Source organism: Ambystoma mexicanum, chromosome 3q, assembly GCF_040938575.1.
Source record: "Ambystoma mexicanum isolate Mex_15411 chromosome 3q, UKY_AmexF1_1, whole genome shotgun sequence".
Lineage (NCBI taxonomy): Eukaryota > Metazoa > Chordata > Amphibia > Caudata > Ambystomatidae > Ambystoma > Ambystoma mexicanum.
The window spans coordinates 1,222,461,963-1,222,606,141 of NC_090926.1; the positions used below are offsets into that span (position 1 = coordinate 1,222,461,963).

The window sequence follows — 144,179 nt, forward strand, 5'->3', positions numbered from 1 at the left end:
AAGGTCCAGAAGTAGACTAAAAAGTGCTGGGGGTCCCACTAGGAGAGGGGATGAAGCATGAAAGTGATAAACACCCAGAAATAACTATTCCACGTAGTGAATGATATGAGAAACCCACCTGGATGCAACAACACACCGCTACCTTCACAAACACTATGCGACGACCTCGCAGACCACAATAAAAATAAAATCACTGGCATACATCAGATAATATAAAGCAGACCAATCAGCCAGACCGTGCACCATGCCCCAACTACCCTGAAACCACAGAACAAGCTGCAAAGCTTCACCCAAAAATTAGGAGAGAAATTAGTCAAGCTGGTGAAACATAGCAACAAAGCAGGCTCTCCAATGGACCCCTGCCCACCAGATATTTATAAATCAATCCTTGACACAGGACACGCCATTGGAATACCACATAAATCTATTCAACCAATCGCTCTCAACAAGGTGAGTACCGCACGCTTTTACATCTACGTACATCAAACCACCCAAGGATACTATGGGTGTTGCATAAGACCGCTCAAACTACAGACCGATATCAAACCTTCCCTATCTGGCAAAACTGCTAGAGACCTATGTTTAGGAACAAACACTGGAACACGTACAAAACCACAAACTATTGGACCTGGCACAAGTCGGCTTCAGACCCATGAGAGGGACAGAGACGGTTCTTCTCTATCTGGGATGACCTAAACACCAACGCAGATTCCAACACAAACTCGGCACTTATGCTACTTGACCTCTTCGCAGCGTTTGACACAGTCAGTCACAGCATCCTCATCAAGAGACTGGAAGAAATCGGGATCATCGACAGCTGTGCTCTGAATTAAATCTTTCTTCTCTGAAAGAACAGAAACAGTATGGATAAAAACATTCACATCCACGGTGCTGTACACCACCTGAGGAGTACCACAAGGATCCTCCCTATCTCACACTCCTCCTCAGCATCTACTTGACTGCACTAATCAACCTCATCAAAAAACACGGACTCACCTGCTTTAACTATGCAGATGACGCCGAAATCATCTACAAAATTGAAATCGTACTAGAGGAGAACACAACACTAGTAGACCGTCTCAAAGAACTCTATGAATGGAGGAATACAAACAGCCTCAAGCTCAATCCGGGCAAGACAGATATGATTATATCCAAAAAACAGGGAAGCAACCAACACATCCCACGGCCCACTGAACTAGGAACAGCGTCCAAGCCATCCAAAATAGTCAAAAACCTTGGACTCCTATCCTAATGGACAACAAGTTTACCCTAGAACCACAAGTAAACGCGATAATCAAAAAATGCTTCTTCCTTTACTTTACAATATTTATAATGCACAGCCATGGACCCTGGGGCTTGAGGGCGCAACAAGACAAACAACAATTAACATTTATGAGCCAATATCATAATCCCGTTTGTAGGTTCCTAGAAGAAGCAGCGATTAAAATAGTCTAATTAAACAGATGGGTCTTCAATTTCTTTTTAAAAATGTCTAGAGATTCAATCCCTCTCAGCTCTGGGGGGGGAGAGAATTCCAAACCGTAGGTGCAATAGCAAAGAAAGCTGTGTTAGAAACGTTCACTCTTCTGAATTTGGGAATAGAAAGGAGTTGCTGATTGTTCAATCTCAAAGATCTGCGGCAGGTTCTTGTAGTCAGAAGATGCTGTAAATAACTGGTCATTTTTCCCTGTCTGCACTTCTGTAAAATAGTCGGGGTTCGAAAAAGAATTCTAGACTCAACTGGTAGCCAATGAAGAGGGTGTCTTGCCACTCTGATATGATCTCTGCGCTTAAGCCTCATTACCACTTTTATGGCTCCATTTTGGCAAACTTGCAGTTTATTTCAAACTGCTTTATCAACACCAATTAACAGGCTGCAACAATAATCAATCTCTGCCCCTATGATTGCTCTAGTGATGGATTCCGCATTATCTTGTGAGATAAGAGGTCTTAAATGCGCCAGCAGCTTTATGTAATAGGCACAAGATACTAGACTGCTTACGTGATGTTTCATGGTGAGACGCTGATCACTCATAATGTTTTGACTTTCATCAACAGGGTGATTTTTTCAGCTCCTAAGTGAAAGCTTTCATAACTAGGGCCCAGTTTCCGAAGCATGTCGGATGACCCAATTACCAACAGTTCAGTTTTATCTTTGTTGAGCGCTAACTTATTACGAATCATCCAGGTTTCGATAAGGGCAAAGGTTTTGTTGATAACTGCTTTATCCCTGTCATGAGAGGCGGACAACAGGATGACACATTGCGTGTCATCGGCGTAGTTGGTAAATATCACACCCTCATGAGCTAGCATGGCAAATAACGGGACAGTGAAGATATTGTAAAAACAAGGTGAGGTGCAAGTCCCCTGTGGCACACCCCATCCGATAGTAGTAGGCACAGAATCAGCCTCTCTACAGAAGACCCTACTATCTCGATTGCAGAGGAACGATGTAACCCACTGGATAAGCAGTGGGGAAAAATTAGCAACCTCATTCAACCTGGTGGACATGATGGAATGGTCCACCAGGTCGAATGCTGCTGAGAGATCAAGCAACATCAGTAGGGAAGCCTTGTACCTTTCCATGCGAGCCAGTAGCTTAAACTTAAGCTCCAAAAGAGCCGTCTCAGTTCCAAAGCCCACACGAAAACCTGATTGATGGTCGTTTAGTACAGGATGAGCTTTCAAGTGAGCAGATATTTGTTAATAGGCCACACGGTCTAAAATGTTCAATAAAAAGGCGGTATTAGTAATAGGCCTGTAATTGTTGGGAAGATCAACTGACAGACCTGTTTTTTTATTAAATGGGCATAGCGCAAGCCTCCTTACGGTCCTGTGATACGATTCCAGTTTTCAATGAGACATTGATTAATTTGCAAATTGCTGTTAATAATGTGGGGGAGCAAGTTATAATGATCATTTCTGTATGAACATCACTTTTTTAAATGTATTTGGTTAATTTAACCTTTTACATATATAAATAAAGACAATTTACATTTACAAACAAAATTTCATCCTGCTTCATACAGAATTATAAAAAACAAATAGGCTAACAAACCATCAGCAACACCAAAGCCAATTCATTACTCTTAGCAATCCTATCTTCCATCGTACACTCTTAAGAAGTGTTTCCTGCTTGAAGGGAAAGGGTAGGAATAGAAATATACAATAAGAGGAGCTCAATTTCAGCAAATTAGAGCTCATGATGGTACATCCTCTATCACCCTCGTTCCCATCTAGGAGGCTGGACATCAAATTAGGTGACTAGTATATACTGATGGTGGAAGCCCTCTAAAACACCAAATTAAAACCTTCTAACACCTGTACCATTGCGATTGTAAGAGCCTGATTGTGCCCCGGTATTAGCCAGTCCCAACACATACTTGGTACAGATTTTCCTGAATTCACACCAAATCTGTCAAAAAGCCGAGATCTTAAATCCCAGGTTCCTTCACAATCCAAAAAAGATCTTTCAGGGATTGATTCTCTGGGTTTTTACATCTAGAACAATAGAATTTGGTAACCTCTCTCATTCCTCTTCTTGAAAGCACCTCCCCAGTTTGTGCTATATTCAGTCTCAATCTGAGGAATTTTTTTCTTATATTACAATCAGGGAATCTCACCAAATATTTTGTCAGTTGGCCCAATTTTTTGTCCACTTTCAGAAAGGAGTTTTCATCCACCTTTGAACGCATATCTTCAATTGTAAAGATCCAATCCATTGTGTCTAGTGATTATTTTTCTTTTAATGGGTTCTGAATTAGGGTCTGGAGGTTTGTATCTGCTCTTCGATCAAAACCCCCAAATTTGATAGCATTTTCAATCTATTATTTTCCATGTGAGTTCTAATGTCCGCATAAAGCGTATCCTCCTGTGCTGTCTTAATCAACCGATAAAGGGAGGTTAGTTTCAAGTCCACTTGAACCTTTAGAGATCTCAAACCCAGTTCAAATCTAATCCAGGAAACCATGAGGCTTACACTGGGAGGCCGAGCACCCTCTTCCAAATCAAGCCCTCCCATCTTTGCCAGTTTGCTTGCCATAATGATGTTTTCACCTCTAGTCCATACAAGACCACTGGAATCACCTTTAACTGATAGTATTTTAATATAATAATAAATTTGTGTTTTAGTCCAAAATATTGAACGTTACACAGAATATGACAAACATATCAACACAAATGTCCAAACCAAAATCATTAGTTCAACAAATCAACAAATCACTGACACAATATCAATTAATACATCAAAAACCCATTAATAAAACATCAGAATATCAAAAACAGAATGTAATAGCAGCCAAGGCACAAAGACAGAAACAGTTACAGGTCCTGGAGTCCCGACTCGAGGCTGAGGTCGAGGAGGTGAGAGGCAGGTTGGCGGCGAACCCCAGTAGATCTAATCAGAAGGTCTATAGGAGGGCAATTGGGGATCCTTCGCACTTAATAAGCGGAGGGGTCTCTGCTACTCGTGAGGCAAAAATTCTATGCTAAGAGGAATAAAGCAGACGCCCTACTGGCCCGTCTCCTTCAGGGAGCTGCCGCAATGAATACTATCATGGCGCTTAACTCAGATTCGGGGGATAGGGTTACTCGAACGGAAGACGTTCGAGAAGTCATGGTGAAATTCTACGAGTCCTTATACACGTCACAGCATCCCTGAGACCAAGCCCAGGAGAAATTCCTGGAAAGGGTTAACTTGGCCAAAATTGAGGGGGAGGCACTGATTGTTCTTCAACAGGACATAACGGAAGAGGAGGTGAGGGAGGTTATCCAGAAGCTGCCCGCAGGTAAGGCCCCGGGCCCTGACAGGTACTCCGCGTCCTTTTACAAGACCTTTGCCGGAGTGCTGGTACCACAGTTGACGAACCTCTTCAACTCCTTTAATGGTAGTGGGCAGATCACCTCGTCCATGAAAGAAGCTAAGATCTCTTTAATCCTGAAGGCGGGCACGGACCCTCTCGAAAGATCCTCCTATAGGCCAATAGCGCTTATTAATGTAGACGCTAAAATATACACTAAAATTCTGGCGAACAGACTCGAGGGGCTCCTCCCGGCTCTGATCCATCAGGATCCAACAGGATCAGGCGGGATTTGTGAAGGGGAGGCAGACAGCGGACGATATTAGAAGGGTGGCCCATCTGGTGGAAAAGGCGAAGAAGACTAGTACCCCGGCGGCACTTTTATCTTTAGATGCTGAAAAAGCGTTCGACCGGGTGGAATGGTCCTTCCTTTTCAAGACCATGGAAAAGATGGGGCTAGGAGGCTCTTATCTTCAGATGGTCAAGGCGAACTATGAGGGTCCTCGAGTGAGGGTGGTGGTCAACGGAACCCTATCTAGGCCGTTCCATCTTCAAAGAGGTACAAAACAAGGGTGTCACTTATCGCCCCTACTTTATGCGATCTACTTGGAGCCCCTCCTGCAGGCAATTCGGGAATCGGAAGGGATACGGGGGATAGACAACATAAAGTGGCGGCCTTCGCTGATGACATGCTTCTTGTCCTGACCAACCCCATAGAGTCGAGTAGGCAATGTAGGCTATTGCTGGAGGACTTTGGGGTAGCATCCGGGTTGCGCATAAACATGCATAAATCCGAATTGATGGACCTGACATTGGCGAGGGAGGAATTGAAGTCCACGCCTTTTGCCTGGCGCCCGGGGGGAATCACGTATTTGGGAGTGAGAATTACTCCGACCCTTAAGGGGTGGTATGGAGCGAACTAACCCCCACTTTTGAAAAGAATTAAAAAGGATCTCCTTCAGTGGCGGAATATCCAGATTTCCTGGCTAGGGAGGTTGGAGGCTATAAAAATGGTCTTCCTCTCGAGGCTGCTCTTTCAGGCTGATACCTCTTTCAGGCTATCCCCCAGGCAGTCCCGGCCAGCTTCTTTAGGGAACTCCAGGTGCTAACAAATGAGTTCATATGGGAGGGGAAGAGGGCAAGGGTGAAAAGGCAGCTACTTATGGCCCAGAGGAGTGGGGGTGGACTAGCGCTTCCCAATTTCCGTCAGTATTATGAGGCGACCCAGTTGAGGGTGATCAGGGAATGGCTGCGGGAGGGGGAGGGAATACACTGGGTGCAGATGGACAGGGTGGTTATGAGACATGAATTAGCGGGAGGTCCTATGGCTACCTAGACAGCATCGGCCGGGCCATATGTATCTGTGTTCCATCACCAAATTGGTCGCAGACAATTGGTATAGTCTGGTCCGATGCAAGGAAATCACAACATTCCCTTCCCCCTTCACCCCTATCTTCAATAATAAAGATTTTACTCCCGGGCTGGAGGAGGGGGCATTTAGGAACTGGCGGGAGGTTGGCTGTCGGTGGATACGAGACATGTTCATAGGTGGGGAGATCAGTACTTTTGTGGATTGTAAAAGGGACTTTGCATTGGGGGAGGGAGAAAGGCTAAGATACTCTCAGTTGCGGCATTGGCTCCTACACTCCACGAATAAGGAAGCGGCCACTAGACCGCTGACCTCTTTTGAGAAATTCTTGACGACCAATGATGGTTCGAAGGGCCTCATCTCACAACTTTATAAGATCCTAGATGGGGCGGTTCCAAGGCCGTATTGGGCATTTCTGGAGAGGTGGGAAGGCATTGTGGGCAGGGAAATGGAGCAATCGGATTGGGAACGGTTATGGAGGAAGATCCCTAAACTGGCGAGAGCCTCGCAGACCCGGGAAATTTGGTATAAGATATTGTACGGGTGGCATTATACCCCAGCTCGTCTGTGTAGGATCTACCCGGGGTCATCGGGGAAATGCTGGAGGAGATGTGGCCTAGAGGGCACTGCGGAACACATCTGGTGGGGCTGCCCGAAAATATCCCCGTTCTGGGAGGACGTTAAATGAACGATGGAACAAGTGTTTGGACCGGGGGGAAGCCAATAGTAGCGATGAGTGGTCCAAGGGGTGGGGAAAGAGCGAGGGTGATGCTCACCTTAGCGGCAATGACAATTATCGCTCAGAGATGGAAAAGTCCAGATGTTCCGCTGTTCCAAGACTGGTTGTGTAAAATTTGGGAGATGGTGGCGTTAGAATGGGCCTCATACGCAATCAATAATGCAACACAGAACTTTGTAAGTGAGTGGGGGGAGGTCCTCAGGGACCACTTCAGGATTGGCTGGTGTCCACAACGTCTGAGGCTCCTGGACCTGGAATAATCCTGCACGACCATTTTGAACGGGCAGTGAACAACACACTCTTTGGGACAGCACCAGGGGAGAGGAGGGTGGTTAGGGAGGGGGGAGTTTGGGGGTTTGTTATACTTGTTGAAAACTTCAATAAAGAGAATAAAAAAAGAAAACCAGAATGTAATAAATCAAATAAAGTAATATAATAAGAATGATACTAAAACAAACAAGGTAAAAGACAATACCACTAAGTAGAGGTCAGCACCGGCGAGATGGAGAACTTCAGCTCTATGTAATTGTTGGGTACATTAATTCAGAGGTAATAAAGTCCTAACATGTGACCACACTCTAAACAGGGCAAGCTGAGATGATACACTACATGAATTAAGACAGTGATCCCAAAATGAGTCTCCAAAAATGGCCTCATACCTGTGTACACATTTTCCCAGCATACTCATATACAATGGTCCCAATTTAGGGCAAGAGGTGAGCACATGTCTGGCAGTCTCCAAAAGATCAGATCTCCCACAAATACGACAGGACGTAGCCCTTAATGCCAGACCCTGTTGTGGGCCCGTTGGTTGGTTCGCAACCTTAACAAGAAGGCCCTTACCTCCGGGTCCGGGCACAGGAGCATTTAAGGCTGTGTCCTCCTATATCTATGCATTACGTGAGACACAACCTCATAACCTTTCAGCTTTTCTAAGTGGGAATAATTTTCACCCCAGTCCCAGCGATTTAGCTTAAAGACTTTTTCAAATGGATATATGGTCACATTCTCTTTGTGGCATGATTCCAACCAATCTCCACAAAGAGGGATTCATTGAGATGTTTAAAGATACCCCCACGCGGGACCTTTTCTGAAAAAGCAACTTGCACACAGGGGAGATGCATGATTTCAGATATAAAACACCCCGGGCTCGCAGGGCCATTCCCCTCAATGAGGTTAAACCTAATTCGAGCCTCAAATATTGCATGGAACAAGACGGTCCAAAGCCTAATACTGCCAGCCAGTAGTGTCCCTCTAAATATTGAGCCAGTTAAAGTCCTGCATGGCCAGAGCTTCCAAGCCGTAGAGCATGGCCGGCACAAAGCACTGTTGGTAGAACTTTACAATGCCGGCCCTACTGTACCCCGCATTCCCCCTGGCAAATTTACAGGCCTGTAGTGTCAGCAGTTTAGCTTGCATCTTTTTTTGTGCAATTATTCGGTCGTAATTAGAAGATGCATCAAATTCGAGGCCCAAACAAAAATAAGAATCGACAGATTCTATCGTACCCAGCGTACCCAGACTGATGTCAATTCCAGATCGAGTTGGTCCCTTTCTAGTAATTGACATGATCTTCGTCTTCCTTAAATTGATGGTAAGACCCAGCTGGAAAGAATACTGTGAGCGTTCCTTTAGCATGCTCTTGATGCCTGACAGTGTTCTATCGAACAGTATCAGGTCATCTGCATACAGCATGCCTATAAGAGGGAGATTCCCTAGCTTAGGTGGACAGTTAGAATTTAACCCCATGCTCCAAAAAAGGTCAGAGATATAAAGGTTATAAAGCATGGGAGCCGCCACACATCCCTGCTTGATCCCCAGTAACCCTAGTACTATTCTCACTATGTAGAGCTTTTAGAATCTGTATTATCCATATTATCCAGCTGGGACAATTAAGGCTAGCAAGCTTAGACCAGAGTTTCTCTCTCACTGCCTGGTCAAAAGCACTTGTAAAGTCTACGAAGACTACATATAAAGTAGCTTCCTTGTTACTCAGAGTGGTATTAATCAAGGAATCTAGAACTCTCATATTATGCGTTGTACTGGATCCTGGCCTGAATCCAGTCTGGGCTGCGCTAAGGACTTGATTAGCAACCACCCATGCCTCCAGCTATCCAAGTACTATTGTCGCAAAAATCTTGCCCGTTACGTACAACATGGACAGAAGGCGGTAGTTGGACACCTCCTTCCGGTCCCCCTTTTTGTGGACCGCTATGAGGCACGACCTTCGCCATGACGAGGGTATGGAGCAAGACCTGCAAACTCTGGAGAAGAGAGTCAGTAATACCTGGGCCCAATTATTTGGATCTTGTTTCAGGACAGAATTTGCTAAACCATTCGGGCCTGGTGCATTGGACGTTTTGACATTAATAATAGCTTGTTTCACAATTTTGAAGATCATGGGGGGCGGCAAGGGTTCAGAGTGTTCGAGCATACAAGAAGAACAAGCCATGGTCTCATAAAACTTGTTCTCAACAAAGTCCACCCACTGTTCGACCGGGATAAGATTCACTATTTTCTGAATCGATTCACCCCAGCCCTCGAAAGGATCTGCCAGATTTTTCGTCTGTCGCTACTACAAAGAGTCTGGATAAATTTTTGCCACTCCCCTCTTTGCTGAGATTTACAATAATGATAGAGCCAGGTGTGATACTGCTGTTTTGAGAGCTTTATGTGGGTAGTTATCCCATAGGTATTACCCCTGTAACAGATTTCCCCTCTAATTTCACGTCGCATTTGGCGTTTGCGATGACAGATATTTATATCAAATGTGGGTCTTCCATTGCTCGCCCATTTAATCTTTGGTGCGGGTTTACCCCTAGCAAGAGTCAAAGAAAGACCCTCAATCCAGGCTTCAATAGCCTCTGGGTTTTTACCCCATGGTGCCCAATTCATGCTACAACCCAAAGGGAAAGCAAGTGAGTTCACCCTCTCAATGTTCTTTTCGGACCAGCAAATCCTGTTCCCTGCATGATTTGGGATCACATCACTGTAGGGACACAATTCTCAGGACCCTGCTGCACCAGACATAAGTAACACGACCAAAACATTATCGCTATGCGTATTCGGCACCATTTGCAATCGTAACACCTGCTCTAATAAATAATCAGAAGTAGCCATATAGTCCAAAACAGCCCTCTTAGAGCCAGTAGAACAGGTCATCTGCCCAGGGAGGTCTTCATTTGTACGCCCATTTAAGACTGTACAATTCCACTCCTTAAGCAGATCTAAGCACAGTCTCCCCTTTCTATTAGATTTTTTATGTGGCATGCTACAATAATCCAAGACGTTTTTGAAGGCCCCACACCCAACTTCATCCACTACTCCGGCATTCCAATCCCCACCACAATGACGGATCGATCTTCAGGGGAAACATGCCAGGTAGTGTATATGGAGTCTAAATGATTAATAGTTTTCTCAGTAATGGATTCACCAGGGGGGTCATAGACACATACTATGAGGATATCCTGGCAGCTACCACACCCACCTGGAGGGGTCACCTGGACTGCCAATAGGCTTCCCCCAGGGGCAGCTTGTTAGATAATCTTGGATTAAACGTAGACCTTACACCATCAATAAACCCCGCCTCGGGCGCCCCCTTTCACCCTTGGTGGCCTTAACCTGAAAGGTAGTATACCCATCAAACTCAGTGTCAAAAGTATACCACGTCTCCTGTAGCATAAACACATCGTGAGGGGACAGCAGATCCAAAAAAGTGTCACCATTTAACCAATGACTAAAACCTGTGGTATTCCAACTAGATAGTGGCCAATTTCACTCCGAAATAGTTTTTAGAGCAATCATGGACTTCAGCCACTCCCATCCCTGGGCATCACTACAAGCGGTCTTAGGTTGTGTAGGCAGCTGCTTTGGGGTGACAACTTTTTGTTGTACTGCTTGGCCACAATTACATTTAGCACAGCCCCCTTTGAGCACATCCTCAGTAACTGGCGAATCCAGGGCATAGCCCAAATGCTCCAATGAAGATTTGTGCAGCCTGATAAGAGATATAGTCTTTGGTAAGCCACAGTGTAGCTTGGTAGCTGTAGATCCAGGCACACGTAGAGGTTCCACAAAGTCAAAGTCATTGGAATTCAAAATTCTGAGCGAAGGAATTTTATTAAGCAAGGCCAAAAGGGAGGCTTGATTCAATTGACGAGTTCCTTTAGACCCCAAAGCTGGTGCAACAGTTACCAATGTAGGGTCCAGTACTGCAGCAGAGGGTGCCTTTGGCTCAGAGATGGTTGGGCTGAGCACAGCATCAGGTGAAAGATGAACATGGGGTGATGGAGGTTGCACCGGCTTCCTCCCCTCGGGAGCCACGATAGATCTGTTTGGCTTAGGTACCAGAGGGGTAGGATTCCGGGGTTCCTCTTCAATCAACCAACTAGAGGGGGTACTGGGCAGATCGCCTTTTTCTATGCTTCTTCAAGATATTGGTACTACTAGGTCGCAATGTAGAGTTCAATGGTCGGGCCAAACCATGCGGTTTGTCCCCTAAAGGTGGTAAGTCAGGCGATGTATGTGAAGGCTGCCTCTTTGCCTGTCTCACCTGTCTGGAGAGAACTACTTTTCCATTCGTTGCGTTTACCTTAGCAGGCGAAGGGGTTATCACAACTTTAGGCACTTCCTTTGAGTCCAAGACAACATGAATAGATGCCTCCTGGTTAAGCAGTGATTGTTTATTAGAATTTTCTATCCAGGAATCCAAAGTTGCAATCGCCAATGACTTTTCAATGGAAATCAAATGTTTATGGAGCACTGAGATGGCTGCCCCCTGGAATTTCAGATCTTCATGAATAGTGCCACACAATTTTAACAAGATCTTTACTGCAAAGTTCAAGATTCCATTACTTTGGGGTGTGCTTGTCGTATCATGGGTGCTGAAGTCTTCTTGCAGGGAATCACTTACAGGCACTACAGAATCAAATAAAAGATTTGGAGTTGCCAAGAGTCTTCTGTCCACCACTGGTGCAACGGAAGGCTTGGCCCCCTGGTCCTTCACAGGGACCTCCAGGACCGACAAGGATGATGCCATAACTACAGCCACCTGTTGTATAATCCGGGCCCTGGTTGGTAATGCTGCATTGGAGTCATCTTCCAGTTCTCCAGGGATTGGCAAATCAGGCAGTTCTTTGGGAGATAACATTTTTTTACCCCCACTGCCAGTAAGTGCTGTGGAATGGTCCTGAAGGGCGTAACACAATTGCAGGAGAGAGTCGTTATCAAGGTCCAAAGGGTGGTAGCTATTGTCCACCTCTGGGACATACCCTGGTGTGTCCAGGGAATGTGGCTCCATGTTCTGAAACACTGGTTTCGTCCTAAACAAAAGCATCCAGTGGACCTGTGGGAAGAGTCTGTTCATCCACTGTACTGACCCCCTTTGTAACCACTGCATCCCCATTTATGGGGAGTTCTGCAGTGTCCGTGCAGATTTTAGATGATCGAAGCCTGTAAGGTTTCTTAGCGCAGGACGCCGTCATTTTTCCACGACTAGCAGCTTTCCCCGGAATATAGGTGGAATGAGCGGCCTTGTAGTATGTGTAAGAAGAAAATGCCTGACCAAGTCCACGGGAATCAGTAGAACTACCCAGAGAGTTCAAATAGGTCAGGATAAGAGCAGAGAGCTCAAAGGCTTCAAGCCCGTAGCCGCACTCTGCAAAAATGTCAATTGGCAATATAGCCCCGATTCCTCAAATAGCCAAGTAAAGAAATGCACAGTGTGCCTTACCGGAGAAAATGGAGCAGTGCTATGAGGCACGAGCAATGAAAAGGAGCAGGAGCAGGAATAGCCGACCACCGACCACCCGGCAAACACCAAACACTCGACGCACTCCGTGTCGCTCCGCTTGTCAGCTGGCTTTATAAAGCTGACTTATGGTGGAAATAGAAGAAAGACTTCCGATTTTTGAAATGGAACCGGGCTCTTCAGCAGCTTACAAAGTTGCAGTATGTTCCCCAATGTCCACCAAACACTCGACACACTCCGAACATCACTTTTGCATTTGGTATTCTTAAGTTGTTTAATTATTATTTCCAGTTCTTTTACTGTGATTACAGTAAATACTGGAATGGATGGAGATCTCTCAAAACCCAGTCTATTTTCATAGTCGCCTTGCTCATTAGATTATCGGTTTTCTCAGTAATATTTTCTCTGATTAGATGCAGCTTGTCTTGCATAGCCTGTTGCATCAAATCGCACCAGACACAAGATATTAAAAAGCTCCTAGTGTCAGATTGGGCGTTTTTGATTCTGTTATTTAAAAAAGTTTATTTAAGCCTCTATGATGGCTCGTCTATAGTGGTTTGCAGTGTTCTTATATGTACCTAGAGAATCCTGCGTCTTATTAATTTTCCAAACATGGAAAAGCTTGAGCGTTAGGGATTTCAAACGTAATTCAGGAGTGAAAAATGCATTACGCTTTGCTTAGTCTCTGCCATGGGCTTTTTCTTCTTTATAGGGGCTAGTATATTAGCAGTTTTTCCAAGGTTAGATGGCACAGCTCTTGAAAACTCCTCAGGGTAATCCACATTGGAGAGATTTAGGAATGAGTGAAGTAGTGGTTCAGTTCAACAGTGATGGTTTTCAAATTTCGTGATAGGATTTCTGTACCCATTTTCTGTTTTATTTCTGCTGGGAAATCAGCTATTATGGTAAATTCTACAAAGGAGTGGTCCACCTGCACACAATCAAAAGGATTCTACCATTCCTCTCCTTCACGCACAAAACAATGGCTATCATCTCCCTCATCATGTACAGGAAAGACTACGCCAACAGCCTATACCTCGGAATGCCAGATTATCTACTGAAGAAAATGCAACTAATACAGAATGTAGCAGCCAGACTTCTCCTCAACTCTCACGAAGGGACCACATCACTCCAGCGCTAAAGATAAGACATTGGCTACCAGTCAAGAAAACGAATCACATTCAAAACAATGTGCATAACACACAGGGCAATCCACGGCCATGAAGCTGAATTTTTACAAAAGAAAATCACCGTTTATCAGCCAAAAGAACACTCGGATCCAGCAACGATATCCACCTGGAACCTAAACCATACACAAGAAAAAAAACAGTGGATCGGCATTCGCTTGCCTAGCCGCAAAAATTTGGAACTCCCTCCCGAAAGAAATACGAAACATGAAGGACCATAGAAAATTTTGAAAACTCCTAAAAACCTTGTCTTCACCTCAGAACCAGGCGAAAACGAATGAGCAACACCCACCCCCTGCAGAATGTAAACATGGCAATGGCAAGACCGAGGACTATACGGACCATGACAAAGTGCAGGGAGGTGGAGAGATGTCCGAGTGGCATGGAGACCTGGGTGCACCCGTTCCCATGGAGAGCCTGCAGGAGGCTAGGGAGGGAGATGGGTACGTTCTAGGTTAAACCACAGAGGACATTGGAGCTGAAAGGGAGAGAATGGTGACTGAACTGTTAAAACACAGGGCCCCAAGGAGCTTAAGGGCATAGGTAAGAGCCCCCCCACTCTGGAAGGGACCCAGAGATTCAAACCAGAATATGCCAGAAGAAGCAGTGTAGATGCCCATTAGTCTGGACACAGGAGGTTGGGGGTTCGGTGGAGGAGGCATCACCACTTAATAGCCCTTCAGACAAACCCAATTCTGCCAGAATATAGGAGGGAGACCACCCTAGCAGAATGCAACGCACACCATTGACAGGGACACACGCCATAGGTGGCCAAAGCAGAGGGGATACAATGGAACGCCACCACGAACCAACCCACGAAAAAACTCAGTAAATAATACTAAATGATGGGTACTATCCTCATGCTGGAAGGCGCTAAAAAACGCTTTAATTATATGAGCTGGGAGGCTGCGACTACCCGATAACCCAAAAGGCCACCCGTAAGGTCCAAGTCCAAGGGTGAGTAAAAGTGCAAAAGCAAGCTGGGTTTTATGGTATCAGCGCTCTCCCTGTCATTTCATTCCACAAATTCAGAGGAAATGCCAACACAAAATCAGCGTCCCATCAAGTAGGATGTTTTTTTCATTGCTTGGTTAGTACAGCCGACATGTGTTTCACCCACCACTTGGTCGTTGCCAAGGCTGCTGTTCCACAAACATTTTGTCATTAACCAAAAACATGAGTCCCAAATCATCATGGATTATGCACAGATGGTGGGTAAAAGTAACAACCCATATATCAACCAGTACATTTTTTTTACAAGGGTGTAAGTAAAGCAAAAAAGAAAAAAGGAAAGCATAAAAATAGCAGTCACACAAATTACATACCCATTGTTCATTGTCACATGGAAGAGGGATGTGCGGTTACGAGAAAAGAAAACAAAGCAAAGACATTGTTCATTTTACAAATTCCATGGAACATATAAAAAAACAGATTAATCAATTGAAGTGGAAAAGGCTACAAATTGTAAAAATTGGGTGACTAGTCTACAGCGAAGAGGAAGGGAAAGGTAAGTGCCCATCCCTGCCCAAGCACACCCATGCATCTTAAAAGTCCTACACCACAGGGTAAAGTGTAGAGCACAAAGTTCCACTATTTCTAGATTTAAAGCGGGAAAAAAAAACATTAGCTCAGAAACGCGCAAAAATGTTAGATGGAGTGTGAAGGCAATCTTACCTAATTTCGTCGTGCCATTGTCATTTAGAAATGGATGTTAAAGGATCAAATTCCTCGTACTTGATTCTCGGGATGAATCCCTAAAAGCGAAACGAGATCCAAATTAAAACTGGCAGTTTGTGTCATTACAGAGACAAACAGCCCGTGGTAGTAAGGTACATGAGGTATAATTGAGGCGAAATTTACCTGCACAGTGTAAACGAGAAAGTCTCCAGCAATGAGTTAGATAATGCGCCCTGTCAAAATGCCACTGAAATACCATTACCACGTCACAAAGTGTGTGCCGTCACACGTTCGGTGCAGTAGCGGTGCGTGCGGCGTCACACGTAATAAGTGTGACATCATTTGTTTAGTATTTTAAAGCGCATGCGGGCAAAACTAGTGTTCAAAACGACGCTCGTCTAACACAGTATATTGAGAAGGGAAGTATAGCTATTGCAGTAGGGATATTTGGAGTAATTAGTAAAGTCCAGTTGCTTCAGCTATAAAGTCTTAAATTGACAGTTGTTTATGCGCCAACATTAACTAAAAAATCCATAAGGTGTATCCTGTGTCATCATATAGATAACAATTTATACAATTAGTGAGTTTTTAAACAGTTCACATCAGAGCTAGTTCCTGTAAGGCCCTTGAAGTGGTATGAGTTGACATCTAATGATATTTCACAACAAAGCAGAGCTGTAAAAGGCTCAGGACCAGGCAAAAGCCAGTAACAGTATGTACAGATTTGAGTAGAGTCTCCTATTCTAAGAGTAAACAATGCAAGGTATGTCTGTTCAGGGAGCAGGGCACAAAACACAAACCCATCCCCTGACCCTGGTTACTAGCTGTAATAGCATTTAGAGTAGTCAGCACAAAAAAGCAAAGACCAGGGAACAACCGATACAACTAATGTCTCAGGAGAATTAACTGAAGAAGACATTCATTTCATGGTCTTTTCAAACCCCTTTCGATGCAGCAGACATACATTTGCTCTCCATTTTCCTGAGTTTTAATTGGATATCTCCACCTCTCCTACCCATCTTGGCTTTCATTAGTCCCACAAATTTTATATCTGTTTTGTTTGCAAACTGATGGTGTTTCTGCCAATGTACTGCCAACGGAACCTGTTGATCATGAACATTGGGACTGGAGAGGTGTTCTCTGATCCTAATTCTAAGCTGACGTATGGTGCTTCCCACGTAGATGAAACCACTGAGACAAATTAGCCCATACACAACATGAGTAGTTCTGCAGTTAATAAATTCACCAATTCTAGTCTTAATGCCAAAAGAATCAGTAAACCGTGTGCAGTCTGGTAGGGCAAATCTGCACATTGTGTAATTGCCACATTTGTCAAAACATGCAAAGGGTTTGAGCCAATTGGTACAATTGGTACTCCACTTTTTTGTGAAATATCATTAGATATCAACTCGTACCACTTCAAGGGCCTTACAGGAACTAGCTCTGATGTGAACTGTTTAAACGCTCACTCATTGTACAACTTGTTATCGATATGATCACCCACCTTCGCTCTCCATCTGTCATTGAACTATGGTTGACGCTAGATATTGTTTCTTTGGGGCTAGGACCCGGCAAACGAGTGACCTTTAGTTATTTTTGTTTATGTAGCTCTACATGAGATTCTGGCTACGAATGTAAGGATACGATGTAATTTGCGTAAACCCAATTTTTGGCACCATCTAATCTATATTTGGAAACCTAAATATATGGTACATTATATATTTCTCAAGATAAAAAGTTTTTCATTCTTGATTTCTTTAATTGCAGCAATCATTATTTAACTCACACGCAGAAATGTATCACTTTCTTTCAGAGACAGACATACTTCGCAGTTAGGTAAGCGCGCAATCGCAGTCAGAGCAGCTCTCTGTGTCTATTCCACATTTGGGTGCTGGGGCTTGCACTTCTGGCATTTTTGCCCGTTTCTGAGCGAATGGTTTTTTTTCCCGCTTTAAATCTAGAAATAGTGGAACTTTGTGCTCTACACTTTACCCTGTGGTGTAGGACTTTTAAGATGCATGGGTGTGCTTGGGCAGGGATGGGCACTTACCTTTCCCTTCCTCTTCGCTGTAGACTAGTCACCCAATTTTTACAATTTGTAGCCTTTTCCACTTCAATTGATTAATGAAGATTACCCCTGCTATCTGCGCAGGGAGTATTAATTCTATTAAAGACTAGGAGGCGAGCATTATGCTTCATCTTCATTTATTTCTACTCTTCAGCAGTTCAACAAAACTCTTATAAAACTTTGAAAAGTGATCAACCAAACTTTTCCCTTTTTCAAAACTACAACATCCATGAGTCTCTGTAGTCCATGTCCTCTCAACCAGTCACAACCCACTTCCTGTGCCTGGACTTCTCCTCTGCTTTTACTCGCTCTGACAGTTTCTCATCTTCTATAACTGATCCTCGTCAATGATGCGAAGATTGTCCTGAACTTAGGAACTCAACTGCCAGTGAACCTCTGGTCTCCTGAAGCCCTTTGCTACAGCTCTGCCTTCAGCTATTCTTCTGGTCTTCCCTAGGGAGGTGCCTATGTAGTGTACTCGCTAACATAATGCAAAAATGCAATAACATTTTAGACAGTACAATACTCGGGTGGGAATTTAATGCTCGCCTCCTAGTCTTTAATAGAATTAATACTCCCTGCGCAGATAGCAGGGGTAATCTTCATTCTATGACAAGACTGGAGGCGAGCATTATGCTTGTTCAAAGCTTCCCCAACACCGTTCCAGCTAAACTCTCTGCTGGCTTAAAATAAAACTCTTTAAATGTACGATCACTTGACCAGTCTGCTGCTAGCATGATTTCACTTAACAGTACACCCGCTCTCACGGCTGTCGAAGCCATCGCTCCTCTCACTGACTGAGCCCCATACATGCTCACATTCACACCTGCTGCTTGCATGATCTCCCTGACCCATCTCGCGATGGTAGCTGACGTAACTGCGTGATAGGGCTTCCTGCGCGCTATTAGTAGCTGAGTAGTACTTGCTGCCCTATACTCCGCCGTCCTATTCTCACACTCTTTAATGCATCATGCTACGCACCATTTCATATTACTCAGGAATTATGGGTAATGGACCGCAGTAGTCCCTGTCTTGGTTCTCCTGACTATAGAGAAAGTCACTCCTTAAGGACCAAAGGACCGTCTGTTAATCTCCAGGGCTCTAACATCTGATACCCGTTTGCAGGAAATTAGGCATAACAACATAGCCAGCTTACCTGATAATTGCTTAAGAGAAAGGTACCTATCTGTTGGCCAATCTGATAACAAGTGCAATACTGTTGGCACGTCCCGTGTTGTACTATACCTGGGCTCTGGAGGAACTCTGAATCTCGCCCCTCTGATGAGCCTCACATCTGCAGGATGTTCTCCTGCTGGGACGCTTTCTATCGACAGGTGACCTGCTGAGATTGCTGACCTGTACACTCCTATCGTACAGAAAGCTCTCCCGCTCTGTAATAAGTTTGCTAAGAAATTCAGTATTTCCACTACAGGAGCTGAAAGGGGATGAACACTTCTGTTCTTACACCTGCTTGTCCATTTTGCCCAAGCTGCGTCACAGCTCCTGCTAGTGGATGGAGCCCAGGATTCAGCGATAAGCTGTGCAGCCTGCGCTGAAATTCCTGGCAATGCCCAACGTTTCCTGATATCCTGCACGTGGCTAGCGGGTGTGTCCCTCTCACTCTCACAGGATGAAATGACCCAGCTGGGTCCGTGAGCAGTTGCTGTCCTTCGGGGAGGACTCTGGGTATGTCCGTTATTAGTTCCATTAACGTTGGAAACCACACTTGTGACTTCCACAAAGGCACTACTAGTACCAGCTCTGCTTTCTCCCTCCGACATTTCGCTAGAACTTAGCTCAACATCACGAATGGGGGAAAAGCGTAGTGCGGGCCTCCTGCCCACTCTTGCAGGAAAGCATTGGTTCCTTGCGCTCCCGGGTCCAGCCTCCAGCTGAAGTAAAGGCTTATCTGCGCATTGAGCCGTGAAGCGAAGAGGTCCATTTGTAATGGTCCCCATCTCGTGTTCAGCCTCTGAAACACTGCTGGATCCAGTCTCCAATCGCTGGAATCCGTCAGGTACCGAGAGTTGCAATCTGCTACTACGTTCAGTGTGCCTGGCAGGTTTTCTGCTTTCACTGATGTCTCTGATCGTAGGCAGAAATGCCATAAGTCCTTCACTAGCTCCGCTAGCATCTTGGACCTCGTACCGCCTAAGTGGTGATGTATCGCACTGCTGAAATGTTGTCCATCTTCAGCAGAACACAAGATTTTACTCTTCCTCTTGTAAAAGTCTTGATCGCGAACGATCCTGCTAGGAGCTCCAGACAGTTTATGTGAAGTCGAAGCTCCTCTTCACTCCACTTGCCTCCGGTCTGAAGAGTCCCACATCTGGCTCCCCAGCCCTTCCGGCTGGCGTCTGACTATTATCAGATCCGGCTCGTCTCCGAATATGGCTCGCCCATTCCAGGCATCCATATTCTTTAACCACCACTCTAGTTCTATAATGGACTCTTGATCTAGAGGTACCTGCTGATGGTATTTCAGACCCTGTTGCAGATGCTTTATCTTCAACCTCTGCAGTGCTCGGAAATATGGCTTCAATAGATGCTGCTAATAGCCCCACTATTCTCGCCAAGGTTCTGAGTGATACTTGTTTTTCCAAGCATGCTCTGATCTCTCTCGATATCTTTTATCTTCCGAGCTGGAAGCTCCAATGTCGCCTTCTTGGTATCTAGAATAAACCCTAGGAAGTCTAATCTCTGCGCTGGCGTGGTATCTGACTTTTCTGTATTCACTAGGAATCCTAGCGATCCCAGACGGTCATGCACCCATCTCGTTTGGTACACTAGCACTTCCTGATCCTCTGCTAGGAGTAAGAGATTGTCCAGATAGATGATCAGCCTGACACCCTTCTCCCTGATCGCTGCTGCCACTGGCTTCATCAGTTTCGTGAAGGCCCAGGGTGCTGATGCAAGACCGAATGGCATGGTCTTGAATTGCCAGAATAGTCTTTGCCAGCGAAAAGCTAGGAACGGTCTGTACTCCTTGAGTACGGGAACTGTAAGGTATGCATCTTTCAGATCTAGACGCGTCAGCCAGTCTCCCTCTCTCAGGGAGTCTCTGAGCTGATGGATGCCCTCCATCTTGAAATGCCGATATATGATCCAACCGTTCAGCTCTTTGAGATTTATAACTGGGAGTACCTTTTCTTTCCTGTGCACCAGGAACATGTTGCTCACAAACCTCGGGGTCGTCTTGCATCTCTCTATAGCTTGCTTGTGGGCTTGCTTGCGGGCTAGCTGCGCTATCTCGCTGTCTAGGCATGCCTGTTCTGCTTGCGCTAGCTTCTGACTCTGCGGTCTGCTCAGCTGTGCTGGGGCCTCTATGAAATCTAGCTAAAGACCTCCGACTGTCTGCAATATCCAGGAATCGCTTGAAAGCTTGCGCCAATTCTCTAAAAACATGCACGTCCTCCCCACTACAGGAGGATACTGAATCGCTCTCAGCTCTCATCTGGTGTAAATGCTTGATCTCGTCCTGATCCTCTGGGCCTGCGGCCTCTCGGGAATCTCCCTCTGGACGGGACGAATGTGTCTTGGCTCTTGTTTTCCCAGTATTGTGCTCTGGGGTTCTGGGGTCTTCCCCTCCTTGGTTGCGACCTGCTGCGCGACCTCTGAAGTGGCCGGTCCCTCCAAAAACTCTACTTGGGAATATTTTGCGAATCGATGCTTGTGCCTTTTCCAGTGAAGCGTACGTTCCGACAAACCTGCCCAACTCCTTACCAAAGGTCTCTCCAAACAGGAGGCCCTGGGCTCCTTCTCCCACTTCATACGATGATAGATCGCTAATTTTCAAATCTATTTTCAGTAATAGGCCTTTTCTCCTTTCTGAAGCGATGGCACAATTCGCATTCCCTAGAAGACAGACTGCTCTCTGAGCCCATCCAGCGAGAGCTTCAGGTTCAACTTCTTCTCCTGTGTCCTTTGCCCTTTCTGCAAGGTCCATAATCTTGGCGAGAGGTCCTGCCAAGTCCAACAATTTTTCCTGGCAGCTTCTCCAGGACCTGTCAATACCCTTGCGGGGATCCTTGCTTGTCTTTGACACAAAAGTCAGCATCTTCGGATCGAGCTCGGGGGCCTCCGCTACCTTTCCTGGGAGGTCTGGTCGCGGGCACTCTGCTCGAAGGCGCTGTCTCACCTCCTTATCTAATGCTTTGCGCAGTCTTGCAGTCATATACTGCGCTACTCAGGGGGATGGTTGCCACTCGGTGGATCTCGGATTCCGGATGCTGTCCGGGTCAAACATATCATCTTGAGCTTCCAGGAGATGCTTCTCCTTCCGCGCTCTCTTACCCCCCTGGGTCTTGCCCAGTCGTCATCTACGGCCTCTTCTTCTCCCTGCGAGGCCTGATCTTCTGCCTGCTCATCTTCTGAGTTTGGGTCTTCTCCTGTGTTATCTTCCCCTGGAGAGGGGGTCATGAGGTCTGACGCTGCAGATACGCCTCTTTCAGCTCCGCAAAAGTGTCAGTTACCTCTGAGGCCTTTTCTACTGCCCCTTCCAAAGAGCCCCGGGGGTTGTCAGAGGCTTTCCTACTCCCCTTAAGTCCCTCTTTCAAGGGTTCTGTGGGCGTGCGCTTAAAGTCTTTGGTGCAACAACTGGGCTGCGAGAGTATAGCTTCCAATGTCTCCAGTCTCTCCTTTAGGGGCCTGACCCCTTCTGCCACTGCATCAATAAGGGAGCTTCCCAGCACTTGTTTAAAACTGGCAGCGAGGTCCTGCGACTGCTCCTCCTCGCTCCACTCAAATTCTGACATCTCTGTGCTGTACTGTGCCCAAATACCTGAATCAGGTGTCTTAGTACGCCCACTGCTCCTCCTTGATGATTCTGTATTTTTTTTTTCCAGTGGCTGCACCCTTGTATGTACTCTACCTTCAGGCTTATGCGAGGGTCCTTGCTGATACTGTGCCAATTCTTTGCTGTCAAGCAGTGACGCATGGTCTGAGCCTCTTTGAGCTTTGATGCTCACGAACACGTGGGCTGCTGCCTCCTCGTGTCTGCTTACAGAGGCACGGCGCGCGCAATCAATATGACCGCTTAAATCTTTATAAATCTGAATGCTGGAATTCGCTCGGGCGAGCGTTATGGTGCGGTGTGTTTTACTTCCAAAGGTCGTTGCTTAAAAGCGACGTTTGCCTGAATGCGCGTCCGTCACGCTCAAGCTCCTCCCACCCGCGGGAGGGGGCTAGAGTTTAGGAGCGCTGAGCTCTGCTTTTTGCTCGCGGCTGCTGAGCCCACCCAAGGGTGGGGGCCGCTGCCGCGAGTCCTCACCGCTGGGGAAAGAAGGCATGCTGCGCCTCTCGCGGGTGCCGGCTCTTCCTTCCCAAGGGTGGGGGCCGGACCTCGCGAGTATACTCGTTCTGATGCTACGAAGTACGCGAGGCTGACTAAACCCCTGAAGTGTCAGGAATGCGACACAGAGCCGCCAGCCTCACGGACTAACTCCTGCAAAAATAGAAAAACCCTTGAGCGCTTAAGCGACTGACTCTCGTAACGCCTCTAAATAAAGGTGGCTAATTCTCTATGCGAACACGCGTCTGAAAGCGCAATCCTAGATCTAGAAAAGCTTCAGGCAATCCTTTGCTTACACACATGCACAGTGCCTTATCTATCCATGACTAATGTCCACTTCCTTAAAACTCTTCCACTCAACCCAATCAATTCCACACTGACATACGGAGAGGGAAGAAATGGTACTTATCTACTTGAAGAGCAGTAAAAGAAGAGGAGGAGTCCAGGCACAGGAAGTGGGTTGTGACTGGTTGAGAGGAGATGGACTACAGAGACTCATGGATGTTGTAGTTTTGAAAAAGGGAAAAGTTTTGTTGATCACTTTTCAAAGTTTTATAAGAGTTTTGTTGAACTGCTAAAGAGTAGAAATAAATGAAGATGAAGCTTAATGCTCGCCTCCAGTCGTGTCATAGAATCTATGTTTTTTATATGATACATGGAACTTGTAAATTGAACAATGGCTCTGCTTTGTTTTCTTTTCTCGCAACCACACATCCCTCTTCCATGTAACAATGAACAATGGGTATGTCATTTGTGTGACTGCTATTTTTAGGTTTTCTTTTTTCTTTTTTGCTTTACCTACACCCTTGTAACATTTTTTACTGGTTGATTTATGGTTTTTGTTACTTTTAACCGCCATCTGTGCATAGTCCATGATGATTTGGGACTTGTTTTTGGTTAATGACAAAATGTTTGTGGAACAGCAGCCTTGGCAATGACCAAGTGGTCCAAACACTTGTCGGCTGTACTAACCAAGCAATTAACAAAACCTCCCACTAAAAAAAACTCATCCCTCTGCTTACATCTCTCAAACTCGAAACAAAACACAACCATACATATAGCACAACAAACTGCACGCACTTCACTGCAACAACAAAACAAACCACACAGGCCTCCACAACAGCACATGACAACTACTGACAGAAAAATCAAACCAACGCTCAGCGAACGGTGTAAACCAAACTGAAGCTAACAGCACATCACAGCTCTTGCCCTTTTTCCCCACTCACTCCTAACTTACCCTACCCTCTTGCCTTTCAGATCTGCCAGGGACCACTCAAGTAGTGATAGTGCACGGTATAAACATCCTTTAACATAAGTAATCAGTGCAAAGGTTCTTAGACCACAGCACTGAGGCAGTAATAGGAAACTCCATGGCAATGCAGGATCCATTCTGTGGTTGGAAAACCCATTCAGGCCTCAAGTCCCCCCCACAGCAGATGACAAATGTTTTAAATGGGACTTCTTGGTAAAGAGATGCCAAATAATATGCAATGTTTCTACCAGGCTGGTGCCTCAAAATTTAGTTAGAGGTGCAGGGTATTTGTAAACTACACAAATGTGAGGGTGTTGCTAGTAGGAGGTACAGCAAGCCTGAGTCCAGCAACTCTAAAACAGAAACTTCTCCCATTTGAATAGATGAGGCAGTTGCTAGGCCATAAAGGCCGCATATGGAAACTAAGGCACAATAACCATATATTATAATGACACGTCAGGCGCGAAGTTCGTTTTCCAAACAAGTCTGGTTTATTTCATAGTTTTTTCAGTCAGCCGACTGGGTCTCAACACCTCACGACGTGTGTTCCCAAACACCATGAGATGCGAGAGAGCAAAGAGCGCTCAAGCAGAAATACATACACATTAGACATATCCTTTGTTAAGGCAATTCGACCCGTCCACATACATGTCATACAGGCTAGGGTTCAGTGATTGACAATTATGACACGTTATGACAAGTCTTCATTCAGTCTAAACAGTTATTCTAGCAAAGGCAGCAGAGACAGCTTTCTGTTATGAGGAACATAGAGCTCTGGCTTGGCAAGGATATCGTGTTCTTAGCAGAGAAATATTCCTTACTACCTTATCTGTGTGTTTCGGCTCATGAGCTAAGGGTCAGATAGTTCTGAAGCAGAAAATACCACTCTCCGCTAGGAGAATATAATTCATATTTAACTGCCTTTTACAACAGCGCTTGCAAGACAAACTGGCACCTGGACTACTGATTAGATGCAGCTTCTGCTCGACTTCAAGGACTTAGAGAGAAAAACTATGTATTTCTGCACAGTTTGACATTCCCGTCTGTGGTAGTATTTTAGTGTTCAAGCCGCGACCTCGAACTGTGTGTGAGTTTAAAGCATAGAATATATTTGCAAAGCATTTGACAGAAAAGAACAAAAAGCAAATGGCCGACATTTCACAAAATAGACACCCTTTGGTTACATTGACGATTCTTGGATTGCGATGTTTGTCACATGATGCGACTCGCTTCTGGCCAACATATACATATCATTCGACTATGGGATTACTTTTCTGGTCTAACACAGTAGCAAGGAGGACCTTGAGGGCCGTTTGGCAAAGACAAGCAACTAGCTCATTAGGGTGCAGTCTCATCTAGCTCTCTACCTTTAGGGGAGGGCAGCAGCTCCAAGTAAATAGGAACACCAAGTTCTCCTGGGCAGCAGATGGAAGAGTATTCACCATGCCTGATAACATCCTTCCAAATGCAATATCTACTAGGTCAATCCTTTTGATTCCAACCTGCTAGAACTGCACCCATGTTGGCTTTTTGCAGGTTAAGGCAAGTTCTGATTGACAGCAATTTTATCCAGTAATCGCTTACTTATCCAGGTGAGCAAGAGGTGCAAGGACTCCTGCCCCAAAGCCAAACTATTGATGACAGCTCACAGCTTCATAGATCCACCAAGTGCAAGACCCTGCACACGGTATACAGGGCTTTAAGTGGGGAAGGGGCAAGCTCCAGCAGTCTCCCAAAACCTCAATCGAGCCAGGGCTCACACTATTCTTCCTCCCCCCACCACAGCCACTTTTTTCTTTCTGTGCAGGGAATCCCGCGCACTGCCAGTGAGTAGCCAGTGTCACGTCGCACAGTGCTATTTCGTAGGTGCTGGATTGCTTTTGTTTCATTTAATAGACTGCTTGACACAAAGCCGGTAATGCTCCACCTAACCAACATGGAGCCATGTAAGGTGGCATACAGCAAGTGAGATTGGTGAAGTATCCAGCCAGTGTGTTTCCTGGTGAGCAAAGCAGAAAGTGAAGTGCAAGGATGTGGTGCAGGTCCTGCTGGTTAAGTAGCGCCTTCAGATGTAAACCTAAGTCGCTAAATTGAAAGGCTTATTTTGCAACCGGTTCATCCATGAAGGAGAGAGAAGATCCCACCAAAGTATGCACTGCGCACTCCAGAAGCGTAAAGCTTGATACGCCAGGAACTAAGCATGGCTCTTTACAGATGCCCAGGGCGGAGGGGACCAGAACCCAGTTAACGCAATACTGGGTGACAGTTTGTGGTGTTATGCATCCTGAGATAGAGTGGGCTCTGTGGTCCTTTCCATCACAAGGAGTGTCCCAAAACCACCACTGATGTCAGAAGGCAGCCAGAATCTTACTCTATTGTGTGGTGCACTGTGTATGAGCGTGATACAAATAAAATATCCATCAATCAATGGAAAGCCAGTCCAGCCATAGCTATTAGTACCTGCCTGGTGGAGTGTAAAGTGCACCAAACCCCTCCAGTTAATGGCAGGTCCACTTCAGCAGCTTAAAACATTGCTATTAACTCTCCTATTACCCTAAAGTGGAGCTTTTGCGTTATACCCTTCTCATGTCCAGTAGACAATAGAACAGGTCACTGGGAGAGGGCCCGGGGAATGATGCACTCGCCTAGCACTGGAGGCAAAGACACTACACTTCACACATGGAACTTACGTGGTAGTTGTAGTCTGGACCTAGACCCTCCATACAAAGAAAATCCAAATCCAATCTAAAAGTGGAGAAGAAACAACTATCAAGTTCAACAAAGACCTAAGCAAAGGTATAACCAAGTGGGTAAGATTGCAAGTGAAAAAACAACAGAAGGCCCACAGGCCATGTAGAGAAACCTGCTGGCAAACACTGAGGGCAGAATGGCACAGGTGATCCAACACATGCATCCCAGCCTTGTGCTTCCGTAATGCAACTAAAGCATTGGTGCTATTCCCATCTCAAAGTATAAAGATATAATAACAGGATGTAATTTCAATGGGCATTGCTGCAGCTTCACACAAATGGCAGTTCCCATGCACCACATGGCCATTGCCAACCTGGCTGTGTTGCTCCTCTACCACATCAGTACCACCTGGTACCTATTCTGTCTGTCAATATCCTCTCTATTTCTACAGATTGGCCTAATTTGGCAGCATTTTTGGCCTAATTTGGCCATTTCCTGCAACTGCTCGCTCTGTCATCTTGCTTACCTCATCAGTCAGTCCTGTTCCTGCTTCAGCTTTCTTAAGGGCAAATGGCCTCCCTGCCCGTCCACTGGCGTGCTGCACAAGAAACCCAGATTCTGAAGTTTCTTCATGTGACCCGTCTTAGTTTATTGTACATGGCAGTGAAAAGTGATTCAGGGTACGGTCCAAACAAGAATGAACACAATATCAATAAGAGGGCACCAAAGTCTTCAAGGTAACACTTCAAGATACCCGCTGTTAGCCTTCACTGCCTACCTTGTATTGGTGTAGTATCCGTACTGAAGTCTATTTGCATAATCACAGCACCTGTGCAAAGCCATCATGGTTGTTCATTCCCTTGAATCGAGAAGGTTTCTGTACTGATACTAGGGACCAACTAGAGTACTCATTCCTGACGTTTCAGTCCAATTGAATGGACTGTCACCAGTGTGATCATCAGTGGCAGTGTTAAGGCAAGTTCACTTCTAGAATTTGTGCTGGGGTAGTCAGGAAAGGTCCCACTGAGTAAGAGGAGTTCTTGTTGCATACGCCAAATTTGTGACTGGAGGAGCAGTGAAGTTGGCGCAATGTTGTAATTTTATATGTATCTAGCATAGTTAATGAGAATGTGATATGTGTTAAAGTGTTACTTTGTCTTTAAGGTGATACATTTAGATTTGCATACGAACAGCGAGATAAAATGTCAAAATCACCAATGAAATATAAATACAATCTGGGTATGGCATGCCACAAAGTGCCTAGAAGCTGGGCAACAAGGAGCTTCATAATGCGCATGCAAGGAAGGGGATGCGTCATGAAACCACTGAAAAGGACAGTAGTATTTAAAAACATGCATCACTGATATTACATACATGTGGAATTTACAAATCTTATATGCAGTGTGCTCTTTTCATAAATTGTTTACACTCTGCAGTCAGGGTTTGCAAGGCGAGTTCTGGGTGACTAGAAAAACTGTTTTTGCAGGGTTTGAGGCCAAAGGAAATGTAATCAGTAAACCGCAACATTAAGCAGATGGTCAGCCAACAGGCCGAGACAGGGTTTTTATGGCTTGGCAGGATCGTCGAAGGAAGAAGTAATCTGTTAAGTGCATGGGAGCTTGTTATTTATTGTTCAGGGGGATTCAGCCATTTGTTTTTGACCAGCATTAAACCGGAAGTGGAGGTACACCCGAGGCCAGAGTTGACCGATACTTCATGGGTTTCAATAGTCTTCAGGACGTAGCTGGAGGCCATGCGTGTTGTATGGTTAGTCATTTTGCGTATTCCAAAGATGCTAGTAAGTCAGGGTGGGTGAGCAGGTTTATTCTTCCCCTCTTCATATTGTTTGAAATACTCTTGCAAACCATGTGCAATTATGTCTGGCGTTAGGTCGTCTAAGGCCAGGTGGGACTTGTAATGAGTTATGTTTGTATGTGAATGTGTAACTGTGTGATGTCATGACCTACCACAGACAAGTCCTAAAAGGGGTGTGTTGTAGAAGCCCATCGCCATATTTGGCAGGCCAGCCAGGAGTCCAGGCTTTCCAAGACAATGGGGGTTTCCTGTATGTACAACTTGGCTGCGGCACCTCTCTGTGGGAACCAGTCTTCCAAGCACAGCGAAAAAAAAAAGGTTTACAGGTGCCATATTGGTTAAAGGTCTGTTTGTTCCCCGTAGGCATGGTACCATGGTCCAGCTGTGCAAGGCAAATTGAAAGAGCACCACTTTGGAGCGCTATTGGTTCACGTGAGTGCACTTTTGGGGGGTAAAGCAAGGAGGCAATGGGGGAAGATGGTTTCTATGATTTAAGGGGATTGGTAAGGGTAGAATTGGAGCACATGTGTGGAGTTAGCTGAGGTTACTCGGATTGTAAGGGTGAATGCTTTGAAGGAGTGAGTGAACTGTTTTATGTTCCAAGTCCTTTGTATACATTTTTACTTAGTTTGTTATTTAAGAGGTGTGAGGTGGTATCCCCACCAGCACGTCCATTGTGAGGTTTGGCTTGATACCCTTTAGATTGCTTGTCTGGAGCCCACACCTAGGGGTGAGGTGGCATCTTATGGCAAGTCCACCCATACACCCTTGGCACCCTTCATTTTGTATTGACTGCAGACAGAGCCCTTGCCTCGCTTTTCTTGGTTAGTCAAATTAGTGAAGGGAATCTTCCTGTAGTCAGGGAAAGACTATTGTAGTCGAAAATATTATACTAGTAATGAAGTGGGCCAGAGCAGCAGTGTTGTAGTGGAGAACATTGGACTCCTATGCTGGAGTGATGGAGATATCGGCTGGTGTGTGATTTTGGGATAAAGATGGGGGAAGATGAAGAAACTGGGAAGGGGAAAACAGGTTCTTTGGGGTGAAATTTTGTGCAGCAGGTTCGGCTTCTGTGTTAAGTTATTTATTCTGAAGTGATGTTAAAGGTTGGACTAGATTTGGAGTATGGAAACTCCATTGAATCATTTGTGCCAGGTACTTCCTGGCTCGAAGGTGAAGATTTTAAAGTACCGCTGGGAATGGCTGAGGGAAACAGTCTAAAATGCCAAATTCTTGGCCTACTGAGGGGACCCAAGAGAATATTGGAAAACCTGCATACTTTTTTTACTTGTAAGGTACAAGGGTTTGAAGTTAGAAAAGCGGTTAAGCATCTTAGGGCTATGGAGGATGTATGAGAAAGGCGGGAAGGCCCCAAATGTTAAAAGTCTGAGGAAGGGCCAAAAAAGGAGGGTGCAGGAATTCCTTCCGCACTGCCCCCATATTGGTGCTATCCTTTGTAACCCACGTAAGGGGCTACAGACCCCAAGTTCGAACCTCCATTTTCTCCAGTGGTTGCGAGAGACACAGGTAAAGCCTCCATCAGCTACAATTCCTAGAAAATGGGATATTGAGGAAAGCGGAAGGGTAACTCCTTCAATGGTAAGGGCTGAAGAAATGTTCAGAATGGAGAGCAGAAAAGGAATAACTCCCCTGTCTGCCAGTTTAGCAGAGATTAAGGATGGAGGAATGAGAGGGTTATGCCAGCAGCCAAAAGAGTAAATGAACGGTTGAGAATGAGTGAGAAAGGTGAGATCATGGCTTTTACCACTAGGATAAAGGATAGGCTGCAAATGGCAGTAAAGACACAGGTGCAAAAAAAATTGGAAGCGCTGAGGCTAGCGGAAGTGATAATGCTATTACGACAGAGAAGTGAAGAGCGGGAAGTAGTAAATAGACAGGCAAAGGACGTAGAGGAAGGAAGGTGGTGGCATGGACAGGTTGTTAGGTTGGATGAATCAGTTATCAAAGAGGTCAAATGTGGACCTGGAGAACGGAAGTATTGCTATGGGTTCAGGATTCAAGCAGGGCAAACGGCAGCCGGCACCCTACGGTAGTGCTGAATATGCTTCCATGCCTGTAGAAGTATCAGGTGAAGTGATAACAGTAGTAGGAGACTAAGGTGAATGAGAGTAGGACTTTGAGCAGGGAGAGCAAGGTGCAGCAGCTCCACCTCATGCTCCAGTAGCAGCAACAGAATACACCATGGAGTCTTAAGATGCGCCATAGTACTCACATGGCTGTAGGTAGTAGGTGACAGATGGGGTAAGCCCCAGTAAAAAGCAGGTGTGGCTCAATTCCCGGGAATTATGTCCCATATGGACTTGAATAATTTGAAGACAGACCCTTCGCTCACAGAAGGGGCAGAGATATGGATTTATGCATTCATGCTTGTCAAGGTGGCAGTGAAGAGGGTTTAGGATATTGGACGTGAAATTTGTCTAGCATTCTGCTATCCAGACTAATAAAAGCACCAACCCTCTCCATAGAGGTAGGGGTCATTAAGTGCGCTGCACATACTAATCGTACTAACTTAATAGCACTTAGAAATGACGCTGCAGACAGGGTGGTGAAAGAAGCTGCATATTTGGCATGCCCAGATACCCAGAAAATGGAAACCGTGTCCCAGCAGGTACAGTTGCCAGCTCCGTACACTGCAGTCACTTTGCTTCAAATTATGGAAATGCAGGAAAAAATACCTAAAGACAGGAACTTTTGGCAAAGAGGATGTGCCCTCTTGCCCACGGATTTGCTATGTAGACAGGATCTTACAGGGAAGGTGGTAATGCCTGGAGAACTTGTGTTGTGCTATAGAGTCACTACATTACCCGCCACACTCTGACAAATTGCAGCAGAGCTCCATGAGGAATAGTTCATACCAAACCTCCAGGAACAGGCAAGTAGATTTGTAGGAAACTGCAGTTTGTAGAGAATTCAATCCTGGAAACACCATGAGGTCAGTAAGAGGAGCTTTGTCAAGGCCATTTCTGGAACTCCGTATTGATTTTGTCGATATGATTGTGAAATGTAATCACCAGTATTTTATAGTCATTGTTTGCCCATTCTCCCTATGGTTTAAGGTTGGTCCCTGCATTCACCCTGATGCCAAGTCGGCAGCAAAATGTCTGGTGAGAGGAATTTCCAGGGTGGAGAACTTGTGAGGTCCATAAATCCAACAATGAAACCCATTTTTTGTTTTTAATATCTTGTTCTCAGAAATCCCTTTGTTCTTGGGAATCAAACACAGGTTGTGTTCATATACAACCCACAGGCCAACGGTATCGTGGAGCAGTTAAATGGAGTTCTTAAGGTCCGGTTGGCCAAACGGTGTAGCTATTTAAGTAAAATGTGGTTCTATCACTTGCCATTGGTTTTATTTTAGGATAATCAGCCAGGGAAAGACGACAACCTTAGCCCTCACAAGATTGTAAAGGGGTATATGTTACACAGTGCTCTCACCTGCACAAAGGTCAGCAGAGGTCCTGGATGAGGAGTTTAGGGAGTGCCTTGGTGTAAAAAAGGTGTCAGAATTATATCTTCACATGTTGGGTCTTCTCACCAACAGCCTACAGAAGGAAGCAGCAAATAATCAGACTATATGCAAAAGCAACCATTTCTCCCAGGGGCCAGATACAACGCTCGAATGAGCAGTGCGTCCATGGACAACACTGCATGATTTCCGCATCTCCAACTACTGTGAAGGTGAAGGGCAGCAAGCACTGGGTCCACATCAGCAATGTACAAAGGGGATACCAGCCCCCTCCCACCAGCACAGGATTATGCTGAAAGTCAAGTATGCCCTAGGGATTCACAGTTCATTCCATTGGAAAAGGGGGGTGGGGAGAGCAAAAGACCAGGAATAATTATTTTTCAAGATAACGGTTTGGATTTACAATGTATATTAAAATGATTGTTAGGTCTGCTGTTTCTCTTGTCATGTTCAAAGAACAGTATGGATGTGAGTGGTTTAAATGTATCTGCATCATAGAATTTGATGCCATATTATTGAGGTCACAAAGGAATGTTGGTGATGCCAATGTAAATTTAGACCAGATAGAGGCACATGGTTTTGCAGCAGATAATGTATGGTATAGCCATACAAGAGATCAGTAGGATTTTGCTACATCTGCTTACTCATCCAACCATGCTTGTGTTTATGGTGTTTATAGCGGATGAAACAGAGCTAGCAGAGGTACTGTGTTTAGTGAATTTAGCTTTGTGCAGGTTACAGGGGCAGTTCAAGGGAAGAATGTTCAGCTACAGATCACAAAGAGAATAATGTTTGGTGTACACAAAGAGTCCAGTTAAGTTTAAAAGGGGCCATTATCAATAACCAATGGGAGCAAGGGGTGAAGATTTGCATAGCTGGAGGGATCAGGGGATTCAGAAAGGGGTGGCACGTATAAACCAAGTATGTGGAAATGTGTGGCAGAAATATTGATAGTATTTGACATGGCTCAAGGACCCAGAAAAATCGGTTGTGACCCATTTCTTAAGGGTGATGGCACAAATGGAAACTGCAGTTGCATGCTTCACATCACCGATCTGGCTGGAGGTACAGCTGCGCCGCGACGATTTTTGGACTTATGGACATCTCACCTATAGGCAGTTGCCTCCAGCCTGACAAGGTGTGTGCCATTTCACCACGTTACTTGTGCATGTCCTGGTTATTCCCAAGGAACATTTAACCCTCGCCCGCCCGATGCTCAAAGCCGCATCCATGACCCTTTGTCCCCTGTGCCCTCTGCCTCCCTGTATCACATGGATACCCCAATACCTTTGTCTGATCGTGAAAAGTAGTAGCTATTGCAACGGAGCAAGCAGTCCAACTACCTTTTGGCAGCATCTTCAAAAGACCAGATGTACATCCCTGAACAATATTGTTTGTTTAGTCGCACAGACATTTTCTCCCCTCCTGGTGTCCAAGCTGCTGCAATTGCGAAGTGGCTCCAGGTGACCCGGTAAGAACTCCTGGTGAATTCCTATGAATCAGCTTTCAGTGTGTCAATACGTATCTGATCCGTCCGTCCCACTTCCCTCCTCCGACTCACCTGTGGAACTGGAATCCGTGGCGTATCTTGTGGTCTCACGATATTGATAAGAGCTAGATGCTGTAATCCTCCCTCGGTGTGAAGCCACAGTGGCCACTTGTAAACTGTGACCACTGCGGGCCCGTCACCGAACACAGGCAAAAAGGGGAAAAAGCCAATGGCATAATAAAACCTCTGCGCAGATGAAGACTTGCTTGTGTTCGCCTCGGTGGAATCCAGGATGCGGTGGAGCCCCAGAACAAGGCTCGGGGGCGCCGGAACACCAGCGAAGGTTGAAGGTACCAGACGCCGGGAAAACAAGAGTGTCACGTTAAAAGAAAGGCTGAGAGGAAACAGGACGATGGGGGGAAACCCGCAGAGATCAGCGGCAACCGTAGGTCACCAAAGGGGGAAAGAGCAGAAAACTCACGAGGTGAATTGAAACAAGGCAGTTCCGGAGAGAGCACCCGAGAAGGCGAGAGAGAGGATCCAGGACCGAAAGAAAGGAAAACAGCGTTAAGGCAACAAGTTAAGCGAAAGCGGTAGCTTAGATGTTGCAACGCGGCGACAGCCAGGGAATCCCGGAAGTAATACCTCCCGGCTACCAGCGATGCCGCAACATAGAAAGCGTAGAAAAGACTAGACCGTCACCCGTGCAAAAGTAAGGAAGCGTGCAGAAACTCTAATGGCCACTCCATCGAAACCGCTGCCACATGATCCATGCGCTGGGCGCATGACAGTATGCCCCCATCTGAAGGACACGCCCCCCCGGTTTACCAGGATGAAAGGTGTGAAACCTCCTGACTAACTTAGGGGTGTGAACGTGAGCCAGGGGCTCCCAGGAATCCTCTGATCTGGGATACCCTTTCCATCCAATCAGATACGCCAGTCTCCCTTTGTGGTATCTCGAATCATAAATATTGGAAACTTCATATTCTTCCTCCTCAGTGGTGGCCCCAAGATGTGCATGGTTCGAAGTAGAGAGTCCATGAGATTGAAAGAAAGGTTTGAATAGGGAAGCATGAAACGATGGATGCGTTTGAGATTAGGAGGAAGATGGAGTTTATAGGATACAGGCTTGATTTTAGCAAGTATAGAAAAAGGGCCCAAATATCAGATAGTTTGGACGGATGGGCCCACCGGGGAAGGTATTTGGCGGATAAAAATACCTTCGAACCCACCTTCCAATCAGGGCCTTGCTGACGGTGTGCATCAGCTTGCCTTTTGTTGTACTGGGCCGTATCTGAGACTGGAAGAAGCCATCGAATGGGCCTCTTTAATTGCAGTAAGAATAGTTTCAATGGCTGGTATTTGAAATTGATTCATTGATACTGGATGGATACTCTTTGGGTGAAGTCCATAAGTGCAGTAGAACGGAGACATCTTGATGGCAGTGTCTCTGGCATTATTATAAGCAATTTCTGCTGTAGGAAGAAGCTTCACCCAGTTGTCTTGTTGCAGATTGCAGAAGCATTGAAGGTATTGTTCTACGGTGGCGTTTACTCTGACTGTTGGTCTGGGGATGGAATCCGGAAGAAAGTGCTCTTTCAATGCCTAGATGCTGACACATAGCCTCCCAGAACGTTGAAGTGTATTGTGTCCCTCGATCCGAGATAACCTTATCTGGTATTCCATGTAGATGGAAGATGTCGCAAAGGAAAATCTGTGACATTTCCACAACTGTTGGTATCTTAGATAACGGGGAGAAATGCGCCATCTTGGAGAAAGTGTCTATCGTTACCATGATACAAGTGCAAGAGCCGGAAGGGGGTAAATCGCCTATGAAGTCTGTAGTAACTATACTCCAGGGACGAGAGGGAAGGGTTGGCTGCTCTAGTAAACCTATAGGTTTGCCGGAGTGGTACTTGGCTTTGGCACACACCGAACACTTCAGAACATATTCTGTCACATCTTTGCGCATCTGCAACCAGAAGTACGAACGCTGGACGAGAACCTGGGTTCCAGCAACTCCCCGATGGCCAGCAGTGAGATTGTCATGACAAACGAATCACCTTCATCCGAAGTTCTTTAGTTGGTAGGTAGAGCTGCCGATTCCTGAACCAGTCCGTCCTTGGTGAAACCGATAGTCGCGAGTGGCTGTTCTTGTTCCGTGGCTGGTCTTACTTGCTATAAGAATGTTGACAGCTGCAATGTGGAGGTGCTTAGGGAACATTCGTTCTGGACTAGAGGGAGGAGTGTTTCCGATATCCTTCCTGGATAGAGCATCTGCCAGTACGTTTTGACTTCCAGTGTGGTAAGTAATGTGGAAGTCATACTGGGCAAAGAAGTGGGCCCACCGGGCTTGGCACGAGTTGATGCATTCCATAGATTCTAGGACCTTGAGGTTCTTGTGATCTGTCCGAATCGTAAAAGGCTGAGCCCCGCCCTGGAGTAAATGTCTCCATGTCTCGCATGCCTGTTTCATAGCCAGTAATTCTCTCTCCAGAACCGAATAATTCTTTTGACAAGAGGTTAATGTCTTCGAGAGATAGGCGATGGGATGTTCTATCCCCTCAAACGTTTGGAGCAGTACTGCCCCAATAGCTGCCGCCGAAGCATCTGTCTCGATAAAGGGCAGAGATTGATCAGGATGCCGGAGTATCGGGGCAGAGCAAAAGAGTCTTGAGATGTTGAAAGCTCCTTTCGGCCTTGCTGGTCCATTGGAAGCAGACTCTTCTTTGAGAAGTAATGGGAAGGACTTCATTTGAAAAATGTCAAAATGAACCGGCGGTAGTAATTAGCTAGACCCAAGAATCTTTGGACCTCCTTTATGGAGTTGGGAGAGGGCCAATCCAAAATAACAGTTACCTTCCGTTCATCCATGGATACACCTTCTGGGGATAAAATGCATCCTAAATAGGGTATCAAGGTTGCCCTGAATACACATTTTTCAAGTTTGGCGAGAAGATGATTGTCTTGGAGTCGACTAAGTACTTCGGAGACATGGCGAGTATGCTGCCTTGGATCTTTGAAAAATATTAGTGTCATCTAGATATATGACGGAAACGAACATCAGATCGGAGAACAGGCGGTCCATAATCTTTGAAACACTGCTGGCGCATTCACCAACCCAAAGTGCCTCACCGGTATTCATAGAGACCGAAACGGGTGCGAAAAGCTGTTTTCCATTAATCCCCTTTGTGGATACGGAGGAGATTATATGCACTGCGAAGATAGAGTTTGGTGAATATCCTGGCCCCTTGTACTGCTTCGAGAATGTCCGATATGAGTGGCATCGGATACCTGTCCCCAGGCCTCCAGATAAGGTGCATACCAGGCCTTTTTACGCATGAAAATCTTGTAAATACGACAGCTTTATCATTTTCCAGTGTACATTTACACACAAGTTTAGAGCAGAGGGCAGTGCAAAGGTCAGGTTACTTGACAGAAACTAGAAGGCTTCTTTTGAGCCATGGATAAAACCTCTGAAACCGAATGTATTTCTCCGAAGCCTTTCAAAAAAAGAAATTGCACACTAACAAAAGGAATGGTTTTTTCAATTCAGATTATGCTGTGTTGCTGCTCATGGAGCAAACATATACACGAGGCATATTTATTTTCCTAGCATTTTAGGATTATAAAATGGAAAACTAAGCTGCAATTGAGAATGAATATTTTGTAACAAATCATGCTTTTCTTTCCCAGTGAAAGCAAACCAGCATTGCACAATTGTATTTTTCAGGAGTTTGTGCTGTGTGCATAATCATGCGGAGGCAGATCAGGTTTTCCCTTACAATTTAATATATACTCCAATTATAAAAACTGTGCGTAAAATGATGACTATGCACGGTCTAGCTTACATCAATTCAACCTTGCAGTCAAAGGGGTACATTACTATTAATGGTCAGTGGCAGCAGAGTCTTTGTTCAAGGGTGAATAATTGCCATTCGCTCAGATCTACAAGACTACAATGAAAACATCCAAAACCTGACTCTACAGGAAATGCAAGCGCTGTTCAAAAACAAACAAATGAAAATTACATCTGTAATTGAAATAGAAACTCAGCAAAACATGTCCCTGTGATAATCCATTTACATGTTTAACTTTATGTAGCGCTTCATACATGGTTCGTCCAACATCTAGGCATTGTGATTAGTATACCTCAGTCGATACTAAGTTTACCGACCTCTCGAAGATGTTAGCCAATAAGATAGCTAAGCCGGTTGAGCACTTGTTGCAATATGTCCGTGATCTGAAGGTTGCAGGTTCAAAGCCCGGCAAGACCAACTCAGCCTTTCATCCTTTCAAGGTGGATAAAGTAGTTCCGACTTCGGTTTGGTGATAAGTGATAAATATGTTCTATGTACAGTGCTTTGCCAAAAGCGCTATATAAATAACCATTTGACCATGAGATTAGAAATAGAATTTAGCATGGAGTCCTTGCCCCTCTGCAATGTTGTATGATAACATTGGCATACCATTAGGTAGTAATAGCTCCAGGAAATGAGTACTTTCATTAAACATCAAAAGACAATTTTGCTATCGCACCTCCAAACACACAATACAATTCATGTTTGCTTTACTATGTAATTGGGTAGGTTTTTATGTTTTCAATATTTAAATATATTCAGTAGAGATCAAATGGCCAGACCTTAGATGAATAATGAAAGGTGTATTCTGTCACAATGCAGAAAGCTGCCGAAAAATAATGATTTCCATAGTTTTTGCACACAGGCGTAGGATGTCACATACATTTTACTCTCTTGCAAAGGAGAAAGGTCATTTTTACTCTTAAAATCACATTAACTCTCAAAGTTTAAAAATAGGGAGTAAAATACTCCCACCTCAAAATCTTATCTGGAGCACTGCCTGTCCCTGATGGCGACCTTGTTCAACCCCCGGAAATCAATACAGGGTCTCAGTTCGGTTGAGTCCCTCTTGGGAATGAAGAAGGGAGCCCCTGCGGGGGACTTAGAAGGTTGCACCAGGCCGTTTTGGAAGTTCTGATCCAGATACGACCGGAGGGCCTGTTTCCCAGTCTGTGATAGTGAGAACATGCGCCCAAACGGCACCAACGCTCCGGGAACCAGTTCTATAGCGCAATCCTCAGGTGTGTGAGGGGGTAATTCCAATGTAGTCTGTTCGGCGAATACTTGTTTGAATTGCAAGTACTCTGCCGGCAAGGAATGGATACCTATGGAAAGACCTGAAGTCAAATTGATAGCCTGGATCTGGACAGCAAAAGCCTGCAGACTGCACTGTTTCTTCCAATATTCTGATTCGAAGGCCAACTGGTTTTGGGTCTAATCGATGCAGGAATTATGCCGATGGAGCCAAGAGATTCCAAGGATGATGGGAAAATGAGCGGCTCTTATCATTTCGAAAGCTATCGTTTGAGTGTCGGAAGATCCTGAGATGAGTTCTTCTGTCGAATGCGTGATTGGCCCTGAAGACAATGGGGTACCATCTACGCCTCCACCTTCTGATCTTCAAGCTTTTCGATACGCTTGATTCCCATCTTGTCTGCCCAGTGGGTATCCACCGAATTTCCAGCTGCCCCACAATCTAGTAAAGTCAAAGCCTCAACCCATTCGCCTTTGACCTTCAGCAGAACCGTGATCACCATTAATCTGGAATCTTCAGTGATGGTTTGGGTAGGATAAGAGACCGATAGAGAAACATAGCATAGGGACGGGAAGGGAATATGGTTCCTCAGTAGTTTGTCCCTTAACTCTGAGGAAGACCGTTTCCCAACCGGCATGATGAAAGTTCCTCACAATTGTTGATGGAATGTTTCTCTGATGCACAATATGCACACAATCCCTTTTCTCTGTGACATGGTCGTTCCTCCATGGTAAGTGGGCCCTAGGTTATTCCGATCTTCATGGGCTCTTCTTTTTGGAGGGAGGAGGAAGATGGAAGGATTGTTGGTGAAGGACCACCAAAGAATGATCGATTTCGGTACCTGCAACGTTTGTTCTTTCGTTCCGCCAGCCGGTGTTCGATTAGAACGGCGGAGAGCAACTCCGCAAAAGTAGGGGGTCTTGGCATCCGGGCGAGCTCATCCTTGAGGTCTTCTTTCAGACCCCTTTGAAAGATAGCATATTGGGCCTTTCAGGCCAGCCTGCCTGAACAGCCAAGGCTTTGAAACTGGAGATGCAAGTTAACACTTCCATGGAGCCCTGGTGGGCATCCAAAAGATCTTCACATGCAGAGAAAGTGGTTTCAGGACGTTCAAAGGTCTGTTTGATTAAGGTGCAAAACTCGTTATAGTCTTGAAGAGTCGGGTCTTCTCCTGTCACAAGTGGAGTGACCCAGGACAAAGCATTGCCCACCATATTAGAGACCATGAAACCTACCCTGGCTTTGCTGGTGGAAAAAAAGGATAGGTCTATACGTAAAGTATAGTTTACAAGCATCTAGAAATTCTCTCACCTTCTTGGAGGACCCGTGAAATTTACCAGAAGGTAAAGGCATAGGCGGTAGTTCCAGACTAGGTGGATTCTCTCTCGCAGTCATAAGTTGTTTGAGAACAACATTTTCAGTCTTTAAGGTCTGGACTTCTTGGGAGATCTGTTGTAAAGTCTGATTCTCCACCTTCAAAGCTTGTACTTTGTGAAAGTTTATGTATTACCCCTACTAACTCTTGGATTTGTTCTGGGGTAGCCATGGATGGTTGGCGTTGCAAACTGTCACAAAAAAATTATCTGATCCGTCCATCCCACTTCCCTCATACTCCTTGCCTGTGGAACTGGAATCCGTGGCCTATCTTGTGGTCTCACAGTATTAAGAGCTAGATGCTGTAATCCTCCCTCGGTGTGAAGCCACAGTGGCCACCTGTAAACTGACCACTGCGGCCCCGTCACGGGACAGACAGTGTAAAAAGCCAATGGCATAAAAAAAAACCTCTGCGCAGATGTAGACTTACTTGTGTTCGCCTCAATGGAATCCGAGATGCGGTGGAGCCCCAGACCAAGGTTAGGAGGCGTCGGAACACCAGCGAAGGTTGAAGGTACCAGACGTCGGGAAAACGAGTGTCAAGGTAAAAGAAAGGCTGAAACAGGACGACAGGGGGAAACCCGCGGAGAACAGCGGCAACGGTAGGTCACCAAAGGAAAACCGCGTTAAGGCAACAAGTTAAGCGAAAGCGGTAGCTTAGCCGTTTCAACGCGCTGACAGCTGGGGAATCCCGGAAGTAATACCTCCCGGCTACCAGCGATGCCGCAACGTAGAAAGCGTTGAAGACTAGACCGTCACCCATGCAAGAGTAAGGAAGCGTGCAGAAACTCTAATGGCCACTCAATCGAAACCGCTGCCACATCTTCCATGCTCTCGGGCCATCAAGGAATAACTTGGCCCCCGAGGCTCAGCTTTGCAGGACAGTTATATCCTCAACCTCTTAACAGCTATGGAGGGGTCTGTTCGAAGAAGCACTTGCTGCACATTTGTGCCTTCTAATGACTGGGAAAAGTACCCAGATGAGACGCTTTGCACAAGTTTATGGTGGTCGTGGAGAAAGAGGCAGGAATCACAAATGACCCTTGGATGGACTCTTTGGGTGCCATCTTGGATGAGCCTAGCTATCACATTGTTCATGCCTATATTTTTGTTTTACCCCTCATCTTTTGCTGTTATGATGCTGTTCTGCCCAGGCACCGAAAGGAGCTGGCATGACGACTGATCCGGTCCAAAGCTAGCATCCCTGCCATTTCTCACATGGGTCCTCAGACTGAAGCTGTCTTGTGTCCTCCACCAAGTGGTGATAATTATGTGGAACTGTAGGTAGATTGCAGAAATGGTGGGGGGACGAGTTGGGGGTTCGGCTGAGGAGAATACACATGCGGGGACCAACATGGGCGATTATAGGGCTTCTCCCCCCTCCCAAAGCCCAATCTCCCTCCCCTGAGCAGGTTTTAAAGATCAAGAATTTGGTTTATTAGTTAAAGTATGAACTAAAGGTGGGAATATTGGGTGGTAAGGAAAGGTCCCAATGATAAAGGGGTTCACGATGCATGCATCATATTGTGACTGGATGAGTGGCCAAGTTGTTGCGATGATATATCTAGCTAGTGCATGGGATAAGAGCTACTTTGTGTTTAAGTTGATACATTTAGATTTGCACATGCGCAGCAAGATAAAATGTCAATCACCAATATAAATATAAATACAATCTGGGTATGGCGTGCCACAAAGTGCCTAGAAGCTGGGCAACCAGGAGCTTCATAATACACATGCGAGGAAGGGGTTTTGTCACAAAGGAACCACTGAAGAGGACACAGTAGTTTTTAAAACATGCATGCCCTGATATTACATACATGGGGAACTTGCAAATCTATATGCAGCGTGCTCTTTTTGTAAATTGGTTAAACTCTGCAGTTAGGGGGTGTGAGGTGAATTCTGAGTGACTGAGAAACTGGTTTTGCAGGGTTTGAGGGCGAAGGAAATGTAAGGAGTAAACCGTGACATTAAGCAGATGGTCAGCCAACAGACCAGGCTGGTGTTTTTATGGTTGGCAGTATCGCAGAAGGAAGATGTTATCTGTTAATGCATGGGAGCTTATTGTTCAGGGGGATTTGGGCATTTGTTTTGACCAGCAAAACACCGGGAGTGAAGGGACGGCTAAGGCCAGAGTTGACAGATACTTCACAGGTTGATTGTTTTCTCAGAATGTGACTGGAGGCCATGCATGCTGAATTGGTAGTTGTGTTCCGAAGACTCCAGCAAGTGTGGGTGGGCGAGATGGTTATCGCCAGTTCATAGGGAACTGGTTTATTCTTCCCCCCCTCATATTCTTTGAAGTACTCTTGAAAACCATGTGCAATTATGTCCGGGGTTAGGCTGACTCAGGCCAGCTGGGAATTCTAATGAATGTTTGTATTTGAATGTGCAACTGTGTGATGTCATGACGTACCACAGAAATCCTAAAAGGGGTGTGTTGTACACGAGCTGAAGATGTTAGTTAAGATAACTGTAACCAATGAATATGGGGCAATTGGAGAAAGATTACATTTATTTTGTATAGGTCTTGAACAATCATGTGTGGGGGTGGTTTGTAATAAAATATACATGCGTTTTACCTGTTGCAAAGATCTATATAACGTTGGTTCAGGGCGAGTCGGGTTAGTTTGACTATAGAATCATCTAGTTCCTTCTGGCCAATTGTACAATAAACTTCCTTTACTTACAAAAGTGCACTTGCTTCGGGTTAAGGTGATTAGAGGCCCACCTCCCTCACAAGTTGGCCTACAATGCATTTATAATGCACACGCCACTTCCATATAGGCCATAATGAGCTGGAGTTTGCCTGAAAATGTGACATTTGCTGTCCCCAAGCATGGTCAGACCATGTCCTATAGAAGGAAGGAGCCCAAGTGAGAAAAGGCATTGGTATACAAATAATGGGGTTAGGAGAACATGGCCAATGCGGACTACTAATCAAGAGATAAAACCGGACATATTACAGCAGTTACTACCACAGAGCCGTTCTAGTGATGCAAATGTATGGTTACGTTAGGGCAATCAATATGTGCTCAAGCGTTCGATTGAAATGTCGAGGCGGCTTCAGACAGACTAAAACTGCACCATTTTGCAGATAACCTTATATTGCCATGCTGTCCCACTAGTGCTGGCACCAAGAACTGCCATTTTATAGCTATGCAGTGGGAAATTAGCTTCTTTGAAGGCGTATATCAGTCTGAATTATAGGCTTGAAGTACTTGTGCAGCTCCTTAAGGCAGGTCAGATTATATTGCCCAGGAGTAATGTCAAGCCCATTCATAAAGACTGTAGACAGACTAAGTTCCAGAAAAGTCAGGCTAACAAAAGTGGGCCAGTGGTGTTACTCCAGGGCAGTCTTCTTGGAAGCCTTCCACAACTAGCTGGGTAGGATTGCTAGCATGGTTGTGTTACACCTATACAAGCAAGCAAATAAATCCCCTCCTTGGCACCAAATGGCCAGAACTATAGACTAGAAAGCCGGGAGAATGATAAATTTGAGCATGGGCTATGAACTGTGGCTCATTGGGACCAGTACCCTAGACTGAGCTACCCGGCGACCAACGCCTGCTAAGAGCTTTATATGATGCTGTGGCAATAAGCAGGCTGGATTTGAAATTAAACCATCCTCCGCCCTTCAAGCAGAGCTGCAACTTGCATTAAAAAGTGGTGTTTGTGGTTAAGCACGAACCTCTCTGCAGCCTTCCTGCTAGCTAGTCCCCACCCAGTGTAGCTTACGCTCTACAGCCAGTGCCTTGATCACTGCACAGCCTTCTGTACCTCCACTATGGACGAACAAGTGGCATTTAAGACCACCAAGGCCTTAAATATCAAACAATTCTGGCACCCAAGACGCTACATGGCCTCGCCTGTAGATACTCTAAGGAATATGGCAGACCTATCAAAAAAGACGACTAGGTCTACTAGCGCCTTCGGGTTATGTGCAACCGAATATGCAAGATAAATTGGGCCAGAGAAAGTGGAGGCATGTAAACAAGTCCATTGCCCAACATGTGACACTGGCATGCATTACAAATAAGTCATCCTACTTGCCTCCACATTTACCAGTGCTACAGGCTAGCTCAGTTGGCTACTATACCCTTTACAGAGATGTGCCTGCAATCCTCCCGCCTTCAACACTAGCACGGGTGACCCTCCTCCCCATCAAGCTTTGAGGATACTAGTTCTCTGAAGTGAGGGATAGTTACTGCGACAACCTCCGTACACTTCTAAAAGTGTAGAATAGAATATTATCTATAACTTCTTCACATGTTAAAACTTCCCAATTTTGGTATATGAATTTCTCCCATGTGAATGAATCGTGCCTACTCGAATACCCATGAAGTGCCACCCTGCTTCATACACATTCCACAGAGCAGTCAAGTACACACTGTTAAGCACAGTCCTATTAGCACACTGCTTAAACGAGGAATAAGCCACCACAAGTTTCTGAACAATTTTTATTAGTTATATTGTACAAGTGCTCGGAACAGAACAGATCCATGTATCATGGCTGAGCAGCTTCAGTGATGTCCTGCCCAAACTCAGTGCTTGAAACCACAAGGCCACGTTGGATTAGAGGATATGAAAAGGGTGGGCACAACCTGTAAAATGTTGGGTGGGGACTTAGTTCACTTTAGAAAAATACTCTTTGCTCTTGCTCACAGTAGGTGTAATGGTGTCACCTCCTGGTAACCAGCCTTCAGGACAAACTGCAAACAGAAAATAGAAATTAGAGCCATAAAAGACAATTCAAAACAGTTTAATCTTTCTAGGCAAAACCCCAAATTCAATCCCATATCCCTAGCTCTTTGGGAGTCTTAAGCAGCAATGAACAAGGTGTAAATTTGTCAGTTAAAAGGGCCACACCCAATACATCACAGTAATTTTGGGTCTTTTAGGCAATCTGAGGTGGTGGGGATGGACTACAGTCCATGGCAATATATTGGCAATTAAATGAATACTATACAGACTACACCCACCCAGTAAAACCATGTTCAAAGCACAGACTAAGTTGTGTTGCCCCAAATCCCAAAAGGTAACTAATTGCTGTGCACATCAGAGGACTACAAGGCCCACGTTCACTTCATACCCCAAACAGTGAGTGCATTCAGTTTAAATGTTGGTGTACTAGGCCGGTCAGTGTGCAAAGTAGTCCTGAAGAATTAGACTCACCCTCGCCATGCACATCCGTGTACTGGAAGGCCTGCACCAGTCGCAGCACTTCATCCACGTTGCGGCCCACGGGCAGATCGTTAATTGTGATCTGGCGCAGGACCCCCTTGTTATCGATTATAAAGAGACCTCTGGAACACAAGCAAGAGAAGAGATGCCTTCAGAGTGGGAATGGGATATTCCTATCAAAAGAGCCCTTTCTCTATCAGTTTCCGTTAACAAGCCTCCAAACTGGGTCATGATTTAATACAGTCAAGCCTGAGCATCGGAGCACTCTTTACTAACACGCCACATGTAACTCCATTTCCCCAGCATTGGCATCTTTCATGGATTCACATGCTTAGAATATTCCCCGTCGACAGACTGGGAACCCTCGGTACGCTGATAAAGCAGTTTCCCATAGGAAAACTTTCGACACTTGTGTCCTATCTATGTCGTTTTGGGGCCGCCCATGCAAGCCCCACTAGGACGTAGTGGTATAAATGCCCCGACCCCGCAGCACCTTCAGATTTTGACCCCTCCAAAGCAGAATGGGGTGAAACCTAGTTATACAAGACGATTGGATTCCGGGGAGGCCGGCAGGCACATGTGAATCCATGAAAGATACCGATGCTGGAGAAATGGAGTTACAGGTAAGAAACTATTCCCTTCTCCAGCATTGGATCTTTCGTGGATTCACATGCTTAGAATAGAATGCACAGCAGTGATCCTGAAAAAGGTGTGAATGCAATCCAGCACCCTCCTAAGCATATGAATAGCGAACCACGCTCACGTAAGATGCCAATTTAAAAATATGCAATACATATACATATGTCAAAATAAGTACAGACCCTTCTTGAAAAGGGCTTACCTTATTGAAACAGATGGCGTAAGACTGCTCTTCCCATTTGTATCTCGTCCACATTGCTGCCGTTCGAGGCAGTAATGGCGGGTAAATGTGTGAGGCACTGACCATGCCGCCGCCTGGCAAATGTCTGTCAGCGGGATTCCTGCCCACACCGCCGTCGACGACAAAGTTGCCCTTGTGGAATGAGCTCTCGGACGCCCTTGTAGCGGTTTTCCTGCTTTGGAATGACAGAAGGCAATCGTCGACGAGACCCATCGGTCCCTGGTTTGAAATTGCTTTTCCTTTCACCGAAGGACCATATGCAACAAAGAGTTGTTGCGTAGATCTATGTTGCCGAGTCCGATAAAGGTAAAATTTTAGAGCTCTCTTTACGTCCAAGGTATGGAGGACTTTTTCCCGCAGCCGATGAGGGGGTTCTTGAAAAAAGGTGGGCAGGACAATGGATGAGTGTTTATGATAAGCCGTAGGAACTTTTGGAATGAAACGAGTATTCGTTGATAGAACCACTTTGTCCTTAAAAAAACCTTAAGTACGGCGGGTCTATGACCAACGCTTGAAACTGAGATCCGCCTAGCTGATGTTATAGCTATTAGAAAAGCCACTTTCCATGACAAGAACGTCATCGATGATGTGGCCATTGGTTCAAAGGGTGGTTTCATTAATCCTGCTTGCACCACATTAAGGCTCCACGTTGGTGGAAAACGTTTAACCGTAGGGAACGTCCGGAACAAACCCCTCATGAAGTGTTCACCAACCTGTTACTAAGGGAGACGACGGCCTCCTCCTCGTGAACCTAGAGATGGCCGCCAGATGTACCTTTATTGATGAAAGATAATCCGCTCTTCGTCAGGTGTAGCAGATACGGCAGAAGCTGGTCCGGAGTTACCCTTAGAGGTTGCACACCCGTCTGTCCTTGACACCATGTACAAAACCTTCTCCACTTACACTCGTACGACTTGTTGGTGGAAGGGGCCCGCGCTGCTTGCAGGATTCTCCGACAGTCCGACAAAATGCTCAAGGCATCAAATTCCGAAAAGTCAGGAGCCACGCTGCGAGATTGAGACTGTCTGGATTGTGATGCCACACTGCTCCTTCGTCCCGGGACAGGAGATTGGGAACCTTCGGGAACGTTATTGGTTGATCCACTGACAGGTGAAGCAGGTCGGAAAACCACGGCTGCCTCAGCCAACATGGTGCCACTAGGATGACCCGGCACCTGTACCTGCGTATCCACTGCAGAGTTCTCCGTATAAGAGGGAACGGAGGGAAGGCGTAGAGGAACTTGTCCGTCCACGGAAAGGAGAACGCTTCCCCCAGAGAACCTTCCTGGGGCCACCTGCTGGCATACATTTCGCACTTCTTGTTCCTCTTCATAGTGAAGAGATCCAGCGGAGGCCGTCCCCATTTCTCGAAGACCTTCGACAACTGAAAGCTGTCTATCTCCCATTCGTGAATTTGGTCCATTTTTCTGCTGAGTGAGTCCGCTTGCTCGTTCCTTACTCCCGGAAGATGAGCTACGATGGATATATCGTGTTTCAGAGCCCAATGCCACACCTGAGCCTTGGTGGAAAGGGTTCTGGATCGCGTGCCCCCTTGCTTCCTCAAGTAAAACATTGCCGTCGTGTTGTCTGTCAATATTCTCACTATGGACCCTCTGATGTGCGGCAGGAAAGACTTCAGGCCCCAGCGCACTGCTCTCAGTTCCAGAACGTTGATGTGCAGGAGAGATTCCCTCCAAGACCAACGACCTTGCGTTTGTAGAGTGCCCATGTGTGCTCCCCAGCCTGTCAGGGATGCGTTCGTCACTATGGATAGCCGAAACTCCGGCTCCTGTAGGGGTACCCCTCTGGATAGATTCTGAAACCTCTGCCACCACTGAAGAGCTAGTAGGAGCTTGTCGACGGTCAGTTTGTCTGACCAGAGCCCTTGGGCCTGCGTCCACCGGTCCGCCAGAAACTCTTGAACCGGCCTCATGAACAGGCGGCTGTTGCCCACAAGAGGAATGCAGGCGCCATAGCGTCCAGAATTGACATTCTCACTGATTGGCAGGTCAGCTGAAAATCACCAGACTATCGATTGAGTTTGGTGATTCTGTCGAGGGATGGCTTCACTAACCCTGACTGGGTCTCGAATTGTGCGCCCAGGAACACCAAGCTTCTTGATGGCGTTAACGAGGATTTCTCGAAGTTTACCACAAACCCCAGCCGTTGTAAGAGGTGCATGGTGGCCTGCAAACGTGTGTGACTCGACATAGGGGAGAACCCCTCTCCAACCAGTCGTCGAGATACATGTATACATGATGGCCTTGCCTTCTTAGCCAGGCCGCCACCGGGGCCAAACATTTCGTGAACTATCTGGGAGACGATTTCAGCCCAAAAGGAAGTACTGTGAACTGGTAGCGAGTCCGTCCTACCACAAACCTTAGGAACTTTGTGTCGACGACACATTGGTATGTGGAAGTACATGTCCTGCAGGTCCAGAGACGCCAGAAAGTGCGCTCTTGAACGGACCGGATCACTTCCTGGAGCGTGCGCATCTTGAATTTTAGGCTTTTCAACATCTTGTTTAGATCGCGCAGGTCTAGAATGGGACGCCACTTTCCGTTTGGTTTTTTCACCACAAAGTATCGGGAATAAACCCGTTGACCCCTCCGACGACAGAACCAATTCTATAGCACCTTTTTATAGCATAAGTGCTACTTCCTGCTGCAACATGCTCAGATGGGTTGAGCTACAAACGCCGGTGGAATGTGCGGATGGTTTTTTTTTAATTGCAGGGAATGTCCTTATCTTACAGTGTCCAACACCCATTGATCCGTTGTTATTTGCTCCCATTCGTTGATGTAGCACGATACCCTGCCTCCTAGAACGTTCCGATGCCCGTAATTGCTGGTCCTTGGTCTGCTTATCCCTCGTCAACGAGTAACCTGTTCTCTTCTTGGGGGCATGGTAGTCTCGGCGTCGTTTTGCCGCTTGAGAAGCCAGTCTGTATCCCTGGGAGGGGTATGCTGGCCTACTGAAGGATCGGTCTCTCGATGCCGAGAATCTGGAGTTTCCCGATGCTCCCCTAGAGGGACGAAAAGACCTGAAACTTCGACCACTTTGGAGGGCCCCCAAGTAACGCCCCGTGTCCGAGTCCTTTCATGCCCTTCAGGATCTCGTCCACCTTCTTGCCGAACACAAGGTCTCCCTCAAAAGGCATATCCAGCACCTTGTTTATGGCATGATTGGAGGCCTCTTCGCCTTCCCTGACCAACAACATCGCCGCCTTACAATGTTCTTCTGGGAGATGCTCCAGCATAGGAGCCAGTCGGTGCCACATCTCCCCGTCGTATCTGGCTACTATGGCCAGAGAACTGGCCGCTTTCACTGTGGTAGCATCTACCGACTGCACTTTTTTGCCGAAGGCATCCTTCTGGCTTCACTATCCGGGGGGTCGTGCACTTGTGCTGGGCCCTCGCCTTTCTCGCCGCCGACACCACCGAGTCAGGGGTTGGTTGGGAGGAGAGACACTTGGGGGTAGGTTCTGGGGCCTTAATTGTTTCTCCAGGCGACCTCTTGCCGGTTCCGAGAAAGGGTGGTGCATGGTCTGTAACCCCTCCTGGTGTGAAATGACCCAATGTCGTCCGTGGGAGACGGCTGACCCCGGGCTTCTCGGGGTTTCTAATTCCGCTTCTGACTCCCAGGTTGGATCCCTGGAGGGGGAAAGTGAGACATCCAATAAGGCTCTACTGTCCGAGTCCAAATCTATCAGCTCTCCTTCCTCGTGGCGTGGAGCTGAGAAGTCTCCACCCGCTGGCACTGCCGTGGGGGTTGACGGAGGTGGCCGACGAGACGGGCCCGGTTCGATGGCCAACCTGGCTGGAGTTGCTTGAGGTAGTCTCTCGTCCAGTGTCTTCAGCAACGTTTGCAACGTGGATAAAACCTCCAGCACAAGAGTGACTGCGGATTGAGAAGAGGGGTAGACCCCAGAATGCTCCCGGAGAGAGGCCTGGTAATACTTTGGAGACGGGTGAAATCTGAAGAAAGCCGCAGGGGCGGGGCATTTATACCGCTACGTCCTAGTGGGGCATGCGTGGGCGGCCCAAAACGACAGATCGGACACAAAAGTGTCGAAAGTTTACCTATGGGAAAGGGCTTTATAAGCGTACCGAGGGTTCCCAGTCTGTCGACGGGGAATATTCTAAGCATGTGAATCCATGAAAGATGCAATGCTGTCGAAGTATTTTCACCAAGTCTATATCTAGATTAACACCAACATCCCTTAAAAGCACGAGGACCGCACTCTAAATAGAAATGAGGTCTGTAGTAGTTCCCCCTTAATATTGTAGGCGTCATTAGCTAGTGTTTCAAATTTACTCTAGTTTAGGGACATTTGAAACTCGACCATAATACACCCATGTACTGTGTAGGGGCAGAGCTTGTGCAGGCCCCCACCCTGCAGTTGAGATGGAGTCTAGCAGAGGGCAAAAAGCAGAGCAATACAGGAATATCGCAAAACCAAGGATCATGAATGGACAGAGCAGCCACAGCCAGGGGGTTTCACACTGGTGTGATTGTTGGCAGGAAATGCATTCTATGCCTGGGCACCTCCACATGATGCCAAGCCCAACTTCTTAGCTACCCCCTGAATGAGTCCTCACTTGCTCTTCCCTGCCCATTGGCTTACCTGAAGGCAATGCCATCCTCTTCCTTCAGCACACCGTATGCCCGGGCAATACCATGCGTGAGGTCCGACACCAGTGGGATAGCCATAGGGCCCAGGCCACCTTCTTTGCGAGGCACGTTTGTCCTACAGAAGAAACAATACAAAGACATCGGATCACAAATTCATCACGGAGCAAAAGTGGAGGTTATGCAGAAGTGAGCACTTGGTGTCTTACAATCCTGCCCCCTCCCCCTCTCCAGTCCTACCCTCACAAATGAGTGACCCATCTGCTGCCAACCCCTACTAGACCCATGGATATTCAATGACCACCTGTTGCAACACTACTTCGTAAACTACCACCCATTACTCCTGCAAAAGTGCCTCAACGGCTCATGTGGTACATTGCCATGCCTCAACGGCCTGCCAATGTTAGTGCCACCACACTACGTATGTAGCACTCAGAAGATAGGTTACTACTTCATACATGAGGATGGGTTACTACTGGGGCTTAATACAAGGTTGAGCTACTACGAGTGACAAGACCCCATCCGGTCTGAAAGACAAACGTGTTTGTACATTTGAAGCACTGTTGTATTGCAACTTCTAGACAGGCCCAATTGCGCTGGACTTATAGCCATTGCGCCAGGAACCACGTACAAACGTTCCGAGGGTAGCAACATCGTGGCCACTTGCAGAGATTACACGGTCTTAAGGGAGGCAAATAACGAGGTGGACCAGACTCAGAAAACAAAGCCAACTTCTGGGTCGACATCAGATTGACAGCATGTGCGTTAGACCTACTAACAGCTGTTCAAATTCTTATTAGACGATCCAGCCCCAAAAACAGCAAAATACGCCCAATAAGAAGCCTGCATCTACAGTTTCACAGGGGTGCACGAAGGGAGCAGCAGTTCCCCTCAATGCTGCCATTATCCATTCGAAGATGAGAAATAAACTTTTGCAATCACACCAGGGTGTACTCCAAATACATTTTATTAAAAAAAAAACTGAGCAGACTTGTAATTGACACCTCCAAATTGTGTAGAAACCTCAAAAGTACCATGTGATCAACAAAAGCAAGAAACCACGACGCTCAAGTGACCGGGTTGGAGGACGTACTCCTGCAAAAGGGTCCGTCATCCCAGAAGCTACTGGAGGCCCTGCATGTGCTGCAGACATAGGAAGAATTAAAGGAACACAGATTAACATTTTAGAAACCTGAAGTGAAGACAGGAAGGTCTTCATAGATATTGAATTGCACAAGATCCTGATTCAAACCCGGATGAGTTTTTAGTTCTCACTGCCAGTCTATTTGGTGGAATTCTGGGATTGAACCTAGAATTTTTTTATCACCTGCTAACTGACCAGTTTAATAACAGGTCTTAAATACAGAAATTGTAACAAGTAATGATATCATGAGTTTGATACGTTTTCCCATTCGGTGACATGTTACCTTGAGACAGCAAGCAGCCCCAATTCAATTTGCTTACAAGTAGTGCGATTCCTACTGTAGGCTAGCAAGAAAAAACCCACTGGTAGCTTTGAAAATACTTTAGATCTAACAGAATGGGCCGAAGAGATCAGCATACACGAAAGCCATCAACAGGACAACTGATCTGTTGAATCTTTTAGAATAAGCTTCTGGGTGCCTCAAAAGTGATCCTAGAAAGTTTGGGTGGCAATAATCAAACTATTTGCCATGTATGGGCGAGAGAAAATTGGTGCCCAGGGATGCCCAACTGGCCCATTTTTACAGAACTATATTGAAATTGGACATGTTGACAGAGCAAATATTGCTTTTATTTTGAAAATAAAGTACATGTGTGCCAACAGCCCTACAGATAAGCAGCGTGAAACCACTGATGCCAAGATAAGCAAATACTGAAAATAAAGAGTAAACTAAAACAGGAAGCCATGCCGGCTACGAGCCTAAAACAGCAAGCCATGCCGGCTACGAGCCTAAAACAGGAAGCCATGCCGGCTACGAGCCTAAAACAGGAAGCCATGCCGGCTACGAGCCTAAAACAGGAAGCCATGCCGGCTAGGGGACTTGGAGCCCCACAGGTCCCAGCCTCCATCTTCTTTACGTTAGTTCACTCTGCACGTGGGAGAACACGGACGTGCAGGTTAGTGTTATAACATGAACGACTATTGACGGAAGAACACGCACACCAAAATTCAAAATCCAACTGTCTGCTGATGGCACAGCCCTGCACAACACAAACTGAAACACTGCCTCCCCCACCAGACCCGAGTATTGGTCACCTGTCTTCCTGACACAGGTCAAGACAAAGGACGCATTTGAAGTACACCTTGAGAATCTAGTTAAGGGGCCCCGCTCTGCAGTGTAGTGTAGTAATGGTTTGTGTAGACTGACTCAAAAACCGTCTTTCCATGCAAATGGCGGCATTGGAGACCACACTATGCTTTACACACTTGATGATTTGTATGAATTATACTGTTTATGTTAATCATATTACATCATTATGTACTGTGAGCACATTTGCCCCTTGGTTTGCACTTTTTTTGGTCTAAAATTATAAAGAGAAAAGCAAAAAAGAAAGCTGATCAGAATGTACATCTGTTTTACTAGCATTATGGCAAATCAAATGCTAGAACAATTTCTGTATAACTGGTAATGTTTGGCAAATGCATTTCCAACGCCATTGTGGGCGACACAGGGCAGATTGATACTTGCCCCATATTGAGAAAAAGTTAATCACCAGAAATCCTACACGAATAAGAGTATGGCATAGAAAAACAGTTGTGTCAGGACGCCTTAAATTGCTTAGTTTTTTAGCCCTTAGTCCTCCCACGATTTGGGCCATCCCTCTAGTTACTCCTCCCCCACAATGCAGGCATGGCAGTAAGGTACCTACTTGAAACTGAAACCCACCCAAAAGTCCTTTGTGGCGATGGCGCGTTCTAGCAGAGCAAAGGTCTAAACCAGCCAATTTACTGATCCCCCAAAGTATCCCTAGAGCAAAGTCCCTCAGCCTCACCAGCAACTGCTCCTTCAAAGCACACATCGAAAAGACAGTAGGTACCAGCTCACTCCTGTGCCAGACCAAACACTTCACCCCCCCCCCCGCTCCCACCTCGGAGTTAAGATCCAGGCCCCAGTGCCCTCAGCTGGATGAGGAAAGCACCCTCCTGCAAGTGTCCAAAACACATCTGGCCCCTCTAAAGACTACCCAGTACACCTCACTGCAGGGCTGAAGAAATCATCCCCTCCTCCCACCTCAATGAATTACAGTCCTACAAGCTTGCACCACCTTCAAGACAACCTGTGTCAGTCATACAAAGCTCAGATGTACAAGACACCATCATGCTCAACTGACATGGCCACCATCTCATGGGGAGAAGAAACTGACTGCAATCCAAGATGTGAAAAGACGAGAATAAACACTCATGCCATGTTCTAGGGCACACTTCATGACACCGGGCATCGCTTTCGCACTACTCAGGAAACGCAATGAAAAACCTGCTCTTCAAGAACTACTTCAATGAGACAGACCATACACCGGCAAGAGCCACCCCTGCATCATGTGCTGACATAAGACCGAGTGAACACTGTCCTCCCCCCAACCAGAGAGAGGGGCTAGCGACAACCCACCCCTGCAGTGGGGAGCAGCCTTACAGCCAAGCAAGCATTGCTTCAATACCATTCTCAATTCAGCTGAACCTGCACCTCCAATATCAGCCTCTAGACAAAGCCCCAGCCATGTGTCAGGGCAGCCACATTAGAGGCCAGGATAGACCTTCCAGGATTGCCTATAGCGTATCAAAACCGGGCACTTTAAGAACAGATTACAGAGACATAGCCCTCTGCTGGTAGAGTTGCCAAGCTTTGGCATGATGACTACTGCTCATCATGAGTAGTGGCCAAACTGCCTACTTGGCACCCAGACTACAGGCACAGCCAAGATACCCTCTTTGCCTTTTGAGGCAAAATGGCCCAAGGGAAGGCATTAACGTTAGTCACCCAAACAGAAAAATAAAAACAGCCCAAAATGTCCAATCAAGGTTCTATAAAAATAGAACACCTCAATGTACAACTGGAAACATAACCTAAAACCTACCCACCTGTGCCAAGAAAGAAATGCATATTGTAGGAGCTGCATTTCAGCAGGGAGTAAGACTGCAATAAACCACAATGTTCAGAAAAAGGGCTAGTGCAAGAAAATGCAACAGAGGCCCAAAGCTGTGCCGGGGCAGTAGGAGTGAACGCCACCTTCTGGCTGTTCCACCAAGAACCCAGGCTTCGAGTGCAGAGAGTCATGTAGATCCTAGGGGCAAATGTCAAATACAGTAGCATAGCAGCTCAAATGCTGTGCGCTATGCAGGTCATGTTGCTTAACAGGATTGGTTAAGATGTGTGGTAAATGCTGATCAGGGTTGGCAAGTGACGCTCCAGCAGTCGAGGTTCGAAGCTTTAATCCAGATTGGTGTGTAGTCCAATGAGGTGGCGATTTGAGGTACAGCAGGGATTGAAGGTCTGGAGGGGAGCAATTGATGGAGCTGAGCAAGAGACTTGGGTATTTGGCATAGAGAAGGTTCAAAGATTTAGGTCTAGTGCCAAAGGCGGCACCAGCAGGCGATGGTTTCAATGCAATTTGGTCTGTTAGAGGTGGTCAAAGACCCAATCCACGGTCTCAGGGATAAGCCCTTGCGTTCTCATTCTCCCAAACCAGAGAATCAGGCAAAGATCTGCAGGGGCCTTCACCACAGTCGCATTCTGGGTATTGGGGTTGCAGGCAGGGACAAGCCTTGCTCCAGGAGCAGGTCACCCCTTCCCCCAGAGTATATTAGGGATCAGAGAGTTCCTCTGCTCTACAACAGTTTGTGCCTCACTGGAAGAGAGCCCTGGAAAGAAACTCTCCCAAAAAAGTCCAAATAAATTCAGGTCCTGGGTGGACAAAACGTGTAATAAAGGTATGGGAAGGCCGCCCTCTTTCAGAGGCAAATATCACATGTGATTAAAGGCAGCCTTTGCACTGCAACTTGCCAACTAGGGGACAAATCACGCGGTTTAAGATTATAAAACCTGAAAACCGAAAAATGAAGGGAGATATCACAGACAAACTACTGGAGGGGGCAGATGGGCTTGTAGGGGATATTGCAGCAATGGTTTAAAGCCCACTGGAGGGGGGGTGGAGGCAGAGATACCCAGTGTACAATCCCTCCATATAAATCTATGCAACCAATTGCGATGATGGATAGTGCGAGCCTGCCACCAAGAGTAAGATCAGATGGAGAGGGCGGGGAAAAAGAAAATTCACCAGTACACCAAGCAATGAAGGCGTGGCTGGGGTCAAATAAACTGAGGTTGGACATTGCAAGGATTGAGAAGATTCTCAAGCTGGTGGACTGGTAGTTGGGGGTCGGTTTGAGGGCCGAGGTACCTGAATCCAGGAAGGGCGTGGGTGGGGAGGATTCATCATGCAGCCAAGGTGGTCGGGGACCGTTTGAAAGAACCATCAATTTAATCCAAAAATCCAGACCCTAGCAGAGAAAGGAGGAAGCTGATAGGAGATGGGCAATGTTTGTCACACCAACACCAGTCTGTATAAACGAGGACTTCCGACCCTCGAGGGAGACAGAGGCGGAGGCTAGATTTCCTCACAAAAAGCAAGTGACAATTAGGGGTTGGATCGATGGGTCTTCTGGTCAACAAAAGGGGAAGGGTGTGGCTAAAACAGGCAACAGGAGTGACATGAGGAGTCTGAAATTGGAAAGGGTGGTCGAGAGGGGAACTCATTTTGAATGGACTAAATGCTCTGGAGCCTTTACACCGTTTGCCAAATTTAAGGCCAGTTTGCTCCGATGACTTTGCATTAATTTAATTTGTAGATGATGTCTGGTTAGATGCAGTGTATCTCCAGATTCACTCACCAATTGTGACCTACTCGCTTACGGAAGCAAGTGCAAGCTTAAGGTTTCTGGGTTTCGATATCACGTCTGTACGGGAACAAATAGAATAAAGGCACGATTGTGATGAATTGGGACAGTGGGTAGACAACGGCCCTAAAAAGCAAGAAGAGAAGCAAAGGTAGTGTTGCCGACACCCGGTAGAGACCCAGGATCTAACGTGAGAGAAGGGGTTGCCAGCTAAGCACACATTTAGCATAACTATAGCTTGCAAAGTAGGAACTGACTGGGCGGAAGGTGGAAATTGCAGAGGGGAGAGATTGTGTTGGGGGAGAGGGACTCTTGTGCATGGTTGCCAGGTACTCGGATGGGTGAGAGTTTAAACTGGCTGAGGGCTGGGGTCGGAAATTATACTCCATGGTCTCATGGAATAGCTGGGGGTCACTCACCTCTTTGTGAAGGAGAGGTGAACCTGGGAGACTTAGATTTGATCTGCCTTCAGGAGACATGGCTACGATCTAAGCCCAGAATGGATGGTTTTTCTGTTTCCCTAAATTCTGCTTTTGGCGGCTCATGTGGAAGACTGAAATCAGGCCAACTTGTTGCCGTCCGTAATGACACAGGGTTGGGATTGGAACAAACTGCTAATCCCACCCCTTATGTACAAACGGTTGAGCTGCGACGGAACACTTTAAATACACAGCAAAGTTGAAGGGAAAGAATTCTTGGTGATCTTGAATTTGTACTGGAACCTATCAGCGGAGGGCAAGGAGGTGTTCAAGGAGAACATCACATATGATTAACGAGGTATAAGTGGTGAGGGCAAGAGAGCCATAATCAGCGGTGATCTAAATGGTACATGCTTGAAAGGGAATGGGAAAGGGATTCAGGAATACCCCAAGCACTTAACCCCTATAGAAAAAAGGGGGCTTGCTTGGAATATCACCCTGGACACAAGGAATTTACATCTCCTGAATGGACATATTTAGGGGGAATAGTCCAAGCAACTATACTTGGTGACAAGGCCACCAAAGAGCAACAATAGATATGGACCTCGAAATCTTATACTGGACATCAAAAGCCCTGGTAGTGAGGAACACTAAACTTTGCAATCTCTGGCTACTGAATTGTTCTGGTGGGGAGATGAAAGGAACATTGAGGGAAGGCAACAAATGGGGGTGCTGGCTCATGTCGAAAAACAAAAAAGTGTTGCCTCACAATTTGTAAGGCAGGTGAACTTTAGACAAGTGGTCCCACTGAACTCAATAGGTTACTACTCTCCGTTCTTGCATTATTTCATGGTGGAAAAGGTTTCCCACGGTGATAGTGGGCTGAAGTACCAGTACGCCCATGATGGAGTGGAGGTAAAGAAAAGGTGGGGGCTAAGATCATGCATGGGGAAGCTAACAGACCGAGTAGTTATCACATTAAAAAAGGTTCATAAGGGCTGGATTCACTGGCCTAAGGCCAAATTCATCCAGCAAACGCAGAGGAAATGCCGACAGTAATCTGCAAAGAAGACTCATGAGAACTTAGGAACCTTAAAAATGAGGACTCCTATTAGTCAGTTCTGCAGACAGAAATGGCTTGAGTGGCTCATTTTATAAATACAATATGGCATTTATAACGCGCCTATACACAAGTGTTTCAAGGCCAGACGAGGCAGGGGAGAGGGAACAGAGGGAAGACAGACAACGATCTTACTAGGCCAGGTGACATTGAGATCGAGCAAGTGCAGGGGAGCGGGGGAAGGGGAAAAGTGCAAGTGGAAAGGGCGGAGGGGCAGTGCAGTACATAGGATAAACAGTAAAATAAGTAAGTGCAGCCAGCTGATGGCAAGTGCAGACATCAGGTGTGAAGTGCTGGTAGGGGGTTGTAGGGATACAGAAGCAGCCCCAGAGTGCAAGGGTTGCCAGGGGACAGTGCAGGTGTGCAACTGGCAGGGTGGGGACCTGCCGCTGAGAACTGAGGGTAACTAGGTGACCAGTGAAGTTTGTTTCCGCCAGGGGTTCACCAGGCGAGAGGAGATTACACAAAAGCAAAGAGGAAGGTCGTGAGGTGCTTCCGGAACTTTCAGAGAGGCAGGGAGACTGTTCCAGAGGGAGGCCCCAACTAATGAAGAGCGATCTACCACCAACTCACTGTTTGGACAAGTGACTGACCCTGAGGGAGTGGAGGCAGATGAGCTCGAGAAGGAAGATATTTAGGAAGAGCGAGTTGAAGGTATTGAGGCATCCAGCCCCACAAGGCCTTGTGGACAATGCAGAGGGTTTTGAACTTAATCCTCGCAGCCACTGGGAGCCAGTGCAGAGATTTCAGTCCTGCAGAGAAAATCCCCGGGCTTGAGGCCAAGGACAAGTCTCGCAGACCTGTTTTAGATGAGTTGCAGAGGTAGGAGAGTAGAGGAAGGCAGATTTAGAAAGAGGCTGTTGCAGTAGTCCAGTTTTTAGAACAGGGAAAGGCAGAGAAGGAGGGAGGAGAGGTGGCAGACGAAGGGCCTGAGGAAGAGCAGGGAGGGGAAGAGGACAGGGTGTCCAGGGTTTAGAGCTGAAATGAGAAGCCAGAGCCATGCAGAGAGCCTGGGAGGGGACAGGAGATGCTGCAGAGACGTGGGGGCTCTTGTGCGGACAGAGCCGGTATTGCCTTTGGAGCAGGCAGGCCAGTTTGTCAGAGGATGTACCATTTCCTCTCAGCCACCCTGCACTTGCGTTTAATGGTGATGAGGTTTGAGTCGTACCAGGAGTTGCACTTGGCTTTGGGCTTCAAGCGGATCCTCATGACAGGGGCAAGAACATCAAGAGTATCAGATATAGCAGAGGAGCATGGAAAGGGCTGTGTCAGGGTGTGAGTCAGCCAAGGGGGAGGGAGGTGAGGCAAAAGCCTCAACTGACCCGCTTCATGGGTAAGGTAACCGAGAAGATAGGTGGCAGTGCTGGAGGTGGCTTGACCTGAGGCATTGAGGGTGAGATGGGAGGAAAGGAGAAAGTGATCACTCCAGGAGAGGAGTGGTGAGAGGGATAGAAAGGGGAAGGTCTGAAGAGATCAGAACATCCAGAGTGTGCCCTGCAGAGTGAGTCGGGCCAGAGGGGAGAATAAAGAGTGAGTCGCAGAGGTTGCGAAAGAGAAGAGTTCAGAGGAAGGAGCATCCAGGTGGATGTTAAGGTCTCCAAGAAGGAGGAGTTGAGTGGTCGAGGGGAAGAGAAGAGGTCCACCCACTCAGAGGAAGGAAAAGATCTGACCAGGTGGCCAATAGCTGGCAGACACAGTAAGGGAATGGCCATGAGAGAGAGTCTGCAGGTGAGGCATTCAAAGAGGAGTGGCCTGAATAGGAATGACAGAGGCAGGAATCTACTCGGGCAAGATAAGTGCTACAACCCCTTCCTGAAGGGTTTGATCTGGACACGGAGGGAATCGTAACCATCAGGCAGAGGGTCAAAGCTTGTGACTGGGCTGGCATTGAACCATGTCTCAGTGAGACGGAGGACATCTAGGTCAAGTTCTTCCAGGAGGCCGCAGATGTCTGGAGTGTTTGACAGCAGAGCGAGAGTTGAGTGGCAATATGGAGAAGGTTGCCGTCCTTGAAGGACCTCCGGGGAGGGATACAAGTCAGAGGCACGCCCTGCGGAGGTGTAGAAGAAGCCTGGGGAGGGGGGGCAGAAGAGGAAGGAGGAGGAGACAGCAGGGGGAAGCAAGGAAGCCGTGGGCGTTTGGGGGGCAACAGGAGAGAAAAGGAAATTGAGGAGGTTTAGGAAGCGTCCATCAAAGAGGAGAAGGTTGGCCCAAGGGCCTTGGACCAAGATGGTACCATTCAGGTAAACATTAATGATGACCTTAGAGGAGTGGAGGAGGGCCTCCCACTGAGTGCCCCCATTAAAGGGAGAAGAAAGCACAGAGACCATATGAAGCCCATAGGAATGGCAAGGGAACGACAAAAAGGATGTCGGCGAGGGTTTGCCTGGAGGAGTCACTGGTATAGGTGTCAGCGATAGGGAGGCCTGGGTGGGAGACCAGTAAAGCAAAGCAATCACAAAGCAAAGCAATCACAAACCATGCTTCAGGGTGGCAGCCTGGAGGCTCGCCTGTGGCAGGGGTGGGCGGAAGGATATATGTTATGTTAGCGAGTGTTTGGTTTGTAGGGTAGCTTTAGCTTGGTGTATAGGCTGGCATGTGTCTAGGGTGAGAGACTAGAGTTTGTCCGTGGCAGGGATAGACAGGTGATTTGTGTTGGTATTGAGGGTGACCTGGATATGTATGTGAAGTTTGGAATTGCATAGCTGTGGGATTTCTTGTGAAGCTGTATGGTGGATGGTGATGTGACTTGCCTAGATGTAAAGTGCTTATTGTTCGTGTAGACGTTTCAGTAAGGAGGGAGATGTGTTATGTCACATTCTTCAGGCACCGCCTGTGCCAGCTGAGCTAGCCACTTGGTACTGTGATGTCATGCAAGTACCAAGTGGAATGTTGATGTATGAGTGAGAGAAGGCTGTGCTGAGTGTTCTGTTTATGGGTCAGTTGGTCCCTCCCTCCCTGGGTGCGGTGATCTATCTTATGTATTATACCTTATGTCTATGTCCTGTAACATGTAACTGAAGAACTGGAAGTAAACTTACTTATAAGCAACCTAACTCAAGTATGGACATTGCTTTACTACAACCAGGGTGTCCTTTTTAAACTCTTTTCTACCAGATTTAGTAAGGAGAGTAGGATAGTCGATAGGAGAAAGAGCACCATTGAGTGGGTAGGCAGAGGAGAGAAGAAATTGATTTTGGGGCGGGGAGACACTAGGGAAGGACACAGGGATGGGTGCAAGCAGACGAGACGATTTGCTTAGAAGACAAAACCAAAACAAGGACATGGTAGTTGGAATACCAGAACCAAGAGGAAGGAAAAGTTCAACGAACACACAGCAGTACAGAATAGGACAGGGCTGTCAGTAAGGTGAATACAAAAACCACAAAAAATCAACTGGAGAAATCGGGAAAGTGGACCTCGAAGAGGGAAGAATAGGGAGACATACAGGCAGTGTAAGCAAAACAGGGCAGTCCGTGAGGAAACAGCAATTGAGAAAGGGCCTAATTAGGCAAGGATACGGCAGAAACAGGACAGTAGGACAAAGTGATCAGGGCAGTCCAGGCAGAGCAGAAGGTGGGAGCAGGGGGTGATGGGGTGCTTGAGGAACACGTGGTCCGGCATGCAAGGAAGTTGTGAGGGCATGTGTATTCGGCTAGAGGAGTCCAATGAGCTAATAGTGGGAAAACTGCTCTCGTAAAATGGCAGATTCCATTTGAAGTAGAAGACATTAATTAGGACTCTACATTGCCTGAGCAAGCATATCGAGAGCACTGGGCCCAGACCACCTGACTAATGCAATTCTTAAACAGGAGCTGGAAATCTCAGCAGCCTTTTGTGGGTTTTGTTCAAGCAGATAAGAGGCTCTGGGAAATATACCGGAATCGTGGAGAAGAGCAACGATGGTCCCGATATTTAATAGGGGTAATAGGGATCCACAAAGAATCACCATATTGCTCTTCTGGACGTCATTGCAAAAATGATCAGCTCGTTGCTGCGGTCCCGATTAAATATGTGGTCAGTAAGGGAGAACCACTGAGATCCTTCAGACAGGATTCGTTTGGGCAACTGGGCACTGCACGAGCCCAAATATTCCACTGATCACCGTCTTGAAGGGGAGAGCTTTGGAAGGCAAGGCAAAAACATTTGCCTTTGTGGACCTGGTTGCGGCCATCAATAGCATAAATAGTGCCAGGCTTTGGGGAAAACCCGCCAACTGCAATTGTCTAGCTGACCTACGGGAAGAGCTACAAGCTCTTCATACAGGGAGCTCAATGCGGGTTGGGTTGAAAGCGTTGGGGCAATTATCAGATGAGAGACCAATATTTAGGGGGGCTAAAGCAGGTCTGCCCCTCTAGCTCCTGCACAGTTGAACCTTTTCTTCTCTAATCTTGGTGAGAGACTGACACAAAAAGCTTTCCACCAAGATTTGCAAACTCCAAGATCAGCTACGCGTTACATGCAGACATCTTGTGCTGATGGATCAAACAGCGATTGGTCTACAAAGATTGTTGAAAAACTAGAATAATAAGAGTTTAAACAGCAAAAAAACAAAAAAGTTTTAGAAAAAGCAGTGCAGGAAAGGAGTGTACCACTTTGTGGCTAGGCACGACTCAGATTGAACAGGTAGCAGAATTTAAATATTTGGATGTTTCCATTGATATAAGTGTCTGTGAGGCTAATATCCTTAAGGATAAAGCCAAAATGCTGGCAAATCGAGGATTGTGTGTAAAAAATTCTTGATTCTGTTTTTAGACTCAAGGTTATCGTTCTATTAATAGATGGTGCAGAAACTATTATTCTTTAACGCCGATTTGTTGTGCCCGTTGATAGAAGGCATGTTTTGAAAGAAGGTTTTAAACCTGCCCACGGCTACACCAATGCAAGTAATCTGGCAAGAACTGGGACTGAGCTCATTAAAAGCCAAGGCTGCGTGGAGCGCATTGGCGTTATACAGGAAATTTACCCTAGAGGATGCTGCACCAATCTTGGATCACCTCCACACCAGGCAGGCCAGACTTCGTACCAGAGCCCTACAACCTTTGACACCATCAGGAGCACAATTCACCTAAATCTCTTAATCCCACACGATGAAACCTTCACTGGCCCCAGCTGAACCATCTCCTTCCTTATCAAGAGGACACTTGTATCCATGCCCTACTACCTGCCCCTCCCCCCAACCGCACACATCAATCCCATCCAGTCAAGTACAGCTCCACAGGATCCTCGCTCTGCCTTCAGGTAGGATCCCTTGGGACAGATTGTCAGCAAACATCCCATTCCCACAAGTCACTTCCAATCTCATCCCCCTCCACCACAAACCCTCATTGCATGATGTGACGCTAGAGGGACTAAGCCCCACCTTCTTGACCCGGTAGGAGGACTATTTCTGGAAGACCTTTAGCTTTTCAGGAGATTTTCAGCTTAAACCTCTAGCCACCAAGACAAATGGTACCATATAACGGTTTAGGTTGAAATTGCCTAAAAAAATGGTCGCATTGACCAAAAGTTCTAAAAATGCTACCACCAGAACCTTTGGTGGTAGCATTGAAAAAAAAAAAAAAAAAAAAAGAACGGGGGCTGCTGGGGTGTCCCTCGCATCGCCCTGCTCACTATACTTCATGGTATAGTGAGCGGGGTATGCGGGGACACCCCCGCAGCCTTCCGTTACAACAAAAAAAAAGACCCTGCAGAGCCAGTTCCCGATCACGGAAGTGAAAGGATACTGGTGCTGCAGGAACACAGCTTGAAGATGAAGGTAAGTGGGGTTTGTTTATGTTGGGGGTGTGCTGAGGGTGTGGGTGGGGGTGTATTATGGGTGTGATGTGGGTGAGAATGTATGTGTGTTCGCATGGGAAAGGTGGAAACTTTTGGTAGCTCGCACCTTTCTCATACGAATGATTTGCCCGCTGTACTTTCAGCCACGGGCAAATCACTCGGATTCCCATTTAACGACATATATGCCATTAAATCATTTGCAAAGTATCCACACTAATCCCAGCATGTAATATATTATACCTTTAAGCCAGGTATCTGCTACCTGTAGCTCTCCACATGTTGGACTGCATCTCATGATCTCGCCCCATCTCACAATTGACTCCTGGCTGGAGTTTATGGGGGGCTGTAGTCCAGAGCCTCTAGAGTTAAAGGTTGCAGACCCACGCTTTAAACGAGGTATCTCGTCCTTGGAAGTGCACACGCAGTGCCAAGGACGAGATAGCTCGTCCTTTTCGGCACCTTGTTTTGAGCGATCCCTGCAAAGCAGGGATCGCTCAAAACTGTAATCCAACCCCCGGGCTATGTGAGGGGGAGGTCCCCCCTCACTGCCCGGGGGTTGGATTTCCTTCAGTTTCACGCCGACGTGCGTGACGCACGTCGGCGTGAAACGGAAAGCAATTCCACCGCAGCAGCCATTTTCGGCTGCTGCGTTGGAGAGAGAAGGTGAGTGCCCTTCTTGTTCCGCCTCGATCTCCGGCTGTATTTCAAGCCGGAGATCGAGGCAGGTATCGTTGGAAAGGGGAGATTCTCCCCTTTCCAACGGTACCCATTGTGTGACTTTGCTGCCCGCGGATCGGGCGCAGGGCGCCTCGATCCGCGGGCAGCAACGTCACGGATCAAACGAAGATCCTTTTGTGACGCGTGGGGGAGGGGGGGCTGCTTACTAGGTAAGCGGCCCCCTTCCCCCGTGGCCCCAAAGCATGGGGCCACAGCGCCAGGGACCCCTGGGGGCAGATGATCACTGCCCCCGGGGGTGGGGGGGAAAAAAAAAAAAAAAAAAAAAAAAAAAAAAAAATCGAGGGAAGGAGGGAGGTGGGAGGGGGTTTTGGGCCCTGGGGCCCACTGGGCCACCAGCGATTGACCTAAAAGTGGTGTCCCTGGAAAGGGGACTTTCTCCCCTTTCCAGGGACAGCACTCATATGCCGCATTGCTGGTCACGGATCAGCGCAGAGCGCTGATCCGTGACCAGCAACCCACTGAACCACCATGGATCTGTTTGCGAGTTGGGGGGGAGGGGGGCTGCTTCAGGTAAGCAGCCCTCTCCCCCCCCCCCCGGCCCCCAAAGCATGGGGACACATGAAAATGTACCCTGGGGGCAGATGGCTGGCCATCTGCCCCCAGGGAAATATATATATAAAAAAAATAATAATAATCTGAGGGATGGGGGGAGGTGGGAGGGGGTTTGGGGTCCTGGGGCCCACTAGGCCACCAGGGATTGAACAGAAAGTGGTGTCCCTGGAAAGGGGACTTTCTCCCCTTTCCAAGGACACCACATATGAGGCATTGCTGGTCACGGATCGGCGCAGAGCGCTCGATCCGTGACCAGCAACCCACTAGACCACCATGGATCTCTTTGTGAGGTGGGGGGTGGGAAGGGGGCTGCTTCAAGTAAGCAGCCCTCTCCCCCCTCCCGACCCCAAAGCATGGGGGCACGTGTATGTGAACCCTGGGGCAGATGGCTGACCATCTGCCCCAAGGGAATGTAAAATAAAAAACAAAAATGAAATGATGGGAAACAGGGTTGGGGGAAGGGGTGGGGGCCACTAGCCACCATGGATTTTTTACTGAATGAAAGGGAGGGGGTGTCCCCCCATAGGGGCGGGTGCCCCCCCAACCAAAGTAGAAAGGGGGCACCCCTTGTAACCCTCCCTGGGGGCAGATATCTGTTCCTAGGGAGGGCCATCTGACCCCAGGGAGGGATGCATGAGGTGGGGCCCCCCCTATCTGCCCCCAGGGAGGGTTGCATGAGGTGGGGCCCTCCATTTGGGGTGGGGGGGGGTTGAGGGCCACCCCCCGTTGCGGTACATCATGCGCTGCCAATTTAGGGTGGCCCTCAGCCCCCCCTAAAAAGCAGCCTGTGGTTTTGTAATTTTTTTTTTGTTTACCCAACTTTGCTTGGTGCAGATGGCCACATTAGTGTGGCTATCTGCCCCCAGGGTGCCCAAACCCTACTGCCCCATCTATTGGGGGTCCAGCCCCACCTTTTGGGGTGGCCCTCTCCCCCCTCACCCCAAATGGAGGTGGGGTGTACCTCACGCAGCCGTTTGGAGGAGGCCCAGGGAGGCCTGCATGAGGTGTGTCCCCCAGCCATTGGGGGTGGGGTGGGGGGGGCACCCCAAAAGCTGGGGCAGACCCCCAATAGATGAGACAGTAAGGTTTGGGCACCCTGGGGGCAGATAGCCACACTAATGGGCCCATCTGCACCAAGCCAAGTTGGGTAAACAAAAAGAAATATACAAAAAAACAGGCTGCTTTTTAGGGGGGGCTGAGGGCCACCCTAAATTGGCAGCGCATGATGTACCGCAACGGGGGGTGGCCCTCAACCCCCCCCCCACCCCAAATGGAGGGCCCCACCTCATGCAACCCTCCCTGGGCGCAGATAGGGGGGGCCTCACCTCATGCATCCCTCCCTGGGGTCAGATGCCCCTTCCTAGGAGCAGATATCTGCCCCCAGGGAGGGTTGCATGAGGTGGGGCCCTCCATTTGGGGTGGGGGGGGTTGAGGGCCACCCCCCGTTGCGGTACATCATGCGCTGCCAATTTAGGGTGGCCCTCAGCCCCCCCTAAAAAGCAGCCTGTGGTTTTGTAATTTTTTTTTTGTTTACCCAACTTTGCTTGGTGCAGATGGCCACATTAGTGTGGCTATCTGCCCCCAGGGTGCCCAAACCCTACTGCCCCATCTATTGGGGGTCCTGCCCCACCTTTTGGGGTGGCCCTCTCCCCCCTCACCCCAAATGGAGGTGGGGTGTACCTCACGCAGCCGTTTGGAGGAGGCCCAGGGAGGCCTGCATGAGGTGTGTCCCCCAGCCATTGGGGGTGGGGTGGGGGGGGGCACCCCAAAAGGTGGGGCAGGACCCCCAATAGATGGGGCAGTAGGGTTTGGGCACCCTGGGGGCAGATAGCCACACTAATGGGCCCATCTGCACCAAGCCAAGTTGGGTAAACAAAAAAAAATATACAAAATCACAGGCTGCTTTTTAGGGGGGGCTGAGGGCCCCTGAATTGGCAGCGCATGATGTACCGCAACGGGGGGTGGCCCTCAACCCCCCCCCCACCCCAAATGGAGGGCCCCACCTCATGCAACCCTCCCTGGGCGCAGATAGGGGGGGCCTCACCTCATGCATCCCTCCCTGGGGTCAGATGCCCCTTCCTAGGAGCAGATATCTGCCCCCAGGGAGGGTTGCATGAGGTGGGGCCCTCCATTTGGGGTGGGGGGGGTTGAGGGCCACCCCCCGTTGCGGTACATCATGCGCTGCCAATTTAGGGTGGCCCTCAGCCCCCCCCTAAAAAGCAGCCTGTGGTTTTGTATATTTTTTTTTGTTTACCCAACTTTGCTTGGTGCAGATGGCCACATTAGTGTGGCTATCTGCCCCCAGGGTGCCCAAACCCTACTGCCCCATCTATTGGGGGTCCTGCCCCACCTTTTGGGGTGGCCCTCTCCCCCCTCACTCCAAATGGAGGTGGGGTGTACCTCACGCAGCCGTTTGGAGGAGGCCCAGGGAGGCCTGCATGAGGTGTGTCCCCCAGCCATTGGGGGTGGGGTGGGGGGGGGGCACCCCAAAAGGTGGGGCAGGACCCCCAATAGATGGGGCAGTAGGGTTTGGGCACCCTGGGGGCAGATAGCCACACTAATGGGCCCATCTGCACCAAGCCAAGTTGGGTAAACAAAAAAAATATACAAAATCACAGGCTGCTTTTTAGGGGGGGCTGAGGGCCACCCTGAATTGGCAGCGCATGATGTACCGCAACGGGGGGTGGCCCTCAACCCCCCCCCACCCCAAATGGAGGGCCCCACCTCATGCAACCCTCCCTGGGCGCAGATAGGGGGGGCCTCACCTCATGCATCCCTCCCTGGGGTCAGATGCCCCTTCCTAGGAGCAGATATCTGCCCCCAGGGAGGGTTGCATGAGGTGGGGCCCTCCATTTGGGGTGGGGGGGTTGAGGGCCACCCCCCGTTGCGGTACATCATGCGCTGCCAATTTAGGGTGGCCCTCAGCCCCCCCTAAAAAGCAGCCTGTGGTTTTGTATATTTTTTTTTGTTTACCCAACTTTGCTTGGTGCAGATGGCCACATTAGTGTGGCTATCTGCCCCCAGGGTGCCCAAACCCTACTGCCCCATCTATTGGGGGTCCTGCCCCACCTTTTGGGGTGGCCCTCTCCCCCCTCACCCCAAATGGAGGTGGGGTGTACCTCACGCAGCCGTTTGGAGGAGGCCCAGGGAGGCCTGCATGAGGTGTGTCCCCCAGCCATTGGGGGTGGGGTGGGGGGGGCACCCCAAAAGGTGGGGCAGGACCCCCAATAGATGGGGCAGTAGGGTTTGGGCACCCTGGGGGCAGATAGCCACACTAATGGGCCCATCTGCACCAAGCCAAGTTGGGTAAACAAAAAAAAAATATACAAAATCACAGGCTGCTTTTTAGGGGGGGCTGAGGGCCACCCTGAATTGGCAGCGCATGATGTACCGCAACGGGGGGTGGCCCTCAACCCCCCCCCACCCCAAATGGAGGGCCCCACCTCATGCAACCCTCCCTGGGCGCAGATAGGGGGGCCTCACCTCATGCATCCCTCCCTGGGGTCAGATGCCCCTTCCTAGGAGCAGATATCTGCCCCCAGGGAGGGTTGCATGAGGTGGGGCCCTCCATTTGGGGTGGGGGGGGGTTGAGGGCCACCCCCCGTTGCGGTACATCATGCGCTGCCAATTTAGGGTGGCCCTCAGCCCCCCCTAAAAAGCAGCCTGTGGTTTTGTATATTTTTTTTTGTTTACCCAACTTTGCTTGGTGCAGATGGCCACATTAGTGTGGCTATCTGCCCCCAGGGTGCCCAAACCCTACTGCCCCATCTATTGGGGGTCCTGCCCCACCTTTTGGGGTGGCCCTCTCCCCCCTCACCCCAAATGGAGGTGGGGTGTACCTCACGCAGCCGTTTGGAGGAGGCCCAGGGAGGCCTGCATGAGGTGTGTCCCCCAGCCATTTGGGGTGAGGGGGAGAGGGCCCCCAAAAATGGTGGGTCAGGCCCCCCCAGTGGGTGGGGCAGTAAGGTTTGGGCACCCCGGCGCCAGATTGGCACACCAATGTGACCCTCTGCACCAAGGGGAGTTGGGTTACCAAAGGAAAAAAATGAAAATGGTGGTACGCTTTTTAGGGGGGGCGGTGGGGCACCCCAATGGGTCAGGGAATTTTCTAATGGGATGGGGCGTTGACCCCCCCCCCACCCGCAATGGAGTGGGTGCCAAGTCATGCAGCCCTTCCTGGGACCAGATATCTGCTCCTAGGAACGGACGCCTCAGCCCAGGGAGGAGTGCAGGACAACCCCCCCCCCCTATCTGCCCCCGGGGAGGGCTACATTTTGCTGGTGTGACCATAGGTAACACATGTTCTTTGTTTTGTTTACAGCTTTTTCTACCCGAGCAGCTGCAACGTTATGTGAGTACTGTTTTTTATTATTCTATGGTTAGGGCCCACTGTCAGTGGGGTGGGTGAGACTGGGGCTGGATTGTTGGTGGTGTGGGTGGGAATGGCCCGTCTGGGCAGATCACCTCCAACTGTCCTGGAGTTGCGGCTTGGCTGCATTACAGCTTTTCCCTTCGGGGAGGTATTGGCACACTGCCGAGACTCCTTGGTGGGGAGAAGCTGTAACGCAGGGCAGCCAGGGCTCCAGCAAAGTCGGCGGTAATATCCCTGGCCTTGGGCACCCTTCTCCCATGTGGGTCTTTGCTGGTGGTTCTGGGTATTACATTCTGGGCCGATTTGCGTAAGTCAGACCTCTGTGGATTCCCACGGGTGTCCTCTTTTGGGAAATGCATGGGGTTCCCTGTTTCCCTTGCTGGCTGCGACACCCTAGGCCCAAATCTGTAGGTTGCCCACATGAACAAAATGGGCAGTGGCGAATGGCTTGGGGTTCCCAGTTGGTTACCCTTTTCCTTTTGCGCCCCCGGTAGGTGCACCCACACATGTGAGGTACCGTTTTCATCGGGACACCTGTGGGAACGCGGGACGGTAGGCCATGTGTTGTGGGGGGCGCGTTTCGATGGGTGCGGCGAGCGAAATGTGCGGAAAAAGCGTTTTTTTCCCCACATTTCCGACTTTGCAGGGCTGTCTGGGTAAAAAAATCTGGGGCGATGGGCGCAAATCACACCTCTGCGGATTCCCACGGGTGTCCTCTTTTCGAAAATGCATGGGGTTCCCTGTTTTCCTCGGTGGCTTGGACACCCGAGGCCCATATCTGTAAGTTGCGCCGGTCGGCAGAATGGACAACAGACTTGGGGTTACTTGTGTTTTAGGCTTTCCCCTTGGCGGCCAGGTAGGTGCACCCACACATGTGAGGTACCGTTTTCATCGGGACACCTGTGGGAACGCGGGACGGTAGGCCATGTGTTGTGGGGGGCGTGTTTCGATGGGTGCGGCGAGTGAAATGTGCGGAAAAAGCGTTTTTTCCCCCACATTTCCGACTTTGCAGGGCTGTCTGGGTAAAAAAATCTGGGGCGATGGGCGCAAATCACACCTCTGCGGATTCCCACGGGTGTCCTCTTTTCGAAAATGCATGGGGTTCCCTGTTTTCCTCGGTGGCTTGGACACCCGAGGCCCATATCTGTAAGTTGCGCCGGTCGGCAGAATGTCGGAGATTTCCCTCTGACAACAGACTTGGGGTTACTTGTGTTTTAGGCTTTACCCTTGGCGGCCAGGTAGGTGCACCCACACATGTGAGGTACCGTTTTCATCGGGACACCTGTGGGAACGCGGGACGGTAGGCCATGTGTTGTGGGGGGCGCGTTTCGATGGGTGCGGCGAGCGAAATGTGCGGAAAAAGCGTTTTTTTCCCCACATTTCCGACTTTGCAGGGCTGTCTGGGTAAAAAAATCTGGGGCGATGGGCGCAAATCACACCTCTGCGGATTCCCACGGGTGTCCTCTTTTCGAAAATGCATGGGGTTCCCTGTTTTCCTCGGTGGCTTGGACACCCGAGGCCCATATCTGTAAGTTGCGCCGGTCGGCAGAATGGACAACAGACTTGGGGTTACTTGTGTTTTAGGCTTTCCCCTTGGCGGCCAGGTAGGTGCACCCACACATGTGAGGTACCGTTTTCATCGGGACACCTGTGGGAACGCGGGACGGTAGGCCATGTGTTGTGGGGGGCGCGTTTCGATGGGTGCGGCGAGCGAAATGTGTGGAAAAAGCGTTTTCCCCACATTTCCGACTTTGCAGGGCTGTCTGGGTAAAAAAATCTGGGGCGATGGGCGCAAATCACACCTCTGCGGATTCCCACGGGTGTCCTCTTTTCGAAAATGCATGGGGTTCCCTGTTTTCCTCGGTGGCTTGGACACCCGAGGCCCATATCTGTAAGTTGCGCCGGTCGGCAGAATGGACAACAGACTTGGGGTTACTTGTGTTTTAGGCTTTCCCCTTGGCGGCCAGGTAGGTGCACCCACACATGTGAGGTACCGTTTTCATTGGGACACCTGTGGGAACGCGGGACGGTAGGCCATGTGTTGTGGGGGGCGTGTTTCGATGGGTGCGGCGAGCGAAATGTGCGGAAAAAGCGTTTTTTCCCCACATTTCCGACTTTGCAGGGCTGTCTGGGTAAAAAAATCTGGGGCGATGGGCGCAAATCACACCTCTGCGGATTCCCACGGGTGTCCTCTTTTCGAAAATGCATGGGGTTCCCTGTTTTCCTCGGTGGCTTGGACACCCGAGGCCCATATCTGTAAGTTGCGCCGGTCGGCAGAATGTCGGAGATTTCCCTCTGACAACAGACTTGGGGTTACTTGTGTTTTAGGCTTTCCCCTTGGCGGCCAGGTAGGTGCACCCACACATGTGAGGTACCGTTTTCATCGGGACACCTGTGGGAACGCGGGACGGTAGGCCATGTGTTGTGGGGGGCGCGTTTAGATGGGTGCGGCGAGCGAAATGTGCGGAAAAAGCGTTTTTTTCCCCACATTTCCGACTTTGCAGGGCTGTCTGGGTAAAAAAATCTGGGGCGATGGGCGCAAATCACACCTCTGCGGATTCCCACGGGTGTCCTCTTTTCGAAAATGCATGGGGTTCCCTGTTTTCCTCGGTGGCTTGGACACCCGAGGCCCATATCTGTAAGTTGCGCCGGTCGGCAGAATGGACAACAGACTTGGGGTTACTTGTGTTTTAGGCTTTCCCCTTGGCGGCCAGGTAGGTGCACCCACACATGTGAGGTACCGTTTTCATCGGGACACCTGTGGGAACGCGGGACGGTAGGCCATGTGTTGTGGGGGGCGTGTTTCGATGGGTGCGGCGAGCGAAATGTGCGGAAAAAGCGTTTTTTTCCCCACATTTCCGACTTTGCAGGGCTGTCTGGGTAAAAAAATCTGGGGCGATGGGCGCAAATCACACCTCTGCGGATTCCCACGGGTGTCCTCTTTTCGAAAATGCATGGGGTTCCCTGTTTTCCTCGGTGGCTTGGACACCCGAGGCCCATATCTGTAAGTTGCGCCGGTCGGCAGAATGTCGGAGATTTCCTTCTGACAACAGACTTGGGGTTACTTGTGTTTTAGGCTTTCCCCTTGGCGGCCAGGTAGGTGCACCCACACATGTGAGGTACCGTTTTCATCGGGACACCTGTGGGAACGCGGGACGGTAGGCCATGTGTTGTGGGGGGCGTGTTTCGATGGGTGCGGCGAGCGAAATGTGCGGAAAAAGCGGTTTTTTCCCCACATTTCCGACTTTGCAGGGCTGTCTGGGTAAAAAAATCTGGGGCGATGGGCGCAAATCACACCTCTGCGGATTCCCACGGGTGTCCTCTTTTCGAAAATGCATGGGGTTCCCTGTTTTCCTCGCTGGCTTGGACACCCGAGGCCCATATCTGTAAGTTGCGCCGGTCGGCAAAATGTCGGAGATTTCCCTCTGACAACAGACTTGGGGTTACTTGTGTTTTAGGCTTTCCCCTTGGCGGCCAGGTAGGTGCACCCACACATGTGAGGTACCGTTTTCATCGGGACACCTGTGGGAACGCGGGACAGTAGGCCATGTGTTGTGGGGGGCGTGTTTCGATGGGTGCGGCGAGCGAAATGTGCGGAAAAAGCGTTTTTTTCCCCACATTTCCGACTTTGCAGGGCTGTCTGGGTAAAAAAATCTGGGGCGATGGGCGCAAATCACACCTCTGCGGATTCCCACGGGTGTCCTCTTTTCGAAAATGCATGGGGTTCCCTGTTTTCCTCGGTGGCTTGGACACCCGAGGCCCATATCTGTAAGTTGCGCCGGTCGGCAGAATGGACAACAGACTTGGGGTTACTTGTGTTTTAGGCTTTCCCCTTGGCGGCCAGGTAGGTGCACCCACACATGTGAGGTACCGTTTTCATCGGTACACCTGTGGGAACGCGGGACGGTAGGCCATGTGTTGTGGGGGGCGTGTTTCGATGGGTGCGGCGAGTGAAATGTGCGGAAAAAGCGTTTTTTCCCCCACATTTCCGACTTTGCAGGGCTGTCTGGGTAAAAAAATCTGGGGCGATGGGCGCAAATCACACCTCTGCGGATTCCCACGGGTGTCCTCTTTTCGAAAATGCTTGGGGTTCCCTGTTTTCCTCGGTGGCTTGGACACCCGAGGCCCATATCTGTAAGTTGCGCCGGTCGGCAGAATGTCGGAGATTTCCCTCTGACAACAGACTTGGGGTTACTTGTGTTTTAGGCTTTCCCCTTGGCGGCCAGGTAGGTGCACCCACACATGTGAGGTACCGTTTTCATCGGGACACCTGTGGGAACGCGGGACGGTAGGCCATGTGTTGTGGGGGGCGCGTTTCGATGGGTGCGGCGAGCGAAATGTGCGGGAAAAGCGTTTTTTCCCCCACATTTCCGACTTTGCAGGGCTGTCTGGGTAAAAAAATCTGGGGCGATGGGCGCAAATCACACCTCTGCGGATTCCCACGGGTGTCCTCTTTTCGAAAATGCATGGGGTTCCCTGTTTCCCTCGGTGGCTTGGACACCCGAGGCCCATATCTGTAAGTTGCGCCGGTCGGCAGAATGTCGGAGATTTCCCTCTGACAACAGACTTGGGGTTACTTGTGTTTTAGGCTTTCCCCTTGGCGGCCAGGTAGGTGCACCCACACATGTGAGGTACCGTTTTCATCGGGACACCTGTGGGAACGCGGGACGGTAGGCCATGTGTTGTGGGGGGCGCGTTTCGATGGGTGCGGCGAGCGAAATGTGCGGAAAAAGCGTTTTTTTCCCCACATTTCCGACTTTGCAGGGCTGTCTGGGTAAAAAAATCTGGGGCGATGGGCGCAAATCACACCTCTGCGGATTCCCACGGGTGTCCTCTTTTCGAAAATGCATGGGGTTCCCTGTTTTCCTCGCTGGCTTGGACACCCGAGGCCCATATCTGTAAGTTGCGCCGGTCGGCAGAATGTCTGAGATTTCCCTCTGACAACAGACTTGGGGTTACTTGTGTTTTAGGCTTTCCCCTTGGCGGCCAGGTAGGTGCACCCACACATGTGAGGTACCGTTTTCATCGGGACACCTGTGGGAACGCGGGACGGTAGGCCATGTGTTGTGGGGGGCGTGTTTCGATGGGTGCGGCGAGCGAAATGTGCGGAAAAAGCGTTTTTTTCCCCACATTTCCGACTTTGCAGGGCTGTCTGGGTAAAAAAATCTGGGGCGATGGGCGCAAATCACACCTCTGCGGATTCCCACGGGTGTCCTCTTTTCGAAAATGCATGGGGTTCCCTGTTTTCCTCGGTGGCTTGGACACCCGAGGCCCATATCTGTAAGTTGCGCCGGTCGGCAGAATGTCGGAGATTTCCCTCTGACAACAGACTTGGGGTTACTTGTGTTTTAGGCTTTCCCCTTGGCGGCCAGGTAGGTGCACCCACACATGTGAGGTACCGTTTTCATCGGGACACCTGTGGGAACGCGGGACGGTAGGCCATGTGTTGTGGGGGGCGTGTTTCGATGGGTGCGGCGAGTGAAATGTGCGGAAAAAGCGTTTTTTCCCCCACATTTCCGACTTTGCAGGGCTGTCTGGGTAAAAAAATCTGGGGCGATGGGCGCAAATCACACCTCTGCGGATTCCCACGGGTGTCCTCTTTTCGAAAATGCATGGGGTTCCCTGTTTTCCTCGGTGGCTTGGACACCCGAGGCCCATATCTGTAAGTTGCGCCGGTCGGCAGAATGTCGGAGATTTCCCTCTGACAACAGACTTGGGGTTACTTGTGTTTTAGGCTTTCCCCTTGGCGGCCAGGTAGGTGCACCCACACATGTGAGGTACCGTTTTCATCGGGACACCTGTGGGAACGCGGGACGGTAGGCCATGTGTTGTGGGGGGCGCGTTTCGATGGGTGCGGCGAGCGAAATGTGCGGGAAAAGCGTTTTTTCCCCCACATTTCCGACTTTGCAGGGCTGTCTGGGTAAAAAAATCTGGGGCGATGGGCGCAGATCACACCTCTGCGGATTCCCACGGGTGTCCTCTTTTCGAAAATGCATGGGGTTCCCCGTTTCCCTCGGTGGCTTGGACACCCGAGGCCCATATCTGTAAGTTGCGCCGGTCGGCAGAATGGACAACAGACTTGGGGTTACTTGTGTTTTAGGCTTTCCCCTTGGCGGCCAGGTAGGTGCACCCACACATGTGAGGTACCGTTTTCATCGCGACACCTGTGGGAACGCGGGACGGTAGGCCATGTGTTGTGGGGGGCGTGTTTCGATGGGTGCGGCGAGCGAAATGTGCGGAAAAAGCGGTTTTTTCCCCACATTTCCGACTTTGCAGGGCTGTCTGGGTAAAAAAATCTGGGGCGATGGGCGCAAATCACACCTCTGCGGATTCCCACGGGTGTCCTCTTTTCGAAAATGCATGGGGTTCCCTGTTTTCCTCGCTGGCTTGGACACCCGAGGCCCATATCTGTAAGTTGCGCCGGTCGGCAGAATGTCGGAGATTTCCCTCTGACAACAGACTTGGGGTTACTTGTGTTTTAGGCTTTCCCCTTGGCGGCCAGGTAGGTGCACCCACACATGTGAGGTACCGTTTTCATCGGGACACCTGTGGGAACGCGGGACGGTAGGCCATGTGTTGTGGGGGGCGTGTTTCGATGGGTGCGGCGAGCGAAATGTGCGGAAAAAGCGTCTTTTTCCCCACATTTCCGACTTTGCAGGGCTGTCTGGGTAAAAAAATCTGGGGCGATGGGCGCAAATCACACCTCTGCGGATTCCCACGGGTGTCCTCTTTTCGAAAATGCATGGGGTTCCCTGTTTTCCTCGGTGGCTTGGACACCCGAGGCCCATATCTGTAAGTTGCGCCGGTCGGCAGAATGGACAACAGACTTGGGGTTACTTGTGTTTTAGGCTTTCCCCTTGGCGGCCAGGTAGGTGCACCCACACATGTGAGGTATCGTTTTCATCGGGACACCTGTGGGAACGCGGGACGGTAGGCCATGTGTTGTGGGGGGCGTGTTTCGATGGGTGCGGCGAGTGAAATGTGCGGAAAAAGCGTTTTTTCCCCCACATTTCCGACTTTGCAGGGCTGTCTGGGTAAAAAAATCTGGGGCGATGGGCGCAAATCACACCTCTGCGGATTCCCACGGGTGTCCTCTTTTCGAAAATGCATGGGGTTCCCTGTTTTCCTCGGTGGCTTGGACACCCGAGGCCCATATCTGTAAGTTGCGCCGGTCGGCAGAATGTCGGAGATTTCCCTCTGACAACAGACTTGGGGTTACTTGTGTTTTAGGCTTTCCCCTTGGCGGCCAGGTAGGTGCACCCACACATGTGAGGTACCGTTTTCATCGGGACACCTGTGGGAACGCGGGACGGTAGGCCATGTGTTGTGGGGGGCGCGTTTAGATGGGTGCGGCGAGCGAAATGTGCGGAAAAAGCGTTTTTTTCCCCACATTTCCGACTTTGCAAGGCTGTCTGGGTAAAAAAATCTGGGGCGATGGGCGCAAATCACACCTCTGCGGATTCCCACGGGTGTCCTCTTTTCGAAAATGCATGGGGTTCCCTGTTTTCCTCGGTGGCTTGGACACCCGAGGCCCATATCTGTAAGTTGCGCCGGTCGGCAGAATGGACAACAGACTTGGGGTTACTTGTGTTTTAGGCTTTCCCCTTGGCGGCCAGGTAGGTGCACCCACACATGTGAGGTACCGTTTTCATCGGGACACCTGTGGGAACGCGGGACGGTAGGCCATGTGTTGTGGGGGGCGTGTTTCGATGGGTGCGGCGAGCGAAATGTGCGGAAAAAGCGTTTTTTTCCCCACATTTCCGACTTTGCAGGGCTGTCTGGGTAAAAAAATCTGGGGCGATGGGCGCAAATCACACCTCTGCGGATTCCCACGGGTGTCCTCTTTTCGAAAATGCATGGGGTTCCCTGTTTTCCTCGGTGGCTTGGACACCCGAGGCCCATATCTGTAAGTTGCGCCGGTCGGCAGAATGTCGGAGATTTCCTTCTGACAACAGACTTGGGGTTACTTGTGTTTTAGGCTTTCCCCTTGGCGGCCAGGTAGGTGCACCCACACATGTGAGGTACCGTTTTCATCGGGACACCTGTGGGAACGCGGGACGGTAGGCCATGTGTTGTGGGGGGCGTGTTTCGATGGGTGCGGCGAGCGAAATGTGCGGAAAAAGCGGTTTTTTCCCCACATTTCCGACTTTGCAGGGCTGTCTGGGTAAAAAAATCTGGGGCGATGGGCGCAAATCACACCTCTGCGGATTCCCACGGGTGTCCTCTTTTCGAAAATGCATGGGGTTCCCTGTTTTCCTCGCTGGCTTGGACACCCGAGGCCCATATCTGTAAGTTGCGCCGGTCGGCAGAATGTCTGAGATTTCCCTCTGACAACAGACTTGGGGTTACTTGTGTTTTAGGCTTTCCCCTTGGCGGCCAGGTAGGTGCACCCACACATATGAGGTACCGTTTTCATCGGGACACCTGTGGGAACGCGGGACGGTAGGCCATGTGTTGTGGGGGGCGTGTTTCGATGGGTGCGGCGAGCGAAATGTGCGGAAAAAGCGTTTTTTTCCCCACATTTCCGACTTTGCAGGGCTGTCTGGGTAAAAAAATCTGGGGCGATGGGCGCAAATCACACCTCTGCGGATTCCCACGGGTGTCCTCTTTTCAAAAATGCATGGGGTTCCCTGTTTTCCTCGGTGGCTTGGACACCCGAGGCCCATATCTGTAAGTTGCGCCGGTCGGCAGAATGTCGGAGATTTCCCTCTGACAACAGACTTGGGGTTACTTGTGTTTTAGGCTTTCCCCTTGGCGGCCAGGTAGGTGCACCCACACATGTGAGGTACCGTTTTCATCGGGACACCTGTGGGAACGCGGGACGGTAGGCCATGTGTTGTGGGGGGCGCGTTTCGATGGGTGCGGCGAGCGAAATGTGCGGAAAAAGCGTTTTTTCCCCCACATTTCCGACTTTGCAGGGCTGTCTGGGTAAAAAAATCTGGGGCGATGGGCGCAAATCACACCTCTGCGGATTCCCACGGGTGTCCTCTTTTCGAAAATGCATGGGGTTCCCTGTTTTCCTCGGTGGCTTGGACACCCGAGGCCCATATCTGTAAGTTGCGCCGGTCGGCAGAATGGACAACAGACTTGGGGTTACTTGTGTTTTAGGCTTTCCCCTTGGCGGCCAGGTAGGTGCACCCACACATGTGAGGTACCGTTTTCATCGGGACACCTGTGGGAACGCGCGACGGTAGGCCATGTGTTGTGGGGGGCGTGTTTCGATGGGTGCGGCGAGCGAAATGTGCGGGAAAAGCGTTTTTTTCCCCACATTTCCGACTTTGCAGGGCTGTCTGGGTAAAAAAATCTGGGGCGATGGGCGCAAATCACACCTCTGCGGATTCCCACGGGTGTCCTCTTTTCGAAAATGCATGGGGTTCCCTGTTTTCCTCGGTGGCTTGGACACCCGAGGCCCATATCTGTAAGTTGCGCCGGTCGGCAGAATGTCTGAGATTTCCCTCTGACAACAGACTTGGGGTTACTTGTGTTTTAGGCTTTCCCCTTGGCGGCCAGGTAGGTGCACCCACACATGTGAGGTACCGTTTTCATCGGGACACCTGTGGGAACGCGGGACGGTAGGCCATGTGTTGTGGGGGGCGCGTTTCGATGGGTGCGGCGAGCGAAATGTGCGGAAAAAGCGTTTTTTTCCCCACATTGCCGACTTTGCAGGGCTGTCTGGGTAAAAAAATCTGGGGCGATGGGCGCAAATCACACCTCTGCGGATTCCCACGGGTGTCCTCTTTTCGAAAATGCATGGGGTTCCCTGTTTTCCTCGCTGGCTTGGACACCCGAGGCCCATATCTGTAAGTTGCGCCGGTCGGCAGAATGTCTGAGATTTCCCTCTGACAACAGACTTGGGGTTACTTGTGTTTTAGGCTTTCCCCTTGGCGGCCAGGTAGGTGCACCCACACATATGAGGTACCGTTTTCATCGGGACACCTGTGGGAACGCGGGACGGTAGGCCATGTGTTGTGGGGGGCGTGTTTCGATGGGTGCGGCGAGCGAAATGTGCGGAAAAAGCGTTTTTTTCCCCACATTTCCGACTTTGCAGGGCTGACTGGGTAAAAAAATCTGGGGCGATGGGCGCAAATCACACCTCTGCGGATTCCCACGGGTGTCCTCTTTTCAAAAATGCATGGGGTTCCCCGTTTTCCTCGGTGGCTTGGACACCCGAGGCCCATATCTGTAAGTTGCGCCGGTCGGCAGAATGTCGGAGATTTCCCTCTGACAACAGACTTGGGGTTACTTGTGTTTTAGGCTTTCCCCTTGGCGGCCAGGTAGGTGCACCCACACATGTGAGGTACCGTTTTCATCGGGACACCTGTGGGAACGCGGGACGGTAGGCCATGTGTTGTGGGGGGCGCGTTTCGATGGGTGCGGCGAGCGAAATGTGCGGAAAAAGCGTTTTTTTCCCCACATTTCCGACTTTGCAGGGCTGCCTGGGTAAAAAAATCTGGGGCGATGGGCGCAAATCACACCTCTGCGGATTCCCACGGGTGTCCTCTTTTCGAAAATGCATGGGGTTCCCTGTTTTCCTCGGTGGCTTGGACACCCGAGGCCCATATCTGTAAGTTGCGCCGGTCGGCAGAATGGACAACAGACTTGGGGTTACTTGTGTTTTAGGCTTTCCCCTTGGCGGCCAGGTAGGTGCACCCACACATGTGAGGTACCGTTTTCATCGGGACACCTGTGGGAACTCGGGACGGTAGGCCATGTGTTGTGGGGGGCGTGTTTCGATGGGTGCGGCGAGCGAAATGTGCGGAAAAAGCGTTTTTTTCCCCACATTTCCGACTTTGCAGGGCTGTCTGGGTAAAAAAATCTGGTGCGATGGGCGCAAATCACACCTCTGCGGATTCCCACGGGTGTCCTCTTTTCGAAAATGCATGGGGTTCCCTGTTTTCCTCGGTGGCTTGGACACCCGAGGCCCATATCTGTAAGTTGCGCCGGTCGGCAGAATGTCGGAGATTTCCCTCTGACAACAGACTTGGGGTTACTTGTGTTTTAGGCTTTCCCCTTGGCGGCCAGGTAGGTGCACCCACACATGTGAGGTACCGTTTTCATCGGGACACCTGTGGGAACGCGGGACGGTAGGCCATGTGTTGTGGGGGGCGCGTTTCGATGGGTGCGGCGAGCGAAATGTGCGGAAAAAGCGTTTTTTCCCCCACATTTCCGACTTTGCAGGGCTGTCTGGGTAAAAAAATCTGGGGCGATGGGCGCAAATCACACCTCTGCGGATTCCCACGGGTGTCCTCTTTTCGAAAATGCATGGGGTTCCCTGTTTTCCTCGGTGGCTTGGACACCCGAGGCCCATATCTGTAAGTTGCGCCGGTCGGCAGAATGGACAACAGACTTGGGGTTACTTGTGTTTTAGGCTTTCCCCTTGGCGGCCAGGTAGGTGCACCCACACATGTGAGGTACCGTTTTCATCGGGACACCTGTGGGAACGCGGGACGGTAGGCCATGTGTTGTGGGGGGCGCGTTTCGATGGGTGCGGCGAGCGAAATGTGCGGAAAAAGCGTTTTTTTCCCCACATTTCCGACTTTGCAGGGCTGTCTGGGTAAAAAAATCTGGGGCGATGGGCGCAAATCACACCTCTGCGGATTCCCACGGGTGTCCTCTTTTCGAAAATGCATGGGGTTCCCTGTTTTCCTCGCTGGCTTGGACACCCGAGGCCCATATCTGTAAGTTGCGCCGGTCGGCAGAATGTCTGAGATTTCCCTCTGACAACAGACTTGGGGTTACTTGTGTTTTAGGCTTTCCCCTTGGCGGCCAGGTAGGTGCACCCACACATGTGAGGTACCGTTTTCATCGGGACACCTGTGGGAACGCGGGACGGTAGGCCATGTGTTGTGGGGGGCGTGTTTCGATGGGTGCGGCGAGCGAAATGTGCGGAAAAAGCGTTTTTTTCCCCACATTTCCGACTTTGCAGGGCTGTCTGGGTAAAATAATCTGGGGCGATGGGCGCAAATCACACCTCTGCGGATTCCCACGGGTGTCCTCTTTTCGAAAATGCATGGGGTTCCCTGTTTTCCTCGGTGGCTTGGACACCCGAGGCCCATATTTGTAAGTTGCGCCGGTCGGCAGAATGTCGGAGATTTCCCTCTGACAACAGACTTGGGGTTACTTGTGTTTTAGGCTTTCCCCTTGGCGGCCAGGTAGGTGCACCCACACATGTGAGGTACCGTTTTCATCGGGACACCTGTGGGAACGCGGGACGGTAGGCCATGTGTTGTGGGGGGCGCGTTTCGATGGGTGCGGCGAGCGAAATGTGCGGAAAAAGCGTTTTTTTCCCCACATTTCCGACTTTGCAGGGCTGTCTGGGTAAAAAAATCTGGGGCGATGGGCGCAAATCACACCTCTGCGGATTCCCACGGGTGTCCCCTTTTCGAAAATGCATGGGGTTCCCTGTTTTCCTCGGTGGCTTGGACACCCGAGGCCCATATCTGTAAGTTGCGCCGGTCGGCAGAATGGACAACAGACTTGGGGTTACTTGTGTTTTAGGCTTTCCCCTTGGCGGCCAGGTAGGTGCACCCACACATGTGAGGTACCGTTTTCATCGGGACACCTGTGGGAACTCGGGACGGTAGGCCATGTGTTGTGGGGGGCGTGTTTCGATGGGTGCGGCGAGCGAAATGTGCGGAAAAAGCGTTTTTTTCCCCACATTTCCGACTTTGCAGGGCTGTCTGGGTAAAAAAATCTGGGGCGATGGGCGCAAATCACACCTCTGCGGATTCCCACGGGTGTCCTCTTTTCGAAAATGCATGGGGTTCCCTGTTTTCCTCGGTGGCTTGGACACCCGAGGCCCATATCTGTAAGTTGCGCCGGTCGGCAGAATGTCGGAGATTTCCCTCTGACAACAGACTTGGGGTTACTTGTGTTTTAGGCTTTCCCCTTGGCGGCCAGGTAGGTGCACCCACACATGTGAGGTACCGTTTTCATCGGGACACCTGTGGGAACGCGGGACGGTAGGCCATGTGTTGTGGGGGGCGCGTTTCGATGGGTGCGGCGAGCGAAATGTGCGGAAAAAGCGTTTTTTTCCCCACATTTCCGACTTTGCAGGGCTGTCTGGGTAAAAAAATCTGGGGCGATGGGCGCAAATCACACCTCTGCGGATTCCCACGGGTGTCCTCTTTTCGAAAATGCATGGGGTTCCCTGTTTTCCTCGGTGGCTTGGACACCCGAGGCCCATATCTGTAAGTTGCGCCGGTCGGCAGAATGGACAACAGACTTGGGGTTACTTGTGTTTTAGGCTTTCCCCTTGGCGGCCAGGTAGGTGCACCCACACATGTGAGGTACCGTTTTCATCGGGACACCTGTGGGAACGCGGGACGGTAGGCCATGTGTTGTGGGGGGCGTGTTTCGATGGGTGCGGCGAGCGAAATGTGCGGAAAAAGCGTTTTTTCCCCCACATTTCCGACTTTGCAGGGCTGTCTGGGTAAAAAAATCTGGGGCGATGGGCGCAAATCACACCTCTGCGGATTCCCACGGGTGTCCTCTTTTCGAAAATGCATGGGGTTCCCTGTTTCCCTCGGTGGCTTGGACACCCGAGGCCCATATCTGTAAGTTGCGCCGGTCGGCAGAATGGACAACAGACTTGGGGTTACTTGTGTTTTAGGCTTTCCCCTTGGCGGCCAGGTAGGTGCACCCACACATGTGAGGTACCGTTTTCATCGCGACACCTGTGGGAACGCGGGACGGTAGGCCATGTGTTGTGGGGGGCGTGTTTCGATGGGTGCGGCGAGCGATATGTGCGGAAAAAGCGGTTTTTTCCCCACATTTCCGACTTTGCAGGGCTGTCTGGGTAAAAAAATCTGGGGCGATGGGCGCAAATCACACCTCTGCGGATTCCCACGGGTGTCCTCTTTTCGAAAATGCATGGGGTTCCCTGTTTTCCTCGCTGGCTTGGACACCCGAGGCCCATATCTGTAAGTTGCGCCGGTCGGCAGAATGGACAACAGACTTGGGGTTACTTGTGTTTTAGGCTTTCCCCTTGGCGGCCAGGTAGGTGCACCCACACATGTGAGGTACCGTTTTCATCGGGACACCTGTGGGAACGCGGGACGGTAGGCCATGTGTTGTGGGGGGCGTGTTTCGATGGGTGCGGCGAGTGAAATGTGCGGAAAAAGCGTTTTTTCCCCCACATTTCCGACTTTGCAGGGCTGTCTGGGTAAAAAAATCTGGGGCGATGGGCGCAAATCACACCTCTGCGGATTCCCACGGGTGTCCTCTTTTCGAAAATGCATGGGGTTCCCTGTTTTCCTCGGTGGCTTGGACACCCGAGGCCCATATCTGTAAGTTGCGCCGGTCGGCAGAATGTCGGAGATTTCCCTCTGACAACAGACTTGGGGTTACTTGTGTTTTAGGCTTTCCCCTTGGCGGTCAGGTAGGTGCACCCACACATGTGAGGTACCGTTTTCATCGGGACACCTGTGGGAACGCGGGACGGTAGGCCATGTGTTGTGGGGGGCGCGTTTAGATGGGTGCGGCGAGCGAAATGTGCGGAAAAAGCGTTTTTTTCCCCACATTTCCGACTTTGCAGGGCTGTCTGGGTAAAAAAATCTGGGGCGATGGGCGCAAATCACACCTCTGCGGATTCCCACGGGTGTCCTCTTTTCGAAAATGCATGGGGTTCCCTGTTTTCCTCGGTGGCTTGGACACCCGAGGCCCATATTTGTAAGTTGCGCCGGTCGGCAGAATGTCGGAGATTTCCCTCTGACAACAGACTTGGGGTTACTTGTGTTTTAGGCTTTCCCCTTGGCGGCCAGGTAGGTGCACCCACACATGTGAGGTACCGTTTTCATCGGGACACCTGTGGGAACGCGGGACGGTAGGCCATGTGTTGTGGGGGGCGTGTTTCGATGGGTGCGGCGAGCGAAATGTGCGGAAAAAGCGTTTTTTTCCCCACATTTCCGACTTTGCAGGGCTGTCTGGGTAAAAAAATCTGGGGCGATGGGCGCAAATCACACCTCTGCGGATTCCCACGGGTGTCCTCTTTTCAAAAATGCATGGGGTTCCCTGTTTTCCTCGGTGGCTTGGACACCCGAGGCCCATATCTGTAAGTTGCGCCGGTCGGCAGAATGTCGGAGATTTCCCTCTGACAACAGACTTGGGGTTACTTGTGTTTTAGGCTTTCCCCTTGGCGGCCAGGTAGGTGCACCCACACATGTGAGGTACCGTTTTCATCGGGACACCTGTGGGAACGCGGGACGGTAGGCCATGTGTTGTGGGGGGCGCGTTTCGATGGGTGCGGCGAGCGAAATGTGCGGAAAAAGCGTTTTTTTCCCCACATTTCCGACTTTGCAGGGCTGTCTGGGTAAAAAAATCTGGGGCGATGGGCGCAAATCACACCTCTGCGGATTCCCACGGGTGTCCTCTTTTCGAAAATGCATGGGGTTCCCTGTTTTCCTCGGTGGCTTGGACACCCGAGGCCCATATCTGTAAGTTGCGCCGGTCGGCAGAATGGACAACAGACTTGGGGTTACTTGTGTTTTAGGCTTTCCCCTTGGCGGCCAGGTAGGTGCACCCACACATGTGAGGTACCGTTTTCATCGGGACACCTGTGGGAACTCGGGACGGTAGGCCATGTGTTGTGGGGGGCGTGTTTCGATGGGTGCGGCGAGCGAAATGTGCGGAAAAAGCGTTTTTTTCCCCACATTTCCGACTTTGCAGGGCTGTCTGGGTAAAAAAATCTGGGGCGATGGGCGCAAATCACACCTCTGCGGATTCCCACGGGTGTCCTCTTTTCGAAAATGCATGGGGTTCCCTGTTTTCCTCGGTGGCTTGGACACCCGAGGCCCATATCTGTAAGTTGCGCCGGTCGGCAGAATGTCGGAGATTTCCCTCTGACAACAGACTTGGGGTTACTTGTGTTTTAGGCTTTCCCCTTGGCAGCCAGGTAGGTGCACCCACACATGTGAGGTACCGTTTTCATCGGGACACCTGTGGGAACGCGGGACGGTAGGCCATGTGTTGTGGGGGGCGCGTTTCGATGGGTGCGGCGAGCGAAATGTGCGGAAAAAGCGTTTTTTTCCCCACATTTCCGACTTTGCAGGGCTGTCTGGGTAAAAAAATCTGGGGCGATGGGCGCAAATCACACCTCTGCGGATTCCCACGGGTGTCCTCTTTTCGAAAATGCATGGGGTTCCCTGTTTTCCTCGGTGGCTTGGACACCCGAGGCCCATATCTGTAAGTTGCGCCGGTCGGCAGAATGGACAACAGACTTGGGGTTACTTGTGTTTTAGGCTTTCCCCTTGGCGGCCAGGTAGGTGCACCCACACATGTGAGGTACCGTTTTCATCGGGACACCTGTGGGAACGCGGGACGGTAGGCCATGTGTTGTGGGGGGCGTGTTTCGATGGGTGCGGCGAGCGAAATGTGCGGAAAAAGCGTTATTTTCCCCACATTTCCGACTTTGCAGGGCTGTCTGGGTAAAAAAATCTGGGGCGATGGGTGCAAATCACACCTCTGCGGATTCCCACGGGGGTCCTCTTTTCGAAAATGCATGGGGTTCCCTGTTTTCCTCGGTGGCTTGGACACCCGAGGCCCATATCTGTAAGTTGCGCCGGTCGGCAGAATGTCAGAGATTTCCCTCTGACAACAGACTTGGGGTTACTTGTGTTTTAGGCTTTCCCCTTGGCGGCCAGGTAGGTGCACCCACACATGTGAGGTACCGTTTTCATCGGGACACCTGTGGGAACGCGGGACGGTAGGCCATGTGTTGTGGGGGGCGTGTTTCGATGGGTGCGGCGAGCGAAATGTGCGGAAAAAGCGTTTTTTTCCCCACATTTCCGACTTTGCAGGGCTGTCTGGGTAAAAAAATCTGGGGCGATGGGCGCAAATCACACCTCTGCGGATTCCCACGGGTGTCCTCTTTTCGAAAATGCATGGGGTTCCCTGTTTTCCTCGGTGGCTTGGACACCCGAGGCCCATATCTGTAAGTTGCGCCGGTCGGCAGAATGTCGGAGATTTCCCTCTGACAACAGACTTGGGGTTACTTGTGTTTTAGGCTTTCCCCTTGGCGGCCAGGTAGGTGCACCCACACATGTGAGGTACCGTTTTCATCGGGACACCTGTGGGAACGCGGGACGGTAGGCCATGTGTTGTGGGGGGCGCGTTTCGATGGGTGCGGCGAGCGAAATGTGCGGAAAAAGCGTTTTTTCCCCCACATTTCCGACTTTGCAGGGCTGTCTGGGTAAAAAAATCTGGGGCGATGGGCGCAAATCACACCTCTGCGGATTCCCACGGGTGTCCTCTTTTCGAAAATGCATGGGGTTCCCTGTTTTCCTCGGTGGCTTGGACACCCGAGGCCCATATCTGTAAGTTGCGCCGGTCGGCAGAATGGACAACAGACTTGGGGTTACTTGTGTTTTAGGCTTTCCCCTTGGCGGCCAGGTAGGTGCACCCACACATGTGAGGTACCGTTTTCATCGGGACACCTGTGGGAACGCGGGACGGTAGGCCATGTGTTGTGGGGGGCGTGTTTCGATGGGTGCGGCGAGCGAAATGTGCGGGAAAAGCGTTTTTTTCCCCACATTTCCGACTTTGCAGGGCTGTCTGGGTAAAAAAATCTGGGGCGATGGGCGCAAATCACACCTCTGCGGATTCCCACGGGTGTCCTCTTTTCGAAAATGCATGGGGTTCCCTGTTTTCCTCGGTGGCTTGGACACCCGAGGCCCATATCTGTAAGTTGCGCCGGTCGGCAGAATGTCTGAGATTTCCCTCTGACAACAGACTTGGGGTTACTTGTGTTTTAGGCTTTCCCCTTGGCGGCCAGGTAGGTGCACCCACACATGTGAGGTACCGTTTTCATCGGGACACCTGTGGGAACGCGGGACGGTAGGCCATGTGTTGTGGGGGGCGCGTTTCGATGGGTGCGGCGAGCGAAATGTGCGGAAAAAGGGTTTTTTTCCCCACATTTCCGACTTTGCAGGGCTGTCTGGGTAAAAAAATCTGGGGCGATGGGCGCAAATCACACCTCTGCGGATTCCCACGGGTGTCCTCTTTTCGAAAATGCATGGGGTTCCCTGTTTTCCTCGCTGGCTTGGACACCCGAGGCCCATATCTGTAAGTTGCGCCGGTCGGCAGAATGTCGGAGATTTCCCTCTGACAACAGACTTGGGGTTACTTGCGTTTTAGGCTTTCCCCTTGGCGGCCAGGTAGGTGCACCCACACATGTGAGGTACCGTTTTCATCGGGACACCTGTGGGAACGCGGGACGGTAGGCCATGTGTTGTGGGGGGCGTGTTTCGATGGGTGCGGCGAGCGAAATGTGCGGAAAAAGCGTTTTTTTCCCCACATTTCCGACTTTGCAGGGCTGTCTGGGTAAAATAATCTGGGGCGATGGGCGCAAATCACACCTCTGCGGATTCCCACGGGTGTCCTCTTTTCGAAAATGCATGGGGTTCCCTGTTTTCCTCGGTGGCTTGGACACCCGAGGCCCATATCTGTAAGTTGCGCCGGTCGGCAGAATGTCGGAGATTTCCCTCTGACAACAGACTTGGGGTTACTTGTGTTTTAGGCTTTCCCCTTGGCGGCCAGGTAGGTGCACCCACACATGTGAGGTACCGTTTTCATCGGGACACCTGTGGGAACGCGGGACGGTAGGCCATGTGTTGTGGGGGGCGCGTTTCGATGGGTGCGGCGAGCGAAATGTGCGGAAAAAGCGTTTTTTTCCCCACATTTCCGACTTTGCAGGGCTGTCTGGGTAAAAAAATCTGGGGCGATGGGCGCAAATCACACCTCTGCGGATTCCCACGGGTGTCCTCTTTTCGAAAATGCATGGGGTTCCCTGTTTTCCTCGCTGGCTTGGACACCCGAGGCCCATATCTGTAAGTTGCGCCGGTCGGCAGAATGTCTGAGATTTCCCTCTGACAACAGACTTGGGGTTACTTGTGTTTTAGGCTTTCCCCTTGGCGGCCAGGTAGGTGCACCCACACATGTGAGGTACCGTTTTCATCGGGACCCCTGTGGGAACGCGGGACGGTAGGCCATGTGTTGTGGGGGGCGTGTTTCGATGGGTGCGGCGAGCGAAATGTGCGGAAAAAGCGTTTTTTTCCCCACATTTCCGACTTTGCAGGGCTGTCTGGGTAAAATAATCTGGGGCGATGGGCGCAAATCACACCTCTGCGGATTCCCACGGGTGTCCTCTTTTCGAAAATGCATGGGGTTCCCTGTTTTCCTCGGTGGCTTGGACACCCGAGGCCCATATTTGTAAGTTGCGCCGGTCGGCAGAATGTCGGAGATTTCCCTCTGACAACAGACTTGGGGTTACTTGTGTTTTAGGCTTTCCCCTTGGCGGCCAGGTAGGTGCACCCACACATGTGAGGTACCGTTTTCATCGGGACACCTGTGGGAACGCGGGACGGTAGGCCATGTGTTGTGGGGGGCGCGTTTCGATGGGTGCGGCGAGCGAAATGTGCGGAAAAAGCGTTTTTTTCCCCACATTTCCGACTTTGCAGGGCTGTCTGGGTAAAAAAATCTGGGGCGATGGGCGCAAATCACACCTCTGCGGATTCCCACGGGTGTCCTCTTTTCGAAAATGCATGGGGTTCCCTGTTTTCCTCGGTGGCTTGGACACCCGAGGCCCATATCTGTAAGTTGCGCCGGTCGGCAGAATGGACAACAGACTTGGGGTTACTTGTGTTTTAGGCTTTCCCCTTGGCGGCCAGGTAGGTGCACCCACACATGTGAGGTACCGTTTTCATCGGGACACCTGTGGGAACTCGGGACGGTAGGCCATGTGTTGTGGGGGGCGTGTTTCGATGGGTGCGGCGAGCGAAATGTGCGGAAAAAGCGTTTTTTTCCCCACATTTCCGACTTTGCAGGGCTGTCTGGGTAAAAAAATCTGGGGCGATGGGCGCAAATCACACCTCTGCGGATTCCCACGGGTGTCCTCTTTTCGAAAATGCATGGGGTTCCCTGTTTTCCTCGGTGGCTTGGACACCCGAGGCCCATATCTGTAAGTTGCGCCGGTCGGCAGAATGTCGGAGATTTCCCTCTGACAACAGACTTGGGGTTACTTGTGTTTTAGGCTTTCCCCTTGGCGGCCAGGTAGGTGCACCCACACATGTGAGGTACCGTTTTCATCGGGACACCTGTGGGAACGCGGGACGGTAGGCCATGTGTTGTGGGGGGCGCGTTTCGATGGGTGCGGCGAGCGAAATGTGCGGGAAAAGCGTTTTTTCCCCCCACATTTCCGACTTTGCAGGGCTGTCTGGGTAAAAAAATCTGGGGCGATGGGCGCAAATCACACCTCTGCGGATTCCCACGGGTGTCCTCTTTTCGAAAATGCATGGGGTTCCCTGTTTCCCTCGGTGGCTTGGACACCCGAGGCCCATATCTGTAAGTTGCGCCGGTCGGCAGAATGGACAACAGACTTGGGGTTACTTGTGTTTTAGGCTTTCCCCTTGGCGGCCAGGTAGGTGCACCCACACATGTGAGGTACCGTTTTCATCGGGACACCTGTGGGAACGCGGGACGGTAGGCCATGTGTTGTGGGGGGCGCGTTTCGATGGGTGCGGCGAGCGAAATGTGCGGAAAAAGGGTTTTTTTCCCCACATTTCCGACTTTGCAGGGCTGTCTGGGTAAAAAAATCTGGGGCGATGGGCGCAAATCACACCTCTGCGGATTCCCACGGGTGTCCTCTTTTCGAAAATGCATGGGGTTCCCTGTTTTCCTCGCTGGCTTGGACACCCGAGGCCCATATCTGTAAGTTGCGCCGGTCGGCAGAATGTCGGAGATTTCCCTCTGACAACAGACTTGGGGTTACTTGCGTTTTAGGCTTTCCCCTTGGCGGCCAGGTAGGTGCACCCACACATGTGAGGTACCGTTTTCATCGGGACACCTGTGGGAACGCGGGACGGTAGGCCATGTGTTGTGGGGGGCGTGTTTCGATGGGTGCGGCGAGCGAAATGTGCGGAAAAAGCGTTTTTTTCCCCACATTTCCGACTTTGCAGGGCTGTCTGGGTAAAATAATCTGGGGCGATGGGCGCAAATCACACCTCTGCGGATTCCCACGGGTGTCCTCTTTTCGAAAATGCATGGGGTTCCCTGTTTTCCTCGGTGGCTTGGACACCCGAGGCCCATATCTGTAAGTTGCGCCGGTCGGCAGAATGTCGGAGATTTCCCTCTGACAACAGACTTGGGGTTACTTGTGTTTTAGGCTTTCCCCTTGGCGGCCAGGTAGGTGCACCCACACATGTGAGGTACCGTTTTCATCGGGACACCTGTGGGAACGCGGGACGGTAGGCCATGTGTTGTGGGGGGCGCGTTTCGATGGGTGCGGCGAGCGAAATGTGCGGAAAAAGCGTTTTTTTCCCCACATTTCCGACTTTGCAGGGCTGTCTGGGTAAAAAAATCTGGGGCGATGGGCGCAAATCACACCTCTGCGGATTCCCACGGGTGTCCTCTTTTCGAAAATGCATGGGGTTCCCTGTTTTCCTCGCTGGCTTGGACACCCGAGGCCCATATCTGTAAGTTGCGCCGGTCGGCAGAATGTCTGAGATTTCCCTCTGACAACAGACTTGGGGTTACTTGTGTTTTAGGCTTTCCCCTTGGCGGCCAGGTAGGTGCACCCACACATGTGAGGTACCGTTTTCATCGGGACCCCTGTGGGAACGCGGGACGGTAGGCCATGTGTTGTGGGGGGCGTGTTTCGATGGGTGCGGCGAGCGAAATGTGCGGAAAAAGCGTTTTTTTCCCCACATTTCCGACTTTGCAGGGCTGTCTGGGTAAAATAATCTGGGGCGATGGGCGCAAATCACACCTCTGCGGATTCCCACGGGTGTCCTCTTTTCGAAAATGCATGGGGTTCCCTGTTTTCCTCGGTGGCTTGGACACCCGAGGCCCATATTTGTAAGTTGCGCCGGTCGGCAGAATGTCGGAGATTTCCCTCTGACAACAGACTTGGGGTTACTTGTGTTTTAGGCTTTCCCCTTGGCGGCCAGGTAGGTGCACCCACACATGTGAGGTACCGTTTTCATCGGGACACCTGTGGGAACGCGGGACGGTAGGCCATGTGTTGTGGGGGGCGCGTTTCGATGGGTGCGGCGAGCGAAATGTGCGGAAAAAGCGTTTTTTTCCCCACATTTCCGACTTTGCAGGGCTGTCTGGGTAAAAAAATCTGGGGCGATGGGCGCAAATCACACCTCTGCGGATTCCCACGGGTGTCCTCTTTTCGAAAATGCATGGGGTTCCCTGTTTTCCTCGGTGGCTTGGACACCCGAGGCCCATATCTGTAAGTTGCGCCGGTCGGCAGAATGGACAACAGACTTGGGGTTACTTGTGTTTTAGGCTTTCCCCTTGGCGGCCAGGTAGGTGCACCCACACATGTGAGGTACCGTTTTCATCGGGACACCTGTGGGAACTCGGGACGGTAGGCCATGTGTTGTGGGGGGCGTGTTTCGATGGGTGCGGCGAGCGAAATGTGCGGAAAAAGCGTTTTTTTCCCCACATTTCCGACTTTGCAGGGCTGTCTGGGTAAAAAAATCTGGGGCGATGGGCGCAAATCACACCTCTGCGGATTCCCACGGGTGTCCTCTTTTCGAAAATGCATGGGGTTCCCTGTTTTCCTCGGTGGCTTGGACACCCGAGGCCCATATCTGTAAGTTGCGCCGGTCGGCAGAATGTCGGAGATTTCCCTCTGACAACAGACTTGGGGTTACTTGTGTTTTAGGCTTTCCCCTTGGCGGCCAGGTAGGTGCACCCACACATGTGAGGTACCGTTTTCATCGGGACACCTGTGGGAACGCGGGACGGTAGGCCATGTGTTGTGGGGGGCGCGTTTCGATGGGTGCGGCGAGCGAAATGTGCGGGAAAAGCGTTTTTTCCCCCCACATTTCCGACTTTGCAGGGCTGTCTGGGTAAAAAAATCTGGGGCGATGGGCGCAAATCACACCTCTGCGGATTCCCACGGGTGTCCTCTTTTCGAAAATGCATGGGGTTCCCTGTTTCCCTCGGTGGCTTGGACACCCGAGGCCCATATCTGTAAGTTGCGCCGGTCGGCAGAATGGACAACAGACTTGGGGTTACTTGTGTTTTAGGCTTTCCCCTTGGCGGCCAGGTAGGTGCACCCACACATGTGAGGTACCGTTTTCATCGCGACACCTGTGGGAACGCGGGACGGTAGGCCATGTGTTGTGGGGGGCGTGTTTCGATGGGTGCGGCGAGCGATATGTGCGGAAAAAGCGGTTTTTTCCCCACATTTCCGACTTTGCAGGGCTGTCTGGGTAAAAAAATCTGGGGCGATGGGCGCAAATCACACCTCTGCGGATTCCCACGGGTGTCCTCTTTTCGAAAATGCATGGGGTTCCCTGTTTTCCTCGCTGGCTTGGACACCCGAGGCCCATATCTGTAAGTTGCGCCGGTCGGCAGAATGGACAACAGACTTGGGGTTACTTGTGTTTTAGGCTTTCCCCTTGGCGGCCAGGTAGGTGCACCCACACATGTGAGGTACCGTTTTCATCGGGACACCTGTGGGAACGCGGGACGGTAGGCCATGTGTTGTGGGGGGCGTGTTTCGATGGGTGCGGCGAGTGAAATGTGCGGAAAAAGCGTTTTTTCCCCCACATTTCCGACTTTGCAGGGCTGTCTGGGTAAAAAAATCTGGGGCGATGGGCGCAAATCACACCTCTGCGGATTCCCACGGGTGTCCTCTTTTCGAAAATGCATGGGGTTCCCTGTTTTCCTCGGTGGCTTGGACACCCGAGGCCCATATTTGTAAGTTGCGCCGGTCGGCAGAATGTCGGAGATTTCCCTCTGACAACAGACTTGGGGTTACTTGTGTTTTAGGCTTTCCCCTTGGCGGCCAGGTAGGTGCACCCACACATGTGAGGTACCGTTTTCATCGGGACACCTGTGGGAACGCGGGACGGTAGGCCATGTGTTGTGGGGGGCGCGTTTCGATGGGTGCGGCGAGCGAAATGTGCGGAAAAAGCGTTTTTTTCCCCACATTTCCGACTTTGCAGGGCTGTCTGGGTAAAAAAATCTGGGGCGATGGGCGCAAATCACACCTCTGCGGATTCCCACGGGTGTCCTCTTTTCGAAAATGCATGGGGTTCCCTGTTTTCCTCGGTGGCTTGGACACCCGAGGCCCATATCTGTAAGTTGCGCCGGTCGGCAGAATGGACAACAGACTTGGGGTTACTTGTGTTTTAGGCTTTCCCCTTGGCGGCCAGGTAGGTGCACCCACACATGTGAGGTACCGTTTTCATCGGGACACCTGTGGGAACGCGGGACGGTAGGCCATGTGTTGTGGGGGGCGTGTTTCGATGGGTGCGGCGAGCGAAATGTGCGGAAAAAGCGTTTTTTTCCCCACATTTCCGACTTTGCAGGGCTGTCTGGGTAAAAAAATCTGGGGCGATGGGCGCAAATCACACCTCTGCGGATTCCCACGGGTGTCCTCTTTTCGAAAATGCATGGGGTTCCCTGTTTTCCTCGGTGGCTTGGACACCCGAGGCCCATATCTGTAAGTTGCGCCGGTCGGCAGAATGTCGGAGATTTCCTTCTGACAACAGACTTGGGGTTACTTGTGTTTTAGGCTTTCCCCTTGGCGGCCAGGTAGGTGCACCCACACATGTGAGGTACCGTTTTCATCGGGACACCTGTGGGAACGCGGGACGGTAGACCATGTGTTGTGGGGGGCGTGTTTCGATGGGTGCGGCAAGCGAAATGTGCGGAAAAAGCGGTTTTTTCCCCACATTTCCGACTTTGCAGGGCTGTCTGGGTAAAAAAATCTGGGGCGATGGGCGCAAATCACACCTCTGCGGATTCCCACGGGTGTCCTCTTTTCGAAAATGCATGGGGTTCCCTGTTTTCCTCGCTGGCTTGGACACCCGAGGCCCATATCTGTAAGTTGCGCCGGTCGGCAGAATGTCTGAGATTTCCCTCTGACAACAGACTTGGGGTTACTTGTGTTTTAGGCTTTCCCCTTGGCGGCCAGGTAGGTGCACCCACACATATGAGGTACCGTTTTCATCGGGACACCTGTGGGAACGCGGGACGGTAGGCCATGTGTTGTGGGGGGCGTGTTTCGATGGGTGCGGCGAGCGAAATGTGCGGAAAAAGCGTTTTTTTCCCCACATTTCCTACTTTGCAGGGCTGTCTGGGTAAAAAAATCTGGGGCGATGGGCGCAAATCACACCTCTGCGGATTCCCACGGGTGTCCTCTTTTCAAAAATGCATGGGGTTCCCTGTTTTCCTCGGTGGCTTGGACACCCGAGGCCCATATCTGTAAGTTGCGCCGGTCGGCAGAATGTCGGAGATTTCCCTCTGACAACAGACTTGGGGTTACTTGTGTTTTAGGCTTTCCCCTTGGCGGCCAGGTAGGTGCACCCACACATGTGAGGTACCGTTTTCATCGGGACACCTGTGGGAACGCGGGACGGTAGGCCATGTGTTGTGGGGGGCGCGTTTCGATGGGTGCGGCGAGCGAAATGTGCGGAAAAAGCGTTTTTTTCCCCACATTTCCGACTTTGCAGGGCTGTCTGGGTAAAAAAATCTGGGGCGATGGGCGCAAATCACACCTCTGCGGATTCCCACGGGTGTCCTCTTTTCGAAAATGCATGGGGTTCCCTGTTTTCCTCGGTGGCTTGGACACCCGAGGCCCATATCTGTAAGTTGCGCCGGTCGGCAGAATGGACAACAGACTTGGGGTTACTTGTGTTTTAGGCTTTCCCCTTGGCGGCCAGGTAGGTGCACCCACACATGTGAGGTACCGTTTTCATCGGGACACCTGTGGGAACTCGGGACGGTAGGCCATGTGTTGTGGGGGGCGTGTTTCGATGGGTGCGGCGAGCGAAATGTGCGGAAAAAGCGTTTTTTTCCCCACATTTCCGACTTTGCAGGGCTGTCTGGGTAAAAAAATCTGGGGCGATGGGCGCAAATCACACCTCTGCGGATTCCCACGGGTGTCCTCTTTTCGAAAATGCATGGGGTTCCCTGTTTTCCTCGGTGGCTTGGACACCCGAGGCCCATATCTGTAAGTTGCGCCGGTCGGCAGAATGTCGGAGATTTCCCTCTGACAACAGACTTGGGGTTACTTGTGTTTTAGGCTTTCCCCTTGGCGGCCAAGTAGGTGCACCCACACATGTGAGGTACCGTTTTCATCGGGACACCTGTGGGAACGCGGGACGGTAGGCCATGTGTTGTGGGGGGCGCGTTTCGATGGGTGCGGCGAGCGAAATGTGCGGAAAAAGCGTTTTTTTCCCCACATTTCCGACTTTGCAGGGCTGTCTGGGTAAAAAAATCTGGGGCGATGGGCGCAAATCACACCTCTGCGGATTCCCACGGGTGTCCTCTTTTCGAAAATGCATGGGGTTCCCTGTTTTCCTCGCTGGCTTGGACACCCGAGGCCCATATCTGTAAGTTGCGCCGGTCGGCAGAATGTCTGAGATTTCCCTCTGACAACAGACTTGGGGTTACTTGTGTTTTAGGCTTTCCCCTTGGCGGCCAGGTAGGTGCACCCACACATGTGAGGTACCGTTTTCATCGGGACACCTGTGGGAACGCGGGACGGTAGGCCATGTGTTGTGGGGGGCGTGTTTCGATGGGTGCGGCGAGCGAAATGTGCGGAAAAAGCGTTTTTTTCCCCACATTTCCGACTTTGCAGGGCTGTCTGGGTAAAATAATCTGGGGCGATGGGCGCAAATCACACCTCTGCGGATTCCCACGGGTGTCCTCTTTTCGAAAATGCATGGGGTTCCCTGTTTTCCTCGGTGGCTTGGACACCCGAGGCCCATATCTGTAAGTTGCGCCGGTCGGCAGAATGTCGGAGATTTCCCTCTGACAACAGACTTGGGGTTACTTGTGTTTTAGGCTTTCCCCTTGGCGGCCAGGTAGGTGCACCCACACATGTGAGGTACCGTTTTCATCGGGACACCTGTGGGAACGCGGGACGGTAGGCCATGTGTTGTGGGGGGCGCGTTTCGATGGGTGCGGCGAGCGAAATGTGCGGAAAAAGCGTTTTTTTCCCCACATTTCCGACTTTGCAGGGCTGTCTGGGTAAAAAAATCTGGGGCGATGGGCGCAAATCACACCTCTGCGGATTCCCACGGGTGTCCTCTTTTCGAAAATGCATGGGGTTCCCTGTTTTCCTCGGTGGCTTGGACACCCGAGGCCCATATCTGTAAGTTGCGCCGGTCGGCAGAATGGACAACAGACTTGGGGTTACTTGTGTTTTAGGCTTTCCCCTTGGCGGCCAGGTAGGTGCACCCACACATGTGAGGTACCGTTTTCATCGGGACACCTGTGGGAACTCGGGACGGTAGGCCATGTGTTGTGGGGGGCGTGTTTCGATGGGTGCGGCGAGCGAAATGTGCGGAAAAAGCGTTTTTTTCCCCACATTTCCGACTTTGCAGGGCTGTCTGGGTAAAAAAATCTGGGGCGATGGGCGCAAATCACACCTCTGCGGATTCCCACGGGTGTCCTCTTTTCGAAAATGCATGGGGTTCCCTGTTTTCCTCGGTGGCTTGGACACCCGAGGCCCATATCTGTAAGTTGTGCCGGTCGGCAGAATGTCGGAGATTTCCCTCTGACAACAGACTTGGGGTTACTTGTGTTTTAGGCTTTCCCCTTGGCGGCCAGGTAGGTGCACCCACACATGTGAGGTACCGTTTTCATCGGGACACCTGTGGGAACGCGGGACGGTAGGCCATGTGTTGTGGGGGGCGCGTTTCGATGGGTGCGGCGAGCGAAATGTGCGGAAAAAGCGTTTTTTTCCCCACATTTCCGACTTTGCAGGGCTGTCTGGGTAAAAAAATCTGGGGCGATGGGCGCAAATCACACCTCTGCGGATTCCCACGGGTGTCCTCTTTTCGAAAATGCATGGGGTTCCCTGTTTTCCTCGGTGGCTTGGACACCCGAGGCCCATATCTGTAAGTTGCGCCGGTCGGCAGAATGTCGGAGAGTTCCCTCTGACAACAGACTTGGGGTTACTTTTGTTTTAGACTTTCCCCTTGGCGGCCAGGTAGGTGCACCCACACATGTGAGGTACCGTTTTCATCGGGACACCTGTGGGAACACGGGACGGTAGGCCATGTGTTGTGGGGGGCGCGTTTCGATGGGTGCGGCGAGCGAAATGTGCGGAAAAAGCGTTTTTTTCCCCACATTTCCGACTTTGCAGGGCTGTCTGGGTAAAAAAATCTGGGGCGATGGGCGCAAATCACACCTCTGCGGATTCCCACGGGTGTCCTCTTTTCGAAAATGCATGGGGTTCCCTGTTTTCCTCGGTGGCTTGGACACCCGAGGCCCATATCTGTAAGTTGCGCCGGTCGGCAGAATGGACAACAGACTTGGGGTTACTTGTGTTTTAGGCTTTCCCCTTGGCGGCCAGGTAGGTGCACCCACACATGTGAGGTACCGTTTTCATCGGGACACCTGTGGGAACGCGGGACGGTAGGCCATGTGTTGTGGGGGGCGTGTTTCGATGGGTGCGGCGAGCGAAATGTGCGGAAAAAGCGTTTTTTTCCCCACATTTCCGACTTTGCAGGGCTGTCTGGGTAAAAAAATCTGGGGCGATGGGCGCAAATCACACCTCTGCGGATTCCCACGGGTGTCCTCTTTTCGAAAATGCATGGGGTTCCCTGTTTTCCTCGGTGGCTTGGACACCCGAGGCCCATATCTGTAAGTTGCGCCGGTCGGCAGAATGTCGGAGATTTCCCTCTGACAACAGACTTGGGGTTACTTGTGTTTTAGGCTTTCCCCTTGGCGGCCAGGTAGGTGCACCCACACATGTGAGGTACCGTTTTCATCGGGACACCTGTGGGAACGCGGGACGGTAGGCCATGTGTTGTGGGGGGCGTGTTTCGATGGGTGCGGCGAGCGAAATGTGCGGAAAAAGCGTTTTTTTCCCCACATTTCCGACTTTGCAGGGCTGTCTGGGTAAAAAAATCTGGGGCGATGGGCGCAAATCACACCTCTGCGGATTCCCACGGGTGTCCTCTTTTCGAAAATGCATGGGGTTCCCTGTTTTCCTCGGTGGCTTGGACACCCGAGGCCCATATCTGTAAGTTGCGCCGGTCGGCAGAATGGACAACAGACTTGGGGTTACTTGTGTTTTAGGCTTTCCCCTTGGCGGCCAGGTAGGTGCACCCACACATGTGAGGTACCGTTTTCATCGGGACACCTGTGGGAACGCGGGACGGTAGGCCATGTGTTGTGGGGGGCGTGTTTCGATGGGTGCGGCGAGCGAAATGTGCGGAAAAAGCGTTTTTTTCCCCACATTTCCGACTTTGCAGGGCTGTCTGGGTAAAAAAATCTGGGGCGATGGGCGCAAATCACACCTGCGGATTCCCACGGGTGTCCTCTTTTCGAAAATGCATGGGGTTCCCTGTTTTCCTCGGTGGCTTGGACACCCGAGGCCCATATCTGTAAGTTGCGCCGGTCGGCAGAATGTCGGAGATTTCCCTCTGACAACAGACTTGGGGTTACTTGTGTTTTAGGCTTTCCCCTTGGCGGCCAGGTAGGTGCACCCACACATGTGAGGTACCGTTTTCATCGGGACACCTGTGGGAACGCGGGACGGTAGGCCATGTGTTGTGGGGGGCGCGTTTCGATGGGTGCGGCGAGCGAAATGTGCGGAAAAAGCGTTTTTTTCCCCACATTTCCGACTTTGCAGGGCTGTCTGGGTAAAAAAATCTGGGGCGATGGGCGCAAATCACACCTCTGCGGATTCCCACGGGTGTCCTCTTTTCGAAAATGCATGGGGTTCCCTGTTTTCCTCGGTGGCTTGGACACCCGAGGCCCATATCTGTAAGTTGCGCCGGTCGGCAGAATGTCGGAGTTTTCCCTCTGACAACAGACTTGGGGTTACTTGTGTTTTAGGCTTTCCCCTTGGCGGCCAGGTAGGTGCACCCACACATGTGAGGTACCGTTTTCATCGGGACACCTGTGGGAACGCGGGACGGTAGGCCATGTGTTGTGGGGGGCGCGTTTCGATGGGTGCGGCGAGCGAAATGTGCGGAAAAAGCGTTTTTTTCCCCACATTTCCGACTTTGCAGGGCTGTCTGGGTAAAAAAATCTGGGGAGATGGGCGCAAATCACACCTCTGCGGATTCCCACGGGTGTCCTCTTTTCGAAAATGCATGGGGTTCCCTGTTTTCCTCGGTGGCTTGGACACCCGAGGCCCATATCTGTAAGTTGCGCCGGTCGGCAGAATGGACAACAGACTTGGGGTTACTTGTGTTTTAGGCTTTCCCCTTGGCGGCCAGGTAGGTGCACCCACACATGTGAGGTACCGTTTTCATCGGGACACCTGTGGGAACGCGGGACGGTAGGCCATGTGTTGTTGGGGGCGTGTTTCGATGGGTGAGTCGAGCGAAATGTGAGGAAAATGCGTATTTTTTCCCACATTTCGGACTTTGCGGGGGTGTCTGGGTAATAAATTCTGGGGCGATTTGGGCATATCATACCTCTGCGGATTCCCACGGGTGTCCTCTTTTCGGAAATGCATGGGTTTCCCTGTTTTCCTCGGTGGCTTGGACACCCGAGGCCCATATCTGTACATTGTGCCGGTCGGCAGAATGTCTGAGTTTTCCCTCTGAAAACAGACTTGGGGTTACTTGTGTTTTAGGCTTTCCCCTTGGCGGCCAGGTAGGTGCACCCACACATGTGAGGTACCGTTTTCATCGGGACACCTGTGGGAACGCGGGACGGTAGGCCATGTGTTGTGGGGGGCGTGTTTCGATGGGTGAGTCGAGCGAAATGTGAGGAAAATGCGTATTTTTTCCCACATTTCGGACTTTGCGGGGGTGTCTGGGTAATAAATTCTGGGGCGATTTGGGCATATCATACCTCTGCGGATTCCCACGGGTGTCCTCTTTCCGGAAATGCATGGGGTTCCCTGTTTTCCTTGGTGGCTTGGACACCCGAGGCCCATATCTGTATGATGTGAGAGTGTGACATTTCCGGTGTGAAAACAGACTTGGGGTTACTTGTGTTTTAGGCTTTCCCCTTGGCGGCCAGGTAGGTGCACCCACACATGTGAGGTACCGTTTTCATCGGGACACCTGTGGGAACGCGTGACGGTAGGCCATGTGTTGTTGGGGGCATGTTTCGATGGGTGCGTCGAGCGAAATGTGCGGAAAAAGCGTTTTTTTCCCCACATTTCGGACTTTGCAGGGGTGTCTGGGTAATAAATTCTGGGGCAATTTGGGCATATCATACCTCTGCGGATTCCCACGGGTGTCCTCTTTTCGGAAATGCATGGGGTTCCCCGTTTTCCTCGGTGGCTTGGACACCCGAGGCCCATATCTGTACATTGTGCCGGTCGGCAGAATGTCTGAGTTTTCCCTCTGAAAACAGACTTGGGGTTACTTGTGTTTTAGGCTTTCCCCTTGGCGGCCAGGTAGGTGCACCCACACATGTGAGGTACCGTTTTCATCGGGACACCTGTGGGAACGCGGGACGGTAGGCCATGTGTTGTTGGGGGCGTGTTTCGATGGGTGAGTCGAGCGAAATGTGAGGAAAATGCGTATTTTTTCCCACATTTCGGACTTTGCGGGGGTGTCTGGGTAATAAATTCTGGGGCGATTTGGGCATATCATACCTCTGCGGATTCCCACGGGTGTCCTCTTTCCGGAAATGCATGGGGTTCCCTGTTTTCCTTGGTGGCTTGGACACCCGAGGCCCATATCTGTATGATGTGAGAGTGTGACATTTCCGGTGTGAAAACAGACTTGGGGTTACTTGTGTTTTAGGCTTTCCCCTTGGCGGCCAGGTAGGTGCACCCACACATGTGAGGTACCGTTTTCATCGGGACACCTGTGGGAACGCGTGACGGTAGGCCATGTGTTGTGGGGGGCGTGTTTCGATGGGTGCGTCGAGCGAAATGTGCGGAAAAAGCGTTTTTTTCCCCACATTTCGGACTTTGCAGGGGTGTCTGGGTAATAAATTCTGGGGCAATTTGGGCATATCATACCTCTGCGGATTCCCACGGGTGTCCTCTTTTCGGAAATGCATGGGGTTCCCTGTTTTCCTCGGTGGCTTGGACACCCGAGGCCCATATCTGTACCTTGTGCCGGTCGGCAGAATGTCTGAGTTTTCCCTCTGAAAACAGACTTGGGGTTACTTGTGTTTTAGGCTTTCCCCTTGGCGGCCAGGTAGGTGCACCCACACATGTGAGGTACCGTTTTCATCGGGACACCTGTGGGAACGCGGGACGGTAGGCCATGTGTTGTTGGGGGCGTGTTTCGATGGGTGAGTCGAGCGAAATGTGAGGAAAATGCGTATTTTTTCCCACATTTCGGACTTTGCGGGGGTGTCTGGGTAATAAATTCTGGGGCGATTTGGGCATATCATACCTCTGCGGATTCCCACGGGTGTCCTCTTTCCGGAAATGCATGGGGTTCCCTGTTTTCCTTGGTGGCTTGGACACCCGAGGCCCATATCTGTATGATGTGAGAGTGTGACATTTCCGGTGTGAAAACAGACTTGGGGTTACTTGTGTTTTAGGCTTTCCCCTTGGCGGCCAGGTAGGTGCACCCACACATGTGAGGTACCGTTTTCATCGGGACACCTGTGGGAACGCGTGACGGTAGGCCATGTGTTGTGGGGGGCGTGTTTCGATGGGTGCGTCGAGCGAAATGTGCGGAAAAAGCGTTTTTTTCCCCACATTTCGGACTTTGCAGGGGTGTCTGGGTAATAAATTCTGGGGCAATTTGGGCATATCATACCTCTGCGGATTCCCACGGGAGTCCTCTTTTCGGAAATGCATGGGGTTCCCTGTTTTCCTCGGTGGCTTGGACACCCGAGGCCCATATCTGTATGATGGGAGAGTGTGACATTTCCGGTGTGAAAACAGACTTGGGGTTACTTGTGTTTTGGGCTTTCCCCTTGGCGGCCAGGTAGGTGCACCCACACATGTGAGGTACCGTTTTCATCGGGACACCTGTGGGAACGCGGGACGGTAGGCCATGTGTTGTGTTTGTGTGGTTTTCATAACGTTTTGACCCATTTGCTGGAGCCCTTTGTCTCACAACCCTTTCTTTTCCCAAATGTGACCTACATTTAGTCGCTGCTTTAGCCACCATACACTTTTGTAACCTGCACAAGTCACCTACCCTTGAAAAGGTCTGCCTGTGCTCTTTCAAAAAATGTATGGCTGCCGTTCCTCACCACATTGGTTTTCCCAATTTACACATGCTAAGTGCGTCTGGTCAGGCCGTGAGCGTAAAACTCCTGTGTACCATGGCTCAGTGTTTGGCTTGTGGTATTGCTTGTTTTGTACAAACACTACAAAAATGGTATGCTCTCCTAACTGCAAGAGTCGGGGGAATGTAGCGGAGCATTGCTTTTCTCAAAATTCATAGAAGCCATTGCCGTACCAAGCCAACCATGTCCAACACATACCTTTTTTTTCAGTCATTTTCCCGCTTTTCCCCCATTCGATGGCAGTTTCCCCTACCTAGTTGTTGCCTGACCTATACAAATCACCCCTTCCTAAACTTGGAATTTTGTCTACTTTTCAGAAATATATGCCTTTCTGTCCTCCAATTTGGCTTTCCTGCCCTTTTCTTCCATTCCGTCCATGCATGTCCAATTGGCAAAAATCGCCTACCTCTCACAAAACGGTTGATATCCCCATCAAAATAATTTTTTTCCATTTCCACTCAACCTGTTCCTGAAAGCCAACACATTGGGGAACTCAGCACAGCAAACCATTTGTTCCTAGCTCTTACAAGGAAAAAACCACAGGCTTCTTTGTGCATCATTTTATTGGCATTTTTTGAAAAAACCCAAAATTTTCGCACATTTTCCTTATTTTCTCTCACCCCCCTACAGCAACCTGGGATTCCTGGGTGGCGTTACGACCGCCTACATGTGGGAAGAAAAGGAGCCAAATTTGGCCGAGATATCTCATGTAACAAAAAAGTTACAAGCCATTGAATGGCCACATACCAAAATCACCAAAAAAGGCTCTGGCACTGGGGAGAAATACCCATGGCACTTAAAGGGTTAAGCTAGGTCCAGTTCACCCAGTTAAAGTTCACCATGTACAATGAATGAGATTGAAAACCACAGCACCAACAGCCATACAGTCCAAGGTGGTGTATGCCCTGAAAACCACAGCACCAACAGCCATACAGTCCAAGGTGGTGTATGCCCTGAAAACCACAGCACCAACAGCCATACAGTCCAAGGTGGTGTATGCCCTGAAAACCACAGCACCAACAGCCATACAGTCCAAGGTGGTGTATGCCCTGAAAACCACAGCACCAACAGCCATACAGTCCAAGGTGGTGTATGCCCTGAAAACCACAGCACCAACAGCCATACAGTCCAAGGTGGTGTATGCCCTGAGGAGCAATCAAGTGTGGGAATGTGCACAGGAGCACACCATGCCCTGAGCAGGCGGTTTCAACTGTCCATGCCAAGACTGGCAGAGGCACCAAACAACCAGACAGCACAACACATGCATTTGCAATGTGCATTGTTTTACCCACACCAGGTGGGTCAAAGTCCTAGCAAAACTAGTGCATGTATGTGCAGTGGGTAAAGGTGTTATACACCGCTACCAGAAGAAGACTCACCATGCAAGGTGGGTGAAGTGCGAGTCCACCGAGCAAGCGAGGACCTCACAGTCGAGCTTGCGGAACTCGCCAGCACGGTCGCTGAAGGCTGTTATCTCTGTGGGGCAGACGAAGGTGAAGTCCAATGGGTAGAAGAAGAAAACCACATACTTTCCTGAAAGAAAAATCAAAGTAAAACAGACTGCCAATCTAGACATTCAACAGGGGCTTGCAAGCCATGGGTGGAGGCTGTGTGCATGCAGGTAAACCGGTACAACACGGATCGGGTCATAGAGCTAAGACACAAGCTCGCTAATCTGGCTGTACAGAAAGACCTGTGGTCTGCTCCATCACATGCATAAACCACCACCTGCTCACCCATGAACAGTGAGGGGCATGCAAAGCAACCCACCTCACCCACTAACCACCTGCACATGTAGGCTGCCACCCCTCACAGCCAAAGAAACCCTCTATTGGACCAAGTGAACTGCAGCCCAGTTTGAGAAGGGTAATCTTACACTGTATGCCCAAGATTTACCAAGAGCCCAGGAGGAACCCGCCTCCCACATCATTAACCACCTGCACCAAGTTCCAAGCAGGCCTTGGGGGGCCAGGAACTACAGCTCACAAGACCCCCTCATATGAAATGACCTGTAGTTCGTCCCAGCTGTCTCAATCTAGGGAGACCCTGGCTATTCAGGGCCTAGGGAGCCAACAAGAGGGCATGTACTTGTGCGCATAATAAAGGCTCACAGTGACACCCTGGTGTCGTGGAAAGCTTAAGCCGAAGCACAGACGAGGGCCTTCTCTCCCTTTCCGGTTCCGCGCCACAGGGAGCTCACGGTTGATGACTACAGACTTACCAACAACACTGACCTTCATATAGTGTAGTCTTGACTAGGCCACCCTTGGCAGTCACAGAACTAACAATCTGGGGCCTGGGTACAACAGATAGCTGGGAAAATAAGCAACCTCTACGTATAGATGGAGTATGGAGCCAACATTAAAGAGCATCCCATTATGTAACCTTATGTAACGCGCCCAGCTACCCGAGGATAGGTGCGCTATATAAACAAACAAGTCAATCAATTGAAATCCTACAGATTTGGCAGAAATAGGACCACATAATAGGATGGCACCCATGCCACCACAGCAATTTCGCCCTGTTGCATCCCTCCCTCTGAAGCATCTTATTTCCTGATTTTAACTAACCCCTGCCCTCCCTGCATGTGGCACACGGGGCTCTAAAAATACTTCGATTAGGAGAAATAAAAGCAGATTAAGGCCGGTGTTCTTTAGTGACAGCAGGGCCCAGATTACAGGGTTATCTGGAGTGGGCGAGGAGGCAGAACACAAGACCTGTAATGACATGTAATGTGCAGGCAGCCGTCTCTGCTCTTAGTGCACCCTTCACGTACCAGGTAAAAACGCTGCCGCCAGGTGCACATTCCGGGTGCTCGGCCCTCTAAATGCACGCCCTAGCCTCAGTGGGAAGGCCCAAGCAAAAATAAAACTGATTGCCATACAAACTACATGCAACAGCATATCAGAACCAAATTCCAGGGTTACGCTCTTAACATGGAGCAACACATACCCTTGACATACGAGCAAAGTGCAAGACCTCAAACGGCAGCTATGCAGTGCAAAGTCTGCACATCACCAGTAGCAGGGACTTCAACCAAATTAGGAGCCTTGCATTGGGAAGGTGTACTTTAGTGCAAGTGGAATGAGAACGCATCCCCCGCCCCCTGCTGTGAAACGGCTATCTAAGGAGCCCTGGCAAGAGGCCCGGGTCAGGAGCCCTTTGACACTACCAGTACTCTACCCTGGCTAGCCCCGGCCCACTTAATGCACTGGTTTACATTTACTGCATTTTGTATAGTCCCAACAGCACATTACCTCTATAATCCGACAGCTTGATGTCTTTAAACTCTCCATTCACTACAGCCGTGGCCTCGAAGTCCGGGGCGAGCTTTCCAACGTGTGCTTTGCCAGACGTCATTGTTCTGTAAAATGAACAAAGGGACGTGAACAGTGGATTTTCACTAACACTTGGTGGGCAAGTGCCTGGGTTGACCTCACAGGTATAGCGCCTCAGCATCCTTTTACGTGAAACTGGAAAAGCGTCAACCAATTTGGCTGCTTTTTATGCATTGACCTGACAAATTAAATCCTGTGGCTATCTGGGCAAGGCTCACATCTTGCAGATCAACGAAGCCCTCTGCACCAAGGGGTGTGCAGCCCCGTATCTAGAGGGGAGAATTGGGTCCCGTGGGCCTGCTCTGCTGAACGCAGAGTCGCTTAACTTCAAGCTATTTATTTTACTTTTATTGTTATTGGTCATTTATAACGCGCTTAATACCCAGAGGTTTCTAAGCGCGGAACCAGGGATCGAACTTGCGTTGCTCCGCATGGTCATGCTTCCAAGGCGAGCGCGTTGCACCCGTGCCATCCTCACGAGACCACGCAATAAATATTCGCCGAGGCCCAAAGCTGCAGAGAGCAGAGCTCGCCCATGTTGGCAATGATAGGGATTGACAGAAGCCAGCACTCTGGGCGGCTGCTGTGCAGGGCAACGCCCCAGATAGCGGAGCCATCCCTTCGGCTAGTTGTGGACCACGGCGCCATCCTGCGGTGTGCCCCTGCGCCCCACAATTGGTGCACACAGGTTTGAAATACTGCCAAGAAGGAGCTGAAACATTCTAATGGTCGATGACAACCTGCAGAGAAATGCAAACGGCGCTTTATTTCCCTTAATGTAAGAAATGCAATGGGGGAGCCCCCTCCCCAAAGATTGGTTAGAAAGTGCACTAAAGCTTCAGTGCTCCTGCCAGTGAATTCTTGCCTGAGCCACGCACGGATCCGAGACTCGTGTACCAGCACGCCCACAGCACAACCCCCACCACACGAGCAGTCTCCCATGCCCTCCCTCCCCCAGCCACCTGCTTCGGCTTAGACCCAGGCGGCTTGCAGACATCTGGGGTCTTAAGGAACACACCAACACGCCGGATACCAACCAGACACCAAAGTACCTGCACCGCGGCAGAAAAGCCGCAGGAAAGCCTTGCAAACATCCCATCAAAGGAAGCAATCAGACCCTCCAGGAAGAGATTTGCAAACACACAATGTGTGACCGTTTGCTCGGGCCTGATCCCGGCTCCACGAGGTAAGGAGCCCCACCCGGTGCAAGCGAGAGGGGAGGCCAATTGGAAAAGAATGCATGAGCTTTCAAACTCCACAGAGCAGGCAGCCAGAGACCTCCCTACCCCCCTGAACCAGGAGCTCAGGCCTCACGTGGATGGATCTTAACTCGTGGAGAACAGACACCGGAAGCGACATCGATCCCTACACCACCCCTATGACAGAGGAAATGGGAGCCGAGCCTCTGCCCAAGAGTCAGAGCCGATTCTTCAGCTTAAAGCCATGGCACAGAACCACAGCAGAGATGCCTCAATATTAAGACTACCAAATGCCAGCCACCGCGGGCTCCCGGCTTGCCGGCTTGTCCGCTGAACAGACAGCAACTGGACACTCCAAAGGCGCCACTTCCAAACTAGACCTCCCCCATCTCTTCAACGGCAAGGATCCAATGCATGCCAATCAGAACGGTCAGGTCCAATAGAAGCACCAGCATCCTATGCCCAGACAAACGCTGAACACCCGTCAACACCCAAACCTCAACGCACGCGCACCACCACCACACTCCAGACAAGCCTCGGCACCCGAGCATGCGATAGGCCTGCATGAAAAGCAGTGGACAAGCATTAGAAGAGATGGATTTCTTCGGTTTGGTACCCCTACACTCCTGATCAACAAGGACCATTCAAAGGCAACCAACCATTTCAGCAACACTACATCAATAATCCCACCTCCATCCAAAAAAAGGTTCCCTACCCCACCAACAGCCACTTCTACACTTTCTAGTCCAGTCATGAAGCCTACAAACGTACCACACCAATGCAACACCACCACGCCTCACCCTAGCCCCGCATCCGGCACAACAGCGGCCAACCAGATCAGTGCCAACTTCCGATACATCCATAGGCGGCACAAGATGAAACATCCAGAAGACTACCCAGCTAGAATCATAATGACTCGGCACACCTACACCACAGGATTTTCACACCCCTTCCTTCCATCACACCAACACCCCCCCCTTGCCACTGAAACACCAGAAACGGTCAGTACTGTCCGATGCTGCATGCATAGATCAGCAGTAGACTAGTGGTCACTAGGCAACAGTAGTGATGAACCGATTGAAGCTGCACAGAAGGCAGCCAAGGATGGAATGTGGGTTCCCTCTGGTGGCATTGCACCTGGTCTGCTTTTTACACTGTCATTTAATCATTCCTCTAGGGCTGCCAGCCTACAGAACGGCCAGGAGTTCCGATCGTTCCATTTGCAAGTGGATACTACAGTGCCACTCCAGCATCCATAACATGACTGTCTGGTACACCTGGCTCCTGCCTCCTTTGGTCTGGTGCAAGCAGCATGCGAGTTAAGGAGGCCTTCAGCTCCCCGCTGCCTCTTTGCCCCTCCCCCCGCTTCCCAAACACTTAAGGAGGCTCGCCCCCACACCCGCATGCCCACCTCAGCACGTCCGTTCGATTTACGGTCGAGGCGTCCCCTCGTCCTATTCGAGCTGGGATCCACATAGAAAGCAATACATTTAGAGCACAACGCAGGCCTGAACGCGTCCCTAGCAACTGAGCATGTAGCGCATGCGCGATACGGTATACTCGGTATATACAACTTCTAAGTTGTTTTCTCACTCCTACAATGTTCTTCCACCCAGACCGCACCATGCACTGCAGTACTGTTCACCTACTATTGAGCGGTACTTCAATCTGAAGTCTGACGTTTGTATTGTGCAAGATCGTACCTGGAACGGGCAGTCCCACACAAAGATGGCGTCCCACGCGAGGACACGTCTGCGCACCGCTCCCATGGCAACGCATTTAGCTTGGGAGTGCCGTGCAGCGCGCCCGTGTGAGCGGCTGCTTCTTCTCTTTGCCGTGCAGCGCGCCCGTTTGAGCGGCTGCTTTTTCGCTTTGGCGTGGGGTGGGCGATCCTTGCTATGTAAGTAAGCATTACTCTTATGTGTATTGATTGATGACCACAATTATTGCGTGATCACAGTAAATAGTCTATCGTTGCACAATACTCGGTGCAGAAACTACACCTAACGCCCTCTACTGGGGTGACTGACTCCCTTAGTGGGTTTGCCTGATGTTCTGGTTAATGTAGATTTTCATTAATAATACCTCTGAATTCACGGTGCTTCTCTCACTATGCCCATAAAACGCATATAGTGATACGCCTTTAGTTGTCAGTAACCTAGATTCTTTTCCATGCCTCCAGCTACCCAATCCCGGTAATCCAGCCTGACACTGCCCTTGCACCCGGCGAGACACAGCTGTCTTGTGACTGGGTGAGTAACCACATTCTACAGTACAAGTATCTTTCAATATGGTTTCGTGCACAAGGTCAAACTTTTACAAGTGGCATTTTATGTTATCTCAACCATACAGGTGATTATGATTAGATTCTGCTTCTCAAGAAGAGCAGGTCAGTGTACTTCCATTTATGTGAGTTAAACGATAGATTCCTCCAAATACGTTCTAGACCTAATTAGTGGATCCTTATACTTTGTAGGAATTGCAACTGAAGTCTGATGAAACTAAAACACGTCCTGCCCTGAAGATGGATTCTCTAATCCGAAATGCGTAGGCACTGATTACCCAATAGGAGTGTCTTTAGGAACCCTGAGCAGAGTGAATGTAACTGCTCAGTAGCAGGGCAACACCAAGGTGGTGACTACCCTGCATATGAATTACCCTACCATTTGGTTTCTTAACTAAACAGGTTATGTTTGAGTACTTTGTTCAGCTCAAATCTAATTTTGTCTTTTGTTTTTGAATCATCAATTGACCTGTACAAACTGATCTGTGAAGGCGATCAATGTTAAAACACTCCGATGGAGGAGTATGCTACAAATTAAAATTGTTTATGTTTGGATATATTACCTAATGGGTCTACTTTTTAATCTGTCTACTCTCAGCCTGATGTTTTCTTGTCTGTAGATTTACAGATTGACAGTCCCAGATATACTGCTTGCCTTTTGAACATTAGAGTAAATTTATTATTTTGTAACATTTATTTGACATTTACCCTTGTACATCTAACACTCCTTACTTGGAGCTTTTAGCATATACAAGGTACAACTACCACTTGGGACTAGTTCCCGCTAGGAGTGCAGCAGAGGGTTACCGACTAGCAATAGTCGGTGTGTGTTTCCTGCTTTCGTTTTGCTGAACCTCGAGTTTCTCCCCCCCTGCACCTGAAGTACATCGCACTATCATATACACAATTGAAGACCCTCATGGGCGACCTATTATTTGTATTCTGAATATGCTTTACCATTTGGAGTGCCTCCCTACCCAACCTCTTTCTTCTCTGCTTTTTACACTGTCATTTAATCATTCCTCTAGGGCTGCCAGCCTACAGAACGGCCAGGAGTTCCGATCGCTCCATTTGCAAGTGGATACTACAGTGCCACGCCAGCATCCATAACATGACTGTCGTACACCTGGCTCCTGCCTCCTTTGGTCTGGTGCAAGCAGCATGTGAGTTAAGGAGGCCTTCGCTTCCAACACAGGTGCAGACACTACCAAACATTCCTCCCAGGCCTGAAGGGGATGGAAATTGGGGGGCTGGGAGCCATTTAGATACTGCCGCTAGCCTAGGAGAGCATGGTTAGCTTGAAGCCAACAGCTACCAGGAGCTACTTTAGGCTGCGCAGGACAACGGATGCCACACAAATGTGACATTAACTGATTATTTGAGAAAGTCACTAAAGAATAATTAGGAGACCTGTAGCACACTTAAACAAAGGATCATACGTAATGTGCATTAAAGTTAAAGTTCAGCTCTCCTGCAGAAGTTTGATTTGCGGTCTGCTGTGTTCTCCGCCGGTAGCTCCTGCCTACTGGAAGATGCCAGTCACCCAGGAGCTGGTTTTAGCTCCTGGAATCTTAATTTCAAACCCTTCAGGGCCTGGTTTATGCCAACCCCACCTTAGACTATTTCTGGCAAATTCATTAGAGGGTCACCTACCAGATCTCAGAGGGATTTACAGAAACCTGGGGATTAGCAGAGGCCCACAGGGGGGCTCCAAAAGAATGGAGACCATTTGTCAAAGACATTACATTCAAAATAGTGCAGCCAGTTCAAAAACATACGTCAAGGTATCCACCATGTGCAGAAATGGGAGGTATTGGCCAAACACAAGTCACTCAACCTTGGCCACGAGCCAGTTAGCCATATGACTGCCACACTTTTTACTTGAGTGAAATGTTCACCAACGGATAGTGGAGAGTGCAACATAGTCAACGTGGGTCCAGCAGGTTTTAAAACGGAGTGGAGCTGGGAGCCATTTAGATCCCGCTTCTAGCCTAGAAGAGCCTGGCTAGCTTGACACCAACAGCCACCAGGAACTACTCTTGACTGACCAGACCAGCTGATGTTGAGCAAACACCTATGTGAACGCAACTCAAACATTAAGACATACCTAGGAAATTTAAAGTATATGGGGTCATAAATGATGGATAAAATTATAAGTTTACATTTTATGTGGAAGTTAGATATGCGAAACGCTATGTACTAGCTCCTCGTTCCCCAGTGGTAGCTCCTGGTGACCGGTTACTGCTGGATACCCCTGAGCTGCTTGTAGCTCCTGCTTATCCAATCTTAATTTCGAGCTATAAAGCCTCTAAACAGGTACTCTCCACTAGTTACTGAGAGTGATCACAGACACCTGTCGAGTAAGAAATGGTGTGCTGTGTGCATGTCAAGAACCGGGGGGTTGGGGAGGGGGGAATCTAGTGACTATGCCTAGCTAGCAGCTGGCAATGTAAAGTTTACCACCCCCCTATTGCAGGCTCCCTGCTGGTGCATTTAAAAGGGGGGATTTCACCAGGTGTAGATACTCTTCAGCAATGAGGTAAACCAAACACTCAGTTTCTCATGGTATAATGGCCTTATTTAGAATACATTGCTTACTGGTAATCAGAAGCTATTCACATATTGCTAGAGGCCAGAGTTTCCACCCTGGTAACATACCTTTGGTTTGCACAGGTTTTCTGCAGTATCCCAAAAGGTACTGCAATTATAGTTACATGCCTCAACAGGAGCAGATGGTGGGGTAGGGGGGAGAGGGCTAAATGACTTCAAATGATCAAATACCAATTGCTATAACTGAGCTCAATGACAGGGATCCGTGCAGCGTATTGAGTTCTAAGCTACTCAAATGATACAAGCCTGAGCTAGAAACACTGCGTGCAAGCAGGCCTCGGCGAGCGAGGAATTGGGCACTATGTGCATGTGGTGAAGCCGAGGAGGCAAGTGACGTCATGCCTTTCCCCTGCTGCAAGAACCAGTGCAGGAATTCCATGCACATCTTTTACTATCCCCAGCGCCTTTGGGGAAACCGTTTAGTGCAGGGTTCAAAATTGCAGCGTGCCATTTAGCTCCTGCTTACACAGGATAGCCTGGTTAGCTTAAAACAAACTACTTGGCTCCCTAGGCCAAATGGTGCCTTACAAACATGCATATGTGACATTAAAATTGTGAGAATATTAAGAATTCAAACATATGGCCAATATGTTAAAGTGTGCATCTCGTATGGAAGTTAGATTTGCAGTGCACTGGGCACTCCAGGTTCACCCCCAGTCGCTTAGCTCCAGCCTTCTGGGTGATGCCCGACACCATGAGTTGGGTTCAGCTCTTGCTAATCAAAACTAATTCTGGACCATGCAGTGCTTATAATTTACGAGCAGCACAGCTAAGAGGTTGGTTGGGTACTGTTGGCACTGGACTTGGGGCATGCATTACTGTTTGAATGTAGTCGCAGGGCACGGCTGGTTTTTCCAGTTCATGAGAATCCGAGTAGGGTGGGGAAGGAATGGGAGATTTCAGATACAGACCAAACCGCTTCACAACCTAGACAAGGTGGGACACCCACCGCTGGAAACTTATCTCGCCATATTGCAGCAGGTAGCATTGAAAAATGCATGCAACGCAGGGGGAGAAATTGCAAGTTGCAATCTACTAGCCAACTGTAAAAAGTCACTTTCCACCTCAATTCTACACATTGACAGCGCACCATTGCTTAGTCGCCAAGTCAATTATCACTAACTGGTGGCAAGGGCACATTTGGTGACTTCGAAAAGTGCAAGAGGTGATCAGTTGGGACAAGCACATGGAGTGCTCTAGGTAAGTTAACCCTTTGAACGCCCAAAACAAGTTCATACTATCTTAGAGCCCGCATGACAGGACAGCGAATTGGGAAAATGCCGGATGTATTCTGGTTGGTAAGAGTGATCACCAAAAGGGCCCCAGCAAATTTAACAACCTGCGTAGGAATTTTGGGTGAGACCATAACCAATAAGGCATCTGCCTAGAGGAGAACCTTTGATAAGGGTTTGAACTCTAAGATCATCAGAGGACCTTTGTTGCTAGACTCAATAGGTCCCTGGGCGACCCAAGTGGGCCCGCTCTCTGTATGCCATTAACCACTGAGTGTGCAGGTGGCGCCACATTGATCACGGTCTTTCCTTCGACAACGGGGCCAAACCAAGAAAAAAATAAAACAAGTGTTCCATCCAGCATCTACCCAAAGACCATAAAAGCTGTCAAAATGAATAGGAACTGTACTACGACCAGCCAAAAATCAGGAATGCGTTTACCTACACTGTACCAGACACACTACACAAAGGGCTGGATACCACTGGCTTGCATTTCACTGGCTTCCAGTCAAACAGACTTCACCAAGGTGAAAAACCGCAGGGGGTGGGGGGGGCAGAAAGGCTTCCAGTAGCCTCCATGGTCCTTCATTAGACCACGACTAGAGAACCAATTATCAGCTAACTCAGAGACCGGAGCCTTTTCAATGCCAAAGGCACTAACAAGGTCAACAGAATTCAAGTGGGTCCCCATTGTTTGGTATGGCATTTACAGGCCTGCGCAGTGGGAGGGCAAGCATGCAACACCCAAGATAAATACACTTCAGTGGTAGGGCAGCCAAACAGCACCCAAGATAAATACAGTATCTTGCAAAACAGATTCACTAAGGGACCACCCAGGGCGCACACACCAAGGAGTAGATCTCTCCAGGCACGCGCTAACCTAAAGCATGGTTTCACATTTAGCACACGTTCGTACCCTGCTCCTGCCACATGTCTCCATCATGTGTACGAAAAGAGTACCCCACATTACTGTCCTCGGCACCATCTTGACGCCGGAGGGACACAATAAATGGATGGGATCATATGCGAGTCCCAACACTAACTTTAACTCCACAAAGGAGGGGAAAGTGGGGGACTGGGAATTCCTGGAAAGGAGGCAGTGTGCAGGAGTCGTTCAGCGCCTGCTTCAGACAAGGCTTTGAGGCCACATTGTATTACCAAATCCCAGTGCTCGTGCCACCTGCCCCAAAAGGCACCACGCTATAGAGTATAATACAAGCACGCGGTATCTGCTGTTTAAGGGTCTTCAGCAGGGGTGGACGGGGAACCAAAAGAGACCCTTGAAATTATGTTCAAAGTTACACATTTTCAGCGAGCCCAGCCCTTTTCCTATGACAAAATGTGGAAATAAAACAGGTTACCACACAAGGGGCCCAGAAGGCGGAGGCCTACCGGGAAATAGCCAGAGATCCCCATAGGCCAGTTCACCCCTGGTCTTCAGGGGGTGTACACCCCATTGTGACAAACCTGGGTTTGGTGTTGGAGTGGTGTGGCCGAGTTACTGGGGGGCGGGGGTGGGACTGACACACTGTGCTTTAAGCTCCAGGTTTAAACTACATTTCCAGACATTCCTCGGAGCACAACACAGCCACGCACTCAAGCGAGTGAGCACAAACTCTTAAAGTGGCCCCGCGGCGCCATTTAAAGCGTTGAATATAACGGCCCCTAGTGCAACCTACCCACGCACTCCCTCCCTCAACCACACGTGTACCCCATGCACAGGCATAAAACCACCCACCCAGCCCAAATGGGCACAACACCACAAACCGCCGGCAAGCTTGCACCACGGCCGGCCACTTAATAATTCCCGCACAAAGAAGCAACCCTGGTTCCCAAATATATTACACCCATCACTCAAGCCTCATTAATATGGAGCTAAAGTCAAGAACAGCAAACGGCAGCGCTGCTTCCCCAGGAGTGATGCACACGCCCTGGGGCGCCCCTGTACCTTTTCTGCACACTCACTGCACCGCTCTCAAACCTCGCACCCCTTCTTTCTCTGCAGCTGCCACAGCGGCTCAATGGGCCATTTATAGACGAAGATGCCTGCCCGGACCAAACCATTCCGGGAGAGGGGTAGCGTTTACTCTGGAATGTACCAACTCTAGGGGGGCGCGTAGATGACGCTTTCCGAATGCTGTGATCGTGAAAAGCACCTCTTAACACTCGAGAGTTCTGGTTTTGTCACGTGGGCTAGGAGAAACGATAGTTAAATCCCCCATCTCGTACCATCCACCCCCTCGAGTGATTGTGGTCGCGCCCGGCTTTGTGCAGCTTGGTGCAGGTGCTTCTCAAGCTGCGCGGTCTATGGCTGTGCGTGCATGCATGCAGAGGCTGCTTTCAGTATCACGAGGCCTGTGCAGCGCGAGACTGTGACACCGCCACGTGCGGTGCCTGATAATGAGGGCTGTGACACCGCCACGCGCGGTGCCTGCTAATGAGGGCTGTGACACCGCCACGCGCGGTGCCTGCTAATGAGGGCTGTGACACCCCACGTATGATGTGAAGGGGCCAAATTGCCTACAACTGAGAAAAAATCACTTGCATACATTATCTTCAAAAATGCATAGATGTGTTGCAGCGGCGCCCAGCAGTTTTATATGTGTGTGTGTGTGTATATATATACAGGGGCCAAGTCCTAAAAATTAAAGTGGGGGGACTCATCAACAAACTCAATGTGATGTGATGTCGCCAGCAATTAGCATATCAAGGTGAAATATGCACATTTCATTGAATTGGCTTTGCATAACCACCCAAATTGCACAGGACGAATGGCATTTGGCTTCCATAAAACCAACACTCACACAAAACCAAGACGGGATATTTTCCTCTAATAGTGTTTTTGAAAATGTTAAAAGGTGTGCATGTCTTGAAACACTTGTGCAGAGGCGCTTTACAAATGCCAAATCATATCATGTTTTAAACTCCAAGAACCAATAGAAATGTTTTCCCTGGAGCTTGCAGGACCAAAATGGGACATTTCACCTTTAGTTGTTTTGTTCTTTTTCATCAGGTTATATAGTGCAGAGGTGAAGTGTTCGGCCTACAAACCACTGTGGTTCTATCCCCGAGGTCTGCTTTAATTCATAAATTCAAAAAGGACATTCAATGTTTCTCATTAGCTTGGGGGACTGAGTCCACCCTCTGGAAAAAGTGGGTGGACTCCGTCCCCCCCACCTGTACCCTCGACTTGAGCCCTGTATATATATATCTATATCTATATATATAGATATAGATATATATATACTTTAATTAGTGGTTTGGTTTAATTTAAACCTTTCCACTATTCATAAAATAAGCAAATATATATTAAGAGAGAAAAAAAATGAAGTTTTGTGTCTTTGGTGCTTAATTGGGCCGTATTTTCCTGGATTGAAAAATCTAACAAAAATGTATGTGTCCAGTTCTCTCAGACATCTGCTCCAACTTTTTTTTAACTTAGGAACGCGAAGTGTAATGAACGCTAGATGGCTGCAGTATTCTCAGCCAGTGGCTAGCCAGTGTGGCAATTGCCCGGTGGTGACACTTAGATTGTTGTGTGGTACGTATCCTCGTTCCAGAAAATGTTGAAAAGGGTGCTTTTTGAAGTGTAAAACACAGAGGTTTACCCCTGTAAAATCCTGATTAAGAGTTGTTTTTTGTGTGCATTTGTAAGAGGATTCAATTCAACACTACAGCTAAGTCAATGCCTAGTCTGTGATACTGAATGGAAACCCTTATTGATATATCTTTATGTCCAGTTCATGAGTTCTGGATGACTACCCCTATATAACACCCCTCTCTTAGAATCCCCCTGACCCCACTGAGCCAAGAAGTAGTTCTGTTTTGCAAGTTTAAAAGGTTTATTTGAGAAATAAAACAAAATATAGATACCACGCTTTTATAATAAATTAATAATCGATATCGCCCTTATAAATATAATGTTAATCAACAATGGGTAATCTGACACTAGCACACTTCTTTATAATCAATGAGGAGTTAGTATAGGATGGACCAAGTAGCAAAAATACTTTTATGATTTCAAGGGAAAAGCAATGAGGAATAAAATGCAGTACAGAAATACTTTATGATTTTAGCAAAAAATACGATAATCACTTTTTCTCTGGCAATTCACCCCCCTCCCCTATGCAATGTAAGAAATTGAAGGAGATGGAAGTAACACACACAGTTCTCAGGAATGCAATCAAATACAATACGAAATTCAATTCCCAGCCCAGCAAGGTTAGAGAAAACCGGTATGAGTTTTAAAACACAGGCCCAAGTGCCTTGAATGTGGTGGCAATGAAGTGAGAAATATGCTGAAAATGCTTTTAATTCCCTTTAGGAGGTTCAGGGTGAGTGAGAGATACTTGGGATGAGCTCAGGCTCACTTTAGCAATGCTCTATGATTTATTACCAAGTTGCAAACGCATTTTAACAAAGGAAAGAATGGAGCTGCTATTTTGACAAGTGGAGAAATTGAGCCAAAATCGCAAATCGCGGTAAATTTCGCGAGTGCATGTCTCGCGATTGCAGAAAAAGTATAAGGAGTTGGAAGTCGGTTCTAGGTTCGTTGGAAAGCCTAGATTCTAAGCTTTCAGGGGAACGTTAAATTGTGTTCCTAGCCCAAACGGTCCCAGAGATACGGACGATTAAATAAAGGTAGTTTTTCAGATTTAAAGTAAACTCAAAATGACAGGTGACAGCTTGCAGCTTCAGAATTGACAGGTGACAGTTGTGCAGCTTTACAAATGACAGATGACACGATTTCTAGGAGGCTGTTCTACTTAGGTTAAAATAGTTTGGATTAGATTATTTTAACTAAGAGGTTGGTTCTGCACAGTTCTGCTAGGTACTCACAATATAAATTTGAAATAGTCCTCGCCACGGATCTGGTCAGGTTTTGGACTGGACTCCGGTTCTGGTCTCGGCACTTCACAGTGATCTGGGTCAGCTCTCTGATTCTGCTCACAGCGGTCTGGGTCACTCTGGATCTCTGGTCTGGTCTCTGGCAATTGTTCTTGGCAAAAGAATTCAAACAGCTCGCCCGGCTGTGGAATAGTTTTCAAATGATTTTAAGGTTGCTGAGGCCTGCTGAGAAGAGTTCTCAGTTTGTGGGTTTAGGCCCTTGCTTTAAGTTCTGAAGTAAAGTTCTGGTCTTTGGAGATTGATGGATTTGAAGTCTGGATCTCTGGATGTGAAGTCGTCGGTCAGCATGCTCCGCAGAAAATGGAATTGAATGTCTCTACCTGTGCCAGCAGTCTCTTTTTATGTGTTTTGAAAATGGGTGTGTGCCTGGGCCTAGCTAAGCCTGCCCCTCTCTACTTGTCATTGGCCCAATTCTCCCCTCTCCCATGATTGGGGGAAGGAATGTGAGTCAGAGTGATGCTGTAGGTTTTATGGTCAGAGGAACCTCCCCTGGTCAGTTTGCCCACAAATCTATATTTGATTCAAATACATCCTTCCCAGATATACAATTTGTTGGAATGACATGTGCACATTATATATTCCTTATGGTCTATGTTTGTCCGCCTCTGTTCTTCCTGGGGGCTTGCATTAAAAAATGACAACATTTTGCGCTTTTTAACTGGTTTTGCAATATCGGACATTTACCCAAATTTACACACATGTGCGCAAGGAGTATGGACATTAATTGATGAAGTGTCAGATTTTTAACATGCAGACATTTGGAGTGAGACCTTATTTTCCGCTCGCAACCCCCCAGAATACACCACAGGGTCCTAACGCATCTCAAAATGTTCACAGAAAAATCACAAAAATAATGATATTACTTATATAATTCTGACAAGTCCGCACTTTGAGTTATCTATCTTTTTAAAATTATGCCCTGGTCAAAAAGGGGTGTGGCTTCCCACATAACAGCGTGAAATAACTGGTTTATCCACTTCCCCCAAGCTCAGCTGCTAGCAGAGGTACTGCCCCTCCCAGTTCCCCCTAAGAGGAAGCCACTTTTACGACGCCCCCAATATAACATTTGCCCGAGTCCAGGACAGGCCTTTGTTCAACTCCCTGTAGTCCCCAGCTGCTCCACCCCTAATCTAATCAACAGGGCCATGTGACCTCAGGATGCAGCCAGGCCTGGCAGCCAGGCCTGGGAACACAGCTGTTGATCCAGTATCAACTCCTGTCGGGGGTAGTTGTCAGGCAGAATTCAGTTTCATTAAGCCAGGTTTCAGCTAAATGTCACTTTTTGTTCCCAGTTTAAATCACTTACAATTTTTACATATACATTAAATAATTAATTCCTTCAAGTCATTTCAGAATATAGTTTTACATTGTATCCACCTCTTCGCAAGTCTTTCCTTGGTCTGGTTTTGTTTCATTTGTTCAGTTTTACACAAAAGTCTGGTGGTTTTAAAACGCCGGCTTTCTGATAGTGGTGAGTACTGGTAATGCAACCATTTTTGGGATTAAGAAAATGAATTCCCCACAAGAAGGTTGTATCTTTGGAGTGGTCTCGTCCCAACTGCGCAGTTCTCCTATTCTGGCGTGAATGTGGGCGGCGATAGCTCATCCCCACATCCACCCAGTCTATTGATTTAGTTTGTTCTGGGATAGAATAATGGGCGGCGACAGCTCATCCCCACATCTACCCAGTCTATTGATTCAACATGGGTCAAAACTCATGACAAACCCCCCCGCCCGGCTGCGCTTTGATTCAAGTTGAAGGGAAGTCGGGTGCAAAGGAGGTTTTGAGCCCTTGCGCTGGTATGTCCCCATTATCTTCTTCCAATCCTGTAGGTGGCACAGTTCAGCATCTTTTCCTCCCTCCAGTCGATCAATCAGTTCACCTTGCTGGTCCTGATGGGAGGATTGGGCGGTACCCTGGGCCCCTTGGGTCTCTGCTCCCGGTCTCCGGATCGTCCTCCTTGGTCAGTCTCCAGGTTTTCTTTCTCCTAGGACGACAAAGGAAAAGCGGCAATACCTATTCGTAGACATTTTTCCATCACTACTAATGGTGTGGCAGACATATACATTTTATACTTTAACATACTTAACATTTTACTTTTGAGATACAAGTTATCATTCAAAGACAGTGGCCTACAAGAGTATAATATTTTAGAGACTATATGTGGGATATTTTAGGGTTGGAACTGAATTACTCTGGAGCGGCCCCCTCTGGGATTCCAGTGGATTCCTCCAGTTGTTGCAGAGTGTGCCTGGGATGGCAACACTTTAGCTGATTTATATAAACTCACTTGTCTTCCCCCTCTGCCAAACCGCCTTTGGGGATGCGGATCTTGTAGGCCACAGGAAAGATTTTGTCTATAATTTCAAACGGTCCCTTCCATGTAGGCAAACATTTTTGCTGTTTGGCCTGGTCCCTTTGGAAATTGTATAGATAGACCCGATCACCCACCTTATATTCCTTTCGGGTAGTTTTTAAATCATAGTGGGTCTTCATGCTCTCGGCTGATCTTTCTAGATTACGCTGAGCATAGGCAAAAGCATGCTGAAGGTGTTTCCTTAAATTCTCCACACACATACTCATGAGTTGTGGAGGCATTTATCAACGTTTGCTTTTGGGTTCTGTAGAGCAAATGCTGGGGAAGCACCATCTTGCGTCCAGTCATCAACTCAAATGGTGACATTTTGGTTGCAGATGAAGGGGTAGATCTGATGGCCATTAGGACCAGAGGCAATCGGATATCCCAACTTGGCCCAGAATCTGCCACAAACTTTTTTAATATGCTCACAATTGTCCGGTTATATCTCTCCACTGCTCCAGAAGAAGCTGGCCTGTAAGCAATGTGTAGCTTCCTTTTAACCCCTAGTATCTCCCACATCTTTGTCATTACTTCACTGGTGAAGTGGCTACCTCTGTCTGACTCAATCCTTTGAGGTAGACCAAAACGGGAAAAGATGTGGTTAATCATCAGGGCAGCTGCTGTTTCTGCCTTGCAGTTTGGTGCCGGGAGACATTCCACCCACTTGGTAAACAAGCATGTAACGGTCAACATGTACTTGTTTCCTCTAGACGAGCGAATCACAGGGCTTACAAAGTCGATTTGCAAATCTGACCATGGCAGTGTCATCCCCCTCTTTTGGAGAGGCGCATGGTGTGTGAGGGGTGATGGATGAAATTGTGCACACACAAGACACCCCTTCAAGTATTGGTCGAGGTCCTGCCCCATGTTTGGCCAGTATGCAACCTCTCTTAAGATTTCCATTGTTGTGTGAAACCCCTATGACTGGCGGTGGCCGCATCATGGGCGTGACTTAACATCAGGCTTCGGAATGAGGTAGGAACCACCCACTGATCATGGCCATCTTGGGATTTCCTTACCAACAAACCGTCTTGGATTCGGAACATTTTTGGACATTTCATCAACACTCTTAGGTCCTCTTTCCCAATGTAATCGGTATCCGTCAGGGGAAAGTTCTCAGGGTCCTCAAGGTGTTGGTAAAACTTACCAATAATTGGATCCCCCTTCTGAGCTGTAATTAAATCAGCATCAGGAGTCTCCTTACTCCATTGTGCAGTTGAAAGATCATTGTTAGCATTTGTCTGGGACCTAGTGATAGCGGTGACCTGGATTTCCCCCAACAGGGACTCTATTTCGATTAGATCCCCTTGGATGGCCCCGGTTTTGGCCAGCTGATCAGCTAAGTCATTTCCAGTTTTGTCTGGTCCCTCTACTTTGGAATGACCCTTGATCTTCTTCCAGTAGATGGTCATCCCATTCGAGGTGACCAGATCATCAATGTTTTGGATTAACTTCCCATGTTTCAGGGGTTTGTTATTAGCACATAACATGCCTCTGGTTTTCCAGTTGACCAGGTGCTCCACGAACTCGTTCCGTACATAATCCAAATCTGTGATTATGACCAGTTCGTGGAGTTGATGCCGGACAGCAGTGAGGATGGCCTGATGCAGAGCCATCAGTTCTGCCACCTGACTACTTCGGGGACCAATTTTGTATCCAGCGGAGGGTTGTGGTGACTCATTCACCCATGCATTCCCTACGCCGGCCACCAGTTCTTTCTCCCCGTTGTCATCAACATGGTACGAGCATCCATCCACATAGACAGTGGGCATTCCCTCACACTTGTCTTCTTCAAAGACTTTGTGTGGGGAATTAAGGTATGCCTCCATGTTGTCCTTGATTTTTAGGCTTTCGTCCTCGAGACAGTTTTCTCTGGCACAATCATGCAAGTCAGCCAGACTTTGCGCGAGGGGACTCTTCTTGTTTTGGCCATATCTGACCTCCACAGGAAAGCCTTGCATTGACAGAATCCAGGAAGTAATTCGGGAATTACTCACATTTCCGGCCCGGATTCTGTCACTTTGGAGATATTGCAGAGGCTGGTGTGGAGTCTCCACTATGATGTGTTCCCCCTGGATAAACGGGCGGTAATTCTTCAATGCCCACACTGTTGCCATGAGTGCCTTCTCACAATCGTTGAATTTTTCCTCCACAGAGGATAAAGTTTTGCTCGCATAGGAGATTACTTTATTGACCTTGTCATGCTTTTGGTATAATACTGCCGTCAAGCATGTATTAGAGAACCCTGTCTCCAGGAAGAATTCCTTGTTTCTGACAGAGTAAGCTAGGCAAGGCACTTGTGAGAGGCTTCTCTTGAGTTGTCTTACTGCCTCAGATTGTTCTGGACCCCATTCCCACTTGACCCCCCCTTCAGGAGATGAATCAGGGGTCTGGTGATCTCTGCATAGCCCTCAATGAACTTTCTGCTGTAATTATTCAGTCCAAGGAGGCTCCTTAGTTCCTGCAGAGTGGTGGGGTCTTTCAGTTTCCGGAATGCTTCCACTTTCTTTTCTTGGGGACAGAGACCCTGAGGAGTAATCTCATGCCCCAAGAATTTAACACGGGTTCTACACCACTGTGCTTTCTGAAAGGAAAGTTTTGCTCCGGCGGCCCTCAACTGTGTCAGAACATAACGGATCTCCGCTATGTGTTCCTCCACAGATGAACTTTTGATTAGGACATCATCTACATAAGCCAGGTTACCCCTCGCACCCAGGTCGGGCATGGCCTTATGTAGGAAAATGTTGAATTCATTGCCGGAGTTGAGGTATCCGAAGGGAGTCCGGGTCCATGTGTACTGCTGGCCCCCAAAGGTAAAAGCCAGTTTGTATTGGTCTTCCTACTGACAGGCAGGTCCAGTATCCATTGGTCAGGTCTATTGCTGTGAATACCTGTGACCCCTGAATCTGGGCCAGCCCTTGGTCAATGTAGGGCAGAGGCCATCGGGAAGTATGGACCCGTTTGTTGAGCTCCCTAAGGTCGGCGCAGAGTCTCCACTGGCCGTTTGGCTTCAATATTCCCAGCACCGGATTATTGAAGGTGCTGTGTACTGGACAGATTATTCCCCGGGACTCAAGGTTCTTAATTATTTCAGTAAGGGACTCCATGGATGCGAGAGGCAAACGATATTGCTTCACAAACACTGGAGTCATTCCAGGGTCCGTGGGAATTGTTGTGGTGTGGATGTCGGTGCGACCACAGTCATATGAGTCTACTGCAAAGAGATCTTGGAAATCCAAGAAAACTTGTTTCAACTTTTGCTTCTGTTCCAGAGTCACGCAGGCATCAGCTAGGTTGACTCTCTCTTCCACCATCTGCCTGAAGCCTGCAAAGACTTCTGGTTTGGCTATCTCAGCGGCCTCCTCCAGCTGGGTGGAGAAGTCCCTGGTCAGAGTGCTGATTTGGACTGGAGGCTTCATGTGGGAAACGCAGCCCTCATGGACCTGGAAAATCACCTCATCCCTCTTGAAGTCACAAGTCACATCTTCCTTACCGTAAGGGCAAGAAGTGTACACCAGGAAGTTCCTCCCATGCCGGGTGAAGATCCTTTCTGGTGTTTTTTTGTCATCACTGTGACTGTCAAAACAGTCCTTGGGGATTGGTCCTAACAGTTCATTTCCTAGATCAATGGAGAAATGTCGGTCATCAACCGCCATTCCAATAATGATGCCTGCGGCTAGAGTAATACTCTATAAGTCGCTGTTATCCACCTCTATTGGAATGGTGTCATGTTCTATGTTGACTAATGGTGTTGGGTTTACCCCCAACCCTTGCTGTTGGAGGGAAGCATTTAGATGAATATAAGCATCAGGGCTTTTCAATTTTTTTCCTCTTTTAGCTTTCACTCCCAGTGAGAATTGTCGGGTCCTTTCTGGGATGGTGACTTCCTCTTTAATCTGAATTTCAACTGCATAAGGTAGCAATTGAGCTGACCTAAATGCTTTTTCTGGATCATTAAAGCCCATGGGATTATCCGCTAATCGGGACCAAGCTTTGAAGTTTATTATGTCCAAACTAATGGTGAAGCGATTGAGAATGTCACAGTAAAAGGCGGCAGTGACGTCTCGCACGACCCAACAATTATGGACTATGCTCTTGTTGCCAATGGAGATTTTGAGAATACACCTGCTTGGCAGGAGATGTTTGGAATTGGGTGTTTCCAGATCCATTTCCCATTTGTCTATCAGTTTGAATGTGGGAATGGCTGGATCTTTTAGGAGTTGGCAGAACATGGCTTCGCTGATGAAGCTCTTACTGTTGTTCACACACACTCGAGCGAGAACAGAGTCCTTCCCATCATTTAACTGAACAGGGATGAACAACTGCTCTCCAATTTGCTGAATATCAGCCAGGCTCTGAGCTGATTTCACATCTTTCTGGACTATAGGAGTGGGAGTTTCTGATTGTGGATTAGTAAAAAATTTCAGGGTGTTTCCTTCCAGTGTGGAATACCACCTTAAACTGGAAGGAAGGTTGATTTTCAGAAATAGAGAGGACCCCCCATCACCAGTCTGTTGTCCTACTGCTATTACTGTCACGTCTGGAGTTTGGTTGTTCTGGAAGTGAAATTCTATTTGGTCAGATTTTTGTTCAACCATGTGGCAGGTGCCGTTTAAACTAACGTGGTTGACACTGTTTTAATTTTATTGGTCGGCTAGTCTGGGTCCAGAGGACCTTGTTTACGCAATCTATTAGGGGTGACAACCTTCTCAGGAGGTCATTCCCTAGTAAACAAGGGGTGCCCTCTGGAGTCACTACTATGACCGGGTGTTACACCTTGTGTCGCCCAATTTTAATGTCCAAGTCTGCAGTCCCCTCAACGGGAATTTCCTTCCCGTCAAAGTTCTGCAGTTGTCCAGGAAGAGAGGTGAGAGGAATTCGGTAATTCTCCCCCCTTCCTGCATTTAGTTCCTCAAAGGCCCTTTTGGACAGAAGGGTAGCTTGGGATCCAGTGTCCACCAGTGACAAAATTGTACCCTGCCCCTGTACTTGTACGGGTGCATAGTAACTTCCCTCCTTCTCCTCAAGGGGCACAGATAATGCACATTTCTGGACAACTGGTGGGCTAACTTTCTGGTTTTGGACATTGCTAGCGAAGAGATTTGGGCAGAATTCTGTGGAGAGCCTTGGGAATCTGAAAGAAAAAGTTGGCAACTGGAGATCAGAGCCATTGTGGGTTCCCCTGGTTCCGGTTCTGGGCCGCCCCCCCCCTTTTTGGAGGCAGTCACCAGGATGGGTTTGAACCAGGGGATTTCGGTATTGTCGGTTCTGGGATGAGATGATGGGTGGCGGTAGCTCAGTCTCCACATCTCCCCAGTCTGAATTGACATCCCTTGGGACCCATTTTTCCTTGGGAGGAGTTCCCCCATCTCTGAAGGAGAAGATCCTTTTCCCAGGATCTTCTGAGGATCCCTCTCCCTCAAATTGGAAGACCTGTACCTCCTCCACGAAGTGGGTCTGTTTGGGTCCTTTGTTTCTCCTACCTCCTCTCTGCTCCTTGGGTGGCAGACTTTCAGGGGTAGGAGATTTTGTTTCTGGTTCCTGGTTTTCCAGGGGCTGTTTACAAGTTGGGAAGGAAGCTTCCTCCAAGGCTTTACACCCCCCTTTCCCTTGTGCCTCCTCCCTGGGAACCGGTTGGTTATCGTGGTGCTGCCCCCGTCATTGTTCTGGAGCACCAGGTCCAGAGTTTGGGGCATTCTGCGGTGGCATGCTCATCTGAGGGTTCTGTTGAGCCCTCAGTATGTGACCCAGATCTCGTGCCATATTTTGGACCTTGCGATCAAGTTGTGAAACCCGCTCAGGCTGATACGGGGCTCTATTTTCTCCCCTGGGCTGATCCCGGGAAGGGTAGCTATCCCTTCTCTGGTAGTACCCCTGGTTGGGAAGATTGTGGTACCCCTCCACCCTTGGCCTCCCCTCTCCCGGATTAGGTTGTCTGGGCTCAGGGAATTGGGGAAAGAAGGATGGATGATTTTGGGGCTGGAAATTGGGTGGATACCTGGGGAAAAAGTTCTGCCGAGGATTTGGAGAATTTCTGCCCTCCTGTGGGAAGTTGGGAGGGAAGTTCCCTGGGTTAGGTGCTTGGCTGGATCCCCCCCTTGGGCTGGAGGAGTCCACACATAACCCAGGATTGGTCGGTTTCCCTTATAGCGGGGACTTACATAGTCAGGGGAGCGGGGGACTCCATTTGTGGGACTACCTCCTCGACTCCCTGTCTGTGACTGGCCCGAGGGCCTTCTGGGCTGTGAATTATTTGGTGCAGGCAGGTTTTTAGGCCCCCCTATCTTCAAAACTAAAACGGGGGCAACCTTTACCTCTGCCACCTTGGCAGAAGCAGGGGTGCTGTTGGTTTTGGGGTTTTTCGGCACGTTATTTTTATTTTCGATAGGCTTCTGCACCTCATAGATCCGGGTAGCCTGTTCAATGACCCAGTCTAAAGATCTTTTCTCATGAAAATCTCTCACAAGCTGGGTCATTATGTATTTGGGTAAGGCATGGAAAAACGTATTGATAAATTCTCTGCTATCCATGCGTACCCTTCTGGTGGTCTGCGCAAAAGCACGCTTTAATTCTTGCACAAACTCTTGTGGGGCCTGATCCTCCCCACATTGCAAATTGTAGGCTGCCTTGCGAGCCTCTTGAGGATTTCTGTGCACAGAAAAATGTTTCAAGATGGCCGCCCTGTATGTGGACCACCTTGAATGGTTTTGATCCTCCAGCCCCGCAAAGAAACTGGAGTATTCTGGTGAGAAGGTCCACTGTACATATTGAATACAGCTTTGGCTGTCCTTCAAATGGAAAGTCTCCATCATTTGCTCATTGAGCTCCAAGTGTTCCCAAACAGAATACTTGGCGTTGTTATGACACTCCTTATTGCCTTTATTTGTTTCAATGGGTCCTTAAGCAAGGCCCTTTTTGCCTTATTGGCCTTTTTGGTTCGGGTAACCCTGGTCCATTCATCCTCCGACTCAGAAGCGCTGCTCCCAGAGGTGCCCGTCTGATCTTCCAGGTTTTCCCGGATTCTGCGAGCCTGGGAATGGCTGGCAGAATGTGGGGACCTGGTCTCCTGTGTCCTGTAATGCTCAGAGGAGTCTTCAGATCCCTCCTTGCTGCCTGGATTTGATGGGTACCCCCCCACTGACCTGACTGGGCAGAGGTTTTCAGGATGCCCTTAATGGGCCTACTCTCCTGGGGTTCCCCACTAAATTGCACTGTGCTTGGGTGCCCATACCCGGATGCCCGCCCATCCATTCCTGGGAGGTACTGGCCTATGAGCCCCATACTTCTAGCTGGATAGTAATCTGCCGTCTCCGTGGCCCTGGGCTCATGTGCGCGAGGTGACATGGGGGTGGCAGAGTCCAGGGACTGGGAGAGATGAAGGCCTCTGGTACCAGGGCTCCTGAGGTTATGCTCAGGCTTTTCCCTTTCCCAGCGCACCTCGTCTCTATCAGCCCCTCCTCCCTGTTGCAATGCAAGAGCCTGCGCTTTCAGTTCCTCAGTTAAGGCCTTACTAGACTCTATCAGTCTCTCCTGCATCGCTACCTGTTGCTGGAGCCTATCATTGTGCTGACAGAGAGCCTCATTTTCTCTCTGTGCCTCCTGATTGGTCCTGGAGTACTGGGCCAGTCTCTGCTGCAGGAGGGTTACCTCCGGAGCTGTGTCCCTATTGGCCTGCTCCTTTCTTGCCAGAGCATCCTCCACCCTCCTGGTGTGCTCTAACAAGTTCTGGTGTTCTTTTTGGAGGTCACCCAGTCCCTGGAGGGCCAGGTGATTTTCTTCCATTTTCCTTTTTAAGTGGCAGACTTCCTGGCCTAAGGTATCCCTTTCCTGACTAAGAGCCTGCATCTGTGCCGCCAGGTCGTCCCTTTGCCTTTGGAAGGCACCAGCTTTCTGGCGCTCCTGGTCAAACTCTGCCTGGGCATCCAGGTCTTTCAAAATCAGTTTATTGCTCTCTGCCTTCTCCCTATTTAGGTGGCTTTGCAGGGTGACTACCTGCGCGGCACATGCCCTATTGAAATCTAATTGTTGCTCCAGCTTTTTCTGGCTCTGCAGTAGGGAGTCCAAACCTTCTTGGTACTCCTTCTGCAAGGCCAGAAATCTGGTATCCTGGTCTGCCTTTTCCTGTTGCAGCACATCCATATCCTCCTTTATTTTAGTGATGTACTGTCTGCTGTCCTTTTCTGACTCCTGGCTCCTGAGCAGCCTCTGCTCAGAAGAGTCCAGATCAGATTGGGCCTTCTCTAACGCCATCTGTTGCCTATTTGCCAGATCTTGGCCTTCAGCACATTTGTCCTGTATGGCTCCCATATATAGATACAAATATGCCGCTATCCTGGCAATCTTATTATGTTCATCTTTGGTTTTAGGGGCCATATATAGTTCACTCAGGTCCACATGTAGGGGACCCTGATCTCCCCATATATCTGACCCTGTTTCAGTGACCTGTTGCGCGATTGCCTGCAACCAGACCGTTTGGTCCTGATGAGTCCACTCACCTCTCACAAATAGCTTATGTAAGAAGTGCTCTCCGGCTATTTTGATTTCTACCAGTGTCGTCATTCTGGAATTTGAGTTCCTTCCTGATTTACAGACGTTTGTATTTTATTTTTGCAAAACAGACCGTTTCCTTAGAGCGTTCCTTTGAGGAGTGCTTTACAGCGTAACACAGCGTGGTGATCCGACCGGATGTATGTATCTTGTCAGTTAGCACACTGTATTAATCTGCACAAGTGATAGATCTAATCCGGAATCCCCGGCTACGAGCCCCCAATTTGTAAGAGGATTCAATTCAACACTACAGCTAAGTCAATGCCTAGTCTGGGATACTGAATGGAAACCCTTATTGATATATCTTTATGTCCAGTTCATGAGTTCTGGATGACTACCCCTATATAACACCCCTCTCTTAGAATCCCCCTGACCCTACTGAGCCAAGAAGTAGTTCTGTTTTGCAAGTTTAAAAGGTTTATTTGAGAAATAAAACAAAATATAGATACCACGCTTTTATAATAAATTAATAATCGATAACGCCCTTATGAATATAATGTTAATCAACAATGGGTAATCTGACACTAGCACACTTCTTTATAATCAATGAGGAGTTAGTATAGGATGGATAAAGTAGCAAAAATACTTTTATGATTTCAAGGGAAAAGCAATGAGGAATAAAATGCAGTACAGAAATACTTTATGATTTTAGCAAAAAATAAGATAATCACTTTTTCACTGGCAATTCACCCCCCTCCCCTATGCAATGTAAGAAATGGAAGGAGATGGAAGTAACACACACAGTTCTCAGGAATGCAATCAAATACAATACGAAATTCAATTCCCACCCCAGCAAGCTTAGAGAAAACCGGTATGAGTTTTAAAACACAGGCCCAAGTGCTTTGAATGTGGTGGCAATGAAGTGAGAAATATGCTGAAAATACTTTTAATTCCCTTTAGGAGGTTCAGGGTGAGTGAGAGATACTTGGCATGAGCTCAGGTTCACTTTAGCAATGCTCTATGATTTATTACCAAGTTGCAAATGGATTTTAACAAAGGAAAGAATGAAGCTGCTATTTTGACAAGTGGAGAAATTGAGCCAAAATCGCAAATCGCGGTAAATTTCGCGAGTGCGTGTCTCGCGATTGCGGAAAAAGTATAAGGAGTTGGAAGTCGGTTCTAGGTTCGTTGGAAAGCCTAGATTCTAAATTTCGTTCCTAGCCCAAACGGTTCCAGAGATACGGACGATTAAATAAAGGTAGTTTTTCGGATTTAAAGTAAACTCAAAATGACAGGTGACAGCTTGCAGCTTCAGAATTGACAGGTGACAGTTGTGCAGCTTTACAAATGACAGATGACACGATTTCTAGGAGGCTGTTCTACTTAGGTTAAAATAGTTTGGATTAGATTATTTTAACTAAGAGGTTGGTTCTGCACAGTTCTGCTAGGTACTCACAATATAAATTTGAAATAGGCCTCGCCACGGATCTGGTCAGGTTTTGGACTGGACTCCGGTTCTGGTCTCGGCACTTCACAGTGATCTGGGTCAGCTCTCTGGTTCTGCTCACAGCGGTCTGGGTCACTCTGGATCTCTGGTCTGGTCTCTGGCAATTGTTCTTGGCAAAAGAATTCAAACAGCTCGCCCGGCTGTGGAATAGTTTTCAAATGATTTTAAGGTTGCTGAGGCCTGCTGAGAAGAGTTCTCAGTTTGTTGGTTTAGGCCCTTGTTTTAAGTTCTGAAGTAAAGTTCTGGTCTTTGGAGATTGATGGATTTGAAGTCTGGATCTCTGGATGTGAAGTCGTCGGTCAGCATGCTGCGCAGCAAATGGAATTGAATGTCTCCACCTGTCCCAGCAGTCTCTTTTTATGTGTTTTGAAAATGGGTGTGTGCCTGGGCCTAGCTAACCCTGCCCCTCTCTACTTGTCTTCGGCCCAATTCTCCCCTCTCCCATGACTGGGGGAAGGAATGTGAGTCAGAGTGATGCTGTAGGTTTTATGGTCAGAGGAACCTCCCCTGGTCAGTTTGCCCACAAATCTATATTTGATTCAAATACATCCTTCCCAGATATACAATTTGTTGAAATTACATGTGCACATTGTATATTCCTTATGGTCCATGCTTGTCCGCCTCTGATCTTCCTGGGGGCTTGCATTAAAAAATGACAACATTTTGCGCTTTTTAACTGGTTTTGCAATATCGGACATTTACCCAAATTTACACACATGTGCGCAAGGAGTATGGACATTAATTGATGAAGTGTAAGATTTTTAACATGCAGACATTTGGAGTGAGACCCTATTTTCCGCTAGCAACCCCCCAGAATACACCACAGGGTCCTAACGCATCTCAAAATGTTCACAGAAAAATCACAAAAATAATGATATTACTTATATAATTCTGACAAGTCCGCACTTTGAGTTATCTATCTTTTTAAAATTTGCCCTGGTCAAAAAGGGGTGTGGCTTCCCACATCACAGGGTGAAATAACTGGTTTATCCATTTCCCCCAAGCTCAGCTGCTAGCAGAGGCAATGCCCCTCCCAGTTTCCCCTAAGAGGAAGCCACTTTTACGACGCCCCCAATATAACATTTGCCTGAGTCCAGGACAGGCCTTTGTTCAACTCCCTGTAGTCCCTAGCTGCTCCACCCCTAATCTAATCAACAGGGCCATGTGACCTCAGGATGCAGCCAGGCCTGGCAGCCAGGCCTGGGAACACAGCTGTTGATCCAGTATCAACTCCTGTCGGGGGTAGTTGTCAGGCAGAATTCAGTTTCATTAAGCCAGGTTTCAGCTAAATGTCACTTTTTGTTCCCAGTTTAAATCACTTACAATTTTTACATATACATTAAATAATTACTTCCTTCAAGTCATTTCAGAATATAGTTTTACATTGTATCCACCTCTTGGCAAGTCTTTCCTTGGTATGGTTTTGTTTCACTTGTTCAGTTTTACACAAAAGTCTGGTGGTTTTAAAACGCCGGCTTTCTGATAGTGGTGAGTACTGCTAATGCAACCATTTTTGGGATTAAGAAAATGAATTCCCCACAAGAAGGTTGTATCTTTGGAGTGGTCTCGTGCCAACTGCGCAGTTCTCCTATTCTGGCGTGAATGTGGGCGGCGATAGCTCATCCCCACATCCACCCAGTCTATTGATTTAGTTTGTTCTGGGATAGAATAATGGGCGGCGACAGCTCATCCCCATATCTACACAGTCTATTGATTCAACATGGGTCAAAACCCATGACACATATTTCTTTTAAGCGTTGTCTTTTACCACTGGGCTGGAGCAGACACAAGTGTGAAATGGAGAATGCTAATGTCCCCTTTCCTATGGTGACCAGATGTCCCGGGACAGTCCTGAGAAACCGCCTGGGGTCCTGGGAGTTTTTTTCAACTTTATAAAACCCATCCTGGGATCGGGTGGGTGGCTATGGTCCTGGTTTTGCTTGAAACCGATTCCAAAATCCCGAAATCGGGCCCGGCCTGACTCTTAATGCGAATGAATGGGGGTGTGAATGCTTTTCACGCCCCCATTTTCTTCCTCTTCCCCTCCTTGGCCGCTCTTCTCCAAAGAGAGGAGTGCCCCCCGCCCCACATCAGGTCAGAGACATAGAAGTAGGTCTACAGTTTTATTTGTTTTTACTGTAGTCATACATCTATGTCTATTGCCTATCCTGTTTTTTTTGTGAGGTGGTTAGAAAACATGAAGAATTAGTGTGTTGTAATTGTTTTACGGACTCCTTCATTTTGGGAATAAGGGGTGTTTCAAAGTGTTTAAAACAAGGTAAGGGGGTGTTTTAAAAAATTGAAGACGAGCATGGGTACAACTTTAGAATGAGTGCCACCACCTGTCTTGACAGACGTTATGATGGGTGATACAAGTGGCAGGAATAAATAAAACTGAATGCTGTGTGACACAATTAATAAAATAATTTCCTTTCACTAGGTTTCTTACAAGAGGTAATATTTTTTTAGGTTAAAAATAATCTGCATGCCTGTAATTGCAGGCTTTCATTCAGGACGGGGAAAATAAAGTGTTAATATTAATGTTAAAGGATATTTGTACCGTGCACTATCACCACCGGAGTGGTCCCCTGGCGCTCTGGCGGCTCTGAAAAAGGGAGGGGGGTGAGTTAGTGGGAATAGGCTGGAAAAGTGCAAGAGAGCAGTGATGTGCTGTTGACAGCCTCAACACGGTAACTCCGTTGGCTGGGCTTGGGGTGTTTTCCGGTCGTTAGTCGTCGTGTGCTGTTGTGCGAGTCTATGTGTGATTTGTTTGTTTTTGCATTGTACTGAAGTTTGTGCGGATTATTGTGTTATAGGCTTGTGGTTGTGTTTGGTTAGAGTTTGAGAGGTGTATGCAGAGGGGCAAATGCTAACAACCACAATTGTATCTAAGTATGGCATATGCTGACATTTATGATCCTATCTAGATGCAACGCTGGCTAATGTCCACGATTACGTCTGGGTATGGCATATCCTAATAATCACAATTCCATCTAAGTGTGGCATATGCTAACAATCACAATTCTATCCAAATGTGGTACATGCTAGCATTTACAAATTCCATCTGAGTGTGGCATATGGTAACAATCACAATTCTATCTAAGTGTGGTATATGGTAATAATCACAATTCTCTCTAAGTGTGGCACATGCTGACCTTGACGATCCCCTCTAGATGCAACGCCGGCTAATGTTCTCGATTACGTCTAGGTGTTGCACATGCTAAAATTCACAATTGCATCTAAGTGTGGCATATGCTGACATTCACAACCCTATCTAGATGCAACGCTGGCTAATGATCACGATTACGTTTAGGTGTGGCACATGTTAACATTCACAATTCCATCTAAGTGTGGCATATGCTAACAATCACAATTCTATCTAAGTGTGGCACATGCTGACATTCACGATCCTATCTAGATGCGACGTCGGCTAATGTTCATGATTACGTCTAGATGCAACGCCGGCCAATGTTCACGATTACGTCCAGGTGTGGCACATGTTAACATTCACAATTCTATCTAAGTGTGGGATGTGCTAATAATCACAATTCCATCTGAGTACGGCATGTGCTAACAGTCACCATTCCATCTAAATTCCATCTAAGTGTGGCACATGCTGACATTCACGATCCTATCTGGATGCGACGCTGGCTAATGTTCACGATTACGTCTAGGTGTGGCACATGCTAACATTCACAATTCCATCTAAGTATGGCATATGCTAATAATCACAATTCCATCTGAGTGTGACACTTGCTGTCATTCACGATCCTATCTAGATGCGACGCCGGCCAATGTTCACGATTACGTCCAGGTATGTGTCCTGATTGGAAGATTCCGCTAATTCCCGTTCCTCCCCACTCTCCTCACCTGATTCAAAATCCTCCAGTTGCAGTTGTCGGTGAGATAGATAATCCTTTTTATGTAGAACGTATCTGTCTCGAGAGGAAGCCACAGTGAACGCTAAAGTATAGCAAACCTGGGGCCCCCTTCCCGAGTCCAGACAAAGCGAAGGGAAAAAGCCAATTAAGGCAGAAAAAACCCTTCAAGGAGTGTGGCGGCTGGAGGGGATCCGGAGCCAGGAGTGGTAATGGCGTTCTTGTGGCAGGAAGCTGCTGAAAACAGGTGAAGACGGAGCTCCAACGTAGAGAAGAACGCGGAGTGGAAGGAAGGCACTGGAGAACCAGCCGGGAGAGAAACTCCAACTGTAAACTAGGGCCGCAGATAGAAAGTGCAGCCGAAGGTAAGGCAGGAAAGCAGAGAGGCGGAAAGGCAGTCCAAGGCAGGCGGACCAAAGGTAGAGAGAAGAGACCGAAGCGGTCGAGGCTAGAAAACTAGCGTGTTAACCCAAAGGAAGCGAGCTAGCGCAATGAAGTGGGGTTGCAACGCGGCGATCGCTGGGAGAGAAGGAAAGAAATACTCGCCAGCGGCGCCATGTTGAAAAACCACTAGACCGCAGGGTGCGTAACAGAAAATCACGTAGCGGAACCTCCGCACGTCCTACCAGCGCGTAACCGCCAACGCGGATACAAACGCCAAACAGGACGGCGAGTGACAGTATGGTACATGCGAACATTCACAATTCCATCTACGTGTGGAATTCCAGCACAATTCCATCTAAAGCTAGAATCGTCTTCTTTTATTTTTTTGCTCAAATATATTGGCGGGTTTCTTATGTTCTAGGTCTATTATAAGGCCTTATAGACAGGCACAGAGACACTGAACCCAAAGAAAGACCCCAGCAGGTACCTTTCAACTAACTCTTTATTTTCTCACGTGGATCCTGTCCTGGAACAATGGACAAGGAAACAGGACAGGACGCTTCATCACCCCCACACATTCATGAATACATACAAAATTCAGATTTTCCACACATTCGTTACAGAAAGTCATAATTCTATTAAAGACACGGAGGCGAAGGATTATGCTTTCTCCACAACTTTACTGTTCAGCAGCAAAGAAAAACAGTACCAAATGAACATGAATACAAATCTAATAAAACTACAATAACCATGTTTTTTGAGATTTCGTAGTCCATTTCAATTGGTCCTCGAACTGACCATGTGACAAGTCCATTAACCAATAAACACAGTCCTCAATACACAAAACTCCTGTCCTCTTTCCCTGCCTCCTCTTTCTTTGTTCTTGCGAGGATGAGTTCTGAACATCTTTGGCTTTTCTTCTCCTAGTTCATATTCCCGATTGTTTGATGTCCGTCGCCATCCCTATAGAAATATAAATTAGAGAGGTGACTATAGACTGAAAATAGGGTGGGTCAATCGTAAAACTCAACTGTATATTAAATAATTTGTATCCACATTGAGCATTAACAATATCTTCATAAATATTATTATATTAATATTATTATACATCCTGCATGTCTCCTTAAACATCCATATCAACAATACATGACATGTAAATATCTCATTCATACGATTGATCGGGTGGGATAATCCTTCACCTCCGTGTCTTTAATAGAATTATGACTTTCTGTAACGAATGTGTGGAAAATCTGAATTCTAGGTCAAGACCGGAGGCTCGGATTATGCTTGTTCAAAGCTTACTTACCACTAACGATGTTGCACTTTCCATGGGTTTAAAATAGAAAGTTCTGAAAGTCAATTCATTCGACCAATCCGCAGACCTCATAATGTCCTCTACTCTGGCCCCTATGTTATAAGCTTTAGTAGCCATCGCTCCTCTAGCTGAATGAGCGCCATATCTCTCAATATCGATGCCTGCTTGTACCATCACCCATCTAAGCCATCTAGCTATGGTAGCCGGCCTAACCGCTTTAAATGGTTTACAAATTGCTATTAGTAATTGTGTTACCCCCTGGGGCCTTACTTCCCTCGTCATATCTTCGTATGCCGTTAAGCATCTGACTGGACATAATTTTGGTTGATTTGGAAAAAAACTCATAGGAAATCGATCTCAACCCTGTCTTGGTCCTCTTTGTTATGAGGAATGTCACTCCGTTAGGTGATATACTTTTCCTATTAATCTCCAGGGCTCTAAAGTCAGAGGATCTCTTACATGCTAAAAGACATAAGAGCATGGCTAACTTGCCTGAAATTGCCTTACGTGTCAGATCCTTATTATCTGGCCATGATAAAAATAACCTCAAGACCTTGTCTACATCCCATAATTGACTATATTTCTCGGTAAGAGGTTTGATCATCTTTACCCCTCTTAGAAGTCTACAGATTAGTGGATTTTCCCCAATCGCTAAGCCTTCAACTCTAGGATGTCCTGCCGATATCGCCGACCTGGCCGTGTTAATGGTTCTATACGCCTTTCCCTGGGCTGCCATCTGCGCTAAAAAATTTGCCACATGAACTACATCCGTTCCATCGGGATGAATGTTCCTCTCCAAAAACCAGCTACTCCATCTAACCCAAGCTGATATATATGCCTTGTGTGTCCCTGGGGCCCAGGATTCGTTAATGATGTTTTCAGCTTCATCCGATAGTCCTGGCCTAACCCAAGATCCCCTGAAATCGCCCACGCTAAGAGATTGAGTCCTCCTGACCCCACCAAAGGGTAATTGAGGCCTCTGGGGTCTGGAATGATTAATTCTATGTTGGGTAAAGCCACTGGCTTCTGATGAGTCAATTCCAGTAAACTGGGGAACCACACCTGACCTCTCCAATCCGGTGTAATTAGGATTAGAGATGCTCTCTGACGTCTCACTTGAGCTAGCGTTCTCGTTATCATGGAGAAGGGAGGAAACGCATAGTTCTTCTGTTGGCCCCAGGACTGCAGAAATGCATCCGTCGCCTCTGCTTCTGGGTCCGGTCACCAGCTGAAGAACCGGGGTAATTGCCTGTTCAGTCTCGATGCAAAGAGATCGATCTGACATGGACCCCAACGAGACATCAGTTCCTGAAACATCCCTTCATCCAGTTTCCAATCGCTGGCGTCTCTGAGGTATCTGGAGTTCCAATCGGCCACTTCGTTTTGTTGGCCTGGTAGACACTCCGCCCTCACTGATACTCTTCTCTCCAGACAGAGTTCCCAGAATTCCTTCACTAGTTCTGCTAGTATTCTGGATCTTGTCCCTCCCAGTCTGTTGATATATCTGACTGCTGAGACATTGTCTATTTTTAACAGAACGCAGCATTGAATCCTCTCCTGGGTCCAGCATTTCACTGCAAAGGACCCTGCCAGTAACTCCAGGCAGTTTATGTGGAGGCTCGTCTCCTGATCCGACCACCTGCCCCCTGTCGACAGGTTCCCGCATCGGGCTGCCCAGCCCCATCTGCTGGCGTCGGATTCTATGATCAGGTCCGGGGATGAACCAAATATTGCTCTCCCGTTCCATGCATCCATATGAATGAGCCACCATTCTAACTCCTCTCTCACCTCTTGTGAGATAGTCACTCTTGACTCGTATGAAGCGCCCCTCCTGAGGTGATATATCTTCAACCTCTGGAGTGCCCTGTAGTGTAGAGTTCCTGGGAATATTGCTTGTATTGATGCCGCCAGTCGGCCCACCAGTCTTTCAATGTCCCTCAATGAGAGTTCTCCCTTCGCTAGAGTGTGCCTCAGTTGTTTCTTGATATCATTCACCTTGTGAAGGGGTAGACTGAGAGTTCCCTGGATTGAGTCCACTATGAAACCCAGGAATTCCATCGCTTGAGTAGGTACTACACTGGATTTCTCCCAATTTATCACAAAACTCAGACTCTCTAACAAGTCTATCGTTACCTGTACCTGCGCTATCAGGGTCTCCTTCTCCTGGCACATCAGACATATGTCGTCCAGAGATATTATAAGTCTTATTCCCTGCGCTCTGAGATGTGATACAACTGGTTTCATCATTTTGGTGAAGCACCATGGTGCCGATGCCAGGCCGAAAGGCAGGCATCGGAACTCCCATGTTGATTCTCCCCAGATGAATCTCAGAAATCTGCAGTGTTCTTCTGCTATGGGAATAGTCAGATATGCGTCTTTTAGGTCTATCCTGGCTAACCAATCTCCCTGAATCAGGGTATCCCTTAACAGATGTATCCCTTCCATTTTGAAGTGTCTGTACATCACGTAACCGTTTAAACCTCTCAGGTTTATGATGGGTCTTGTCTTGTGCTTCCCTCTTACTAGAAACATATTGCTTATGTAACCTCCAGTCTGACCTGATGCAGGTCGAATAGCTCCTTTGCTTTCCAGCCCTCTCAATTCTTTTTCCAGCAAGCTCTCGTCTTCCCTGTTCATCACTAACCTTTTTGGTGGTTTTACCTGATGTGGTGTATCTAGAAAATCTATATAAAAACCTTGAGCTGTCTGTATTACCCAGGAATCCCCCGATATGTTCAACCAATTTTGTAAAAATTGAGCCGTCCTCCCCCCTACTTCTAGGGTATTTGTACGTGGGAATGTTATTCTCACCTGGGTTATTTTGCTGACGTTCCCCTCGCCAGATTCTGCCCCTTCCTCTACCCCTTGATGGGAAGAAAGGTGTCTGTTTACGGTCCTCTTGTTCTCTACATTGAGCTCTGTCCTGGTAGGATCGATTGTATTGGAACCCGCCAGCCGAACGACCCCTTCCTCTGCTGGCCCGTCCAAAAATCTGCCTTCCGAAAACCCTCTTAAGTGAGGCTTGAGCCTTATCCAAGGCAGCGTAGGAATTTACGAATTTGGTGAGCTCCTTGATAAAGGAGTCCCCGAATAGCTTTCCCTTCACCGATGTGGCAGATTCAGAGGAGGCTAATTCGCTTAACCTAGGGTCGATCTTTACTAACAAAGATCTCCTCCTTTCCGTGGTTATAGCATGATTAGCATTCCCCAACATGCATATCGCCCTTTGGGCCCATCCGATAAGAATTGCCGGGTCTATCGGCTCCCCTTTTGTTCTCGCTTCTTCTCCCATCTGGAGAATCTTTGTGAGGGGTCCAGTCATATCAAGCATCTTATCCTTACATGAGCGCCAGGATCTGTCAAGACCCTTCCTCACATCCTTTGTAAACTTGCTCATAAACGTTATCATCTTCTCATCTATATCAGGTGTATCTGCCACACGTTCGGGGAGGAGTGGTCTGGGGCATTCCGCCCTCATCTTGCTTCTAGCCTCTTTGGCTAGAGGCACCCTCAGGCGCTTTCTTAATAATGTCGTAATTCTTTTGGGAGGTTCCCATTCTGACGATCTGGGATGTATTTGTGCTTCTGGATCGAAATCCTCCTCATCAGCACCATCTTCCTCCTCCTTCCTTTTCTTTAACGCCTCATGGCTTTCATCCTCATCTTCAGGGTATTCTTCCTCCCAATCTTTCTCATCCTCATCTGATGTATAAGAAGATGACTTGCGTCCCCTCCTAGGCACCGACTTACCCTTTCTCTTCCTTTTACCACCTTTCTTCTTCGGTGGGGAGCCCGGGGGGGTGTGGGCTTCTTACGCCCTACGGGCTGATTTACTGCCCCCTTTAGATTTCATATGTGCCTTAAGGCCTTCGACCTTCTCCAGACCCTGAGAGAATCGGAGCAAATCCTCCATCAGCGCTATTTGCTGAGGATTATGTCCCAGTGAAGCCCCCAGGGCTTTCTGGAAAACATCAGTCATGTCTGAATGGTTCCTCTTTTGGCTAACACTAGCCTTCCCCTCATCACTGGAGGAGCTCATGATTCTCAGGCCCTGTGGAGTATTTATGTTATGAATAATAGTATTCAAACATATACCAGGGCTTCTCAGTACGAGATTGTAGGTAATCTGGTAATATCTCCCTGGTTCTGATTATATCACGGATATAATGCTGATATTAACACAGGTTTTACCTGGGACTGTGCCCGTATGAGGTGCGGTATCAGCTGACAGCCTGCAGGGGCGCTGTTGAGTTCTTCCACAGGACGCTACGTTCGTACGATGCGTGCTGTGGCAACTCCTATTTTTAATATAAAGCTTTCGCTGGAGTAAATAATCTCTCGTGCGTATCACCAACAGATCGAAATCGCAATGAAAACGAAGGAGAGAGCGCCGGAACTATGCGGTCCCGTCGCGCTCTCCCTTCCGTTATACAGTGCCCTCTGACGGGTCGGAGGAGCTGCGGCCGCCGGTGCCCCAGCCCCGTCGCGGCCGCAACTCCCTGGAGCCGCCTGCACTTAGCGGATATGCTCCGCCAATCACATAAACAATGCGCGTGTCACTCGCGTGCTAAAATTAGTCAAAATCACATTCACACTCACACGTAATAGAAATTACAAAATTGTACTTAACTCGGTGCCGAGCAGCAAAGAAAGAGGAGGAAGGGAAAGAGGACAGGAGTTTTGTGTATTGAGGACTGTGTTTATTGGTTAATGGACTTGTCACATGGTCAGTTCGAGGACCAATTGAAATGGACTACGAAATCTCCAAAAACATGGTTATTGTAGTTTTATTAGATTTGTATTCATGTTCATTTGGTACTGTTTTTCTTTGCTGCTGAACAGTAAAGTTGTGGAGAAAGCATAATCCGAGCCTCCGGTCTTGACATAGAATTACTACATCTGTTCAATCCATCTTGACGGCTTCTTGAACATCCGTTTCGAGGGGCTTCTGTGCAATGACGATTAGACTTCACTGCAGCTGCTGACTTCAGTGTCCGTATCCCCATCAATGCTGTCAGAGCAGCTTTCCTTTTAGTTCGAACAATCAGACTGCTGTGTCCTTCACAATCTTCCTGGAAAAACGACACATTTCTGGTGATGGGGTGACCCTGACGTTCAGCAGGAATCCTGGAACCTTTGATTATCTTTACCGTTAATGGACTGGGACTGAAGGCTGGCATGTCCTTATGCGACTGAGTTTGGCGTACCAGTACAGAATCCCCAACTTGCCCTTCTGACTCCTTAGCCCCTCTTCGACCATCCGCATATTCTTTTTAAATGTATTTATTTGCATTTTTAAAGCGCTTACATAGCCTGGGGGCATCGAGGCGCTGTTACAGGAATATGTCTTAGTTGTGTATTTATAACGTGCTTAATACCCAGAGGTTTCTAAGCACGCACCCGGGGATCGAACCTGTGTTGCTTCGTGTCATCTTGTTTCCAAGGCGAGTACGTTGCCGCTGAGCTTTCCTCCCGGTACATATATTTTAATCTTTAACTTGTTGCTCTTGTTCGCTTGTCTTGCACGCTGAGCTGCTTCTTGTTCTGCTTCCCTTTCAGACACTTGTGGCAATCTGGTTGAAATTGTTCGGTTGAACATAAGTTCGGAGGGACTCACTCCTGTAGTGGTATGTGAAGTGTTACGATAGTCTCTTCGAAAGTGTGCAGATAGCCAGCATGAATGATCCTCTCGTAATGCTGCATACCTGTAGTGTTCGTTAATGTTAGCCATAAACCTTTCCACTGTGTCATTAGCCTGTGGCCAGAGTGGGGTGATCATCCTATGTTGAAATCCTAGATATTCGGCAAACATAGCAAAATCACATAGCCTGGGCTGTTGTGAATGAGACCAAATTTGTGCTTCCAGGTATCTTGACATTTTGTCAATCGTTCTGTTTGAGAGTGGCCTGCACAAGTCACTAGCCACCTCATCCCACACCCTCAGTGGCAGAGATGTCATCCTCAGGAGTTCCGAGAATGTGCGGGGTGCCACCGAACTACAAATGACACATTTTTCAAGAACATCCTGTATCTTAAAGTCCATCCTATAGAACCACACATTTGTCCTGAGTTGTCTTTTTTCATGGACATTATGCTCTTGTGACCCACATGTGCAAGTTCTATCACTTAATCATGTTAAAACAGGAGGATAGAAATTCTTTTTTTTCTTCTTCTAGAGAAGCCCTTGAGGGGATCTAGAGAGTTTTTCTTTCATAAGTGCAAACGTCTGCATCATCTTCCATTCTTCGTCAGAAAGTTCTTTTTCTGAGTAGTTGAAACCTCACCATCTCCCAGACAGCACTCTTTGTTTTACGTGTAGGATGAGATTTTCTTTGCTCGACTCCTTCATTACCTCATTGATATTCATTGCTTTAGGGAGGGCGTTACGAATGATGTCGTTAATGTACTGATTGGCTTTGAAAGGTTGAGGTTTTCTACAACCGGGAGAGGCTATCTGGATAAAAAGTCCACCGGATTGTTGTCTTTCCTAGGCTTATGCACAGTGTCAAAGCGGTATTCATGCTGTCAGATTCCCCTTCGTGCAATTTGTGGCAGCATTTTTGCATTTGGCTTTCCGTAGATAGTCGTGAGGGCCTGATGACAATTGTACATTTATTCCTGTATAAAAATAGGTGGTAGTGCTCACAATCCCATACTACGACTAAACGCTCCTTCTCTGGTTGGGAATATGCACACTCTGTGCTGGACAGACTTCTGCTGGCATAGGGTACTATGTGTCTTGGTGATAAGGAACCAGGTTTGAATTATGCAAGTATAGCCCCTAGGGCTTGCATCAACTGTTAATTTCTTTTCCAGGTCTGGGTCGTAAAATGCCATGCAGGTCAAAGGAAATGCGAGTCTTTATTTCTCTGAATGGATCCTTGCACTCTTGAGACCATCTAAATTCTTATCCCTTCACAGCGAGCAGTCGTAGTGGTGATCTGACCGATGCTAAATCTTGAATGTATCTTGTATAATAACTAGCCATGCCCAGGGATGACTGCACTACTGACGTGGCCATAGGGGTGGGTGTAGCAATTAGTGCTTGTACTTTAGCTGATCCTGTTGAAGTCCATCACTAAAAATAGATATATTCGAAAAACGTCAGCATAAATTTGCTAAACTCACATTTGTCAGCATTAAGGGTCAATTCTGCATCTTCAAGTGCCATGCACACTCGCCGCAGAGTATCGTTGTGGGCTTCTTGGGGAGCCCCAAATATCAAGATATCACTATAATTGAGGCACTGCAAAATGTTCAGAAGGACCTGTTGTATCTCATTTTGAAAAATGCTCGCCGCTGAGGAGACCCCAACACTGAGCCTTTTATAGCTGAATAATCCTAGATGGGTTGTAAAAGTGGTAATGTAGCGGGAATCGGGATGCAACTCTAACTGATGATATACTTTGTTCAGATCCAGTTTCGAGAAGACCTTGGATATATGCAGCAAGTCTATAATATCTTTCATCCTCAGTGACAGGCGCCTTTCACTCTATAGCTTGGGGTGAGGTGCGCATGTTTTAAGGAACTCATGGTGGCAACAGTAGAGTCAGACACAAGTGATCACAGTTCAAGGGTGTTTATTAACCTGTAAATGCAGGGTGGAAAATGCCTATTCTAAACCTATATCTAAGATGGGCGCAAGCTACAACCATCAAATGATAACAAGGCAGTTCTGGTGGTGTCTTGTCAAATAAAAAGGCCGAATCTTTCAAAAGAATGATTGCCAATCGTTACAACTAAATACAAAAAGAGTGTGGGATAGTGTTCACAAGAAAGAAGTATTCATAAATTAGAAGTCAGGATGTGGTATCCGGGGTCTCCCTTTCCCCACGTTTTGAACACGGGGCAAGGCGGGGCTCCTGAGCACAGCACACTCTCGAGCT

At 49.0% G+C, this 144,179-nt stretch overlaps 1 protein-coding gene across 3 annotated transcripts; it reads right to left on the bottom strand.

Moving 5' to 3' along the window:
• Nucleotides 1-44,544: 44,544 nt before the first annotated feature.
• PRDX2 (peroxiredoxin 2) lies at nt 44,545-115,533 on the bottom strand. 3 transcript variants are annotated; one of them, XM_069604127.1, is made up of 6 exons: nt 115,403-115,533; nt 106,049-106,155; nt 104,171-104,324; nt 50,792-50,914; nt 45,277-45,407; nt 44,545-44,813 (listed from the first exon to the last, which is right to left on the bottom strand). In XM_069604127.1, exons 1-6 carry the CDS (start codon nt 115,516-115,518, stop codon nt 44,728-44,730), a joined length of 717 nt encoding a protein of 238 aa, XP_069460228.1. In that variant the 5' UTR covers nt 115,519-115,533; the 3' UTR covers nt 44,545-44,727. The 3 variants fall into 3 exon arrangements, with proteins under 3 accessions (XP_069460228.1, XP_069460229.1, XP_069460230.1); XM_069604128.1 differs by lacking the exon at nt 115,403-115,533 and adding an exon at nt 107,182-107,243; XM_069604129.1 differs by lacking the exon at nt 115,403-115,533 and adding an exon at nt 106,512-106,673.
• Between the last annotated feature and the right edge of the window lie 28,646 nt (nt 115,534-144,179).

Excerpts from the sequence above, each read along its gene's own strand:
- PRDX2 (XM_069604127.1), bottom strand. The coding sequence starts at position 115,518 with ATGGTTTGGTCCGGGCAGGCATCTTCGTCTATAAATGGCCCATTGAGC. Across the intron at positions 104,325-106,048 it reads CAAGCTGTCGGATTATAGAG|GAAAGTATGTGGTTTTCTTC; the intron begins GTAATGTGCTGT and ends TTTTTCTTTCAG. Across the intron at positions 44,814-45,276 it reads CACGGATGTGCATGGCGAGG|TTTGTCCTGAAGGCTGGTTA; the intron begins GTGAGTCTAATT and ends TTCTGTTTGCAG.